The sequence below is a fragment of the Bactrocera dorsalis genome, chromosome 4 (assembly GCF_023373825.1).
Source record: "Bactrocera dorsalis isolate Fly_Bdor chromosome 4, ASM2337382v1, whole genome shotgun sequence".
Classification (NCBI taxonomy): Eukaryota; Metazoa; Arthropoda; class Insecta; order Diptera; family Tephritidae; genus Bactrocera; species Bactrocera dorsalis.
The window spans coordinates 59792785-59902216 of record NC_064306.1 but is presented as its reverse complement, the minus strand read 5'-3'; the positions used below and the strand labels follow the sequence as shown (position 1 = coordinate 59902216).

At 35.9% G+C, this 109432-nt stretch overlaps 10 protein-coding genes across 11 annotated transcripts; 5 read left to right on the top strand and 5 right to left on the bottom strand.

Moving 5' to 3' along the window:
• Window positions 1-46689: 46689 nt before the first annotated feature.
• LOC125778055 (mannosyl-oligosaccharide alpha-1,2-mannosidase IA-like) lies at window positions 46690-71509 on the bottom strand. Its single transcript, XM_049454164.1, has 2 exons — window positions 69461-71509; window positions 46690-46808 (listed from the first exon to the last, which is right to left on the bottom strand). The coding sequence occupies exons 1-2, from the start codon at window positions 70067-70069 to the stop codon at window positions 46731-46733; spliced, it is 687 nt and encodes a 228-aa protein (XP_049310121.1). The 5' UTR covers window positions 70070-71509; the 3' UTR covers window positions 46690-46730.
• A 104-nt stretch (window positions 71510-71613) lies between these two features.
• On the top strand, window positions 71614-73600 carry LOC105229729 (uncharacterized). The gene is made up of 2 exons (XM_029551774.2): window positions 71614-72081; window positions 72153-73600. Exons 1-2 carry the CDS (start codon window positions 71731-71733, stop codon window positions 73413-73415), a joined length of 1614 nt encoding a protein of 537 aa, XP_029407634.2. The 5' UTR covers window positions 71614-71730; the 3' UTR covers window positions 73416-73600.
• On the bottom strand, window positions 73533-75609 carry LOC105229731 (activating signal cointegrator 1). The gene is made up of 5 exons (XM_011210164.4): window positions 75447-75609; window positions 74719-75385; window positions 74183-74661; window positions 73805-74121; window positions 73533-73746 (listed from the first exon to the last, which is right to left on the bottom strand). The coding sequence occupies exons 1-5, from the start codon at window positions 75512-75514 to the stop codon at window positions 73676-73678; spliced, it is 1602 nt and encodes a 533-aa protein (XP_011208466.2). The 5' UTR covers window positions 75515-75609; the 3' UTR covers window positions 73533-73675.
• Window positions 75610-75945: 336 nt separating this feature from the next.
• LOC105229732 (molybdenum cofactor sulfurase 3) lies at window positions 75946-79867 on the top strand. Its single transcript, XM_011210165.4, has 4 exons — window positions 75946-76441; window positions 77132-77276; window positions 77337-77897; window positions 77966-79867. Exons 1-4 carry the CDS (start codon window positions 76369-76371, stop codon window positions 79590-79592), a joined length of 2406 nt encoding a protein of 801 aa, XP_011208467.2. The 5' UTR covers window positions 75946-76368; the 3' UTR covers window positions 79593-79867.
• A 255-nt stretch (window positions 79868-80122) lies between these two features.
• On the bottom strand, window positions 80123-80993 carry LOC105229727 (migration and invasion enhancer 1). Its single transcript, XM_029551776.2, has 3 exons — window positions 80836-80993; window positions 80388-80776; window positions 80123-80278 (listed from the first exon to the last, which is right to left on the bottom strand). The coding sequence occupies exons 1-2, from the start codon at window positions 80946-80948 to the stop codon at window positions 80515-80517; spliced, it is 375 nt and encodes a 124-aa protein (XP_029407636.2). The 5' UTR covers window positions 80949-80993; the 3' UTR covers window positions 80123-80278; window positions 80388-80514.
• Window positions 80994-81200: 207 nt separating this feature from the next.
• On the top strand, window positions 81201-82170 carry LOC105229724 (TM2 domain-containing protein almondex). Its single transcript, XM_011210155.4, has one exon. The coding sequence runs from the start codon at window positions 81310-81312 to the stop codon at window positions 82045-82047; it is 738 nt and encodes a 245-aa protein (XP_011208457.2). The 5' UTR covers window positions 81201-81309; the 3' UTR covers window positions 82048-82170.
• LOC105229725 (la-related protein 7) lies at window positions 82116-84048 on the bottom strand. Its single transcript, XM_049454150.1, has 2 exons — window positions 83666-84048; window positions 82116-83594 (listed from the first exon to the last, which is right to left on the bottom strand). The coding sequence occupies exons 1-2, from the start codon at window positions 83910-83912 to the stop codon at window positions 82186-82188; spliced, it is 1656 nt and encodes a 551-aa protein (XP_049310107.1). The 5' UTR covers window positions 83913-84048; the 3' UTR covers window positions 82116-82185.
• A 203-nt stretch (window positions 84049-84251) lies between these two features.
• LOC105229723 (protein xmas-2) lies at window positions 84252-89900 on the top strand. The gene is made up of 4 exons (XM_011210154.4): window positions 84252-84507; window positions 84565-85148; window positions 85209-86182; window positions 86242-89900. The coding sequence occupies exons 1-4, from the start codon at window positions 84452-84454 to the stop codon at window positions 89737-89739; spliced, it is 5112 nt and encodes a 1703-aa protein (XP_011208456.2). The 5' UTR covers window positions 84252-84451; the 3' UTR covers window positions 89740-89900.
• Window positions 89901-90824: 924 nt separating this feature from the next.
• Window positions 90825-92237, bottom strand: LOC105229722 (coiled-coil-helix-coiled-coil-helix domain-containing protein 10, mitochondrial). Its single transcript, XM_011210153.3, has 3 exons — window positions 92012-92237; window positions 91503-91680; window positions 90825-91411 (listed from the first exon to the last, which is right to left on the bottom strand). Exons 1-3 carry the CDS (start codon window positions 92056-92058, stop codon window positions 91151-91153), a joined length of 486 nt encoding a protein of 161 aa, XP_011208455.2. The 5' UTR covers window positions 92059-92237; the 3' UTR covers window positions 90825-91150.
• Window positions 92238-95221: 2984 nt separating this feature from the next.
• On the top strand, window positions 95222-97123 carry Y1552 (uncharacterized protein CG1552). Of its 2 annotated transcripts, none has more exons than XM_011210152.4 (3): window positions 95222-95498; window positions 96435-96549; window positions 96730-97123. In XM_011210152.4, exons 1-3 carry the CDS (start codon window positions 95366-95368, stop codon window positions 96953-96955), a joined length of 474 nt encoding a protein of 157 aa, XP_011208454.2. In that variant the 5' UTR covers window positions 95222-95365; the 3' UTR covers window positions 96956-97123. The 2 variants fall into 2 exon arrangements, with proteins under 2 accessions (XP_011208454.2, XP_011208453.2); XM_011210151.4 differs by having other exon boundaries at window positions 95225-95498; window positions 96435-96588.
• Window positions 97124-109432: the final 12309 nt, after the last annotated feature.

Genomic DNA, 109432 nt, shown 5'->3' with positions numbered 1-109432 from the left:
TTTGGAAAAATTAGTGAAATTATTAAAAAATAAACAAAGAAACTGATAGCTGAAAAAATCTTAATAGTTTCAGAATATTTTCAGAGAAGATATTTCTTACAAGAGTTGCCACTTTGTTGAAAAATATATTTTCAAATAATTCAAAAAAATTAATCAAATAAATTGAAGTCCAAAATATAAAATATCAAAATAACTGAAAGCTAAAGTAATCGTACTAGTTACAGAAAAATTTCTCACCAGAGTTGCCACCTTGTCGAAAAGCATAGTTTTTAAAAATTATTACAATATTTTAGATATCGTAACGAATTAACAATGTGCAGAATTATAAATTATTAGGCAAATATTTATAACAAGAGTTGGCACTAGTCTGAAAAAATAAAATAATAAACACTAGAATAATTAGTATGAATGCTGAACAAATTATACAGATTTCAGAAAAACCTCATGTGAAAAAAATTTTTTAGAAAGGTTGCCACTTGGTTGCAAAATATAATTCCAAAAAATTATTCAAATAAAATAAAATTAAAATCGACGAAAAATTTTTATAGAAAAATATTTACAGGATGGGTTGCCACTTGTCTGCAAAAAAAATTAATACTTTTTTAATTAGTATCAATAATAATGGATCAAGACGTATTTTTGAAAATGGTACCTTTGCTAAAAAAAAAATAAAAAAAAATAAAATAAAAAAAAAATAAAAAATAAAATAAAATAAAATAAAATAAAAAAATTAAAATAAAATAAATATAATAATTGGTATGAAATATAAAAGATTTCTGGCAGAAAATTCCGCTACCGGTTTCAAGTCCCCTTTATATCAAAATTTATCTCACGAAACAAAAGCTGCAATCTCACCTCTGCAAACTAAGATAATTATGTATAAAAGTATGAAATAAAAATAATAACAAGAAACACAAAGATAATATAAAAAATAAAACTTAAGAACAATGAAACCCCTGACAAATGGGGGCAATGTTGTTGACGGTACTCAATATGTTGCCTTGCAAATAAAAGCCAGCCAGTCGAACGTGTAGCCGCCGCTAATAAATAGATGCAAGCAAGACACAATGTCAGACACTGCACACTAGCGGCTAGACAGCATAAAAAACGGCTGACAGTGCATGTAAGCAAAAGTAAGAAAACCAAAAACAAAGCGAACAAATAGATCACAAAAAAAAAAGAAAATCGAGGCGACGACAAGCGAGTTGTTAGGTTGTTAACAAGGTCCAAATGAAGTGGAAACGCAAGCCCATGAAGCCCATGCATTTGTGCGTTCTGCTGTCACACACAGTCTGAAGGTAGAACAAAGCATTTCGAATGCAAAAATAAAGTAGATAAAACGATTGGCTTAGATGCCAACAAAGAAACTAGATAAATTAGCTGTGTAGCAGTAAACAGTAACAGAGAAAGCAGCTGCTCGCACTCAAGTATCTACGAAGAGAGGTGAGCAAGCGCTGGTGGAGAGATCGGGTGGAATCTAACAAACAGCAAACAACTCAAGTTGCAATTTCAAGTAGGCAATTAATTGTGTGTAAGTACCATTACAGCCGTTCTTTGGCCTGCTTTGTTGCGCCACATTACACACACATAGAAAATACTTGTGCCTAGTTGCTGTTGCCGTATATTTAATGCTAGTACATAATAAAATTAATACTTGTAGTTACAATTGCGATTACACTTGTTATTTGTTTGCAGTTAGTTGTAAATGCATTGCCAACAACTAAAGCAACAAAAACGCATTAACTATGGCCCAAAGTTGTCGGTTTGTTGGTCATGCAAGTTAACGATGTAAGTCAGTTGGTAATTTTGTTATAATGACGGAGGGGAAGCACAAAAACAAAATGTAATAATAATAATATAAAATAGAATAAGGGAAGCAACATTTTCAAGTGGAGATTACAAGAGGTTATGTATTTTTCGTGAAGATATCTTGTTAAACAAAAAAGTTTTCCTTAGAAGAACTTGATTTTGGTCAATCAGTTTGTATGGCAGCTATACGCTATAGTGATCCGATTCGAACAACATCATAACATAATGCCAAATTTCTTGAAGATAGCTCATCAAATAAAAAAAATCCATAGAAGGAATTGATTTTTTTGTATGGCAGCTATACGCTATAGTGATCCGATCTGAAGAATTTCTTCGGAGATTGTAGCATTGCTTTGGACAATAGTTTACCGATAGATTTCGTACAGACAGTTCGTTAAAAAAAAAGTTTCCATATAAGGACTTGAATTTTCTTGATCAGTTTGTATGGCAGATATGTATATGCTACTGTGGTTCGATCTAAAGAATTTCTTCGGAGATTATAGCGTTGGCTTGAAAAATAATCCTTAGGTGGATTACGTGAAGATATCTCATCAAATAAAAAAAATTCCATACAAGGACTTGATTTTGTGCGTTCAGTTTATATGGGAGCTACATCCTAAAGTGGTCAAAAATTGGCGATTCTGGTAAATGAGCAGCTTGTTGGAGAGAAAACCACATGTGGAAAATTTCGGATCGATATCTCGTCTCAACTTGTTACACTGATCATCCACATATTGGGTAGTCGAAAAAGTCTTTTCGTATTAAGTCCATAGATGTCGTTGCAGTCATATACATATCTCCAGTGCTACCAATCACTTTGTGTCAATATAGTATTGGAAAGTTGAGATTTTAAGCTTCATTAAAAAAAATAAATTCGGGGAAGTCGAAAAAAGTTACAGCTGTTCAAAACTGAGTGAAAAGAATGTATAAATTCGCCGTATTTTGAAATTTGCATAAGAAAGAGAAGACCAGTATGCATGGAATAATATCTCTAGAGGAAAAATGACAAAAAGTGGCCGGCCAAAATGGTACATATTTGGCTCATTAAAGTTCATTATAAATATAAAAAACTTGAGTTTAAGTTTGATTAGAAATACGAAAAGACTTTTTCGACTACCCAATATATACCCTGGTAGGGTATGAAAAATTAGTCCAAAACCTATAAGAAATGCTATAAAACTCTATAATTTTACTCCATAAATGAAAACCACTAGACTAAAATGATTAAATAATTAAAATATAACAAATTAAGGTATCATAATAAACAAAAATAAAAGTAATTATCTCTGTTTCATAATAACAAAAAAAAAAATCAAAATATATTATTTTAACAATTAAAAAAATAAAAATTCAAGTCGCTTGCTAATTTGACATTTATATGGACATGTAATAATTATAATTCATACTTAATTTACAATTATTTTTATTTACAGCATTTTTTCTCAATTTTTTGCTGTTGCGCACAGGAAGCTACTAAGCAAGCCGATTGTAATTTTAAAATAATTGTGCATAAATTACAAGTAATCACTTGGGTGGTGTGTTTTGTGCGAAATTCGCATTATTGTTTTCATTTTTTGAATAATTACAACAAGCAAAAACATAAAACAACAACAATAACTACGAAAGGTACATTTCATGTCATGTCAGCGCCTATAACAGACATATCCGACAAACACACACACATATACACATACGAAAACAGTTTTTGCCTTGTAGCTTGTGCAACGAAGCATAAAGCAATCAAATCTGTAAAATTAATCACATAAATGGAAGAAATGTGAAATTTCAGCGTCACGTGGCATGTAAGCGCTGTGCTGTAATCGTAATGCAACGAGGGAAATTTTATAAGCCATTTAGTCGATCAAAGCGAATTTAAGTGAAGAAAATATGTTACGAAACATCTTATCTTTTTTCACATGCTGCACGGTTTGGCTGTTGCAAGTATGTGTTTTTGACGCAAAACTTTCAAATTAGAAATAATTTATAATTATTAGCCAGACAGACCTTTGCATAAATTGCGAATATAGCAGTGCTTTAATCACAGCTGACAGGTTTGCTAACCGAGAGGTTTGCTATTATTTGTTGGAGGAGCGTACTTATTATAATTATGCACATTAGGGTGGTACTTTAAAAATTTAAATAGCCACCTTTTGTAGCCATTTTCTCATCACACCTTCGTTTACACCACGGATAAAGATATTGCACATAATTTTAAACAGCACTAGGGTGTTCCTGATAAGAGTAGAAACTCTGATCTTTGTATTAGAGAGCAAATAATAATTATTTTTTGTATTAAATACCTCAATTTGTATCCACTTTAACTAAAAAATACATTGACATTGTAGTTGTGCTTATATGTATGTATATGATGAAAGCATGTTGCACGGGTTTCATAATAAAAATTTTTCCGTAAAAAACAAAAAAATTTTTTCGTTCATCTAATTTTAGGTCTGATTGTCTGCGATTAAGTATGTCGTCACAGAAAACAAATGTTAGATTTTTTTATCAGGAATCTGATTTCAAAACTTTCTTACAACATTTAATGTCCTCCCTAATAGACACTTATTCATACTAAATATTCTTATTAAAATCTATTAGTAAAGCGTGTAACTAACAATTATTTTTGTTATTAGCATCAGCTCTGAATTATATAATGCGACTTGTTGCTGAGCAAAAAGTGGAAGAAAACGTAAAACATTAACTACAAAGGAAAAAAAGGAAAAAAAAGGAAAAAGAGGAATTACGAAAAATGTATTTTAGTTTTCCTTGATATATTTTATTTTTGAACCTTTTCCGAAAATTTTAATTTCTCCGAAAATTTGAAATTCTCCGAAAATTTTCGATACTCCGAAAATTTGAAATTTTTCCGAAAAATAATTTCGGAGACCGATTCATATTAATAAACATGAAAAAAACGTTATCTTTGGCTGTATCGTAGCGAATACCCTTTACAAATAAAAAAGTTTGTATACAGAAACTTGATTTTGATCGTTCCATTTATTTGGCAGCAATACGATATAATAGTCCAACCTAGAAAAATATTCTTAGATATTGTCGTTGCCCTAGGCCACAATCCATAACAAACTTCATACCTTAGACATTGAAACCAACAGACGCTAATTAATGATTTTACATGTCAGAAATACGCCTTCTTCGCTACAAAAAGAAGTTATTTTATTATAAGATCATAAGTGAAACCTGGCCTGGCATATCAACGGCAAAGCCGGATAACAATGACGTCAAATTGAAGTGAGCAATTGCTGGACGCCCGGAATTTGCGATTAGACACGAAATAATAATTTTGATTTTTTTTTAATCATGACAGCGAACGACCTCATGATCCATGACCGAGAATTTTTGCCTCACACGTCTTCTAGAACAATCCTTGCCCTTTCGGACCAATATTTGTGTATGTCGATATGGAACGCCTTTCCTGGAAGTCGGTTCACATCAGCACAGGGTATCAAAAATGAACTCCAATCATTCTTGTCTACATAGTCGGAGAAGTTATTTTGGTAAGGAATTCACAATTTACCAGAAAGATAGGGGACTGTTACAACTTTCGATTGGCAATACTTTAAAAATGACTCGCGTACAATAGTACATAATATTTTTAAATAAATTTTTATTGTAATAAATATGAGAAAAAACCCCACATGGAATTTATGAGCAATTAAAAGTATTGCAAAATCATAAATTTCGCTTTCACACAGATTTTGCAACAAATAATATTATATTTCATACCACACACATACATACATACATACATAAAAGTTGGTGTACTAATTAGTTAACTCAAACGAAGCCGACAATGTAATATATGCACATAATTATTATAAATGACATTAAAGTTGTGCGCGCGTGCGCAATGCAGAATTTATAAACGGAACACAAATAATAAATGTGTATTTTACGAATTTTAATTTCATTTGCCAGTAAATTACAAACAAAAATTAACCGCAGCGCAGTCGTTGTTGGCAAATATGTGCAATAAATCAAATTAATTTCGATTAATGAAATATGAGAGCATATTGTGAGAGAGAGCGATATGTTAAAGGAAAAAAACGGTAAATAAAATTAAGGAAAAATTTAATTTGTGTTTAACTAAACCACTTTTGTGTTTTTATGAATTTGTCTTTCGTCACGCCACACAAGCAACAAGCAAGTCACTCATACGCCACGTAGGGCAAAGGTTAAGTGCCTGCACGCGCAGCACACACAAGGCGGCAGACTAACTACAGTGGTATTACTCTATTTTTGCATATGAACGAAGTTTGTATGTATGCAAAAACGTGTGTATGCGTGTGTGTGTGTGACACACTTCAAGTGATAAATTTGAGTAAAACGTAATAACAAATTGACGCCGCAAGCGAGTAAGCAAGCGGCGAGCAAATTGCAGTTTAGAATTGCTTCAACACCACCAAAAGCTTATACATAAATATGTATGTAGATATATATATAAAATATATACATACATATGTATATTTGTGACTACTTGATAGAAGCTGTTGTCATCTGCTGCTGCTGCTGCTACTCCACCAACGCGCTGCTTGAGTGGCAGCTACGCTTCGCTTTTTCTACACTTTGCTACTCTGCGGTGGCAATGACGATGCGGCAGCAAGTAAAAAGAATCATCTGCGAATTGCATTGCCGAGTGCATAAGCACTTAGCCACTTTAGCATAGCAAATCTGATTACGCAATACTGGCAGCAGGCAGCAACTGTGTAGCCCAGGCAAGCCGGGGGAACGCTGGCAGACATGATGACTGGCGTAAATGAAATTATTCCGCTGTCAAAGACACTGACCGGCACACAACTGCTGTCTTGCTGCTGTGGTTGGCTGTTTTCGTAGCACTCGTTAGTTAGGCCCCCGCCGCCTCGTTGTAGGCATGAGACGGACGACGAAGACGAGTAGCGCAGAGAGAGTAAATGCAATCATATTCGAGCCTTGATTTATGGAAGACATTTTCTAGTTAAGAAAATTATTAATATTAAAATTATTTCAGGAAGGGTGAGGTGAGTTGTGCAGTGTACTGTATGCGCTGCAAGGTTGAGCAAATTTGAAGGACAAGTTGAAGGAAATATGGCTGAGCGCATACAAAACATAATATTTAAATAAATCAGTAGATGCTGTAATTGAAGGAATATGCGATTTGTAGTACGAAAGAGGAAGTATGCTAATAAGAAAAAACTTCTTTGAAACGTTTAGCGCCATTTTCGTATGAAATTATATAAAGCATAAAATTTTTTTAAAATATCAATTTCGTTGGAAAGCGTGATATTAGTCTGTAAACTCATTTTTCGTGATAAAAATAAAATTATAATAAAAACTTAATTCTTATTAAAGGTAATTTTGCAAAAATCTATAAAAATATGCCCGGGTCGTAGAGACCTGACGACATCAATTCCTGCACATTTTTTCCACGTCATTAAAGATTACAGGATGTTGTTCTAAAGGGTGTTCCATTTCGAGATTGTCTACTTACTTAAAGATCCACTGTATAGAATATATGTATATTATACTACTCTTCACCAATAAAGCAATAAAGAACTTAATTGTGATCGTTCAGTTTATATGGTAGCTATATGCTTAAGTGGTCCGATATGAGCAATTTTTTCGAAGATCGTACCTTTACCTCAGATAATAATCTATGCTAAATCCCATGAAGTTATCTCGCCAAATAAAAAAGTTTTCTATACAAGCATTTTATTTTGAACGTTCAGTTTGTATGACAGCTATATGCTATAATAGTACGATCTGAAACATATGTTGGCAGATTATAGCGTTGGCTTGGAAAATAATCTATGCCAGTTTTCGATAAAATATCATGCCAAATAAAAAAGTTTTCCATACAACAACTTGATTTTGATCGTTCAATTTGTATGACAGCTATATGCTACAGTAATCCGATATCAACAAAATCTTCAAAGAATGTAATGTTGCCTGGAAGAATAACACATGCAAAATTTCGTGAAGATAACTCTTCAAATAAAAAAGTTTCCATATACGAACTTAAATTTTATTGATTTGTTTATATGACAGCTACAGCCTGTAGTGTTCCGATCGAACTAATTTGTTCAAGTGATTGCTTTTGACAATAATTTATGCCACATTTTGTGAAGATAAATTATCAAATAAAAAGATTTTTCACACAGAGTTTCGAATTTTCTCGTTCAGTTTGCATGGCAGCTATATGTTATAGTGCTCCCATAGCGGCGGTTCGGAGAAATGAGTAACATTTTGGAAAGAAAAGCACATGGTCAAAATTTCAGACTCATCTCTTAAAATTTGAGGGACTAGTTCGCATATACAGGCAGACGAACAAGGCTAAATCTAGCCATCTCGTCACACTATACAATCATATATCATCATATGTATCACGATTATATGTATATTATACAGGTTAAGTCTCCAATTAATTTTTACAATTTTATTATATAGTCTCCGACCTTTCCGACTGGTTGCTACAGACTTCGTAGCAAACTTAGTCCAGGATATAAAAGTTAAACATGGACTCAGTCAGTATTGCACCTTACTTGCAACTGAGACCGATTTCTCCTTTCTGTTTAGACAACATTATCATAAAGCCGCGCTCAAATTTGAGAAATACTCAAGTGAGACTATAACTTATTGAGAAACAATATCAATTTAAAATAAAATCACTCACCACTCAAGTAAATAGAAAGCAATTAAAGCTAGCTACAAACCAATGCAAAAAAATTAAAGAACTTATAAATGTGTAATGAATATTCACGCAAAGCAGTGCGGCTGCAATTCTTTAACTTCTTCTTCTTCACTTCTCTTTCGATTCAACAAGAGAGTACACCCATTTGGCCACAAATGCAATAGTACGCGAGCATAAAAGCGAGCGTTTGACAGTAGACAGTAGACTTTGGCAGCGTTTTTGCTGTCGGCACAATTCGTTTCGCCTCTTTCAAGTCTTGTTAACCTTGCGGTTGTTGGCACTTTGGCGCAAAAACTTTTAAAGCGCTTTCCTACCACCATCCCTTCTTCACCCATCCACATTTGTATTTGTCTTCGCGCGCTGCTGCTTGCCGCGACTCCGCTGCGAAAGTCGTCGTCGAAAAGTGGTTACTAAAGACATTGCTGCGTCACAGCTGAAGAAGCGAAGGCAAAAAACAAGCCAAAGACACGACATTCACTACGTTGTGTGGTGGCACAGGAGCGACAAGCGCCGTAGAATGGCAATGAATGCCAAAGTTGTGACAAACTTTTAGCGAATGAGTAAATGCAATTAAAGAAAAAATTAAACGCGCGCTGTGGATTGGCTGGCTGAAGGCGAAGCCAGCGTGCAGCAGCATAAGAAGGAGATGGAGTAAAATAAATTCTTGAAGCCAAGGTAAGCTGTTGGCTTGAGGCAGCGCGCTGGAGCGGCAGCGAGTGCAATACAAATTTGCCAAGGGGATTATATTAATTTCTTTTAAAAAGTAGTAAAATGCGAGGCAAATAGCTTTTTATATTATAAAATATATATGTTTGAAAAAAATAATAATATAAAATGTGTACAAAAACAAAATGGAAGAAGCACTTGCGTCTGACATTTTCGTTAGCGCGACATATTCTACGTATGCTTGATGGACAAAGTGCAAAGCATTCGTGAGACTGAGAGTCGGGTAATTAAGACGCTAAGGAATAAATTGCACATGCACACTTAAGTGCTGTTGTTTGCCTTTGATATTGAAGACAAAAATGTGTAAACAAAGAAGATACAAAAAAATATTAAAAACGCTTAAAAGCAGAAAGCGTTTCAGTAAATAAAAAAATTAGATAAAAATAAAATAATTAAAAAAAAATATAAAATAGTTTCAGTAAATAAAAAAAATTAGAAAAAGATTAATAAATTAAAAATAATTTGAAAGAATTAAGAAAAATTAAAAAAAAAAAAATAAAAAAGTAAAAATTAAAAAAATTAATATAAATAATAAAAAATAAAAAAATTATTAAAATTTAAGAAAAATTAAAACAAAAAATAGAAAAAGAAATATAGTAAAATAAAAAAATAGACAAAACAACAACACTTAGTAAAATATAAATAAAACAATGTGAGTACAGCTTAAACAAAAATTATAAAATAGAGTTTCAGTAAAAAAAAAAAAATAGAAAAAATATAATAAATTAAAAATAATTCAAAAAAATAAAATAATTTAAAAAATTGGTAAATACTTAAAATAAAGTAAAAATAAAAAAAATAATAATAAAAATAAAATAATTTAAAAAAAAATTAATAAAATTAAAAAGAAAATTTAAATAAAAAAATAGAAAAAGAAATATAGTAAATTAAAAAAATAGACAAAACAACAAAAATTAAGCAAAATATAAATTAAAAAAATATAAGTACTGCTCAAACAAAAATTATAAAATAGAGTTTTAGTAAATAAAAAATTAATAAAAATAAAATAATAAAAAATAAATTAAATTAAAAAAAGCTAAAATAAAAAATTTAAATTAAAAAAAAATAAAAAGGTTAAAATAAAAATAAAATAATAATTAAAAAAAAATAAAAAGAAGAATTAAAATAAAAAATTAAAAACAAAAAAAGTTGAAATAAAAAAATAGAAAAAGAAATAAAATACAAAAAAAAATAAAATAAAAAAATAGAAAACAACAAAAAATAAGCAAAATGTAAATAAAAGAATTTAAGTGCAGCTCAAACAAAGACGTCAAATAAATAAGCACTTATGAGCGTGTATGCGTTTGAAAATTGACAAATACTCATGCTAATGAGTTGCGTTGTTGTTTTATACATGTGTGTATATATATGTAAGTATTTATATACTCGTATCCATATATACATATATGTATTATGTTTTAATAAGGCAACAACTTTATCAACTCAACGCAGACTCGGGCTTTGCAGTGAGACTGAGAACGTTGTAAGGCAGACAGTTAAAACATGTTAGAGTAAATTTGTGCCACGTGATGCTTGCTTAATGGCTGCCTGCTGCTTGTCTTATGCGTCAAGTAAACAAGACACAAATAGCATAATTAGAGGCGCATAAACACATGCACTTACAAGCGTACACATTTTCACGCATGTCCTTACATACATGAAGTTAAGCATTTTTATAAATAAACACTCACGTGTATAGGAAATTTAATATAAAAGATAAAGGCAAAATTAAATGCTGAACTAAAACCAAAAGGGATTTTTTTTTTTACTTAATTCTAAATATTAAATTTTGTAATATAATAAAAAATTAAATAAATATTGCATTATTTAAACATAGTTTCTTTCATTATTTTTCTTTAATCTAGAAAAGTACTTTTAGACTTTTTTTCTTTTTTTTATTTGTCTGCGAGAGGATGGTGCCATGAAATGTTCCCACAGGCGAGGAAAGTTCTCTGAGTGCCATTTAATTGGGAGTGGCCAGAAACGATTATTTTACATTCTGCTCAAGCAGCTCACGACTTCCGATCTAGAGTACAGAGTATCCTCTGGGTAACCGAAAAAAATCCGTTTGGAGGCGAGCTAAAGTGAAAAGGCGAAACATCCCTACCCAGAATTGAGCGCTGGGTTTAGTACCCGCCACGTCGAAAAACAACACAGTGAAAAGGGCACAAAAGCTTCGGATGAGAGACCCACCTTTTGGTGACGACCACTGCAAACGAAATAAGGACTACGATTTGAGAGCATGCACATGGAATGTCCGGTCCCTTAATTGGGAAGGTGCCGCTGGCCGGCTGGTTGATGTCCTCGTTAGAGTAAAAACTGGCATCACAGCCCTCCAAGAAGTGCAATGGACGGGACAAAGACTGAGCCGAGTAGGTCCTTGTGGCATTTCCTACAGTGACCATATAAAGGAGCGCGAATTCAGTGTTGAATTCATGGTGAGAGAGAGACTCCGTCATGTAGTACTGGCATTCACTCCGATGGTTGAGCGTTAAAGCAAAGTTCCTTAACATATCGCTGATTTGCGCCACGCCCTGACGGACAAGAAGGACGATGTGACCAAAGATGCCTTCTATAAACGATTGGAGTGCACCTATTAGACCTTGCCACGATGTCAAAATTGTTCTTGGCGACTTTATCGAAAGGGTTGGAAAAGGAAGTATATTTGGCACAATGGACGGTAAATTTAGTCTCACGATAAATCATTCCCATATGGGTTGAGGCTGATCGACTTCGGCTATTGTAGTACTAGATTCCAGCAGAAGAAAATTCATCTAGCTACCTGGCTGCCTCCGGATTGAAAAGCCGCCAACCAGATCGATCATAGAGAATTCAGGGAATTAAGAGTTAGTGGCTTCGCTGGCTAGGTCATATCGTCCGAATGGATGAAAACACTCCGGTATTCGACACAGTACCCACCCGGGGAAGCAAAGAAAGAGCAAAATCTCCACTCCGTTGAAAATACCAGGTGGAAAAGGGCCTGGCTACACGTGGAATCTTCAATTGGCGCCAAGCAGCGAAAAGGTAGAACGACTGGCGGGTTGTTGTAAACTCGGCTATAACCGCGTATGTGGTGTCCACGCCAAAAAGAAGAAGAAGAATTTTATGTAGTTGGTACAGCGGTAATTTTGTTAACAAAAAGAATTTTCTAAGGACTTCTTATTCGACAAAATGATATAAATTTAATACAAATGTTTTATTAAAAAAAAACTATGAACTTTTATTTACATACATGTATCACAATATATTTTAGACCCTCTCACAACACCCGAGCATCCCAGCAACAATTTCAATTTCCTACCAGTCACTACTCTACTTTCTAATTATGAACAAGCCGCGCAAATGTTTACTTAGCACATTGTTATGTTATTTTATTCTTTCATTTACTATGCTCTACTACTATGTATCGTTATGTTACCGTTGATACACATATAAGGAAGAGAGAGAATTTGCACACCTCGCCTAAGCGACGAGTGCTGTTTACTTAAGCCACGAAGAACGAGCTGGCGCTAAGCAACGCCTGGTGCGCCAACAAGCAGGACTATTTGCAACATTTTCGCCCCCTTTTGTTGGCATTGCGCCTGATATGAGTGATATGAGCGCGGCTGCATTTATCTCAGCGAAAATGTTTTAATGGCAAGCAAAGAAAATATCGTAACAAAAACCAACAATGGAAGATATGAATAAGTGAAAAATATTAGATAAGGGAGAAGGGAAGGAAGTGCGAAACAGGGTTGCCATTGAGCGCACTTATGTGCGTTTAAATATTGTTATACATATATGCAGGTGTGGGGAAGTGCTTGTGGAGATATGAAATTGTATACATTATTTTTTTTTCTTCATATGCCAATTTTTGCTTTACTTTTTTTTAGGTGCACTCAGCTGAACAAGAAGAGCACAGCAGCAAACCACAAAACCGCTAGAGAATGTTAAGCAACAAAAACATTCTATGTTTTTTTCGAATGTGATGACTGAGTGGAAAAGTATGTAGCGGAGAAAACGTAGAATTGTCCTACATAGCTTCAAGTGTGTGAAATTAATCAAGAAATTACGCTTAGAATTGCATAGCAACAACAAGAAAATCTAGAAATTAAGAGAATATATTTTCTTAAAAGGCTATACCTGTTTGACACTTTCAAAAAAAACAAATTTTTTGTTTTTTCGTTTGCTTATATTTCCATAAATATTCTGTGAAATCGGGAAGGTCGTATCTTGAATAGTTTTTCGATGGCGGCGTTCTAAAGAGCGATCGCTCGAAGGTGCAAACATATATTGTCAATTTGGCATTAAAAAGACGACCATTTTTTATATAAAAAAAACTATTTTTTTTTTTTTAATTACGCCATTTAGTTAATTTTTGATATATATTGTATAGGAAATATCTTTAAGTTTAATAAACTTTAAGAAAATTTTTTTTTTTAGCTACTCATTCGACCGAAGTCATGCCAGCAGTTGAGGCACTTTTTTTTTGGCACCTCTGATGACAGCCCATAACTCTGTTATTTTTCAACATTTTTGTGAAAAAAAAATCTTAAAATATAGCTGAAAATATACCTTATACGCTCAAAGAAGCTCAAAATATTCCATTGCGTAATTTCTCTTAAAAAAATTCACGAAAATCGCCTGATTTTTCATGCATCACACTGGGGTAGCCTCTTAAAGCAATAGCTTTTTCTACGCCAGTAAGGAAGAAGAAGAATAGCTTTTCAAGTTGAAAGAAAATGAAAAAGTCTTAAAAGCGCTTGCTTCGTTTATCAGATAGTATATGAGGTATAAATAATTGATTTTTGGTTCCAGGACTAACAATCATCAAAAATATGGTGCTAATAACTCGAAAACTATGTGAAAATTGGCTATTTAAAAAAAATCGACGACAGCGCCACCTAGTGGAGATGGCAATATTAGTCCTAAATTCTAAATTTCTTGACAGTGTTTTCGTTATTAACGGGTGATCCAAGTAGAGGTACTTTTTCCAATGACCTTTTTCAACAGATCGCACGTGAGACACTTGTCATGATATTTTTCATTCAGTAAATTTTGGCATGGTTTGACGCATGGAACGACTTGGCGTATTTTATGTCGAGATCTTAAACTGAAAGCATACAAAACAAAGATCCGACGTTTTCGAGCCAACTTTGTTCAGCGATGAGGCCCATTTCTGGCTCAATGGATATGTAAGCAAACAAGATTTCCACATTGGACGAAAAGCAACTTGATGATATTCATAAGCTGTCATTTTACCCAGAAAGAACAAAGGTTTGGTGTGACTTGTGAGTCGCTGGAATCATCGGTATATATTTCTTCAAAAATAATGCCGTTGAGAACGTAACCGTCAATGGCGACCGTCATCGGCCGTAATAACCGACTATTCGATGTCTGAAAATGAAGCTCCTGATCGGGGCAACATTTGGTTTTCAACAAGACGGCGCCACATCCACAAATCGCATCGATCAATGCATTTATTGAGAGAGCAATTCAGTGAGCAGATAATTTCACGTTTTGGTCCGGTCAATTGACCACCAAGATCGTGTGATGTTACACCGATAGACTTCCTCCTGCAGGGATATGTAAAGTCTAAAGTCGGCGGACGATTCTGTGGATCCCAAACATCACGAGTGTATTCGCCAGTTACCAATCGAAATGCTCGAAGAAGTCATCGAAAATTGGACTCAACGGCTGGACCGACTGCGACGTAGCCGCGGCCATCATTTGAAAGAGGTAATCTACAAAAAATAAATGCAAAAGAATGTTCTTTCGAATGATAATAAACATTCGCAAACATATTTGAAGTATCTGTGTTTTTTCTTTAAAAGAAGTAGGGAACCTCGAAATGGGTTACCTTTCGATTCTATAATGGATTAAGCAAGAGAAACTTTTGTTTACTACTTCCCGATTTTATGAATATTTTTAAGACACGTTAGCTTACTTTAAGCCAAAACGAAAGTATTTTTTGAAAATTCCAAGCTGATCTAACCCCTAAATTATGCTAGTGAGCTGTTTTTCTAGTCCCATAAACAGCTCAATAGTATCTCAGCAACAGCCGAAATCGACTAATATATATTACTGTTGCCGCTTTTAGTTACTATCTTACACAACCTAACCTCTGTTCTTAAATGAGCTAATTGAAAAATTTGAGTGGCCTGCACTAAAGACTCAACTGCCTTCATATATGTATGTACATTAAAAAATAATGTTCACAAAAAATTTTTTCCTCGCACATAATTTTCAATGCGTACCTCCTCCTCCTCATTTCATTGTTTTATTTATTCATTTTTCGCCTTGTAAGCTTAAGCGAATTTGCATGTGTGAGTAAGTGTAAGCTAAGTCAACAGTAATCGCCTTACCGTCGCATTATTAGACTGAAATTAGAAAACAATTATTAAGGCGAGTGCATAACGCGCCTGTATGTGCACGCTACGTGTGCATGTGTTGGCAGCGTGCGTGTGTTGGTGTATTCAAGCTGGTGTAAGCATGTGTTAAACTCATTTGCTAAAAGGTTTTAAGAGATAGACAGCAGTGGGTATGTGGTGTGTGATTAAATACATCGCTGAACACATAGAGCGCCTTAAAGTATGCAATGAGGTGTTTATAAATATATATTTACGGCTTTGTAAGTACAAATAGATGTGCGCGCCTGTTTGTTTATTTGTTTGTATACTAATATATGTATGTATATGCAAACCTTGTATTATAATACTCAGCCATAAGCTGATAAATTAATGACTAAACACGCACGCTTAGAGGCGAGCATGACGTGATTGAATAAGCGTCAGCCACACAGAGATTCAAACACACATAAGTGCTGGGATATGTGTGTGCATTTGTATTTGTATTATATATGTATGACATACATGTATATACATATATATAAATGAAGGTGTATGCGTATGTGTCGCTTCTCAGCTAAATTTCGTCTGCGCACACATTGCGTGTGTAATGACTTTATAATATACCAATACCAGCCGACAAAGCATTTTGCCCACTCAACTGTTCAACAGCTGAGCACTCAACCAATCGCATGCTCACTCTTGATTAATTTGTCATTTGCATAGCACCTGCAGGACACACACACATGCATACATACAATAAACAAACACACACAACCAAACACCCAAACAAACACTTTCAACCGATTGTAGCTCATTATGGCCGCAATTCACGCAAATTCGCATTCGAATTTACCGAAATCGAACTGCTTAGAGCGCAATTCGAGGAATTTCCAGCTGCTCAGCAGGCCTTTGTGGGATTTGTGTACGCATTTTAAACTCTCGAAATTGATTATAGAATAGCAGATCACACAATTGCAACATTTTGTGGCATTAGCATTGAGGCTTAACGGCTATGCGGCAGTGCAAATTAAATTTAAATCCTTAGCCAATTTTCAAAGCGATGCTGTGAATTTGCCAGAAACACACACCCACACACACACACACATACATGGAAAATTTCAAGCTTTTAAGCATTTTGACGGCACTCTAAATGTCCTTCCATATAAATTTGCGGCATATGTCACATTGTTGTGCGCCACCGCCAATGCCACACAGCAGTAACAGCGGCGGCGGCGGCGGCGACGACGAAGACAACAGCGATTGCCAAAACCATATGCAAATACAAACACAAACAGCGAGGCAAACACATGCTCGGCCTAATATAGCCGCATGTACATTTGCGCTTATCCTCGGGAATGCATTATCTGGCAACAGTTTCCTCTCATTTGCCACTGCGCTGCACACAACAACAACGGCGTTGGCAGCCAAAGCAATAACAACCGCGCAAGCAGCCTTCAGTCTTCCGCCTTGCGCTCAGTGGCAATTTTAGGCAGACAAATGGCATAAAATGCACACTCCACTGCCAAGTGTTGATAACGGTATTTGTAGCTATGTGTAGAGAGAGAGAAAGAGAGTGTAGGTGGAGTGTGGCAGCGCCGATTGGCAATGACAATGATGTGAGGGGTAATGAAGAAAACATGCCAAATGCCATCACAGCCGCCAACGCGAGCCGACACAGCTATTAAAGACAACAACAACAACAAACAACTACAATAAAGCGACAACAACAACAACAATAACCAGCAACAACAACAGCAATAACACAGCAACAACAACAATAGCACAGCAACAACAACAATGGAAATCCAAGGCCACGAACACACACACACTCATACAAAGTTGCTTGCATGCCAGGGCGTATGAGTGTCGCATGGCGAATGGTCGTCGCAGCGGATACGTATACGCACTGACGCACCAGCACGTGATTGGTAGCACAAAAAGCCGTAAATGTGTGCGTGTGTATGCAAATATGCACACAATGTAGCCACAAATGTTTGTTTAAATATACCCACCACATATGCGATTTGCCAATGCCAATGCCAATGTTTATGGCCAGAAGAAAGACGGGCAAAAAAGCTTTGCTAAGCACAATTCAATTTCGTTGTACAAGAAGCGAGCAAATTAAGCGAATGGTGGAGATATAGCTAAAGGGAAAACCGAATATCTTACATTGAAAATTGTATGAAGCAGAGACACAAAACAATTGTACAATATGGCTAGCAAAACGTATGAGTTGTGTGCGGCCGACAAATGTTCGAGTGGATAAGTGATTAAGAAAGAGTAACGGCTCTGCTAAAACATAGATAACTCATACATACGTTTGTGCATTTGCAGATGTGTTCTTCTATGTAACAGCCTGTATATTCATGTGACCACTGGCTGTGCAGTGATTACACAATTCAGAATTGCATTTCCCTAAAGAAATTTTTTTTTAAGAAAAATTGCTTCCAATTTACGTATAGTATAACGTTTATGACATCTGAATATTTAATTTGAAGAGTTCAATTCACAGCAGTATATTAGATTTTAAACTAGCTGTCAATTATTCCAGAGTGTTTCAAAAATCACAGAAATATACCAACAGAGAAAAAATTATCAAAAGGGAATCTAAAGAAATCGCGTGTAGAGCCTAATTTTCTAGTGGAAATATGTAAAAATTATATAAATTTTGAATGATGCCAATTGTTATAAATACAAGAAAACTAGATAAAGTCATAATACCCTTCACTGCTGAATTTATTATAGCTTAAGAGAGTATAAACAATCTTTATCTAGATTTTGATCGGTCAATTTATATGATAGCTATATGCTATACTGGTCCGATCTGAACAATATTTTCGGAGATTGTAGCATTATATTGAAAAATAATTCGTGCAAAATTTCGGAAAGAAATCTTGTGAGATAGAAAAGTTGCCTATACAAAGACTTGATCTTGACTCATCAGCTCGTATGGCAGCTATATGTTAAAGTGGTCCGATCTGAACAATTCGCTGGGAGATTGTACCGTTGTCTTGGCCAATAATCTGTGCCAAATTTTGTAAAGATATATTTTAAAATATAGAAGTTTTCCATACAAAGACTTGATCTTGACTCATCAGTTTGTTTGGCAGCTATATGTTATAGTGGTCCAATCGGAACAATTTGCTCGCAGATTTTACGGTTGCCTTGGACTTTGATGCATGCCAAATTTTGAGAAGATATCTTTACAACTAAAAAAGTTTTCCATACAAGGACTTGATTTTCATTCGTCGGTTTGTATGACAGCTATATGCTATAGTAGTTCGATCTGTAAAATTTGTTCGGAAATTATAGCGCTGTCTTTGATATCTATTTATGCCAAATTTCATGAAGATATCTTTTCAATTAAAAATTTTTTCCATACAAGGATTTAATTTTGTTGTGCAAGTTTGTATGACAGATATATGCTTTACTGATCCCATTGCTGTGGTATCGACAAGTTAGCAGCTTCTTGGCTGGAAAAGAATGTATACAAAATTTCAGAACGATATCTCAAAAATTAAGATAGACAATAATCCATAAATTTGCGCCCATCGCAAGCTGATTTTTGGGTCTAAATTTCAACGATTTTTAGTCGTTGTTCCGATATAAGTCATTCCATGGTAACATAACAAAATATTTTTGACATAAATGTCAGAAGCATATCGTTATTTTAGCTGTTCTGGCAGTTTTCACACTAGGAAATGTTTTACCCCCTGAAAAGGACCTCTAAAAGAGATGCTGCACTTCTAAGAGACCGCATAAAGCTATACATGAAAAGCTACACGTGAAATAAACCTTATGTAACAATCGCGAATAAAAATAATAATCAAAACATCTCAAGCAGACAACCGTAATTAAGAAATCGAATGATGATGGGACAAAGAAGTAGAAGCTCATAAGAGCATACATAAATTTTAGCAACAAGGAGAAGAAGTGAAGGAAAGAAGTATTCGTTGGCGTTAATTAGAAGACACAAATACTTGTATGTGTGCGAGTATGTTAGTATTATATTTCCTAGTAATTATGAAAATAGCACAATTCTAACGGCATACAATAGCCAAAGTGACAATGGAATTAATTAATTAACACACACTTCATTATACTAAGCAATTAAATTATTTGTCGTTGCTCTACAAGGGTTGTACCAAGCATATGGAGTTCTCAGAAAGCTATGTACATGAAAACATAAACTTTAAATATTTTCATATACATACATACATATACAATTAGAAGGTATATGTTAGGCTCTAATAACTTATTTGTGAGCTAAAATGCCAGTATGAAATCTGAAGAAGGTCTGACGAGTAAAGTTTGGACCAAACGACCAAAAATTGATGGGATTTTATTTTTGAATCGATAAATTAGTAAGCAATAAATTTTAAAATTTTTTTAATTATATTTTTGTTATTATTAGAGAACAAAATATTTTTTTTAAATTTTTTATAATTTTATTTTCTTTGGAAGGAATATTATTCTGAAGCTCATAATATTTTTAAAAACTAACTACATAGTTCTTATTTTCCTAAGTATTTTGTTATTGAAATCCCTAATATTATGAACTCAAATTTCTTTGCCACTACTTCCTTAATACAAGCTGCCATTTACTCTTATGTATTTCCTTTATTAAATTATATTCAATATTTCCGCTTTGCGATTTTTCCCCAAAACGGCACATTAATTTGCATATTTCTCAAAACTTTAAACACTTTCCGAGTTTTCTTCTTCCGCCACTTTGTCAACGACCTTGAAAGTCATATGAACGGCCAAGGACATAACAAAATGCTAAATATTAAAATAAAACGAAAGACATGCTAACAGCAAGATCGAAATGGACACATTTAGATATAATATATATATTTATTGAAATTCAATGAAAGCGAACACAGAATGAAAGGCAAGTGGCGAAGCAGAATGAAACTAATTTGCCGATTGAAAATCAACTAATTACGCATGCATAATGCCAATCAGCAGCAGCAAGCGGCAAAATGAACAAAATACTAGACGCTGTGAGTGTGAGTGTGAGTGTACGTGGTTAGAAAAACACAAAAAAAAAGAGAAATGCTAATAAAAAACGAAACTTTCAACGCTAAAAATGGAAAAAGAGAAAAGAAAATTGAATAGCAAACAAATGGAAAAATCTATGATTGCGGTAAAAGTGTATAAATATATATGTGTGTGTATGTGTGCATGCATATTTATGTAAATAGCATACAAAATATTTTGCCATAGAAATGACACTCACATACAAAAATATGTGCATAGATAGAAATCCAACTGATGTTGATTGAGCAGACATTGTACACGTCACGTGGACATGTCTCCTTGGTTTGCTGGAAAGTGGATGTAGCGGATAGTAATTGAAAAGGCAACAAAGGATTGAAAATTTGCATGAAATATATGCAAGTATATGTTTGATGAAAGCAATTCAACTATTAAATAGAACTTGAATATGACGGGAAAAAACGGCAGATCATGTACATATATCGTATATGAGCGATTTTAAGCAAGCAGTGTTAGAATGAGAAACAGAAATATTTTGGACCTTTTATGTAGAAGTTCACAGAACAAGTCCTAAGTCCCACAAAAGCCTACTATTAAATTATGTATGTATGTACTGAAAAGCGTTAGTTTAATTTGGACCAAAATACCAACTATAGATGAGATTTTATTTTTGAATCGATAAATCAGTAAATAATTAATTTAAAAACTTTTAATTATATTTTTTTATTATTAGAGAACAAAATAATATTATTTTTAGATTTTTTATAATTTTTTTAAAATAATTTCATTCAAATAGTTTTCTTTCTAAAGAATATTACTCTGAAACTACCGAAATCAGTTATTTTCTTTTTACAAAAATCGAAAACCGAGCTTTAACTGATACAATTTTTTAATTAATGCGTAATATGGCTTAGAGGTGCCACCTAGCAAAATCATGAAACTGTAAAGATTATGATATATTCGATAAGTAAACAAGTTTTCACGAAAATATTGGAGTAGTCGTCCATTTAAGCATTTTTGAAATAACAGAGTTGCCAACCATGGAAAAAAGCAAATATAAGAAAAATTAAAAAAAAAAATTGAGATTTTTAAGAACATTTAAAAAATATTTCTCGGAAAAGATTCGAGTATATTTAGACATATTTGAAAAAAGAATTGCCAACTATTGAAAATATTAAGTATAAGAAAATATTACAAGAAGAAAAATTTGACTGTTAAGGGGTATATTAGTCTTAAAATTTTAAAATAAATCAATTTTTTTTTTCGAAGTTTAATTATTCAAGAATCTATCTAAAAGAGGATTTTTCAAAACAAAAAAAAAATATTTTTAAAATATTTATTTTTTTTAATTTAACTATTCAAGAGTATGTCTACAAGATACAATTAATCTGTTTTTTTTTTCAAAATTTTAAAGTTTAAAATGATTTTTTAATTTTCAAATTATTTTCAGAGATATCGGTATTTTGCTGATTAGGCATCCAAACTGGTTCGGTTCAAACTGAAACTTGAATCGCATTTTACTCGAAGCAGTCTTTTTCCAAACCTACCGATGATTTCTCAGGTTCTACTAGACCGATTTACCTGAAAATTTTAGAGAGCCTTCTTTAAGACTTTTCTACAGGCATTACGACATTATGCTAGATAATAATTTTTCGTTTTCGATTGCTACTCGTATGAGGGTTAAAAGTAGATATGGTCACGTGCCAATTCCTTGAGATTTCCCATTTCATCAGCTGATATTTTTTATTTTTTTAATTTGTTTTTTTTTTCGAATTTTAATTTTTTTTTTATTTTTCGAATTTTTAATTTTTTTTATTTAAATTTTTTTTTCAATAAATTTTTTGTCAATAAATTTTTTTTTTTTACATTTTTTTTTCAAATTTTAAAATATTTTTTAAATTTTTTCCATTTTTCCCCTATTTTTTATTTTTGGACTTTTTCGGTATTCTTGTAATTTTAATAAATAACTAATAAAAATTCATAGTTAAAATATAATTATCTAGTTCTTTAGTATATGCCTCTACTTCGGGTAGTATACAACTCAATACCAACCTCAGTTACCAACTATATTGATTGAATTATTATAAAATGATTTTGGTCCTTTGCGATACCAGATGAAGCTCAGTTACTGGGTCCATGAGGAGCAGTCAACCTTTAGGATGCTCTTGACGAATTTTAACAGACTCTGTGGCATCACTAGCTATACCTCATACCGTGGGAGGATAAAATATTAATAGGGTTAAAGGTGTTTCGTATAGCCTTATCATTGACTAATTTAACAAGGTGTCTGATTTACACATTTGGCAAATTAAGATCACATATTAGCTTCATGGATCGCGCAAACTGATCAAAGAAAAATATAAAAGCTTCCAGCTTCGGAGCCACATTATACTTTTCAAATCTCTCAATAATGCTAAAAGGACCACGAAAGCATTTATATAAAACTGAGATATATTTGTTGATAAACTGCAAATCTTAATGTGCCACAAAGACAGTGGCCAGCCACAGTGAACATATGCCATAAGCAACTGCATAGGCTGTCACTCATCTGCATTAAGAGGAACAAACTTAATGGTTTGCAACTCATTCCAACAGTTAATCACAAACTAAAAGCAAATAAGAGGAAGGAAGAAGAAGTGTCGTCTAGAAGTCTTTGATGTGTCGCTTTTAAATCAACACTTACGTCAGAGCGGCATCCAAACTGTCAGTCAAGAATGCACTTACATACGTACAACTGAACTAGTGAAACGCTTTCACTATGCAGCACTGAAAGAGTTGGCCAAAGGGCATCAGTAATGAATAAGACAAGAAAAAAGAAGAAGAAGACACTTGGCTGTAGTGGTAAAAAAAAACAGTATGTTTAAATGTTTAAGTACTAAAGCCTTTTTAAAAATCAGGCTTAAAATAAATACAAATTAACGGCGCACTGCGCAAATTTTCTGATTTATTATGCTGTCTTTGTAGCAATCGCATATATAAATATGTATGTGGGCCTGTATGTAAAGTTATTCATGTAATGGGTAAATAAATTATAACTCCCCGCGGATGGTAAGCCATAAAATGAAACCAAAATCCACAATCATAGCTCCATAGTGGTGTATAATGAAGAAAAATGTAAAATAAATTTAAAATTTTATATACTTTTTGTCTTAAATAAAAAAAATAGATGTTGACTATGGAAAACTTAGAACAAAGAAATATTTTAATATAAAAATCAATATTGAATAACTGAAACGAAAAAAATCTTATAATCGAGAAAAATAAAACTATTTATCATTTGAAGAAAATATTTTTAACAGTGTTAACTGCAATCACAAAGGAATATTTTTATCAGCGTTTCCTAAAAGTCACATATTTTTTAAGTTTCTTTTCCTGATGATTTGTTATTTTTTTATTTTAAGTTTTTTATTTTATTTTTTTAAATTTTTTTTTTTATTTTTTTTTTAATTTTTTTTTTTTTTTTTTTTTTTTAATTTTTTTTTTAATTTTTTTTTAATTTTTTTTTTTTAATTTTTTTTTCAATTTCTATTTTCTTTTTTTAATTTCTTATTTTCTATTTTTTTAATATTTTTTTTTATTATTTATTTTTAATTTTTTAATATTTTCTTTAATTTTTTTTAATTTTACCTTATTTTTTTATTTTATTTTTTTTTAATATTTGTATTTTTTAAATTTTTTTTAAATATTTTATTTAAATTTTTCTTAAATTTTTCATTTATTTTAATTTTTTTAAAACTTATTTTTAATTATTTTCTGATACCACCCCACTGTGCATTGACAGCAGCACCAAGCCCTTTACCATCAATATTTGCTTGCATTTTCAACGGTATATGCTGAAGCCAAGCACTGCATCGCTATGTTAGCATACGCGCATAAATATTTGAATATAATTCGCTTTAAATACAAAAATACGAAATACAGTCGGTAAAAATATACATACATGTAGGTGTACCATCGCATGTGAATTGCATTTATTTTAATAAAAATGTTAATTACATTAATAAGCCTTGGGAAAAATAAGTAAATTAACAGTAATAAAATGAATTGAGAGCACGCTATAAAATATTAAGTGTGCGAAGGCGCAAATTCTTGGTGATGGTGGTTGATAGGGCTTTTGAAAATAGTTAAGACAAGAAGGGTACCTCAGATTCTTTGAGATTACATACATACATAGTACTTTTGAAAATTAATAAAAACTCAAATAGTTAATGACATTACAAAGCGAGACTCATAAAACGAACTCAGATCGATTTTAGATTTTCAGTTCGGAAGCTATCAAATGCTCAATTTCGATTCAACCCAAACCAAATTATAATTTATCACAAAAAGTATAGCATACATCTAGGCGACGGGAAGACAGAATGCGTTATTTTTCATTACAGTGATTCAGTTTTAGCAAAAACACAAGCCTAAAAGTGGTACAAAGTCTTCAATTACAGCTATTGATAATTCGACTCTCCGAAACCCGCGAGTAATGAGTGTGTCTGTCGTGTTAATTTTTTTGGTGAAAGCAAAGTGTTGAAGCAAACTTAAATAAGTCGAGGAAGATTTCACAAAATTAAACTAAGTAAAATTCAAACAATGGTCATCTGGTTTTTCCTAATTTTTTCCCCACTGCAAAAACACTAATTTCTCAATCTGTAAAAAACAAAACTTATCAACAACGAACTGTACTGTCAGTGTAAAGTAAACAAAACAAATTCGATTTAAAAGTTTTCAATAAAATGTCAAAATAAACTCGGCGAAAATGTTTTTAAACAAATAACAACAAAAAAGCAGCCTTACAGAAGTCAAGAGTGAAAAGTGACAGCCTAGCAAAGCCGAATGGTTAGTACGCATAGCAGGAAAATCAGCAAATGCAAACAGCAACAACAAACGACCACATGACCAAGAACGGCAGAGTCAGTGCACGTCACGTCATTTTACCACTTGGCGTGTTAGACACTTTGCCACACTTTCGAGTGAAGTTTGAAAGCAATAGATAGGTAACTGGCACCGCTGTGTGTATGTGAATGTGTATGGGAATGTATGTATGTATGTGTATGAGAGTGTATGTGCAGCGTGGCTTTCGAATAATGTCACACACGTAATTTATGTGAGGCAGCCAGGTAGTTTGCAGGCGAGCAGGCAGGTAGTCTAAACAGCTGGTCGTTGCATATGTTTAGGCGCATATGCGAAAATGTGCTCAGCGTGTTATGAATTATTAATAGCGTGGCAATGTTCTGCCATGACACATCAACACAGTGAAAGGCGACATGTTGCAGGACACTACATTGACACACACACAACGTTCCAGCAGCGGACGGGGCAAAAAGTGCAACATAGAAGCATAGCAACTACACATGTATGCGCGCAGGTGAAGGAGAAGAGTTAAGCGCGCGTGTGCATGACTGCAAAATGGCATAAGCAAATGTCGAATTTCGAATGAATAAGCAGCAGCTTCAGGTGAAAACTAAAAAAAAACACCGAGACATCTTTAAAATGCTAGTCGCTGCTGGAAAATGGCGAAACGCGTGCGGCACATAAATGTGAGACAGCAATGTATGGCAAGCAAGGTACAACTAAGGTAAGCAAAAGAAAGCATGTGTAAAATACATATTATTGTTGTAGTATATGGCTTGGCAAAGGCTAATGTGTGTATTTATAAGTGTCCTCTCAAAGCGGAGAGCGGATACTATTCTAGAGTAGCACTTTTGAAACGGTAACCGGCATGACATGTCGATTTCTATGTATTTGTAAAGTTCTGCATATAAATTTGAGAGGAGTGAGTATTTCAGCATACAAATAGGCTGTTGAAATTGTTATTAAAATTATTTTAGAAAACGTGACGTACTAAAACCGCCATAATTATGCAGAAACGTGCCTCGTTGACCAACTAAAAATTTATGGTTGTGAAAATTGAATTAATTTAAGCAAACAAGTTTATTAATATTCAAAGAGCACAAAAACGCCGCCAGCATTTTTGGCTGTATTAGTGCGACCAGTGTGTCGGAAAACTTAAAATAAATTATAAATATGATGATAAATTTAACTTAAAGGGTCAGTAGGGTAATATATAAAAAAAAAAAATTTTTTTTTTTGCTTTGTCTGTTCTCTTATATACTTAGAATTAATGTAGAAACCCACTTTTCCATTGGGAGGTTTCGAAAAAGGCCCAAAAATCATAATACCGCTCGACGTTCGGAGCGCTCGGAGTACACAAACTCAAACTTTAAACGCGTTTTTCTCAAAACACACTTTTTTAAACTGGCGGACATGAATCCGCTCGAACTACGATTTGCTTATTTTTTTAATATTCACAAAACGCTTGGCTATTGTCATTGTTTATTATAATTAATTTATTGACAATGTTATGACAAAATTTATGTAAAAATCATGGGGAAAAATTAAAAAAAAAGGAAATTACTTTTTTATTTATCAAAATTTTTTCATGATTCTAAGGACGATAACCGTTCTCGTACCATTTAAGAATAAATTGGGCTTTTGTGTTTCTGATGATCCAAACATGAGAAATCGTGTCCAGTGAAAAAATGCATCTCATTCACCCAGCCTCCGACAGATGTCATCACAATATTCCCAAAAAATTTGTTTATACACTCCACCATATACCTCATGATATAATTTGTGAAAAAAGTTATATTGTAAAATAAAAATTTCTATGAAAAAAAATGTCAAAAAACATGCCAGAATACCCTACTGACCCCCTAATAAAACTAAAATATTTATATAAAAACCAAACACATCAATTTAAGTGACGTCCAATTAAACTAATAATAGTTCAATTAAATTTTTTATTAAGAGGTTAAATCCACTTTGTACTTTCAATAAATCGAAGAATTTTTGGCACGTTATGAAGTATACACATTCGACTATATTTATCGAAAATTTTAAGTTGATCCGGTAAATAGTTTTGAAGATATGAGAAAATTTGTAAGACTCTTTCAACTTTCTGTAATCGACTCCTAGAAACCGCAATTTTATCATAAATTCATATCCATAGAAATAATATGTTTTTTTTTTTTTGGTTTTTAGATTTCAGATAATTTTAAGTAGAAAAACTTTCCCCACCGCAAGACACCTCATTTCAAAGGTAGCCTGGAGAGCAGCTAATTTTTCAGAATTCCAAAATCATACGTAGTTTTGATGAAAAGTATTCATTAAGGTTTTACAGTACTCGGTTTAGAGTTCATATGCTCTACTAGAATTCTTCAAGATCAACGTAGAGTGACTTAGATCACTACAAAATGATTGCAAAGGATAAGAAATACCTGTATTTTAGTGTTAATTAATTAAAGGCCGTACCGAAATGAAACTGAGCACTTTCAATTCAATATTTCTCATGAAGTACTCATTTGATCACTTTGCGGTAAGTAGCGTTAAAAAGCGTAATCAGTTTTGCTTCTATTATTTTTTCTTTCTCTGTCATTTGTTATATCATTTTCGCGATGCCTCGAATCAAAGACCACGTGCGTAGGCAAATTGTGCACAATTAATGCACCGAAAAAGCATTTCATACAGAAAGCTATCAAAACGGTTTAAAGTCAGAGCAAATGTTGTGAAAAAATATTATAACAAAGTTCAAGGAAACCTCTTCTCAAAAAATGTATCAAAAAGTAGGCGAAAAAAGGCCCTAGTAATCCAAATCTTTGAGTAGAGATGTTGGCCTTAATAAACTGAAACAAATCAATGTCTGTGCGCGATTTGGGGAAAACAGCTAAAACCACTGCCACTATTATACAAAGAGTAAAGCAAAGAAATGATTTAAAAACTTATAAAAAACAAAAGATTCCCAAAAAATATGAACGACAAGTAAAAATAGGGAAAACTACGCCACGGAAGTTATACGAATATGCTAAATATTCTGCTGACTACATGATAATGGACGATGAAGCATATGAAAAATGGGCTCAATAACATTAACAGTTCCCCAATTTTATACTAAACTAAAAGATGGTACTGTCGACTAGTCCGCGTCAACAATTAAAATAGACAACTCCATTTTTCACAAAGGGCACTATATCGACCGACAATTAAAAAGGGAGTGTCTAAACCGTCGCCTTATACAATTTTATAAGAAACACATCGTGTCAACATTATATTGGCCCAATTTACCTACAGTACACTATGCTCGTTCCACTTTGGCTTTATTGAAGGACAACAATGCCAATTATGTTAAAAAACAGAAGAACTCTGCAAACGCTCCAGAATTTCGTCCGATAAAGAAGTATTGGGCAATTGTCAAACGGAACTTGAAAAAGGATGATCGACTTGCCGAAAACGTCGACGGATTTAATAAAAAATGGCTTAAGGCAAGCCGTGCCGTTAGAAAACAGAGTGTGCAGAGTTTAATGAAGGGAATTAAATGAAAAATTCGGCATAAAAAATCTTCTATTTGTTATTAAAAAAAGTTGCAAACAAAAATTAATAAAATACGTTACGTTACAAATAAAACTTGGTCAGTAGTTCCTTTTCGGTACAATCTTTAGTATTACCATGCAAAAATATGACTTTTCAGAGCTTTAAAGTCATAAAGCTCACCATATAATGAAAGGTCTGAATTTTTTTTACGATTTTTGCAACGAATATTTTAAAACCTAAACAAAGGGGCATCATGTTGTATCGAAATTGTACCCTTTGAGCAAATTCGTCATATTAAAAGTTGTTTTTGATCGGCACTGTACCCAAGGCTTTCAGCTTTTTAAGTAATGCTGTATGCAATTTTCATAGATTTTTTAATACATACCAGCTATAAAAATTCTATAAAGCCTTACTTAAAAAGTCGAATATCTCGAGATGTATTAATGATAGCGATTTTGATCTCGAACCTTTTTTATAGCAAATAAAATTTCCTACAAATTTTTCATTTAAATTTTTACTAGAGCTCCTGTCATTTACGAGATATATACAATTAGAGTGTGAGTTAAGACTTTGTTGCACTGGGCACTTTTGTAGAGTGAACAATTCTAAGAAATATGCGTAAATACCTCTGATCTGTAGGAATTTAAAGATAAAAACTCACGATTGTAGTGTATTTTTAATCCAAAATTTTTACAAGCCTTGGTCCAGTTCTTAATGTTAATATTAAGGGCTAAAATTTTTAGGGATTTTTTTTAGGGTATTTCCAAAAAATTTTGTGAGGGGACTGAAAAAAATTTATAGTTAAAAAAAAAATAAAAAATAAAATGTATGTATTTATGTATGCCTATGTGTATATATCTTGTATGCTCATAAGCAATCGGCCATGCTATGCAAAATTTGTACGAAAGTTCCCATATAAAAAAAAATTACAACCACTACATAACTATATAACTATATATACATACATATAAACACGTGTACTACAGTTATGTGCCACAAATTCGTTGCAACGTTAACAAACGAGACACATGAGTCACACTTTAATGGCACACAGAGGCCAATAGATAAAGCAGACAAGAATGAAATATTTATATAACGGTAAAGGAATAAAACAAAAGAAACAACAGAAAAACAAAAATAACAACAAATTGAAAGCAAATTGCAGCAAGAGCAGACAAGGCTGTGCAGCTGAAGCAGCAAATGAAGGAAGACAGACGAAGAAGAACACACGAATGAAATGTAGAAAACGCAGAAACCGAGATGGCGCAACCGCAACTGCAGTGACAAAAAAAAACACAAACAAAAACAAAATAATTGCGTAGTCGAAAAGCCAAAGGCATAAAAGGCGACACACGTTGAGGCGAACAAATTTTTATATTTAACAAGATGTCTTGCATTTACTTACAAGTGTGATATACATATGTATGTATTGTATAAAAGAGGTATATATATAACATATATATATTTATACATATATATTTTGTTTATTTTTATGCAACTGGCTTGAGGAAAGTCGCAGGAAGTTGCTTTTACGGGCAGCCACTCATTTATACACACACATATACATGCATATAAGGCGTGTATGCACACCCAACGGTATTTATATACATACATATGTTACAAACGATAGCTAGTTGTCGCACAAGATGCAGATAAGGACAAAACACTGCAAGGCAAACAGCCACTTGCAGCTTATCTGCTTTAAGTGCACTCTCAGCGCAATGCTTATGCACGCACACACACACACACATGCATAGGTTTACTCATAGCAGCCACAACAATGCTTTCAGAGCCAAGAACGTAGCGTGAAAGGCAAGAAGTCAGCGAGCCAAGCCAACATAATAGCAATGCACATGAATTTAGACACACATACATACTTATACACCACAAACATACATATGTATATGTATAACTGTACATACATACATACATACATACATACAAAATACGAATTTGAATCTTGCATGAGGTGTCGGACACTCTTTCGTTGTTGCCATAAATAACTGTTTACATTTGTTGCCATATACTTATATAACTATTACTATATACAGCAATATAACGGTACACACTGTTGCTGGTAATTTTTGGCAGTCACATTTGTCGTTAAGACTTTTTGCTTTGTGATTATTATTTATAAAGTCGATGCTTATGGTTTGCATGTATTGTTTAACGGCAACACCAACCAAGAAGTAGCAAGAAGGAGAGCAGAGAGCACACGGTAATGAATACAAAGCAGGCGATGCCAGACAATTGTTTTTGTATGTGCGTGTGTAATGTTGTCAGCGCTGTGCTCGTTGGCATTGTGCTAATTTGTTAGTCTAAGATACATATCACAAGGTTATTGGCAGCTTAAGTGTAAAATATTTTTTTCATTAACCTTTATTTGATATCGAGGGAGAAATATACATACATACAATGGAATTAATAGAAAAAAGATAGGAAAATGGTTATAGAACCGCTAAATATTTCATTACAAGTAGACAGACTTAAATAAAATATCGCGTGTTTTGATGATATTAAAGTATAGCACAGTTTCAGGCGCTCAACTGAAAATTTATGGAAGTGTAAGCACACTCAGACTGGCTGAAGAGCGTGAATTGTAAGTATATTTGTGGCACATTTGTATAATAAGCACTCGAAATGACTACCAGAAAAATTTATAAAATCAAATTAAGAATGTATTATAAAACATTACTTTAGTACATTTTTTCGAAAAATATTTACAATTTGAAATTTTTATTTTTTTTTTATTTTTTTCTAGCATTAATAATAACACTCCATGCGCCTAACAGCAGGCATTTACTTCGTGTTTTTAATTTATTTAGCAGAGACACACACCAATTTTTCATAAAATATTTTAAAATTTGAAATTTTTATTTTTTTTTATTTGTTTCTAGCATTAATAATAACACTCCATGCGCCTAACAGTAGACAACTATTTTGTATTTTTAATTTATTTAGCAGAGACACACACCATTTTTTCAAAAAATATTTTAAAATTAGAAATGTTGTTTTTTCATTCTTTCTAGCATTTATAATAACAGCTTATGCACCTAAAAGTAGGCAACTGTTTCGTATTTCGAATTTATTTAGCAGAGACACACACCAATAGGAGGAATCTATGTTATTTTACAATACAATTTATGCAGTCGGACTTAAATCTTGCCGATTTTCACTCCATTTAGCTGCACATCGCCGTTCCCTATGCGAATTAATGAAACTTCTCACTTAAGTCGACATTTTTAACCCTCTTTTAAACATACAGTGGCGGGAATTGAAATCCGGATAAGCAGCTAGGTAGCAGTTATGGCAAAAATGATGCATTTAAGTGGTATATTTGTTTGAAAAATAATGTTTTATTGTATAAAACTAAAAAATATGTGCCGTTTCGTTAATTATTGATTTGTTTTTTGGTACATACAGTTTAGAAAGTAAAAAATATGTAAAACATGCCGAACCTTAAAAAATTACTACTGTGAATAAGAGCTAGATTTTAATCTTACGAAAAGAAAATCTTAGTATACGGAAGATCAGTGAAAGAGTTGGATTCAAAAAGTCTGCCGTCGAGGAAAAATTTCAAAGCAGGGGGTTTCTGAGTAGAAAACCAGTTTCAGAAGCAACAAGAAAAACATCTTCTAGGGAGGAGCAGCAAATAGAACGCATTAGCCCAAGCGGATTCATAACCGCTGAGAACATCAGGGTGGATATCATAGAAGACCTTGGAACCAAAATCATTGCTAGAACTATACGAAACAAGCTCCGGGATTCTGATTTAAACGCTCAACGACTTGCAAAAAAGCCACATTTGACTAAAAAAATTCGTCAACAACGCCTCCGGTGGCCTATAAAGTACCAAAGCTGGACTGAAGTCGATTGGCAGAAAGAAACATATTACGTAGCGACGGAATGTCGTACGTATTTAAAAAAAAACTGGTGAACGCTATAGCGAAGAGTGTGTCCGAAGAAGGGTTAAGCAGGGAGGCAGCTGAATGGTTTGGGGATGCTTTTCTCACCATGGACTTGGAAGACTTGCTCTAATAAAGGAACAGTAAGCGCAATTAAGTAGCAGCCAATACTGGAGGCATATTTAATACCTTCAATTGAAAAGCACTCTTCGCGAGAAAACGATCTCGTCTTCCAGAATAATTCTGCGCCATGACATCGTGCCAAAATGGTAGGTATTAATTTCTTTTCATGCCTGTAGTTTACACAAATTATTTTATAAACACCTTTTTTATAATACTTTCTCTTGCAAAATGGCATTTGACGTCAGGTAACCGCCCACATTTAGCCCCATTGAAAACCACTGGTGTTTTATGAAGACCAAGGTAGCAAAGAAGAGGCTCACTACCTTAGCTGAGTTGGATAAAATTCTCGAGGTTGTCTGGTATAACGAAATCGCAGCACAAACCTTGCAGAATTTGATAATAACGCAACGCCTTAAGGCCGTTAAAGAAAGCAAATGGGACTCAATAAAATATAATTTTATTCTTTTGTAGACTATCGTAGTAGGCTTAAGCCTTTTTTTTTAGTTTTACAATCATTTTATGAAAATAAAAGCATATTTTTTACAAAGAATTAAAAATATTGCAATAATTTAATAATTTTTATTTTTATTTTCAAGCAAATTCATTGGAAATTTTCCACTTATTTATATTTTTTAATATTTTTCCTTTAAATATTTATTTACACAAATTCATTTACAACTATTATCATAATCAATTCAAGCGCTATTTCCGAATCCGCTTTACAGTCTAATACCACTAGCATTTATCATGAAATTTATTACTAAATGATTTACGTAAATAGAAAATAACAATCTGCTAACTGTTTTAAATGTGTGTGTGTGATGTGAAGTGCGGATATTGGCATTAGAATAAATATTCCAAAATTATATGTGCGGCCATGCGCCAGCGAAAGATAATCTAAATTTATGTATTTGGATGCAGCTGGCGGCAACAAAATGTGGCTGCAGCGTATTGTGTACATAAGCAATGCAAACATATGCACATTTTAATGCTTAAGTGTTTTTGTTGTTGCAAAAATACAGCTGTATGTGTACTGTGAGGCTTTTGTTGCGACAATGAGGTGAAAAATCTGAAATTGTTTGGAAATTATGCATTCATGGCTGAAAATCTAATTAGCTAAATTATTTATGCTGTAACTAGTTACGAACTGTTTTTTCAAAGAACCAACTTAGAATGAGTTAACGGGTAAAGTGAAGAATCGATTTTATGAAGTGAAATGTCCAGTCTTTTGTTTGGAAATTATGCATACATGGCTTAAAAATATAATTAGGTAAATTATATTAGATTTAACTAGTTACGAACCGATTCTAAAATAGCCGGTTTAAAATAAGTTCAAAAAGAAAGTGAGGAATCGGGTTTGTGAACTGAAAAGTTTACCCTTTTGTTTGAAAATTATGCATTCATGGATGAAAAATATATAAATAGCCAAATTATTTACGGCGTAACTAGTTACGAACTAGTTTCAAAGGAACCAGTTTTAGGTGAGCTAAAAAACTAGAGTAAAAAAAAAATTTTGTATAGTATTTTTATCTAATTCATTAAACAACACTTTTAGAAAATTTTTAGAAGCAAGTACTAGAAGCTTTTTTTATTTTTTTTATTTACACATATTATTTGTGTTTAATAAAACAAATCTGCATTTAAAATCAACTAAACATGTGATATCTAATTTAACTAGTTACATATGTGACTAGTTATGAACTAGTTTTCAAATTGTTAATTGTTAGAAATTATATTGTAGAAATGATGTCACGGCCTAAAACACTACCCAAATAATCAAAGACTGCAGAAGAATTTACATATAGAACCTTCGGGCATAGCTTGGTGGGTAAAGGCGGTTTGGCAAATATGAACTACATGATCCTACTTTTCAACTGCAGACACCCTAAAGAATGACTACTTTTCATGGAACTAGCAACTGAACTCCATCTGGTATCGCAAAGGACCAAAACTGGTCTATGCGTGGTTCACTGGCCTACCAGATTAATCTAACCTAATAAATGATATTGAAAAATATGCCCGAAGACTTAAGTTTCAAGATCCTGATACAAAGAATATATGAGAATCCTGCTTTCGCTACTGCATTGCTGGAATTTTCGATAATATTGACTCTAAGCTCGAGATGAAGAACAAATTTTATCATATATTCGCTCGAAGGTCGTACAATATTCTCAAGAAGTTCGTTTCCTTTCGATAAAAATGGGAGTTATCTCTTCAAAGATAGAAAAATCAACATATTTTGGTCGAACGAGAAACGTACATACATACTAAGAAAGCCAGCAAAGAAAAATCACCAGAAGCCATTGATAAAAATCAGAGAATCTTACACACCTACAAACATACAAGTATTTGTCTACTAACAAGGACTTTTTCATTTCAGAGTCAGAGAGCTGCTACGGATTTTGGAGACTATGTGACACAACGTGCCAGCACTTAAAAATGCAACAGCGATATTAGAATGTGTACTAGAAGCGATGCACCGAATGCAGGGTTATCGCTCACGTTAAGCCACTGCTTGTTTGTGTACTATAGGTGTATACACATATACAACAACAAATTTGGTATGCACACATTTAGTGTCAAGCTGAGCGACGTGTGTAAGCACATACTTACCGCACATAACCAAGCAACATACATGCATATATGTATATGTAAATATGTATGTGTGAGTGCCTTGACGACCCATGGTGCAACGAGCTGCACTTAAGCTGGCTTAAAGTGTTAAAGGATAACATTGGCAAAAGGATAATAATGTGTATGCATGTGTAATATAGCTAAGCGATCAGGTGCTAGGCAACGCCAACGCTACCACACATACACCAACACATAATCGAAGGCATAGACACACACTCACGCCACTTTACTTTCGAGACTTTCGTGGAAAAAGCGTGCGCAGGGCGCGTGTTTGCATGTCAGCAGGTGAGTGTCACTGCAAGTGTACGCCGAGTTGTTGCATGACTGCGGTGGTTGTTGTTGTTTATAATGCTGGCATATAGCAAATATAAATAAGAGCACAGGCACGTGCTGTTGCATGTATCTATGCATATGCGGCGGTTCGTGCCACTCACTTGACCAACGTTCTGAGGCGCCGTTTTCTTTACACTTTCGATTGCAGTTTTTGCCTGCGAGTCGAAGTGAAAATATTTGCTCGACTCGAGTTGCTTTGCTTGGCAAATGTGAGCGTTGCACAAACTCTAACGGCCTTCTGCCACATACCAAGTTGTATGTCTTGCCTGTAGAGCCTTCTTTTACTTGCTTCTCCAGTACATAAACATACAATTTCGCAAGTTTAGAATTTCTATTGAAATTCCTACATTTCACCATCGTTTTAGTCAACTTTGCTTGCTGTCTACTTTTACCTGCTTTTGGCAAGTTTCATCCGTTGCTATCAAATTGTGAAGCTGACTGAGTGACTGGCGGGCTTCCATTTCACTAGCCAGCATCTCGAAAGTTTCTAAAAATTCAAGTTTTATTTAATTTTGTTGTTGTTTTGATATGTTGTTGTTATTTTGATATGTTGTTGTTATTTTGATATGTTGTTGTTATTTTGATATGTTGTTGTAGTGCCATATATTGAGTACTTAACTGTGAGCCCGTAAACAAGCAGTTAAATGAAAACGAACTAGGCGAGTGCCGCATAGAGCCGTTCGTTTGTAAACCCTGCAGGGTTCGGTTAATCGATGGAGGTATTTTTTCAATTAGACTACCGGCAAGGCAACATAAATTTTCCCAAAAAATTTCTATGTTTACATTTTGTTGGAGTTTTTCATTTGCACTTGTACGCTAGATTTAGCTCAAGCAACACCATTAAATATGCAGAGTCGCCTCCATAAAAAAAAAAGAAAAGTAAAGGAAAAAAAGGTATCACAGTGAAGCCAATGGAGAGGAACGATAGAAAATATGTGCATAGTTCTCAAGTATTTTAATTTGTGAGAAAAATTGTAGTGAGTTTTTTGCCAAATAGAGAATCAGTAGGACAAGAGTAAGCTCACCCTTTTTTTATAAAACATTATATACAAATTTTTTGAATAGTGGCAACTCTCGGTTGTCAATATTTTTAAGTCGAGAATTTTAATTTTATAATACGCAAAATTTTTACCAATTATGCAGTTAGAATTTTTTAGAAAGGCGGCAACTCTATATTATTATTATTTTTAGAAATACAATATTTGTTGATGTTCTGTAAGAGTAAAGGCTGACATCACCGCCGTCCAAGAAGTGCGTAGACGGGACAAGGGCTGAGATGAGTAGGTCCATGTGACATTTACTACAATGGTCATATAAAAGAGCGCAAATTCGGGATTCGTAGTAGGAGAGAGACTCCGTCGTCGAGTCTTGGCATTCACCCCGGTTAACGTTTAGCCGTAATCCAAGTTCTTTAACTCATCGCTGATTTACACCCACGCTCCAACAGAAGGGAAGAACGACATGACCAAGGATACCTTCTATGAGCCCACGCATGAGAGCTGCCTCCGCTATTATCGGGTTTGGCGACTTTAACACCAGGGTGGACAAAGAAGGAATCTTTGGCACAACGGCCGGTAAATTCAGCCTCCATGATAAAATATCACTAAATGGGTCGAGACTGATCGACTTCACTAGGGCCCGAAATATGGTTATCTGTAGTTATCTAGATTCCAGCTTCGAAAAATTCATCAAGCTAGCTGGCTGCCGCCTGATCGAAAAGCCACCAACCAGATCGACCATGTTGTGATAGAGGGAAAGCACGTCTCCAGTGTTTTAGACGTGCGGACGCTCCGAGCATTGACTCAGACCACTATCTTGTTGCAGCCAAGATACACATCCGCCTCTGTGCAACAAAAAAAACACATCAACAATCACAAGGAAGATTCGACGATGGTACGATGAGGGTTGCCGTTTCGGAGGGAAAAGAAAACATACTGTCTATCTCGCAACGTTAGAATCGACCACAACACGTGCGGGATGGGATAGATACTGAGAGTTGAGTACGAAGAGCTGCACCAGCTGGCTGACAGGGTTAATGTTCGAAAATTCTACGAAAAGATGCGCCGACTAGCAGAAGATTTCAAGACCGGAACATTCTCTTGTAGAATCACCAGAGGTGATCTAGTGACTGATGCCCAGAGCATACTGAAATTACGGAGGGAATACTTCTACAGATGGCTGAATGGCAGAGATAGCATAACACCAGCAGATGTCGAACCCGATTCCCCAATCGATGACGATGGAGCAGACGTTCCATTGCTCGACCATGAAGAAGTTCGAATAGCAATTACCCGTATGAAGAACAACATAGCGGCGGAGCCGATGGATTGTCGGCCGAGGTATTCAAACACGGCGGCGAAGGAGCATGAATGATAAGGAGCATGCATCAGCTTCTTTGTTGAATATAATCGAAAGAAAACATCCCCAACGAATAGAATTTAAGTGTGCTCTGCCCAATCCACAAAAATGGAGACAACATGGCATATCAAACTAATTATACCTTATCAGTGCGGCTTTAGGCCTGGAAAATCAACAGCTGACCAGATATTCACCATGCGCCAAATCTTGGAAAAACCCATGAAAAGAGGGTCCACACACCACGTCATCGTCGATTTGTAAGCCGCTGCTGACAGCACGAAAAGGAGCTGCCTTTATGCCACGATGTCTGAATTTGGTATCCCCGCAAAAATAATACGACTGTGTAAACTGACATTGAGCAATACCAAAGGCACCGTCACGTTCGGGAAGGACCTCTTCGAGCCGTTTGATACCAAAAGAGATTTCAGACAAGGCGAACTACACCAAAATCAAATTAAAATTTAAACAAGTAAGATCTGTCAACAATTCCCCGCATTTATTTGCCAAAAATGTGAATGTGTCTAACATCGCCACTGGACGACTACTAAAAATAAACCAGTGTCTTTAAACACAAAAGTACACACAGGCATACATATGTACACACGCACACAAGCACAAGGCGAAGTCACAATAAACACCAGTTAAGGCAAACAAACTCAGAAAGAGTCAAGTCCAAGTTCCGAAAATGTGAATTTTATTGCAGCAAAAGTTATTGGCCTTTAAGGGAGCAAAGTTGTAACTTAATAAATTGCAAGTTTTAAGCAGACAGCCACTGTCAAATTGCGTGCGCACTTGCACTAGTCAAGTACTTGTGGCATTCTTTTTTTTGCTCCTTAAACTTATATTTATTTAAGTTTTCGTAGAAGATACAAATTGATTGCTTTGAAAATGTCCATGCAAGTGAGTTAACTTTCTTGAGTAGACAGTAATGAATGAACATGTTTATGGTATGAGTTTATGTCGTGATTGCAGCGAAAAAAATGAAATTTTTTACGGACGAGTGAAGAAGAATTTGCGGAGTTTTTAAGGTACATAGAAAGCGAAGGCGAAATATGTGGTTGAAATGTGAGGTGATTCAGTGTGAATAGCTAACTTTAGAAACTGACTAATGACAGCTACAACGAATTTGACCGTCTTCGATTCGCTTATTCTCTACTCGCTAACTTTATGGCAAAAAAGTGGTATATTCTCACATCTCGTAAAAGAAATTATTTTGAAGTCTCTAGTCACAAGAACAAAAATCATATATTGGAGAATATTCTTCAAAACTGAAGCTATCACACTTCTTAGATATATTTGTTAAGTATTGAACGAAAGAATAAGATTTGTATAAAATTTAAAGATGAATTTTGTCCATTTCATCTCCTTCAAAGTAATCCCCTTGCTGCAATACCTTATGTCAACCAATTTTCTAGTCATCATAACACTTGGAAATCTTCCGTCGTGATGGCCATCAGAGTCTTCTTCGATTCAGCTTTTATATCCTCAATTGAGTAAAATCGGTGGCCTTGAAGTAATCATGTGAATTACTAAATAGCCAGAAGTTACACGAAAGTAAATCAGGCGAATGCGACGGTTGCGGCACGATATTAGTTGAAAATGTGGCAAAATGATCAGGAATAACCAATGCAGTATGTGTCGGTGCATTATTGCAATAAATTTAGACATAGTAAAAATCGAAGAATTAACATTTAGAACCTCACAAAACGACCCGTATCTCAAATATTAATGAATTTATGACTAAAAATTGCATTGCGTAAATTGAGCACAAACTTATCAAGCCGCTCGGTATTTAATATATGGACCACAAAGAGTATACTCTTGACATTTTACCGAAAATATCGGTCAATGTGTGAACTATATAATTGGAGTTCAGAGAGAATCCTTTCCTGATAGTTGGATGTCTGCGTGCTACAAATGGGTTGAATTGGGTCAGTACTTCCCTTAGCCTCCATATACGTGATATAAAGATTTTCGAACATTCGGGTGACTTTATACCGCATATATCGGCCAAAACATGAGTTATCTTACTAAAATTAAAAGAGTGTGTTTTTTCCCTAAGCACATTTGAGTTTAGAATGAATAAAATCGGGTGAAAACTCGCCCTAGACCCCATATAACTAACAAGCCTTAAGTACTTTGCACACATTCTTTTCTTCCCAAGAAGCTATATGTAGCATATATCTGCTATATAAAATCAACGATTAAAAGCAAGTTGTTGTATGGCAAAATTTTTTATTTGAGAAAATATCTTCATGCAATTTGGTACAAATCCAAGGCGGAACTACAATATCCGATCAATTTGTTTATATCGGGTAGCTATAGTATGTAGCTGTCATACATACTAATTCATCATCAAAGGTCCTCATAAGGAAAACTATTTTATTTCACAAATTATCTTCAGGAAATTTGGCATAGAATATTTTAAAGTCATCGGTATAATCTCCGAATTAATTTTTAATGTTGGATTACTATAGTACATAGCTGTCATACAAACTGAATTATCAAAATCAAATTCTTGCATGGAAAGCTTTTTTATTTGACAATCTGGCATAGATCCAAGTCAACGGTACAATCTCCGAATATATTTTCCAGATCGGCCCACTATAGCATAAAGCTGGCTTTAAGCGGAAATTTTATTAAATAAAGGAACACAGAAAAACGATTTTTTCTGACCTCCAGGTGATTTTACCTTCTTAATGAAAAATTTCCAAGATATTTGTCTTTAAAGTGTCCAAAATATCTCAAGATACCAGAAGTGCTTCACAAAATAGTTTTTCCTATTATTACCAAGGAATTTTTGTAATATACTGTTAGTTGTTTGGAATATTTACGCAAGTTTAAAGCCTCTTCAAAGAGTTGATAATATCTGAACCCGAGACAAAAGTAATTTATAAATATTTTTTTTTTGAACATACGTTCATACCTTGTTGGTTCTAGCACAAAAAAAAATTTTGATTCAAATTTATTCTTTATAAGTTCAAAACCACAAAATCAGTTTACTTTTCTAACCAAATTACCAACAAGCACATTATCAAAGCCATTCTTATGCAGCTTATCAGCTACAAATATCGCAGTTTGATTGCTAAACAATGGAGAACATTTCAAAGCCTTTTAGCGTTTATGTAAATATAAACTGTCTGGTACGTGCTAGAAGTGACGCTACCGTTCAGAAGCTTCAATTGGCGCAGATACACGCAGGATGTGGCCAAAAAGAAGTTACTAAAATAATTTACACGCAGACACTTAAACACTTACACAATACCGTTATGCACACATGTACGTTTGTATTTTGGTATATTGGAGGCAAGAGCACAAAGCGACAAAGTTATCGTTCGGTATTAAGGGAAATAAAACTTGCGCGCGCGTTTCAGACGTCCCCAGAGCCGCTGGAGGAGTACACGATAGGCGTGTAGGCACAGCAACAGTAGAGAGTGAAAGTGAAAAATAAAGGAGAAAAAACCGAAGCAGAAGCAGAATGTTGCGTAAACTGCTGTCACTTAAGGAGCAAACAACAATAACAAAGGCGAGCGTGTCACATTATCGTTGCTGGATTTTTCTCTTTGCACAAAATTCTTTTCAAAATATTAACACACATTTTCGTGACACTTTTTTCCTTCACGACTCTTTATTTGCTTAATAGAATTTTGCACGCTTGACAATCACATTGCAACCGGAGCTACAATAAAACACCCGCGCGAGTACAAATGCAGCGAAAACTTCACATTGGCTGCAAGAAAATGAAGTTGCCACACGCACCACCGACAACAGACACACAAACTACACTACAAACGCGAACGCGCGCGTACACAAGGTGCTACGTGGCGTATGAGTGTTAAAAAAAATCGCTTGCACTCTTCCAAATGTGTGGACCGTGGTATCAATTTGCTTTGGTATTAGTGGTATTTTTGTGCTGCTGCTGCTGCTGCTGTTGCACGCTGCTTCAGCAGTTTCCCGAACGCGTGACGGCCGCTTTTTCGCACTGTCGACAACAACTAACGGTAAACAACTGAAAGCATCGACCATCAAATACCGCGTCGAAGCCAAAAATACGATACGACGACGAGGCAAAGCGAAGCGAACGCCGCAACAACAAGCAAGACAAGCAAAAACATACAAAATACCAATGCGAAATATAGACACAGGCACACACACGCAGGCAAGTTCTTGCAACAGCGCTGTATATGAGCTCGTCGTCGGCGCTCGAAGGATATGCCGAAGCCAAGTGTAAGCCAATACAACAACAGCAAAGTTGACTAGGCAAAAATAGCTGAGGATAAGCAGAGAAGGCAAGAAGCGTGGTGGCCGCAGCAGTTACGAAGTGCCGACAGTGCAACTCTGCGAGCTTACATACATAGTTCATTAGAAATAGTACCATCAGCAACGAAAACAAAACACAGTCATATACAATAAGCAGTACTAAATAACGGTAGCCGTAGTTAATGCGCAATCCCGTTACAATCAGCCAACACTGAAATAGCTGCTGGGAAAATGTGCGGCACATTCGGTGTGAAGCTCTAAGTAGGCAACACTGCACAACGACTGAAAGCTTTCGTGGGTTTTGCCGCCAAAAGCTAAGTTCGAAAAAGCTCGACTATTAATGATAGCAATTCGAAGTGAGGTAGAGCTTTTTCACAAATATGTTGTGCATAGAGTGGCGCTCAAGAAATAGGCGTACATAGCTACATATGAATTTACTAGTGTTCAGAGCGTGAGCACTGCATTACCAGCACGAGAGTAGAAAAATGACAGTAAGCTTAGCTAGAAAAATTAAAAAATAGCAAAAGATAGGTAAATAATCGAATATTGTTCCCACGCAAACATACTTTTTTGTTCAAAATATATATTTTAATAATATCACAATTACTAAAAAAAAAGATGTTTATGAGAGATTGTAGGCCTGCTCAATTACGGAAATTAGGAGAAGTCATTTTCTTCCCAAAAAAAATTTCATCAGAAAAATTTTACTTTAAGAATTGATAGAAATTGATTTCACTTTATTTTTCCAAGATAAGACCAAAGTCAAGCCATTTTGGAAACATGTTTAAACCCAAATTAATTGCTGGAGAAACTACTAACGGGGTTTTCAATAGGGACGCTACAAAAGTAGACCTCTAGGGACAGCAAACGACGCTATATTTGTGCCATTTTATTATGGCAAGATATACGATCCAATAACGAATTGAAATTACTATCGATATTCGGAGTCAATGGCCTCAACTTTAAGAGCGCTACGTTCTATTTATGGTCGGCATTATCTTTTGGCAGATCAACAATTGAGCGTCTTGTGGAAATGCTCTAGTGCATGTGATAGAAAGGAGTGCCCGTAGTGTAGAGAATACTGCTGCCGCTAGCGCATCAATTGGGGAAGACCAAAATTAGTCTTTCACACGTCGTTCTCAAGCGTTGGGCATCTCTGTGTCGTCGTTGTAGCGAATTTTGCGAAAAAATCTTGGCCTACATCCTTACAAGATCAAATTGTCACAAGAACTGAAGCCGCTTGACCACCAGAATCGTCGTATGTTCGTGAATTGGGCTGAGCAACAACTTGAAAATGATCCAGATTTTTATCAAAAAATCATCTTACGCGATGAGGCTCATTTCCAGCTGAATGGCGCCATCAATAAGCAAAATATGTGTTATTGGTTAGACAGCAATCCACACGGTTTGGCGCGGTTTATAGACCGACGGCGTCATTGGGCCAATCTTCTTCCGTGGTGATCAAGACCAGCTCGTTACTGTGAATGGGAATCGCCACCGCTCAATGATTGTCGAATATTTTTGATCTGAATTTTATGATATGGACTTGGACAGTATGTGGTTCCAATAGAATGGCGCCACACAGCGAATGTCACAATCGATTTATTGAAAACCAAATTTGGTGAACGTGTTATCTCACGAAATTACCTATTCAATTGGCCGCCTCTTCTTATGTAAATAAAAAAAAAAAAAAACAAAAAGGAACACAACTAATTATTCACAATTACATCTATGGCATCAACAAATTTAATTCATATACGTTCGCTAGAAAGCATGCAGGTAGCTTTGTACATACATCAAAATTTCGCACTTTTTTATTCTAATTATTTTTGCTTTCTTTCGTTATGTCTGCCAAATCTGCGTGAAAGAAATCGTTTATATTTTTTCTCGTTCAAATCGGTCATTGAGGCCGGTTGCTCAAACAATTAACACACTCGGCGCGACTTCTTAACATATTCTTCAAAATGGCCAAAACTAATGTTCTTTCAGCATTACACAGCTTACTATTTGTTTAGTCTAGAACTAGCGTTGAGAAGCACAACATATTTATTAACTTTGCCAACGCTCTCTGGCCTTCTCTTGCATTGTAAACTAAAGTGTCGATAAAGCAGTGCATGAAGTACTCTACTGTTGCAGATGGTAATATTTGTTGATAATTTTCTGTTTTCTTATTTTTTACTCTTTGGAGAACATGTGCGGCGTGCAGAAACAATTAGTTAAAATATGCTAAAAAATAACTGAAATGCTTACAAGGTGAAATGAGCGTAAAAAGCAAATGAATATGAATATGAATGGCTTGTAAAGATTTGAGCTGTGGCAGGGGCTTCACTTCTTATCAATATAAATACTATGTATGTATGTTTTTATATATGTATATATGTTTTTAATTTTTCAAAAACATTAAGTGTTATTTAGAATTTAGCAGTTCATTACTCTTTGCTGATGAGGATTTAATACGAAAAAGAAATGGAATAAAAGTCATAAATGTTTTACAAATACTACTGTGAGCAAAAAATAGTAAGACTTTGTTCATTACTTTAAAATTCTTAGTGTATTCTTTAAAATCTATGTCGTCGCCCTCAAAGTAATCTCCCTTGGCCGAAAAACACCTGTGTCAACGTTTTTCCTAGTTCTCCAAACAGTTGTTAAAGTCAATTTCCGAAATTACCTTCAATACGCGTATAGATTCACGTTTAATACTTTCAATTGCCTAAAAACTCATTCCCAGGAGCGGTCGATTTCAATATTTTTCAGTGATCCTTTCGATATTCCAACGATGCCAGTAAGATCTCTGATTGTTAGTTGTCAATTCTCAACCACCAATTCCTTTATTTTATTGATTTTTTTATCATCCGTTGCCATTGCGAATACATTTTAGCGTTTTGTCACAAAGTCCATATTCTAGCATTGCCACGTTTCGTACCAAAATATTAATCACAATGTGTTGAGTCAATCCATAAGAGATATTGATCTTCTGCAACCTCTCTATTTGTCGACACGACGATTTTTAAGCGCTATTTCTTAAATTTTTTCGATGTTATCGTGAATAACAGAGGTGGATGGCGCACTTGCAAGAGGCAAGTTTTCAATGACTTTACGACCTTCACAGAATGCTATGTGTCACACAAATACCTGGGATCGTGATAAAGTAGAATCCCCTAAATACTACTGCGAATATTTTCAATGCTTCTGTAGCCAACAACACAATAAAAGGAAAGCGCCAAAAATGTCATTGCTTATAGCTTCAATATTAGGGGATTTAAGAAGTTACATACAAACATATTTGATATGAAAATTGTCGACTGACAGAAATGATAATGTAAGTAAGAGTTAAGTCCGGTTGTAACCGCACATTTCATACACTTGCAAAATGGCAAGAATTAAAGCCAGGGAAGTACTTTCAGACTTGTTAGTTACACGGGGTCTACTTTGTCACGGGGTCAATTTTGTTCATTCTAAGCACAAATATCCACCGTTATAAGAAAAATACGCTCACTCAATTTTATTAAGATAACTCACAGATTGGCCGATATATGCGATAAAGGAAGTTCGAAAATCTATATATGTATTAGGTATATCGAGGCTCAGGGAAATATTGAGCCGATTCAACATATTTGTAACACACAGACATACCACTGTTTCAATTATAATATACCTCTCACATCGACCGATATTTTCCATCGAAAGTCAACTATAGGTACCGGGGTCCACATATTCAGTACCTGGAGGCTTGAACAGTTTGGGTTCGATTTACGCAATTTTTAGTCATAGGTGGCTCACCTCAAATACACTATTCGTGCAAAGTTTTATCACGTTATATTTAGTCATTCTTGATTTCTGTACTGGAAAGTTAAAGTTTCAATTAAAATTTAAAATTGTGTTAGAGGAGAAGTAGGCATGGCTGTGGTCCGATTTCACTCATTTCCACCTTGTAACATAGGAATATCCATTGAATGTCATATACCAAAGTTGATTAAAATCGGTCGGGCGGATCTCGAGATATCTTAATTTTAGTTGATTCGTACAATCCTTGGGTGAACTAACCTATTATACTCTGCAGTAACGTATTGCAAGAGTGTAAAAAATAAGTAGTAGCAATAAATTATACTTCATATAAAGTAGCAACGTATTGCAAGAGTGTAAAAAATATGTAGTGGCAATAAATTATACTTTATATAACAAGTACATTGAAATATTTACCTTTTCTTATTACAATGATTTATAGAACTTATCATCGTAATAGATACTTGAAAGATAACAGCACATTGTTTTGTATTGAAGACTTACCTGAAAATATAAAAAATATGGAAAAGTTTAGTATTGACAAGGAAATATAAACAAATTGAAATAACATAGATATATACAAACTCGAAATTTGACAGAACAATCATGTGCCCAAATACCATCCCCCAACATCTAACATTTATAGTTAATATATCTTAAAATCGGCACAAAAATAATTTATTTACATACATATAATTATAATTATACATATAATATATATTTATTCCATGATTTCAGTTTTATCATCAATTTGTATTTATTTCCATATTAAAAAGCAATTAAAACAAAATAAAATGTAATTATTAAAAAAACATTAAAAATAAAAACAGTTTAAGTGATTTTATGGCTAAGTTTATTTATTTAATCTTCAATCCTTAATTGCACTTGAAGTGAAATTGCGAGCAAATATGAATGTGAGGTGACACCTCCAGTTTTCACAACAAAAAAACCAAATCGGATACTTCATACGAGTGTCAGTGCAATAAACCGACAAGTAGCAAAGCAATGTGTGATAATTATTGTTTGCTGTCAAATAATTTATGACAACAATTTACCGCTACAAAAGCAGTATGTTATATTTATGTGCTCTCCGTGTTGTTGGGGCAACCTGAATAAAATATGATGAGCATATAAATCAAAAGCAATTACTACAAATTACAGCTGTCGGCAGATTAATAAAAATTCGGTAGCTAAATTATTGAGAGATGGTTCATAATTTTGAGAACATTACGTTTTAGCTTGAAGAAAGTGACAAAATATGTAAGGATTTAAGAAGATTACTCGTTTGGTTCAAATAAGAGATTTAAAAATTAAAATCAAACAACAATCATTAATGATGGTTATTTGGTTTTGGAATGTGGGGTTTGTCTCTGAAGTAATTATGGAACCATGTGTAGAAGTTTATGGATGTGAGGAACGTTCTCTGAGCGCAATTCACTTGGGAGTGCCCGGAAACGTTTTTTTTTTTACATGTGGCTGAAGCAGCTCACGACTTCGGGTCTAAGATCAAGTCTCCTCTGGGTAGCCTAAGAACATCCGTGTGAAGGCGAACTAAAGTTAGAAGGCAAATTATAACTCCACAGGCTAGGGCGCTGGATTTGGGACCTACCACATAAAAAACATCCCCAATGAAAAGGGCACAACAACCTCGGATAAGAGAACCCTCTTTTGATGACGACCACTGCAAGCATATTAAGGATTACATCCTGCAAACTCCGGTCCCTTAATTGGAAAGGTGTCCCTGCATGAAAATAAAGGCTGGCGTCACCGCCGTCCAAGAAATGCGATGGACGAGGCAAGAACTGAGACGAGTGGGTCCTTATGGCATTTACGTCAGTGGCCATATAAAGGAGCGCAAGTTTGGTGTGGGATTCGTGGTGGAAGAGAGGATCCGTCTCCAAGTCCTGGCATTCACTCCGGTGGTTGAACGTTTAGCCGTAATCCGCAGAACGAAGCGAAGTACTTTAACACATCGCCGATTTCCGCCCACTCCCCGACGAAAGAGAAGGACTTTGTGACTAAAGATGTCTTCTATGAGCGCTTGGAACACACCTACGAGAGCTTCGCGGCCACGACGTCGAAGTCGACTTCGCCGGGGCCCGAAATATGATTATCTGTAGTACTAGATTCCATAATAGGAAAACTCATCAAGCTACCTGACAGTCTCCGTATCTCCATCAACCAGATCGATCATGTTGTAATAGACGGAAGACACGTCTCCAGTGTTTTGACGTGTGTACGCTCCAAGATCCTAGCATTGACTCCGACCGCTATGTTGTTGCACCGGAGATACGCACCCGCATAAAGAAAGTTCGACGTCGAGAAGCTGCAATCACGACAGACAACAGAATGATTTTCTGCTTGACTCGCACTCCCCAATCGAATCCGATGGCGCGGATGTTCCAATGTTCGAGCATGAAGAGGTTCGAATAGCAATTACCCGTCTGAAGAACAACGAAGCTTTGGGGAGCGATGTTTTACCGGTCAAGCCATTTAAATACGGCGGCAAAGTACTAATAATGAGTATGCATCAACTTCTTTGTAGAATATGGTCGGACGAAAGCATGCCCAACGATTGGAATTTATGTGTGTTTTGCCATATTTACATAAAGAGAGACCCCCACATTTTGCGTCAATTACAGTAGGATAAGCCTTCTTTACATTGCATATAATTCTAGGTAAGAATTGCTAGACACGTACCTGAATAGCTGAAACTGCTCCTACAAAACGATGTCGAGTTTGGGTATCAAAAGCGACGTTTGACAACGTAGCTTAGAACCTTACATTCAGCAAACACATCATTACTGGTGGCGAGGCGTGGGTTTATGAACACGACGTCGTTTTCAGATATTAAGTTTTATATTTACGTTAATATGAGAGATATTTAAATTGACTGAACATGATATTTGAACACAAAGTTGTTTGGTGTAAAAATAGATGAAATCGCGCCTTTAACTCCATCTCCATATAAATATTATCAATATGGAAGGTTTTTTAAAGAAATAAAGTAGACTTAGTTTATTGACTACACCATAACCTGGTCTAATTCAGCATTGAATGATCTAAAAATATATATTTAATTTATAAAATATGAGATGGTGTACAATTGATAACTTACACTCATATTTCAATGCAAAATAAATCAGTTTGAGTCAGCAACTTATCGCCAGTCAGCGTTGCATTCATGACATTCTAATGCGTGACAGGCAAACACTCAACGCAACACAGTCTCTCAACAAAAGCAACAGTTGTCTACAAAGCGCGGCTATCAATGTAATGAAAAAAGCTAATAATATATATACATATATACTTATTTATAAGTGTATAGTAGGTATGATGGGTGGCAACCGGTTCACTCATTATTTCATTATGCGACAGTAAAATTAGCAAAATCCACTGCAGTTGAGAGACCGAAGATTTTAATTACATTTCATTTCGTTAAACTGAATTTCATGTTTTACTTTTTCTTTGCGCATGAGAAGAAATAAATAAGTAAATATACAGACAGCTGCGGTGGTGTATGCATGTAGTTGGCCCAATTTTCATTTTGCTTGCGTTCGAACCGACAACAAAAACTACAAGAGAATTAAAAAGTAACGATGTTGGTTGCACCGGAATTATAATACCCTAAACAGGTGCATTTTTTATAAAATAAAAGGGTGAAAAAATATTTTTACCTTGATTTTGATCTTGGTTAGTTTGTACTTGTATGATAGCTACATGCTATAGTGCGCCGATATGAAACAATGAAACAATACAATGTTAAGTTTCTTGAAAAAATCCCGTCTTATAAAAATTTGTCCATACAAGACATTCAGTTTCTATGCCAGCTATATGCATATAGGGTAGTCGAAAAAGTCTTTTCGTATTTTTAATCAAACTTCAACTTAATTTTTTTTAAATTTATAATGAACTTCAATGAACTAGATATGTATTTTGGCCTACCACTTTTTGCAATTTTTTCGGTAGAGACATTATTCTAACAGTGTAAAACTTTTCTGGTTTCTCGGCGGAAAACTGCGATCAGTAATTTTCACAGGCTTCTCTTGAAGCCAACTTTACTACATTAAGGGAGTTCTGCATTGACCGAAACGATGGTGTAAGGTCAGGGCTATGTGGTGAATGCATCAAAACTTCCCAGCCAAGCTCTCCCAGTTTTTACAGAGTCATCAAAGATGTGTGTGGTCCAGCGTTGTTCTGATGGTAGACGAAGCCTTTTTTGTTCATCAGTTCTGGCCGTTTTTTTCGATTGCTTGCTTCAATTTTATAAGTTGTTAATAGTAAAATGTAGAATCAATTGTTCGACCAGGCTGGAGCATCTCATAGTGGATGATTCCTTTCCAGTCCTACCAAGCACTAAAGATTAACCTTTCAAGGCGTCAATCCCGGCTTTGCGACCATTTGTTGAGCTTCACCACGCTTGGACCATGATCTTTTTCGCACATTATTGTCGTATTTGATTCACTTTTCGTCTCCTATTACCATTCGCTTCAGAAATGGTTCGATTTCATTTCGTTTCAGCAAAGAATCGCAGATGTTAATTCGGTCCATTAAATTTTTCACAGACAATTCATGTGGTACCCAAACATCGAGCTTCTTTTTGTAGCCAGCCTTTTTTAAATGGTTCAAAACCGTTTGATGATGAATGTTAAGTTCCTTAGCGATGTCATGGCTGCTTATGTGACGGTCCTGGTCAATATTTTCTATAATTTCATCGACTTTTTCAACGATAGGTCGACCAGAGCGAGGTGCATCTTTCACATCGAAATTTCCAGAACGGAAGCGAGCGAACCATTGTTGTGCTACACGAACTGATACAGCATCGTCTCCGTAAACTTCACAAATTTTATTGGCAGCTTTCGTGGCATTCTTCTTTTTTTTTATAAAAAAATTTCAAAATATTGCGAATTTCTTCATTACTTTCACTCATTTTTGAACATGACACATTATGATTGGTAGCACTGAAGATATACGACTACAACGACATCTATGACAAAATACGAAAAGACTTTTTCGACTACCCAATATTACCCTGTTCAGGGTATAAAGATAAAAAATACGCCACGTGAAAATGCAACAAAAGCGTGTGAATGCGGTGACAAAGGCAAAGCCAAACAAAGTAAGTAATAATTTAGAGAGCTTTTCAGTGCAAGCGAAGTATTTTGAAACGACTAGAAGGGAGACGCATATATACATACATATATATATATGTATACAAGTATATGCGTTCTCACCGCTGCGACAAAACTTAAATTGCATTTTCACTTTTGCGCTCGCACTGTTTTAATTGCACTGTACTACAATTACTGTTGTTCGTTGTTGTGGCAATAACACGTGAAAAAAATTATAAAAACAAAGGAAAGCAAGCAAAACCAACAGCTGAACAGATGACTACAACAATTGCATGATAAGCGTAATTTGCGAAAGCAACAATGCGAATTAGTCGTATAACTCATTAATGAGATTCGCGGCAATGCAACGCTGCAGTGGCGGCAGCATCCGCAATTTTGACGCGGCGGCGAGGCGTGCGAGTTGCGAAACCTCGGCGGTATTTTCGCATTGCGGCTGCTGGCCAATTGAAGCGCTTAATGGAATGCGGTCTGTATAAGTTTATTCATAATTACACATTTTCTTGCGCATTTTTCATTATTTATTGCTTTTGTTTTCCATGGAAATAGTTTATTTTTATCACAGCGACGAAATTCTCCGACGTTTGATTGTGTTCGTCGCGGTGTTTTGCAATGGCAGCTGGTGAAATGGTTGCACATTTCGGAAAATCATATTTTGTGCGCAATGGTTTTCACAATAAAGGGTGTATTTTTAGTGGAACTTTCATTTCAAATTAAATAAAACAGTTATTTATTATATTAAAATTATAATAGATCACGTCCAGCACGCAGTGAAGAAAATATAGCAGCCGTGGCTGAGAGTGTGCACGAAGACCGTGGAGAATCGATTCGGCGCCGTTAGCAGCAACTCGGACTGACGCATGGAACAACTTGCTGTATTTTACATCGATATGTTAAATTAAAAGCGTACAAAATACAGCTTATGAAGGAACTGAAGCCGCTCGACCTTCCGACATCATTTCGCTCTATGAGCTCTGATTGAAAAGTTCCAAGAAGATTCGCGATTTTCGAGCCAAATTTTGTTCAACGATGAAGCCCATATCTGGTTCAATGAGTATATAAACAAGCGAAATTGACGCATTTGGGACGAAGAGCAACCTGAAGAGCTTCAAGACCTGGCATATTATCCGGAAACAACAACGATTTGGTGTGGTCTGTGGGCCGGCAATCGGTCAATATTTCTTCAAAAATGATGCCGGAAAGAAAGTAACCGTCAGTGGCGACCGTTATCGCGTCATGAAGGTCGTGATTTCAGCCACATTTGGTATCAATAAGACGGCGCGACTACCCACACATCACATCATTCAATGGATTCATTGAGAGAACACTTCGGTGAACAGAAAATTTCACGTTTTGGGGCGGTCGATTGTGTGATGTGTAAAGTCTAAAGTCTAAGCGGAAAATCCCGCTTTGATTCGGCCCTTAGAGCAAAACAAAATGCGCGAACGAGTCATCGAAAATTGGACTCAATGGATGGACCATCTTAGCATGGTCGTGGCCAACATTTGAAAGAGATAATCATCAAAAAATAAAACCCAAATAATGTTTTTTCGAATGATAACAAACATTCAACATTAAATTTGAATACATTTTCCTAAAAAAAGAAAGGAAACTCGAAATAGATCACTATTTATATATATTGTAATAGAAATGTTTTAGAAAAGGGTGAATAAAGATAAATATGTTCTAATAAAATATATTTTGGAGCACCGCGTATATGAAGCTACAAGAATTTGGGAAGTGGATATGAAAGAAAATGCAGGCTCGAGTCATTCATGTGAACGCAATGAGTGACACCGAATTTTCCGATAATGCGCGATAATAAATCCTCGTCTGAACGCAGTCTATCAATTTTATACCTCTGAAGAACATCCTAAGATGTCAAGTGTTCTGTCGGTTCCACTATCTTGAGAAAAATCCTATAGTGTCCTCTAATATTCTTCATTCTTTATTCTAAGCACAGAAGTATAAATGTTTTTCATGTTATGTTTCTTATATGTGCTTTCATTACTAATGTCTTCAAAATAGACTGTAACTATTTATGTCAATTATATTTCATTATCCAGTCATCCAGCTGGTTTTGAAAGAAAAATACACGTTCTCAGCGTAAATTTAAAAAAAAAAATTAAAAATTATTAAAATTTTATCTAAAGGGTGATTTTTTAAGAGCTTGATAACTTTTTTTAAAAAAAAAACGCATAAAATTTGCAAAATCTCATCGGTTCTTTATTTGAAACGTTAGATTGGTTCATGACATTTACTTTTTGAAGATAATTTCATTTAAATGTTGACCGCGGCTGCGTCTTAGGTGGTCCATTCGGAAAGTCCAATTTTGGGCAACTTTTTCGAGCATTTCGGCCGGAATAGCCCGAATTTCTTCGGAAATGTTGTCTTCCAAAGCTGGAATAGTTGCTGGCTTATTTCTGTAGACTTTAGACTTGACGTAGCCCCACAAAAAATAGTCTAAAGGCGTTAAATCGCATGATCTTGGTGGCCAACTTACGGGTCCATTTCTTGAGATGAATTGTTGTCCGAAGTTTTCCCTCAAAATGGCCATAGAATCGCGAGCTGTGTGGCATGTAGCGCCATCTTGTTGAAACCACATGTCAACCAAGTTCAGTTCTTCCATTTTTGGCAACAAAAAGTTTGTTAGCATCGAACGATAGCGATCGCCATTCACCGTAACGTTGCGTCCAACAGCATCTTTGAAAAAATACGGTCCAATGATTCCACCAGCGTACAAACCACACCAAACAGTGCATTTTTCGGGATGCATGGGCAGTTCTTGAACGGCTTCTGGTTGCTCTTCACCCCAAATGCGGCAATTTTGCTTATTTACGTAGCCATTCAACCAGAAATGAGCCTCATCGCTGAACAAAATTTGTCGATAAAACACATTTCGAACCGAACACTGATTTTGGTAATAAAATTCAATGATTTGCAAGCGTTGCTCGTTAGTAAGTCTATTCATGATGAAATGTCAAAACATACTGAGCATCTTTCTCTTTGACACCATGTCTGAAATCCCACGTGATCTGTCAAATACTAATGCATGAAAATCCTAACCTCAAAAAAATCACCCGTTATAAAGCAAATTCCAAAGTTCAAATGCTAACCTTGAGTGTATTATTAGTCATTCACGTGCCAGAGAATTCAAAAAATTATATAATTTATTATATATATTTAATATTTACTTAAATTCTACAATCTTTTTCTGTATAATGCTACCTTATTCGATTCTGGTTTCATTAAAATATAAAAGCACAGAGTGTTTATACAACTGCTGTGGGTACGGAAATGTAAACACTTATAAATATACAGATCCCACGTTTATGGGTTTGACATCAGCGTTGCCGCGTGCGTCAAATTAAATAAAAGTTAAGCATTTTGTATTAGCGTGAAATTCGCAAAGTGGTAACCAAATGTCACAACACGCTGACAAACGCCATCGAAATTTTCGGCACGCACCATCGCATGTCTAAGTGAAATTTGGTAAAATGTGCGCTGGATTTTATGAGATCGGCAGAACGTATATGTATGTATGTACATATGTAAATAGAACTTTGATGAATAGTAATAAATTTCAAAATGTGGGGAGAGAAAGATACATACGAGTACATTTGTATATTTTATAATATTCATTCATGATTTAAGTAACAGAAAACAATCAAACCAATTCTTGATTTTCGAAAACAGAGCATTATACCAGACATATTCAGCATGAGGTAAAAAGAAACGAAATCATTATTCGTAGTATATGGGAGTTGGGGTTTTATCTATAACTATAAACATGCCACATACTAAAAATTTTCCCTTGGTTACATAAAGTAACTCGCATACAATCATATTGTTCGAAATTCGTTCGAAATTTCTGATATTAGTGGGCGCTGGGTCAAGTTTTCGTACAATTTTATCTCTGTAATTTTCTTTGAGATAACTCAAACAATGTCCGATGTATGCGGTATAAAGACACCCGGAAGTTCGAAAAGCTTTATATTAGGTATATGGGGGCTCAGGGAAGTAGTGACCCGCTTCAATTTATTTTTGATACGAAGAGTTACTATTGTCGGGGAAGGATTCTCTCTGAATTTCAATTGCTTATCCCGTACATTCACCGCTATTATCGGTCAACAACTACTTTAGATAGTGGGGTCCACATATTCGGTACCTAGAAGCTTGAACAGTTTTAGTTGGATTTGATCAATTTTTGGTCATAAGATGGAATTATTAGTACGAAATTTTATCCCGTTTTATCAATTAACGAAGAAGTAGGCGTGGTTGTAGTCTAATTTCGCCTATTTTCGCACTGTGATATAGGAATATGAGAACAATATCACATACTAAATTTAGTCGAAATCGGTCGGTTGGGACCCGAGATATGTGATTTGAGCAAAAAAGTGGGCGGTACCACGGGGTTATCTTCCGATTGCAATTTTTACAATGCCCGTAGGAGTGCACAGCAAATTTGGTCATTGTAACTTGAATGATTTGAGAGATATGTACAGTAAACATATTAGAGGGCAGAGCAACGACTATTTTTTCAAAAAAAGTACCCATCGACGAACTCGTCCGCCATTTTTGTGAAGGAACACGTGAAACAAGTGTCATTAGGATATCTCAAATTACAGCTTGCACCGACAGACGGACGGACATCCGAATTTAAACAAGCCTCTTCATCCAGATCATTCCTATATACATAACCCTATATCAATCTCGAACCTTTAGCTGGACAAAGCTATTATACTATGTAGCAACATGTTGCAGCGGTGAGGAAAGGAGTTAAAAAAATCTTTCCCTGTTGCTTCTAAAATACTTTATAATGTCAAAAGAGAATGCTCTACTTGAATCTACTCGTATGAGACCGAGAAAGATAGGCCGCTCTTACGTCATTTTAAAATAATCCAAACAGTAAATATATTTCTTGGCGAAGAAGGTTGAAAAAATATGGGTGTCTCTTTTTAAAAAACTGTCTTAGCTGCTACTATTACTATTTTTCTTGGCGTAATCCGTGTAAATAACGGAAATCCTGTCATTATAGAGTATACATGAGACAACAACTTCGCTCTCAATTTCAGATTGATCTATAATTTTCAAAGTTCAATGGAAATTTTTTAAAGCGATTCAAGGGAGACATAGAAAAGCTCTCCGGCACTAAAGCATATACCTACCATCGGCAAACTTTCACCTGTAAACTTAAAAAAGAACAATTACGACACCCCAGACCGGCACTTGTTACCATTTACTTAGCTACTTTGTTATGCTAAGCATTTCCGCGCACAGCTCCACTACTAAAGCGGCTAACGACACGCTCATGGCACCAAATTGCATTATAATAAGGCAGACATATTGTTGTATACATGCATATACATATGTATGTATATATGAATATAATTATAAGTGGTGGTCAACCGGTGGCCGGCACTAAATTTTAAATGCTAAAAATGATGACAACAGCAAAAACAATTATTATATTTACGATTCGTTGGGCAAATTGGAGCCAAAGCTAACGGGGCCAATGGCCATTGACACGCTTCATAGCTTTTTTTGATTGCTGTCGCCCACGCTGCCCACCAGTAACGGTGCTACATACATACACACATACATACATATACACATACATACTTATACACATACATACATATATGATACGTTAAAAGAGCCAGAGCACACTAAGTGCGCGTAATTTTTTGACAGCACAAAAAGTGGCAACGCAAACAACGGCAATTACACGCCGAACAATTTTAGCCACTTTTTATGTTCATTTCTTTGTCGTTAGTCGGAAATTTCATTAACAGCGTCGAAACAATAAAAAAAACGAAGAAAACACAAATTGGCGACTATTTGCCGGTCACTAACGGCCGGCAAGCCACACACACAGCCCGCCAACTACCTCCTCACACGACAAGAAACGAAACGATATGTAAACACTCGCGTAGGTACCGTTATAGCGCCAAGCACCACGGTCAGCGCTTTTTGCCAAACATTTCTCCCCCCACCTTCGTTCATTTCCCTTCCAAAGCATTGAGTGCGCCTAGTGGCCAGGCGCAAGGGGCCTGCATATTGGTTTACGGCCGGGCAGCTTGTCGCGATGGAAAGTGTAAGTTCAGCGACATTTGACGGCATATTGGCCACATATTGTGCCAAGTGGTGTCGCAGCGCAACAGGTTGCTAACAGCTGCTTATCGCAATTGGCACTAACATCATCCGATTAATTCAATTGCAGTTCAATGTGTCGCACCGAAAAAGCTTGCCCCGGGGGATGGCTTAACGGCGCTTGCGGTGGCCTTTGTGGGAGATCACTGTGGCGCTGGCGAGCGTTGTGTAGGCAATTTGTTGCAATAACTGTTACATATGTACAGCAATATAGATGGACTAAATGATGAATTGGTGGAAAGCATTTGTCATTTTAGGAATTCATTGAATTTTAATTGATATTTCAATGGGGCTATTAATAAATTGGAGCGTTGATTAAATTAATTGCTGTCGCTCAATCAATCTACTATTATATAATAGTATATAAGGTCCAGTAAAAAAATGCGTTATATCATGCCAAGCGGCTCAAAATGTGAATGGTGTCTATGATTCAGATATGGTACCAGGCATCACACACAACTTTGGTTTCGTCGATTCTGTTCCGGTTTACACTACGCTCAGGAAGACCAAAGTTTTTAAGCATCTACCTTAAAGTCTGAAACTGGCACTGAGTGATTAATACTTTTTCCTGTGTATAGTATAAGATTTTACTGGTTAATAATTTGCCTTAAAATTAGCTTATAAGGGTTTCTCTGAGAGTGGTAAAGGTAAAATTACCTTCAAAAGTTCAAGTTATCAAACATATTTGACCTAAGTCGGATCATTCTATATAACTATGATAAATATAAACTTCAATTTAATGCAAAAATAATGGATTTATTTTTACTAAACCTTAGATACTTATGTACATATGTACATATACCATCTGATCAAATTTGACCCGGATTGACCCATATAAACTGCAAATGGAAAACTTCGAAATTCGAGTTGGCCATCCACCTCTCTTAATGACTTGACAACGTAAACGAGAATCCTCTTTCATCATTATTACTGGTGATGAGGGGGGGGAGAGGTTATGAAAATAACATCGAAAGTGTCCTATAATCTAACCAAAGGCGCTCCAAAAATTGGATTAATTAAAAAAAAACAAGGCAAAGCCGGGCTAAAATCAAGTCAAGGCTCATCGTTTTCTTCGATTACTGTAGTGTGGTTTACCAGAAATTCGTTCCGTAGGGTCGAACGGTTCTTATCGACCGTTGACCGTTTTGAGCCGTCTGCGTCAAGCAAATCGTCGTAAGCGACGGAATTTTGGGAAGAAAATTCATAAATTTTTCATCACTATAATGAGGCGACATATTCTAGCATGATCGTAACTGACTTGATGACCAAACACGAAATAAAGTCATCGCTTAACGTCCGTACTCGCCAGATTTGGCTCCTGTGACTTTTTTCTGTTTTCGAAAGTGAAAAATCTGCATCGGGGAACTGAAGGTCATATCAAGCAAGACTTATACATAGATAAAAAGTGCATGAAAAATAGGATTAAGCGTAGGCCCGCATGGATTAGCTCAAAGATAATGAAGATTTGTGTTAAAATACGTGAAAATATAGTTTTTGTCAGTCCGGGTCAATTTTGATCAGATGTAGTTTTAGAGCTCTATGATCCGTCAGGATCGGGAAAGGCCTCTCCAAGCCTTAGAATCAGAATTAGCACCAACAACAATGTCAGCGCCGAAATTCAACGCAGCATAACTCTTGCCAACAGGTGCTACTTCGGACTGAGTAGGCAATTGAGAAGTAAAGTCCTCTCTTGACAAAACTCTATAAGTCGCTCATTATTCCCGACCTACTATATGGTGCAGAAGCATGGACGATAACAACATCTGATGAGTCGACGTTACGAGTTTTCGAGAGAATGGTTTGCGGAAGATTATGATCCTTTGCGTGGTGGCAACGGCGAATATCGCAGTCGATGGAATGATGAGTTGTATGAGATGTGACGACATTGACATATGTAGTTGCTAACATGTCGTCCGTATTGGATGAAAACACGCCAGCTCTGAAAGTATTCGGCGCAGTACCCGCCGGGGGAAACAGAGGAAGAGGAAAAACTCTACTCCGTTGGATCAGATCAGATGAAGAAGAACTTGGCTGCACTTGGCAACTCGAATTGACGCCAAATTGCGAAAAGGCGAAACGACTGACGCGCTGTTGTTAAATCGACTATAACCGCGTGAGCGAAGTCTACGCCAGCAAAGAAGGAAGAGACTTATTTCGGTTTTCGAAAGTGAAAAATCCGCGTCGAGGACTTGAAGCCATCTCAAAAATAACTTCTACGTAACATTTGTATTAAAATACGGGAAAATATATTTGTATATACTACATTGGCAGTCCGGGTCAATTTTGATCAGATGTAGTTTTGGAACTCTAACTCTAAGAGCGATTTTACATAAAAATAAGGTATTTATTGTACTGTATATATACTTATGTACATACATTTAGGAAGTTTTCCAAGTACGCATACTTTATCGATTAACCCACTTTTGGAACTCATAACCCTCGCAAAATACGCTTTACTGTTATACTTTTCGCAACGCTATACACTTGTACATACATATGTAGATATGTTTCTTGTTGTAGAGCAGTAATTGATCGATATAATCAGAAGAGTTGCACCTATTGCAATTTAGTGGTTAGGGTCAACGGATGTACCCCGATTTCAAAACGAGAAAAATCAATTAATTTTATCTGGATGTAGTTCCCATTGTGCTTAACATGCTATCTTTTATTTAAATTAATGATTGTGAGCCACGTGAACTTATTACTAGTTATACAAATATATAAAATAAAATGCAGAGCGCACAGAAACTAATTAAAATAAACAATAATTTAAAAAGGTAATAAATAATAACAATAAAAAGAAGCAGCAAAGTTGAAGGGCAAACTGCGTACGTTTTTGTTGCTGTAAGTAGGGTGAAGATAAAGAAATAGCTTTGAAACTCACAAATTTTCTTGTGCTGTTGCTGAGCTTCATACTGACTAACAGAGTGTGGGCCTACATAAAAATTAAAAAAATACGGAAACCTACTAAATCAAATAAGGAGAGACTTAAAAAAAAAAAGAAAAAAAGAGACTTGACCACAAAAAAACGTTTGAGCTGACAACGCGTAGAATGAGATAAGAAATTATTTCATTGATAAGTGTGATTCTGTGGAAGTGTGGAAATACAGATGAATTACCAAACATTTGCCGACGAAATTGACAGCTACAATGACGACACTCACAACATGAGAATTCATTACAACGTTTGCTCTAAGTGAGATTGCGATAGAGAGTAAGTGATTTGTTGGCGGAGCAACTGAGCAGAGCAGCGTTGCGTATGAAACAATGGCGCCTTATTATGTTGGCATTTGAAATCAATAGCAAGCAAAGTGGGTGACAACACAGCTTCTCAGAATGGAAATTTATTCATTAGTTACTTTGTTCAGTGACTGAATTCGCGTAAAAGCATATAAATGAACATTTCCGTGCAAAAACTGTGGGGCGTAAGCGATAGATGAGCGTATATTATCGTATTTCTAAGTATAGTATCACTACATTTGTATATGTATATATTTTATAATTCAGATTAATTCGATGGGAAAGCAAGCGCCAATAAACAAAAACGCATAATTAACGATTGTCTTGGGAAAGCTCTACTACTGAAGAGGGCTTTCGCTGGCGAAAGTGGTGAACCTTAACAGATTTTTTTTACGATATTAAATATTCTTTGATGTTTTAAGTTTAAATAACTAATTTTATTGGGTCAATTGGTTTGCCAAAAAAGAAAACTTCTTATTCTTTATTTTAATATGAAGAAAATCGTATTTCAGTAGAGGTTTATGGTGTTCAGCCGCTAGCTGAACGAACGATCCAAAAGTGGTTCCCACGAATTAAAGGTGTTGATTTTGGCTTCGAAGACGAAGAACGTTCTGGGTGACCAAAAAATTGAGGAACTGGAAACATTACTCGATACTCAAGGTGTATGCTATGCATGTATTTAGTGGGATCAGAAGAGCGTGCTATATTATGAGCTTCTAAAACTGGGTAGAATCATAAATGAAAAACGCTACAGGCAACAACTCATCAAACTAAAGCGAGCGATTGCCGAAAAACTGCCGGAATTCGCGACTAGACACGAGGCGATATGTTTGTTCGCATATTGCAAGACGGTTTAAAAACTATTTGAAAAACTGCGGCTGGGAAGTTTTGCCTCACATACCGTATGGGGTTTTTGTCTTATTAAATTCTACAGCACCTCTAGAATATTGTCCTAAATTAATTGATTCGAGTAAGAGTTTCGGAGATACAGCCTTGAGTACTTGTGCGCTTGAAACTAGCTTGAAACTAACTGGGCTAAGTGTGCCGTCTTTAAACGCATTTTTCACGAAACTATATATGTACATATTTGAAGTCGGTTGACAAAATTTTTAAGGGACAACTCAACCGATCTTCATGAAGATACAATTCTTTTTTCCAAGGGGTCACCGGAAATGGTGTCGCAATGGCCGAGTTTAAAATATTTTTTTTTCCAAAAATTTCAGAATTTCTTTGTTGAAAAAGGTCTGTTTTTTATCGAGGAAACCCATAATATAGATAATAATATAATAATAGATTAGAAGGTTCAAGCTCTGGGCTAGAAGGAGTTTAGCTCCAGAGCTTGCACCGTCTGACTACCATTTGTTCCGGTCGGTGCATCAACTGATGATCAATACAACAAATAAAGGAATTGGTGCTTGGGAATCGGTGATTAACAGTCAGAGATCTTACTGGCATCGCTAAAATATCGGAAAGATCAGTAAAAACAATGCCTTCCGACTAACAGCATGTCATGAAACGTATTATTACTGGCGTTAAGTCTTGGTTTTATGCTTACGACCCAGAAACAGACGAGCACTCGGCCGAATATCCTGGCAAATGTGAGCCGAAACTGCAAAAAACACGTCAAAGCAGGTTCAAAATCAAGTTTATATTGATTATTATCTTCGATTATCGAGGTGTGGTGCACTACGAAATCCTTCCGACCGGCTAAACTGTCAACAAGGAATAGTGTTTGAATGTTAAGCGTCGTTTGTGCCTAGCTATTATTAAAAAGAGGCCGGAGTTATGTGCCGACAACTCTTGGATTTTACACCACGACAATGCGCCGTCACATACTGCCTTAATTCTTCGTGAGTTTCTCGCCAAATTTTTAACTAATATCGTGCCACAACTACTGTATTCGCTTGTTTTAGCTCTGTGTGACTTCTGGCTATTCAGCAAGCTCAAACGACCGTTCCAGCGAAACCGTTTTGAGTCAATTGAAGACATTAAAAGTGAATCGCACACATTCGAGGCTACGTCGGAAATTGATTTTAACGACTGAGAGGATTGTAAAATACGTTGGCACAAGTTTATTGGGGCCAAGAGGGATTACTTTGAGGGGCACGACATAGATTTTGAAGAATAAATTAAGAATTTTAATATTATGAACAAGGTCTTACTATTTTTTGCTCATGTAACATATGTTTATTATCTAGTTAAACTTGAATTTTCTCCACAAGACTCTACAAGTATTATCAAACTCTCCAATCTTACAACTGTTGAGTTTTATTACGCTCATTAAGATTTTTGTTTTTATTTGCGGGTATTAAATAAAAATTCTTACTAATAGTTGCTTTTAATGAGAAATTTGATTTAATGTAAAAAACATCCTCGCATCAAGTGGAAATATTGCAATCAACAATAATTGCCCAAAAGGTTTCCGATTGCTTCCAGTGAAAATTAATTTCGATTTTTTTACATGAAAAGTGATTTTAAACACACTCATTACTACACATATAACGTGTGGGCACATAGATAATATAACTAAATGTAAATATGTACAAATGCATGTGGTTAGATGCAACGCAACTTTATAACTTATAAAAGTTCATTGCTCTAGGCAACAACCCAACGCCGGGAGAGGAAACATTGAATGCAATTCAAGCGAAAAATTATCGCGTAAAATCAACAATGATCGGCAAATAAATAAATATTTACATAGGTATAGTTGATACAAACAATAAACACACAGGCATGTAAATAAGTGAGTGATTTCAGTTGTTTTGAGTTGGAAATGACAAAATTCTATAACTTATATTGGAGGGGGGTAATGATATTGAAATAAAAAACTGAGTTTAGAACAGAAAAAATTGTTTTTTTTTTAAGCAAACGATAAATTGTAGAATATGTTGAATACTTAGATAAAGATTTCAGTTATTATTAAAAAAATAGTTTTTAAAAGTCTGGTGTATATAGAGTTTCCACGATATTGGGAAGAATTTTTGGCAGCTCAAGTTTTTCGAGAGGAAGAACGCACTAACCAAGAAATTGAGAACTAAATTTTGTTATTAGTTTTAAAATTTAAAATTACTCATCTAAAAAACTCATCGGCCATAGCAATTATGGCTGCGAAAGTCTTATCTCAGTGCCGCACAAACATTTGTCACTTGGCATCAACAAGCCAAGAAAATGTTAATGACAACACGTGTAGACTGCTTAGACACTGTGTATATACCTTGTCATAATTGTGATGTCGTAAAAACTGCATAATACGACCAGCGATATTACACTATGCGACGACAGCTAGACAAGTTTCCTCCAAGCAAATGGGTATGTATGTATGTATATTAACTTTCATAAACAAATAGACGTGTATAAAATATGGTTTATGAGAGGGAAATTATTATATTATATATTTGTAAGTTATAAATCTGTTATAAAGGGTGTTTATAGACGTATGTGATTTTCTAGTTGGATAACTGTCAAGGTAAACGCTTGGATTTGACATTTATGGCTGATTCACATACAACTTACCGTGCTTTCCTTGACAATTCATACCTTAACAACGAAGCGAAGAGACAAACGGTATGTCAAAATGAACGCTTTGCTTGCCGAGCTTCTTTCTGATAAAAATGACGAATGTTGTTGAAGCAAAGCGAAGCGAAAGTTGTGTGTGAATCAGCCATTATGTATCCTGTACTTTGGTAAATTGCCGTAAAAAACTTATAACGCAAAAATAATCAAAAATCGTGAAAATTTATATCGAAAACATGCATTTTGTGTAGCAAACATACGGAACACAGCAGGATAAGGAAATTTTCAGACTTAACGGTTACATAAATTCGAAATTTGGAAGTGAAAAATCTTGAAGACTTTATAAGCTACTGTCTGTACTTTTTGTTAAGCGCTGATAAATGAGAGCCTCCGCTGAATTAGTAAGACCAAACCGTTTCCACGTCATTCAAGTCTAAGAAACCGGAACGCACTCGGAGTTTTATCCTGTTAACCCGGTATCATACCTGGAAATTACTTAAAAAATATTTTCTGCCATTACAACAACAACCAGTTGGAAACGAGCATTCGGCTCATTGGCGGATTAAGTCAATTTTGCCGGAAGAAATGATGCAAAGATTCGATCGAAAGACAGATTTACATACATATATACATACATAAATGAACAAGTGCACGATTTTTGTTATAATTGTTTTTTCCAAGAATAAATGCTGTACTGTGTTTGTGTGGTAATACGACCAACATCTTAGCCCCATAATAATTTTTCTGCATTTTATTTAAAATATTATCTTACCAACTAAAAAAAGCACCCTTTATGTACAAGTATATGGATATTAAACGCAAAATGAATGTGAAAGTATTTAAGCATGCAAAAAAATTAATAAAAACGTGTTTCTGAACCAAGTGTAAAAGCAATAGCGAAACAAAAACAAACATTTTAACGGGAAAGCAGCAACAAGATACTAAAAAGACGCTTAAAAGCACGCAATTTGTATTTGTCAGTATGTAATAGTTTTCAAATGTGCAATGGACAAAGAAATTCTGAAATTTTCTTTGCATTTCTGATAAAAAGTTTTAGTACTTCACTTTACTTTACGATGTTCAGTGGACAAATAACTAGATTAATTGTGGACAATCAATAAGAGGGGTCTTTAGTTGGTTTAAAATTACAAAATGTCAAGTATACACAATATAAACATACAGACATGCATACATATATATATTTGGATATCTATATTAAGGCGGCATTCTCAGCGCTTTCGAGTGCAATATATAGAAGCTTTCGACGATGTTATTGAGATAAGAGCCAAAGCGATTTACCATAAAGCTTATAAATTAGATTTAAAAAAATATCAGGACAACTATTATTTCGAATGGATATTAAAATATATAACACAAATAAAATTTGTTTCTTCAAGTCAGGTGGTAAGGTTTAATCTGGTGAAAATATTGGGTAGTTTGATTAGAAAAACGAAAAGACTTTTTTGACTACCCAAAATATACATATGGATACGATTAAGAGGTGAATTTACAAGGAAACGACTAAAAAGCGATTTGATAGATAAGATTGCTCAAATTTTGAGAGAAATTCTTGTTAACCACATTTTGTTCATAAGAAAAAAACATTGCTAAGGGAAGAAGAAGATATGTTTTCTCGACTCCCACGATAGTCGGTTTCACAGTACCGGAAATCACCGAAAATTTATCCGGCCAGGGGCTATTATTTTGGAGATTTAACCATGGGGTTCCGCATAAACTAAAACTAAAAAAAAATTCTAATCGCAAATAATGTATGAAAAAGTAAAAGAAAATTAATCCCAATACTAGAATGAACAAGTAAGGAAGGGCTAAGTTCGGATGTCACCGCATCATACTCTCACATGATAAAGTGATAATCGAAATTTCATTATCCGTCATTTACATATTTTTTTTATTTTGCTGTAAAATTATTTAGAATTAAATTCTGAGAGATTTACCGATATTTTCGGTGAAAAATTAGGTTAGGTTAGGTTAGGCACTGAGTTCTTCCGATCACGACAATTTTTCCACAAGCTCAACCAAATACCTCAGCTCAAATACCGTATTTATGTAAAGTTTTATTCCGCTATCATCATTGGTTCCTAATGTATGTATGTATTATACAGAGAAGGCATCAGATGGAATTCAAAATAGCGTTATATTGGAAGAAGGCGTGGTTGTGAACCGATTTCATCCATATTTCGTACATGTCATCAGAGTGTTAAGAAAATATTATATACCGAATTTCATTGAAATCGGTCGAGTAATTCCTGAGATATGGTTTTTGGTCCATAAATGGGCGACGCCACGTTCATTTTCCATTTTTAAAAAAAAGCCTGGGTGTAGCTTCCTTCTGCCATTTCTTCCGTAAAATTTAGTGTTTCTAACGTTTTTGTTAGTCGGTTAACGCACTTTTAGTGATTTTCAACATAACCTTTGTATGGGAGGTGGGCGTGGTTATTATCCGATTTCTTTGATTTTTGAACTGTATATGGAAATGCCTGAAGGAAACGATTCTATAGAGTTTGGTTGACATAGCTATAGTAGTTTTCTAGATATGTACAAAAAACTTAATAGGGGCCAAGCCCACTTTTCCAAAAAAATTAGGTCCAAATATGCCCCTCCCTAATGCGATCCTTTGTGCCAAATTTCACTTTAATATCTTTATTTATGGCTTAGTTATGACATTTCATAGGTTTTCGGTTTCCGCCATTTTGTGGGCGTGGCAGTGGGCCGATTTTGCCCATCTTCGAACTTAACCTTCTTATAGAGCCAAGAAATACGTGTACCAAGTTTCATCATGATATCTCAATTTTTACTCAAGTTACAGCTTGCACGGACGGACGGACGGACAGACAGACATCCGGATTTCAACTCTACTCGTCACCCTGATCACTTTGGTATATATAACCCTATATCTGACTCTTTTAGTTTTAGGACTTACAAACAACCGTTGTGTGAACAAAACTATAATACTCTCCTTAGCAACTTTGTTGCGAGAGTATAAAAATTAAAGATAAATGAAATTTATAAATAAATGGACCATTTAAACAAATTTCAACTAAGTTTGAAGCATATTCGTGCCAGCGGTAAATTCCACTCAACAGGGTATGGCAAATTTATGGTCTTAATTTGGAATCGTTTTCAATAAAAATGTTGTGATATAAAATACGAAATTGCTTGCATAATAAAATGAAACAAAATGCACACATACACATACATGTGTATATACAAATTAAAACAGAAACGAAAATAAAGAAATTGAGGAAGTGGCTGCGCTTTAAAAATATACACGCGTTGTGTTGTGAGAGTGTAACTAATGTCGAGATACAATTTCGAAATCTTGGCGAAATCTTTTTATTCCGCTTTACTTTGTTTATTTTTATTTTCTGTAGGTTATTTAGCTCGATTTCGTTGGAAAGAGCTTTAGAGAAACAGCGAAAACGAGAGATCGAACGGAAACAAGGTTATTTGCCGGCGCAAACAAAAATAAATAAAAAAAACATTTGTGAAAGCAATGAAAAAGTTAAGAAAAGAAACGCAAATAAATAAATATTTATATATGCATAACTATATACGTACATATACATATATGTTTGTGCATAATATTACTAATAATAAAATTAAAAGTAAATATATTAACGGACGTAATAAGAACTTATCAGGTGTAGGTCAATTTACAGTGAGTTGTTATTGTTACAACTCTAAAAAACAAAAACAATAAACAAACAACGAAATCGCCTAGAAGCATAAGTCAAAGTAATATATTATGTCTATCCACACAAAAGTTCGCCACACAAAAAAAAAAGTTGTTTGAACGCCTGAGAGAACACTTCAACACAAAGAAATTGAAAGTTGAAAGCACGCAAAAAACTCAAAGCCATAGTGGCGAAGAACGAAAAAAACGAATAAATTAACAGCGCTAATCAGATATGGTGTATTTCAGGTTCCACAACGTGAACGCTTGAGACAATCATTTAATAGCATGCCGCTACGAGCTGCGGAAGATTCAGCAAACATATGCTTCCTCTGCTACTCTCACTAAAAAAAGAATGAGATTTTTAATGTGTGCGTCATTAAATTTTACGCATAGGTCTATGCTATATACATTTACATAAATAACGCTGAGGAGAACAAAAACTAGCAAAAAAAAATATACCAAAAAAAATAATCGTCTTCTGATGTAAAACTGCAAAACAACAATGCTGAATATGTGTTTGCTTGTTTGCTGACACAGCACATGAAGTGGGTCAGTAGTGTGTAAATAAGACGTTCGGTCTCCTACCGCTTGGCGACTGATCACTTGGCAACACAGCGAATACTCCACAGAAGTAGGTTTATATGGGTGAGAATTGTAGTAAGGGCAAGCGCGTCTGAATTAGACCTGTGTTGAATAAATTCATTTAAAAAATAAGAAACAATTTTAATTGTTCCGAAGTTATAATATCCTTCACAGGTGTATTTATTATAGCATACAGTGATGTAAAAAGATAGTTATTATTAATATTTTGATATGGTGATATGGCAACTATTTGATATAATACCCGATCTATTCAATATGTTCGTAGCGCTGGCTTAGAGCAGCATTTTTGGGCCTTTTATTCACATGTTAAGCTTTGTTTCACGGATTCATAACCGTTATAAGGGACGTATTACAACTTCTGACACAAGTAAAAACATACATATGTATGTACAATAAAATCCTACAATCAATTTACTCTAAATAGTCCGTGTAATTAAATAACGAAGAGTGTACACACGTTTATCTATTAATATAAAATCATTATAACTATTTATTACAATTGCAAGTGATTAAACACCAGTACAGACACAGGCGATGCACTTGAAAATTATAACAGATATGAGCGTTTGTTGTTGCTGAAATCACAGAAATCACATACTCGTCGAAGTAACACAACAACAAGGTCGGTGCTTATCGGTAAAATGGCGTTAAGAATGACCATTCAAAGTACTTCAAAGTACTTAAGTGCGGCAATTACTGATAACGACTATTCAAGCATATGAATATTGTATTAAATGCATGTACATGTGTACATATGTATGTATGTCAAAATGTTTACGCATTCCTAAGTTCTAATCCCTACATATGTACTTACTTACCTCTTTAACTTTCTGACGCTTCTCTTCCACTTTTGAATCCGGATCGGCGTTTGCGCTGGGGCTGATTGTCAAACTAGCAATTTTTCCCACTGGTAAATTGTTGTTATCCATGCGTGCTGCCGCGTCTTCATTGTTGCCGTTTTGTCCTTTTCCGGCGGTAGCTACACTTTCAGGTGGTCCTTCCCCATTTAAAGGTGGTGCGGCACCTTGTTGTTGCTGTTGTCCATCATCGCCTACGCCCATTTCCTCGCCATCATAACCAGCGTCTTGTTGGTGTTGTTGCTGCTGCTGCTGCAGTTCTGGCTTATCTAATATTTCACCTAATTCTTCTTTGATTTTAGCTTGTAATTTCTGACGGTCGCCCATAAAATGTGGATCTGCGTCTTTTGGTGCGTGTGCAGCGAGTGGTGGTGCCGGTATGAACATTTCAGGACCGGCTTTTTGGAATTGCTTATAAACACGTAGAACGCGTTCACCGCCAAAATTATCGGGAAGGAGGAATATACCACCGAAACAGAGTAGGCATAGCGTAGCTAACACCAAAGCAATAAGGCATTTTTCACGCAAATGAAAATTCGATTTACGACTAATCGGTCCAATGCGATACATTTTGATTAAATTTTTGAGTATCCTCTCCCTTCGAAAGTTTGCGGTTTTAATTTCTATAAAATTCGCAAACGATTTATTTTATTTAATTTCTGCGAAAGCACTCGACACTATATGGGGCTAATGGTCGAAAAATTAAGTACCGTTAAGAGGGAGGGGTCAGCAGTAACTGCAATTTTTTTGCACAATTCACAGATTATAACAAAATAAGAAGGCAGGAAGACTAAATATTCACTGGACGGTGGTTTTGCACAAAAATAAAAGCTTTGTTCTTAGTTACACATTAGTTGCAATTCTTTTAAATTCACAGATATTTTGTACACGCAAAAATAAACACTTTCACTTTGTATCTATGTGTGCTTTGTTCAAGTTACCTCCCACTAAAACATCATTTTTTTTTTCTTTCAATTTTATTGCTTTTCAAGTGGCATTGTAGTGAGCATCAAATAGGTAGTTGATGTGCCTTTTCGTTTAAAAACTTCGTAAAAAACGCAATTGTGTTAAAATAATTTATAATTTGTATGCCAGCAACATTTTTAAGCCACAATACACAATAGATAGCACAAAATAACTTTGAAAATGATGATGGCAAGAAGCGTTTCACAAATGCACAAGCAATCACCTACCGCACACGACTGTCAATATGACAGCTCCAAATGTCAGAGAACGCAAAACACCACTTTTTGGCGCAAAGGGGGCATTATAGGAGAGCGCGTTGGAACAACAATTCGCTGAGAGCTGAGAAATTTATATAAGTAACACAAAATCGGCGAGTTAATGGTAATAGTTTCTTTTTTATTACTTAGTGTTTGGGGCTCCCATTGGAGATTTTTCGTGTATGCAATTTAGCTTTGTTTACAACGAAAGTTTTCGCTTTTAGTGTGACATTTTATATTAAATAGTCTTCAGCACGTAATAGTGTTTATAAAGACACAAATTTAACTCTGATAGTAAATTTGTAAACCTTCACTTTATAATGATAACAAAAGTCGGTGAAAAATTCAAATTCTTATTGGTAATTTTTCGCTTTTGATGCATTCGATTTAAGAAATACATGAACTTATGCGTTTTCTTCAACCTGTCTAAAAATCACAATTTTCCATTCATAAATAATATATGTACATACAAATTCACTATATAAACATTTCTTTCTAAGTCAATTCTAGTAAAATAATTGAAATTTATAGTTTTCCAATTAGAGTTAAGATGCTGTGAAAATGCAGGAGATTCCTTTATTTTACATTATTTGTTTTCTGTTTGCTTCAGTTTATCGTCTTGCGTTTAGTTATATTTTATTATTGCCTATTTTTGGTATCAAATTTCGTGTTTGTTTTCATCGCGCAGTGTTGCTATTGAGAAAGGGACATTTAAAAAATCAAATACAAAATTTCCCATTCCGACACATTTAAAGTGCGTGATATTTAAAGATTTATAACAGGTTTGAAGTGATATAAATATTATAAAATTATGACGTATGGAATTTAAAATTCGGCAATAATCAGAACATAAATTTGTATACAAGATAAAACTGATGCATACATTTATACATTTAACTAAGAAAAATGTTAACATGGAACTCTGGCAACATTTGAACCCATTACTGATAATCAAAATAATTGTAGTTTTACATTTTCCAAAATCGATATGACAAACTTGTTTAATATATGTGCGGAATAAGTGCGAAAAAGCTGATTTTTGTTATGGAGCCCACTATTAAATATGAAAATTGCGAGGAAATATTCATTGGACCGGCTGGCGTGATTACCCCAGGCAGTGGACAAAAACGTCATTTCGACAATATCAGTGCAGGAAATGAATATGGGAGCGGAGGTGGCAGTTATTGTCAAGAAAATCAGAATCCAAAATCACAAAGCTCTGCTTTTATAGCACCAACGCATCAGACTTTGTACACACAATTTCAAAGTACTGTGGGTGGTCAACAGGATATGAAACCGGCTAAGCGTTATCGCCGCGGAGAAAGCGCGGTATTATTCTCGCCACCGTTTTTCGAAGTTGTATGTATAAACATTTCGCTTTTTTATTGTTGTATTTCGCTACAGTTGTGTTTATTTATTTGCATTTGTAGCCAGATGACATTAACTCACAAGGCGATACATTTACCGCACGATGCGTCTCTTGCCAAGTTATACTACGTGGTCACAAAAATGTTTCGTCCAACTTTATTAAACACATGAAACGCTCACACCCTGAAGTACACAAAATGTATGAAAACTACAAATTGTTAAAACAACATAGTAGGAATATGAACTTACTGGTAAATAAGTCACCAGCGGCACCAAGTGAACCAAGTTATTTTGATGTTAGTACGTGCTTAGATACTACACAATCAATTACTACACAAATAGAAACTGATGCAGGCGAAAATGAGCAGAATTCAGAAACCACCGAAAATTCCCAACCGAACTCTAATACAGATTTAAATGATACCAACGAAAATTCAGTTGATTCTCAACCCAACAAAAACGATATTTCCACGTCTGAAGTGAATTTATCAAACAAAACCCTCCAATCAATAAGCAAAATGTTTGATGAAAAGCTAAAGTCATTCGCAACAAAGGCAGAATTGAGCGAGGTATCTAAAAATTTGATTAACCAAGCGCGTTCGCGGCAAAGTACACCTTGTTCGACCAGCGTTCATGACGGGCATGAGGATGATGAAGCTGAAGAAAGAAGAGTAGATAAATATAAAACAATACAAAATGAGCTTGAAGTAATGCGTCAACGTCTGTCTCAATCGGAACAGAGTAAACGAGTTTTACAACGCGAACTTCACACGCTAGAAAAGATAGTGCGAAAACGTAAACTTATTATTAATAATATACCAATAGCACCAGATCAACAGCCACAAAATGCTGTAGAGCAATTGCTTAAAGAACGCTTTGATCTGCCGAATGTGGCTTTGGAAAATGTTTGTGTTATTGGCAACAGAAATAGGCAACAAAACAATAGACAAACTCTTCTTGTGGAAGTGGTGCGGGAATGTGATGTGAATGCAATATTTAGAAGAAGTGCTTGTTTAAAAAATACAGGTATATATATTTCCTCTCAGATGTCCCAAATATCACTGAAACGAAAGGAAAAGCTCTTGGTGTTGCGACGAGAGATGTTGCGCCGAAATCAATCATTGAAAATATTAGTGCGTAACACACAATTACTCGTATGTGGCACATATTTCTACTGGGATGACCAGCTGGGTTTGTGTGTGGGCAATTTGGATATGCCGGAAAGCAATTTGGTCAGCGATGATGCAGCTGAGGAATTGAAGAAACTAACAAAACTAGACATGAAAGAATTCCTTAATGTTTTGAAAAATTACGATATTAGATAAGATCATTTTTAAATACTTTTACTCATTCCAAAATTTTTAAGGCAAATCTATTTCTGTTAATTAAAAAAAAAGTGGAATATTTTAATGTACACAAAATATAAAAAAAAGTTTAGCGTATTTACTGAAATTCTGTATATTTTATAATATTACACATTTATAAAAAAATTTTATTCTATTTCATAGAATTAAGTTTTTCATTTCAAGACGTTCAAGCATCAGTATATATTAGAACGTATATATGTAGTATAAACAAAATCACCTTAGTTTTTTGTATTTTTCAAACGAAGTAATGTTTTGCAAGCCGCGTTATGGATCTTGGGGTCAATTTGATCTGCAAGGATTAGTTTATAAGTTAAAACGATAACAAGTTTAAATAAAGAAAAACATACAAATTTTATGCTGCCCCTTAACAGGGAAAACTACAGGCAACTGCTGTGGATTTGAGCAAACAAAGACATATGGACTTTCAGACTCTCCATCGGGATATATTTCGCGGTACTCCTCTTGTGCCAGACAATCATCCACCCGCACACAGCCTAACAAGCAACCTGTTGGATAGTGCTCCGGAAATGTAATGCTGGGATCATTATAATGAGTCTTGTAAAAGTTTTTAAGTTCTTCAATTTCTTCTGGATGTGGGTCTTTTACGGTCGAAGCTATCCATAAGCGCCCACGATGCTCACTATACCAAACACGCCCTTCGTGCCTATATTTAAATATTATAATAAGCATATTTCCAATTGCTTTATAACAAGCGCTTTACATACTTCTTTATACCGGCCACAAGCAGGGATGCCCATGGTTGATGCATTGAAAGACAATGACGCATATCTTGCATTTCTAATAACTCCTTATCTTGAACGCGATTATATGAACATTCTCCTAAGCCTTTGTTAATGGACCCATCAGCAGCGAATGCCTTTCCTTCAGCGGTAAGCTTATAAACTGGACGATGTTCATCATCCATATTTGGATCTGTGCCACATGTGTCCGGTGTAATTTTTTGTGTATTCTTTCGGTTTGACCAATTATTTTTGTCACCAGCGGCAGCTTTTGCTTGAGCAATTTCCTTTAACACACGGTTCTCAAAATCAGCTGTAATGGGTGGGTCATCTTCCACCTCTCGCCCAGCAAAATCGATCTTTATTTTGCGTTTAACGCGACTCTCATGTTTCTTGTCATGCATTTCCTGTTTCAGCTGTTCGAATTTGGCACGCTCTGATTCGGATAACCAAACTGAATTTTCCTATATAAACAAATTGAAGTTAAAAGTTGAAGTTGAATTAAGGACGCCAATACCCACCTCAAAATAATCGAGCTCATCATCAATAACGGTCGTACGTTTCTCACTATTCCGATCATACTCCAACAACCGATCTCGTTGTTCCAATGCCTTTTTCAATGATTCTCCACCACCTTTCTCTTTCAATGATTTCAACAAATTCTGTGCCTTTTTGGAATCACTTTTCATTAGTTGCATTTCTTCGTTGGTACAAACAATATCGCCACAAAACAAGCATGGTCCACTGCCTTCCTGCTCGCAAACTATGCGGCCACAACCCAAACAGTTATTGATTAACTTGTGTTGAGAGGCCTGACAATCACAGAGTCGACGTCCTTTTAACATTATCACTTCACCACTAACGCTGCCATCGCTAGTGTATAAATTGACATATTTGGATTTCTTCTTAGCACCTTGTGATTGTTGCTGTTGCTGTTGTTTGCCAAATTTGCCGTCCAGCGCCAAGGTATTTTGATTCTGTTTATTTTGTACATTGTTTTGTGTAGATTTTGCTTGTTTCTGTTGTTGATTATTATTAGGTTGTGGCGAACGTTTATTTTGCAGCGGTTTGCTAAAAAGCCGTTGCTTACAATCCGTCATAAATGACCGATGATCTTCACATTCTGAATTAAGTAGAGTTTCAAAGTACTCATCGAACTCTGTTGATGATTTCATTGACAAAATGTATCTAAAAAGAGTTGCAGGACATCGTTAACAAATAGGAGAACGGAATAGCGAATTATGTTTACTTGATCATGTCATCTGGCACTTCAAAATCCAGACAGTTTTTCAAACGTTCACGTATCCACTTATCCATTTTTATTTGATTTATTATTTCAGTTTTACTTAAACTTTTTTAAATTTCACAATATTGAATATGTGAAGCAGACGACCAGGAATGATAAAGAAATTGATTGCATTGATAACTTTTTCCGATAGTATGGTTTTTTATCGATTTTCTATTACCTTGTAATACTTATGGTGCAGTTGGGCACTACAGCTGATCGTAAAATTCGACGAATTTAATTAACCACACGGTTTTGAACAAATGCGGAAAATTTTATTTAGCATATATAAATTAAAAAAATAATTTTCAGCATAAAGAATAATTTCCATTGATTTTAATAATTTTATATTACTTATATGTGTATTTTAAAAGCCATTTTTCTTATCTTAACCAATTTGCAAATCATGGTAGAGGGTATAAAAAGCAAAGACCCATCTCAGCTGTGGATTTGTTTACATTTTAACAGCTGATGGTTTCGCTGGAGGGATCAGGGAGGGAAGGTAAGAAGTTAACACGTCATTACTCTATTGAAAATCCATAAGCTTTGAGCGCATTCTGTTATTATATATCACAATACCCACATTCTCAACAAGATGCAATTAAATGAATGTAGCTAGTACGACACGCGAACGAAGTACTTGCTCGGTGTTAAACTGATTCACACAATTAATTTGGTTCAGTTATGTTTTAATATTTGTTGAAACCGGTTGATTTGGTTTGACTGGTGAACAGTGCGCTACGAATGAAACATCAATAGATTGACGGCATTTGCTACTTAATTGTCAATAGATTGCGTGTCGCTCAAAACAGAAATAAATAGAAATAAAAAATTAATCGCGCCGAAGTAACAATTAATTATAACAAGGGGCCAGTATATATACATAATGCTAGAATTTCAAAATGTATTTACGGAGGCTGAAGCAGATGCAATCGAAAGTGAATTTCAGCGCATAAAAAGCAAGTAACCATATTTCCTACATATTAATGCATTTCCGTTATTTTTGAAGGAAAATATGTACATTATTTATTCATTTTTCGCTGTTCTATTGTTTAATTGTAGTTTTTAAATTATTGTGCGGTGTAAAATAAATATTTAACTTAAATTATTTGTTTATATTGTAAATATAAAAATATTTGTTATTGCAAAATAGCTTATCAATTACCTATCAACTATCAAGTGGTAAGAGATAAGAAGTTGCGCAGAATTCGTGAAGATACTTGTACATAGGGCTAATGCACTTATTATTTACATTTTCCAAAGTTTCTTATCTTTCGAAATGAATCAATTTAAAAATGCATTACGTTTGCAAATACTTCAAATGTAAAATATTCGAAAAAACGATAATAAAATCACATGTATTACTTATAATAATGACACGTTGTTACATTTATTGTTGTAAAGCAATTGCATGAAAATTCGTTGGAAAATAGCTTGTTTAATTGCATGAACACATAACAGAAATCGTAATTTGCTGCGGTATATTATAGCAATTTGGTATGCTGTTCTGTATTTTTTGCTATAGATTATAATAATTGTTATTTACTATTTTAAATCAACTTCAAATCACCACTTATTTAAATATAAAATTTGTTTTTTTTTTTTGCAAATCAAGCACTTTAATTCTAATTAATCTCCTTTCCTTACAGATAACGTATATCTAGATCATGCTGGAACTACTCTCTATCCCAATAGCTTGATCGATGCGTCGGGACAGGTGCTTAAAGAGAACTTATTTTGTAATCCACATACTTGTAAAGTAACCGGTGATCTCATAGATCAGGCACGCTATCGGTTTGTACATTTTTTGTCATCTCATGTCAATCAAATGTTCTAATAAGTGGTTTCTTTTAGTATACTTCAGCACTTCAACACAGACGCAACAGAATATGCGGTCATATTTACCGCTAATGCCTCTGCGGCGTTAAAACTGGTTGGGGAATGCTTTAATTTCGGTGAAGATGCCAACAATGCGGGTGCTTTTTACTACTGCCAAGAAAATCACACCTCGGTTTTGGGAATGCGTGAGCTGGTGCGCACCAAACGGCTGTATGTTCTAACGAAAGATGAAATATTGGAAAATCTAAAGCATACTAATGGTGTTGATAAAAATGGTTTCGATGCTGAAATCAGTTCTAATGGTAGAAGCGAGTTGAAAACTAATTCGCTAGTTGCTTATTCGGCGCAATGTAACTTTAGTGGCTATAAAATGCCACTGGATACTATCGCAGCCATTCAAAAATATGGTTTAGTAGAGCATGGCACACATGTTGGCCACGAACCAAATGGAAAAGAAGCAGCGGAGAGTAATTTTTACATTTGTCTGGACACAGCATCCTACGTAGCCAGTAATTTTCTAGATCTGCGAAAATATAAGCCTGATTTTTGTTGTATTTCCTTTTATAAAATGTTTGGGTAAGGAAATGTTGCTGATAATGCTTGAAAACAAAAAATAAAATTTTACTTATTTCCAAACTAAACAGTTTCCCTACGGGCGTCGGTGCGTTATTGGTGAGCAGACGCGGTCAAACTGTGCTGCAAAAGCGTTACTATGGTGGCGGCACTGTGAATATAGCAATGACGCTGCAAAATTTCCACGAAAAGCGCCCAAACTTTACAACACGCTTCGAAGATGGTACGTTACCTTTCCTCACCATCACTGCGTTACTTGAAGGCTTTCGCGTGCTGGAGCGGCTGGTACCTGCAACAGAAAAGCAACTGCCGGTGCAACGTATTAGCGCACACGTATATGCACTAGCCAAATACGGTCATGACTCACTCGCCGCGTTACGTCACACCAACGGTGCGCCGCTAATAGAGTTTTACAATCATAACGGCTATGAGGATATAACGCTGCAAGGCGGCGTCGTCACATTTAATGTATTACACGATGATGGCACATATGTCGGTTTTGCCGAAGTTAGCTGCATCGCTGCGGTACATAACGTACAAATACGCACCGGGTGTTTCTGTAATCCAGGTGCATGTCAATGGTTCTTGCACTTATCGAATGCCGATATACGCAAGCAATACGAGGCGGGTCATGTTTGTAGTGATTTCACTGATCTAGTCGATGGTTTGCCGACCGGTGCAGTGCGTATGTCTTTCGGTTATATGACGCGTGTAAGTGATGTGGACAAAGCAGTGGCGATGATACGCGATTGCTATCTAACTACGGCAGCGGAACGTCTACGTATCATGGAAAGCGTAAAACTGCCAGAAGTGCTACGTCATGTGCCGCAACGCTTGAAGCCGCAGTTAAAACGCATTTGTATTTATCCGATTAAATCATGTGGTGCTTTCGACATTACAAGCGCATGGCCGCTTACAAATAGTGGTTTTAAATATGATCGCGCCTGGATGATTGTCGATGTCAACGGCATGGCTATTACACAAAAGCATTTTACAAGGTTATGTCTAATAAGACCGTTAGTGAAGTTAAAGGAGGAGATTTTAGAGTTACGTTTTCCCGGCATGGCAGCAGTACAGTTACCGTTAAAAATGAATGCTGTAGATGAAAGTAAACGCGTAGAGTCAACGTTCTGTCAAAGTAAAGTGTGTAATGATTTAGTGGAAGGCCTAGATTGTGGTGAGGAAGTGGGTAAATGGTTATCTGACTGCTTAGAAACCAGTGGTTTGCGTTTAGTTCGTCAAAATGCCGAACGCCGTACACAAGATGGTGTCTCGAAGGATATTAGCCTGGCAAATCAAGCGCAATTTTTGCTGGTAAATCGCGCATCGGTACGTTGGTTGGCAAATAAGGTGGAAACGGAGAAAGAACCGCTTGATTATACGGTTGATCGTTTTCGTGGGAATTTGATATTGGAAACTGCCACTCCCTTCGAGGAAAATTCTTTTGAGGAAATCAGCATTGGTGGCGTTGATTTCAAAGTGGAAGGTTTTTGTACGCGTTGCCAAATGATTTGTATTGATCAACATAATGGACAGAAGACTAATGAGCCCTTACGCACAATTGCGCGTGAGTTTAGTGGAAAAATACGTTTTGGTATTTATTTATCACTTAAGCAGCCACAAGCGGAAAATTCGCTGGTTTCTTGTAGCGCAGAAGTCAGGATTAAAAAGCAGGAAGAGCATGGAGCGGAACAATAAATTGTAAAAATTGCAGTATATAACAGCAACTACAATTTCACCTCAACTACATGTTCAAATATAAATATGTAAAACTAAATGAAAAATACCAAAATATTCAAATTTACATAAACATGCCAGTAATCGCAAGAATTTGCCAGTATATTATGCCATAAATAATATTTATACTTATATATATATATACACAAAGTTGTAAGAAGTATTATTCTTTAATTGAAATATTCACAAAATGTGCATCACAAAAATTGTAAAAATAAAACATTTACTAAAATACATTTGTCGACTAAATTATATGAAAAGTATTTCTGTATCTACGGAAGCGATTTTTTTACATAAGCGTGCAGATGTTTTCTGCTTTTACATAATTGGGGGGCAAACCTGCGTGCACATTTTTCACTCTCTGCAGTATATCATCCTGTGATGGGAAAGCCTGTGTCTGTAATTTTGAATGGACCAACATGCCGTTTATGACCACTTCAAAAGAACCACGACGACCTGCTCGGCATACTAGATCCGTATCAGGCTGTTCGTTCATTATGTATTTCTGTAGTGATCTACACTGCCGCGCATGCGCTGCACATAAGCCACTAAACGCAAATTGTATGATGAACCACAAATTCAAAAAGATCTAATGTAGCGCTCACCAATGTTCCACATCAACTTGTATCGTTTTGCCCATCGCAGTGCTAATTTTGTTAAGATTTTCCATACAAATTGATTTATTGTAAAATAAGACAAATTTTTATGTGATTAATGGCATTTAAAAAAATTTTAATTACATTTTTTATTTCATACCTTCTATTTATGTTTCATATGCCAAGGTATGCTAGCTTTGCTCATTTATAATTTTAAATGTATGGGATTGGAAAATTACAGCGTACTCAGGAGTTTTCAAGTCACTGCGTCGATTGCATTTCTGCTATCACATCAACATACAATTGTCAATTGGTTGCTCTTTAACCTTTTCTATTGGTAGACCCTTTTCTACACGTCGTACATTTTCCAAAACACTTTCGTGATCAGGAAATGCAAACGACTGCAATTTGGAATGTACCAAAGTATCATCTATTTTTACTTCAAATGACCCCTGACGTCCTTTAGAACATACGACTTCCGCATCTGGTTGTTGTTGTAGCAGGAAATTTTGTAGCATTTTGCATTGCCACTCGAAATTGCATTTCGGACTATAAGCAATATCATTATAGATTTACAATCTTTATTTTAGATGTGATTTTCTATTTACCAGTACTCAACATCAACTTTGACCATTCTATTGAATATTTTTTTAAATTTTAGCAATATAGAAAATTCGATCCTTTGTTTACATAAACTAAAAATGTCAGCTGTTTTTAGCATTGAACTTGCCGGTGTTGGCAGCTGACTGGTAATGTTGCAAAGAGTTGCATGATTTTAAAGAAAAATTAAAAAGTTGATATTTCATATCGAAATACTATCTAAATGGCATAGAAACTAATAGCTTTTTATAAGCTTTATTTTGCAATTTGGACTTGTATTTTGTTAACAAATTTTGCTTAACAAAATTATGAATTTCGTTAAAAATTATTGTCACAAATGATATTTACGAAGTCCCCTGTACATATGCAGTTAAAATGACAGTTCGCTGCTACGCTGCTTTGTTTACCAGCTGTTTATCGTTTGTTTATCAATCAGTGCAAAATATTTAGTTTAAAGAAATTATTTTTCTATTAAAAAAGAAATGCGTCACAGACGTTGCATTGTTATTAATATGCGATCCGCCTTGGCGCTGATTATGATTTTCATATTTAGTGGCATACGTCAGAGCCAAACCGCGGGTGGCAATCTCATGGAAACTGAAACCAAGCTGGAAGGTCAATCGAAAAATGTTACCAACAATAATGACGCTATACCACTCACAATCAAAAGCATAAATGACACGAATGTATCCTGTCCAGGCGGTCCTGAAAGCGAGTGTTCAACATTACCTTTTCCTTGCATACGTTGTAATTATAATTACTCTTGCCATTATGGTCGTGACATTAACGTCACTTGTACGGCATTGGACCATGTGCAATGTCAAGGCAATCGGACATTCGTACAACAAATGAATTGTCGTTATTGCTACCAAACAGAGTTATGGCAACAGTCATGTGCACTGCGTGGAAATTGCAATTCAGTGAATGGTTACTTTTATCGCACCAATTGCACAGTTCATTCGGATGTGTTTTGCCTTGGCAATCGTTCGTTTACCCGTAATATTAAGTGTAATTGGACTCAGGGGTATCGTTGGAGCACCGCACTTATAATTAGTATTACGTTAGGAGGCTTTGGTGCCGACCGTTTTTATCTTGGTCACTGGCAAGAAGGTATCGGAAAACTATTCAGTTTTGGTGGTTTAGGTGTTTGGACTATTATAGACGTTATTCTCATATCGTTACATTATTTAGGGCCGGCTGATGGTTCGTTATATATATAGTAAAAGTTGTAAGGTTAAAAAACCATTGTAATTTCAAACAGACTGTAAAATTTAGTAATGTAAGCATATTTGGTTATTTACTTAGATATTTTATTCAAATAAAAATTGTATTTTACTAAAACACATAGACTGTGTTAATTATTCATCATCTTCTCCAAAACGTATGTGTTTTGTAATTAATTTCTTAACTTTCTCTCTACCTCTCTTCTGTGGTACTTTTACTTGTTTATTCAATTTCATTTCTCGATCCACCTCAATCTTTTTCCAATATTCCAACTCAGCCTCGCCGTTTAGCACTTTGCAGTTATATTCCGCACAACTCAACTGGCGCACGAAATCAGTCGCCGCATCCGCTGTGTCCAAACGTAGATGTGCATGCATGGCGCCCTCCTTAACGTCAACGTACTTTACAGTTTCATATTGGCGCATATCAGCCTTAAATTCCTTTATGTTGACACAAGGATTTAAGAAGCCTACTTCCACTATTAATCCTTCGGAATAGCTAAAGAGCGGCGCCCGTTCTAAAGCAGGATTGTGCTTCAACTCTTTGGGTTGTGGTTTGGCATCCTCCTCACCCGCGCCATAAAAGTTCATATTCATTTTGCGCAACTTTCGTTCGTTGGGCTTTGGTTTCTTAGCTGGCGTCGGCGCTGAGGCATCCGATGTTTCGGCAGCAATGCCTTCACTAGCACGTTGTTGCTGCTTTTCCTTCCATGCTTTGCGTTTCAATTCAGCTACCTTTTCGCGTTGCAAGTTGAGGTATTTATTACGTAAACGTTTCCAATCACATTTTGGCAAAACTTTTAGCTCATAAAAAGATGCATCTGTATTCAAGTCTGTATCTTTGCGGCGTTTTTCTAAAGTTTTCGCCTTTTTCTTCTTCTTGCGGCGTTTCTTCTTCTTGACCTCTCCATCGTCATCTGCTTGATCTTCGGTATCATCATTTGAAGTCTCTCCAGTTTCGTTTGCCGTGGAGTTTTCATCGTTTTCTGTTTTTACCTTCTTCGATTCAGGCCCTTCTTCTTCCGACGTTTCATCGGCCACCCTTTTTAATTTCTTATTCTTTTTATGTTCGGTATCGGATACATTATTAACCTCTACATCTTCTTCATTTTGCTCTTTAATAAAGGATTTCACACTTTGCAATTCTGCAGGATCAGTTTCTTGCATCCTTAATACACCGTTGAATTCGCTGAAAGCCTTAATCGCTTTGTCCACACTACTCGCCTGTTCGAATTCGACGAAACCAAATTCCTTGATTTTTCGTGATTTAGCATATTTCGGTAGTGAGACATAAACGACTGCACCAAACCGTTCAAACGCCTGACGCACCCAATCGTGATCAGCGGCAGCTGGTAAAGCTTCAACATAAAGTGTCTTGTCGTCGACATTACGTTCTACCGGTAAAGCTGTCTTTCGCCTAACTCTTGAATTATTTTCATCCAATTCAAGTAGTTCTGAGTTTGTTAAGGATTTTTTGATTTCCTCCACTGAAGAGGTAAGCGCTTTCATTTTGTTGAAAGTTAGAAAAATATCCAAAGGTACATCTGTATGGTCAAACGAAAAGATGGAAGTTAATTAGGCATATTATAATATTTACATATAGCGATATACTAACATGGATCTTTGTCCATAAGCTGTTTAAGATATCGATCCTTCGAAAGATTTGCATCGCCAAAGTAAAACTCCATTTGTGCGCGTATTGCATTGAAATGATGTCTTTTACGCTTTCTGTGACTCTTTTGTACACCGGTGTGATCACCTGCCGCTTCAGCTACTGGCGGTTTTGAATGCTTCTTATGTGTTTTTTTCTTATTCTTATGTCTGTCCGACTCATTTTGTTTCTCGATAGCGACAATTTCCATTATTATTCATTTAATAAATAAAATTTCGCGTGAAAATATTGCAATTGATATTCAATGAAAATGTACAACCCACAACGATTTCAATTGTTTTTTTGAGTTTCGACAAAGTTGCCAACTCACATTTATTTAAAATAATTGATAACACAGAAGGAAGAAGGTTATAAAAATGTATAGAAAAATATTAGACGAACGAATTATTTTAAAGCAAACATTTGAAATAATTTACTTGTAAGTATGTTTTATGTTATTTATGGTTTACGTTTTTAGTTATATTATTACATATTAACCAAAAATACGTAGCGAATGCTTTTCCGCAGTAAATAAAAATTGAATAGTGCAAGCCCCTCAATAATTTCCCACAAAACTCTGTAATATTCAAACAGCTGTCATTGACATACAAATTTTGCGCGATCGCGGCTTCTATATTTCCCAAAAAATTATACATTTTTATATTTTACAAGTTTTTTGACTTATTCAATTAAAATTATTGTTTCTTATAAGTGTTTAGGGCGAATTAAAACATAAATTTGCAGGACGTCATGTTGGGTGACGAGGGAACCGGTTGGGATGACGGCATCAATTACAAAGCCATATCGTAAGTATACTCTAAAACCGGTAGTGATGAAAATTTACTAAAATTTTATATCAATAGATGTGAGAAAATACCCGATTTATTTTTGGACAAATTGGTAGCCAAAAATCACTTTAGTAAATTTGGAAAAATCACGCGTTTTATATTACGCCCAAGTCGCCAAAGTTGTACGGTGGAATATGAGACAGAAGCACAAGCCGAGCGCGCATTGGATCAGGCCGGGGATTTCAATGGGCAAGAATTTCAAATAGAATTTGCAACCCGTGAAGTAGCACATGTACAAAATACAGAAGAATGGGTTAATCCCGAGGTACAAGCTGAATTGGATGCAATGGGCTTGCGTCAAAGTGTACCAACATACAGACCGCCCGCTGCGGCCATGTTACCACCGATGAAGTCTATGCCACCTCGTACACAAAAACCACCTTCGCAATTTGCAAATGCGGGTGTAAAACCGGCAAAGTCTGCTTCGGCAACGGATTTACCAAAAATTGACAATTCTTTGAGACAAGAGTATGAGGCCATCTTACGAAGGCCTGCTTACACCGACGAAGAAAAATATCGTGTTTTGGATGCGCGTGACAAATTGATGCGTTTGATAAGACCACGACAAACAGATATCAAAAAAGTTGAAAGAACTAAAGGTAAATAAAAGTGCATAGTAGAAAAATGTTGTATTTATATTGTATGCATCTTTTCTTTAGGTATTTGTCCTGACATGTGCCCTGAAAAAGAGCGTTTGATGCGCGAATTTCAAAGACAAGTTTCCACATTTGAAATGTGTGCGGAAAATGAGGAAAGCACATCCTCTATATCACATCGACGTGCCATCAAAGAGTATTCGCGCAGTAGCGCTGATCAAGAAGTGCCACTGGCACATGAATTACGACCTGAAAGCGTGCTACAAATGACCATGCTGTACCTGATGCACCGCATTTTGGACCTCTGTGAGGATCCACAAACTTCAATCGCCGACTGGTTTCACTTTGTATGGGATCGCACCCGTTCCATTCGCAAAGATATCACACAACAGGAACTTTGTTCATTAGGTACGGTCGAATTGGTTGAACAATGTGCGCGCTTTCATATACACTGTGCCGCGCGTCTAGTGGCCGAAGAGCCGTCGGTGTTCGATAAAAAAATCAATGCTGAAAATTTGACAAAATGTTTGCAATCCCTTAAATATATGTATCATGACTTGCGTATCAAGGGTGTACATTGCCCATGTGAGGCTGAATTTCGTAGCTACATAGTCCTGCTGAATTTAGGTGACTCCAATTTTCTATGGGAGTTGAAGCAACTGCCCATACATATACAACACTCAAGTGAAATTAAGCGTGCAGTTGCTTTTTACAATGCCCTACAAAACAACAACTACGTACGCTTCTTCAGTATGATACGCGAAGTGGAAACGTCATATCTGAGCGCATGTATTCTGCTTGGCTACTTCAATAAATTGCGTTGGCGTGCTATGGAGGCCATTAATAAGTCGCACAATTGGCGAAAAAATGCTATTCTCCTACCGCTATCATATCTTACGCGTATACTCGGGTTTGAAGACGAAGAAGCGGCCGCGCAATATTTCGCATATCACGGCTTAAAATGCGATGGTCAACGTGTAGTGTTGGATCGCCTAAAGCGACCAGATGTGGAGTACTCCATGGAGCGTGCATTGAATGTGAGTTTGAGTTGTTTTTTTTAAATATGTGAAAACATTACATTTCTTTCTTTCTGTAGCTGGTCGAGTCGAAGCGTACTGTTAGCGTTGGCGAGTGCGTTTGTGGACATACGCTGGAACCTGCGCATATTTTTGAAAGTCATACACCACATAACAGTTTCGATGACAATGGTAATCTTAAATCAATTGCCTGGACGGCGGAAGATCAATTGCGTGGAGAGGCGGCAGAAGCACGCAGAAAGGAACGTGAATTAGAAATACAAAAACAGAAAGAGCAGCAGCAATTACAACAACAGCAATTACAGCAGCAGCAACAACAACAGGAAACATTAAAAATAACGAAACGTCCCGACTCTCCTGTCCTCACACAACCGCTTTCTGTTAGCGCTGAGACAAGTCTCTTTAAAGTGCCACAGATTGCGTCGTCCATTTCACCCAAATTGCCACCGAAATTTAAGACTCCACAATTGCCACAAAAACCAGCCGAGCCCTCTATTTTTGGTGGTAGTCAGTTTGCAGAACCTAAGCCAAAAGCACAATCATCAGCCTTGATAAGTTTCAAATTTGAAGCACCACAAAACGCAAGCGGTAGTAATAGTAGTGTTAGCATATTCGGCGCGCCAGCAAACGATGTCAGCGGCTCACTCTTCAAAATACCTGCCGCTACTACTAAACCGGCCAGTACGTTCGCCGCTGGCATTAGCAATTCTATATTTGGTGGTAACGCGACAACCGCACCGACAGCGTCGGCCTCTACTGGTGGTTTTATATTCGACACTGTCAACAAGAATACGAATGCCGACAACATATTTAGTAGCGCAGCAAAAGCGACGACAAGTATTTTCCAACAAGCACAGCCACCAAAGCCAGAACCCTTGCAAAATGACACCGTTTTCCAGCACTTCAACACAAAGCCGGGTTTCGTAGGTTTTGCAGATGCGCCGCAGCCCAATACCTTCCATGGCACTCCCCCGAAACCATTTGTGACAGCGCCACAGTCGCCCGATAGGCAGACAGCCAAGCAGTTAGCTGAAGCCGAAGCTAAAGCAGCAGCTGCTAAAGCCAAAGCAGAGTCGGAAAAGCGGCGCAATGAGGAGAAGGCTGCAGAAGCAGCAAAGCGACAACGCGAAATATTGGAGCAAAAGCGGCTGGAGAGCTTAAGGCAGTTGGAACAACGTGCCGAGCGGGTTTGTGTCGCTGAAGTGGAGAGCATTATCGCAGCGCAAGTGGAAACTATTGCAGAAACCGAACTGCTAAAATATCAAAAGTTTGAATGCGATTGTCAGAGCATAGCTGAAACGTTGCTTGAACAGTGCATAGCCATGCAACTGGAGGAGTTGGCCAACGAAGAATATGCCATGATGTGCCATGATCAGCTCATGCTGAGTCGTTACTTTGAACGTTGGCTGCGCTATACACGAAAAAAGCAAAAACAGCGCGCACTCATGGAGTCCACACCCATATGGGTGACTATGGACACGCGCGCGGAGCAAACCGCCAAGTTAATGCATCCAAAAGAGGCGGAGAATTTACGGATGATCAAACGCTATCGACACGGTGAGCCATGCAATTTCGAGCTATTGCTCTGGCAACATCCAGAGACCTTATCGCGACCTCACGCCACCGTTGACATATTCGAGGTGGTGCGTGCACATTTGACGCACAAACAGAGTGTAGTAGCGAAAGGCGGACATATGCAACAAAATAAGTATTTTAAGCTGCTGCTAACGCTGCCCAATGACAGAGATGAGTTGCCCGGCTTCGAGAGTTTATGCAACAAATGGCTGCAGAAACATTTGCGACGCAGCAACAGCGCCACGGAGGAGGTGCAAGTGGTGGAAACAGACGCTCAACGTAAGGACACTGAGCAGACGAGTCCATACATTTGCGGTGTGGAGCGCGATGTGGCGCTGTGTGTGAGAAAAGTGAGCGGTATACCGCCGCTAAACGAGAGCGGCCAAATCGTGCGCAACGAATGTGACAACATGGATGCGATTATTTGCCTCATGGGCTGTGACAACCTACAGAGTACGCGCAAACGCATACACCATTTGCTCAAACTAAGCCGACTGCATAAGGCTGTGCCGGTAGCTTTTGTCATCTACGATGGACAGTACACGGATGAATTGGAACTCAGTGATATGCTGGAAATGGAGAGTTTAGTGAGTGCAGGTCAAGTGTCGGCGTACAAATTCTTTGGTTGCTTGCAGACCAAAAATGAATTCTCTTTCGTTCATCTAATGGGGCGCGCTCTGCGCTTTGTGACGCGTGAAAATCGATTATCCAACAAAGAAGCCGATGTTTTGCAGATGCAAAGGCTGCAGAGTTGGCTGGAGTCGTGCTTGGGCGAAGAAATGTGGCAACGTTGGCAATTCTCCTCCGAACAAAATCCCTCATTCGCGAAAATCTGTAGCACGCCGCAATATTTGGTGGATTTGTATAATGAGGCGGTGCAACGTGTGATACAGATGGCCACAGTTGATTTCAGTGACACGCCAGAGTTTCCCGACGAGTTGCGTAAATTTGTACCCAAGTTAAATGTGGATATACCGCTTGGCTTGGAATATTTTCCCAAAGACTGGAAGTCTCCGCAGCGTCAACAACAGATTTCTCAGTTTCTACAGCGTTTATTGCTGGCGCCCGTCACAGACGCACCCAACTTCAAGGATGTCGAAGACTGGGAGCTGTGGTTGTTAAACTATGCGAGCGCATGTATACCGCACGATGAAGAAGCTGCCACTTTGGCTAGCTATCAAGCCATCAAAGCACTAATTGAGCAGCTGAATCGCGCAGACTTAGAGGACGTCGCTATACCAACACGCTTTCAGCTAATCAATTATTTATCTATTATAAAAGCAATTGCCTACACACTGATTAACGCTGTGCTTAAGGATTACATTGCAAATCCGGATGCGGACTCCTACAAATTGCCCAACGAGATTGTTTATCAACAACAAGCGCTAGAAGATTATCAACTCATGCCATGGTGGTTGAATAACGAAGCTGTCGAAGCAGTGAAAATGGACTATACAATGGTTGAAGCAGAAGATACCAGCTCACAAGACAGGGAGTCCGTTGATGAGCCGGATGTGATGAACAGCGAAATGTTGGACGAAATTATAAAGCAAGCCGAAGCGGTGTCACGCAAAGCGGAGCAAAACCTTTATTCTATGAAAAAACAAATGCCCAACGCGGATACAACGGAGTTATCACGCGATTTGGATGCCAGCATTTATCAGTTCGAATTGGCAAAACAAATCGGCTCGTATGATGCCTCTTTCATATCAAAATTAGATGAAATCGATAACGATTTAGAGGGCGCGGTTGGTGGTGCTGCTGAGAAGGTGATTATGCGTACCGATGATGGTGGTGGTGATGGCGTAAACAGTGCTAGCATAACGCTAGTAAGTCGAAAACGTAAGCATACGTCGACTGCCGAAGGCGATGCCAATGATATAGAAGCGGTTATGGCACGCGCCTTCAATGTTATCGAAAAGGTCGAAGCGGAGCAAGATCGCGCCGAACGTTTGCACAAAATGGCTATGCTGGATTTATAGTGAATTTGAACACAAGTCTTGAAGATTTTATTGGCACATAATTTGGACAGTATTTTTACGCGAATTTAACGAATGCCCCTTTGGTATAATTTAAACATGTTTACTTATACAATGTATTGGGCAGCTAAATATATAAATTGAGATGGTACAATTTTACACAATGCATTTTCTTTTTATAATGTGTATTGTATGGTAAAATCTCCGAACAAACTGTTCACATAGCTGCCATACAAATTGACCGAACAAATGTGTATTTTCCTTGTATGGAAACCAAAGGTAGTCACACCATTAAAGCTATATGTAGAAAAATAGGATATAAGTCTTTATTATACATATCTAATTCACGCTAGGATATACAGATACTCACATGTCTTTGGATTTTATAGTCAGTAATAACGGAAAGTTCATCAATTTTTTAAAGCTCTTTTACAAGTCAGTTATTTATAGAAATCAAATTAATTGGTACACAGCCCTTATTTCACAACTTCCCAGTAAACAAAGTCAATGCCCAAAAATATATTATCATTGTCCACTGTAAGTACGTAAAACATAAACAAACATGAATCACCGGCGAAAATGATAAACATGTTATTGCTGAAGAAAGTCTTGAAAACATTGGTGAAATATTTACCAACAAACCAGTGAATGAATCGACTTCAATAGTTCGCATTAGTAGAAAAATAAACATGTTTTTATGTCAACAATATCGCATGGAAATAATAAAAGAAATGCGTTTTTAATGGTGCCGAACAGTTTTTATTAGAATTTAGCGTATTTGCAGAAAATTTCAATTGCCATTGGAACGCTAAATATTTGGCACAAATTTGACTACAATTCTACCTTTCTTTAATATGAGCCTTCATCAATTTCATAATTACACGAAATAAACTTAGTAACTAAAAATAAAACTAGTATTCACAATTATGTGGAAATTATTTCGGTTATTTTTCCCTGCTCTGTGTTGCAGTGTCAATAGCGAACAACAACTGCATTTGTTATTTTGTTTTGATGACTCGACGTGTGTCTGCAGCACGTGAGTTGCTAATTGCATTTTTTTTTTTTTTGTTTTTAGTGGTGTGATCCGATTTGTTTTTTGGTCATTTGCCAATTAACGCTTCCACGTTATCTGTTTGCACATATTTTCTGCGTAGATTTTTCTAGAAATATTTAACAAAATGCGCTTGTTGTCGTTATTCGGCCTATTGACTTTCGCTTATTATCTGAAACATTCAACAAATTCTCCCTTTCTTTCGCAACACAGAAAAATCAATCAACCATGGAACTTTAAAAATCTAAACTAAATTTTTTTATGTTCACAATTACTTCATAGATTAATATTGTATTATAGCAAGCATTATATAACGGGTTGAATATTTAAATAATTGAAGTTTGTTGATGTAGGGCCCACAATTTATTGCAAGTGATGTTGAGCCTTGCACTGTCGTAGCGCTTCGTTGAAGCCCTCGCAGAGTGTTAAGTCAGATTGGCCTTGAGCGCATTGCAGGAACTGTTTAATTTCCCAAGCGCATGCACCTTGTGGCTCGTTGGGCTGAGCAGCATTGCCATAATATTGCTGTTGAGCTGGTGGAGCTGCTGCAGCAGCGGGAGCGGCAGCCTCCTTATCGCCAGAGCCGCTGAACAAGCTAGTAATACCGGCGCCAAGAGTATGACCCTGTAAAATAGTTTTTAATATAGAATTTTGTTTAATATAATTATTTGCGGAGGTCTTTAGAGAATTACAATTAAATTTCCGATTAACTTACCACTGCTGAACCAACAGCTACACCGCCAGCGGTAGCTGCCATTTGTTGGAACATTGATGGCTGCTGTGGTGCGCCAACAGCACTGGGTGCTGCTTGTACTGGTGCTGGGGGTGCTGCCGGAGCTGTGCGTGCCGGCACATTTGGTGTTGGTGCAGGTGCATGATGTGTGGGCACACTCCTTTTATAAAGAATAGAAAATGTTGTTATTATGTTGTTTTTTATCATACGGCATACTTTTTGACGTTTGTCAGCTGCATTAAAGTTCGAGAAAATTTTAGAGCTGTTACGCAACAACGTAATGTGTAATGTGAATTTTGGCAAACATCTTATTGATGGTATATAAATATAAATCTTCAGAAGTAATTTTCCGTGGATTTTTTATTTATATTTATTTACAATGCACCGATAATCAGTTTGACGCACGATTTTGCACTTTGCACCCATGCGGTTGTTGTTGTCACAGCTCCACAATTTCTGAACAAAAGAAAATTTTTTCCATTTGCGCTTACCTTCTGGTGGCTGGTGGGGGGCTAGCTGAACGTCCACGTCGTACCATTTTTGCAAATTTGTTTTAATTAATTAAATATTTGAAATAATAAATATCACTGATTTTCTTTATCGCTTGAAAAATCACTTGTAAAATTGGCTAAGTGCCTTTCGCTTTATTATATCTTTGTTCTTGTGTTTTCTGTTTTAAACTGACGTTTAACTTTCAGCTCGCGTGTCTTTTATAAAATTTCCGAATTGCCAGAAATTTCCTATCTCTTTTCTGCTTCTGCGCGAAAATTACAACAAAACAAACTGTCAAAAGTGACAATTCCAATCAGAAAATTGTTCGTGGTAATAGATTGAGAATATGCGTTGTTCAAGAATTTCAGGAAGCGGAAGTTAAATAATTTAATTTTGTTAAATTTTTTCACATAGAATTTTCTTATTTAAAGTTTTGAAGTAAAATGCCAAAGTAGTGAGTAAAATATTTTTTTAAGCAGAGCAAGTATAAATTTGTACGCTATTGATTCCAAGGTGAAGTAAGAACGCTCAGTATTGATGGAGCGTAATTTTACAAAACGGAAGGAGAAGTAAGTAGAAGTCGGAAGTTTACTTGTTTTCGTCATTATTTTTAATTACATCAAAATAAGTTAAAATAGATGTTAATTGATGTTATCTGCTTAGAATTTGAGGTTAACGAATGATAAGCAGCCAAAAATTGACAGACAACAATCTTATAAATAACATCGAAAAGCACATAATCCTGCCCCTTTCTTACATACACATGTATATGCATCTGCTAACAGCAATTGCGCTTGCTAATAGGTATCTTGCTGTGACTCTTACATTATGCTGCTGACGACCTTGGCTATGCTAAATTTACAGAGCACAACACACAACTGATAAAAATGAAAGCTGTACGGTTTATTGCAATTATTTCAAATGTTGAAAAATAAAACGACAATATTATAAATTTCATAAATTTTCCAAGTTCTCCAAATACACTACCCCATCCAGTTAAAAATTATTAAAAAAATAATCTAAATTACTTTTAAATAACATTGTTGTTATCACACAAAAATTCATGCAAATTTGACACCAACTAGCAACAACAAATATATTAACACTAACCAGTGTCAGGCGCACAGTAGATAAATCACTGAATTGCGTTCCAGCTTAGTTGAGGTTATGTGCTTAGACACACATACACACTTGAGTCATTTAGACATCACCTCTGTTAACAGATATGTATTTTAGTTGCATTAATCAAAAGCGACAATGACACATCATGAGCAACAACAAATGTGGAAAATCATATCAATTCTTGTATTGTGAGTGACTAATGGGTGGAGGGGGAATACGTTTGCTCTAAATGTTGCAAAATACGGCAAATTGCGACAATATAGTGTTTGAACACTGCGAAAAAAATAGTTCAGGGAAATTTTAAAATTTAATTGTTGATATGTACTAATGCAATATTTAAAAGAAAGAAAGTTGGTGAGTATTTGTGCTGACGAACGTTGGAGAGAGTTGGTGCAGGAGTCGGAAGTTTTCAGAGAATTTTTCTAGCAGAAGTCTTTGCCATAAGTCGGTGCGTAGAGATAAACTTGCAATGCAACTATCGCACTTAAAGCAACCTCTGCCTATGAGATCAATTTGCTATTGGTGTAGGAATGTAGAGAACGGCTGAATAGTCTAGCGGAACGTAACCAAGTCCGGTCACAAATGTATAGCCGGGAATGAACTGGCTGATGAGCTCGTCCGCTCCGCAGCATTCACTAAAATGGTTGGATCTAAACTCTTCATAACGGTGGGTCCACATACTAAAAAGGAGCTGCTCTATAAGGAGGAAGGAGTAGGTAGGGAGAGGTATTGGCAACAACTCCAAGGCATGCCCAGACAAGTTGCTAAGGAGGGGTTATATCCTCAGCAGGTTTAAATGGGCCTAGTTTCTTGTGCAAATTGCCACTTCTGCGACAGGGAGCCTAAAACTCCAGAACACCTCCTAATTAACTGTGTAACAGACGCAGTTGAAAAACCCTTGGACCCATGTTTCCAAATAAGGATCACATCCCCTCACTAACACCTAGCAGTATATTGGAATTTATCAATATGCTGGGGCTAGGTGGGTCGTTGTGACTTAGGAGAGGGCACAATAGACCTTAGGTCGCGGTGCAATCCTCATCTATTTATCTCATCTAGTGAAGGACGTGAATATATCGAAAGCTTGCCTCATGTGAGTCGGGCATCCACATCTGTTAATGACGATAACAACGAAAAAGTTAAATATACAGTGCTTGAAAATCCTTATGTTGGCATCAGAGAGATAGCAGAGGATCACAACATATCTAAGGGATCGACTCAACACATTTTGGTTAATGTTGGGGAGGCAGCGTGTTAATGCTAGGCTCGTACCAAAAGATCAGCAGCGTTTGCAAAAAGGACGTCGTGTACCGGTCACAAAAGAGAAGCTTGACAACGTAGTTGACCATTAATGGTGACGAGACTTGGGTTTATGAATACGGTGTTGAAGCTCTCCAATCTAGTCAACAGCGCTCCGGGAATGGGCTTAAAAACAAATTCACTGAAGACACTGAACGCAATCCCACTCCATTATTACAAATAGCGTTTGGAAAATAATCTATTTTGAAAGTGTTACACAAGAAAATATATGAGTCCGGTTCAAATTTGATCAGATAAGATCGTGACTCTTAAGTAACCCGCGGTGACTTTGGGGATCGTTGCGAAATGTATACCGATTTTGTAGTCTAATTTATAGATACTATAGCGTCATCGGCATAGAGAGTGAGAGTAAGATGCTAAGTATTAGCAAAATTATAAACATTCGTTAGGATATCATGAACGGATGTTTTTTTCGTGAGATTGCCAAGCTTTTCATGAAATTCAAGCACTTTTTCGAAAGTGTCAGAAATTCTTAAAACAATCAAGAAAGTTGTAAAAAACTCTCTGCAAAAGTATAGATCTCTATCTCTCTTAAAGTAATTGCGTCTGAACAAAGGCTCACCTAGGGTATGGTAGACCAGGGTCTAACAATTTAAGATCTAAAAAGCATATGAGGAAGATTTAACAAGTTTTCTAAAGTTAAATAAAATTTTTACAGTGTACACATACATAAATATATATATGTACATCCATCAGAAGCTGGTATGTTTCAATTTGTGAGTGAATAAATTAATCAAGGCGATCATCATTTTGTGGATCGTGTAAATTCAGTGCGTTTTGACTAACGCGCGCGGAAAGCACTCTTTTGACGCTGTATTTTTTGCAAAGAAAGAAGCCTTGAAAAGAGTGCCATTTAAGAAAAAAGTGTATAAAGTTTAAAAAGGGATATTTTGGAAAACTCATTGCAGAAAATGAAGTGTCTTAGTTGCCTATTGATTTTAATGTACCTTGGCGCCTGTGCAGCCTTCGGTCAGTATCACATGCGACACTATAACAGCCGACAAGTAGACTCCAGTGAGGAGGATGACACGAATACAGTGTTGCGTAAGTAGAACAACAACAAGAACGGACTTTAACTACGGTTGCACCGAACACGAATATGTCTTATAGCATAAAAGGATATACAAAGTTGATTTTGATCCATCAGTTTGTATGGCAACTATATGCTATAGTGATCCGATCTGAACAATTTCTTCGGAGATTGTAGCGCTATCCTGCATAAGAATTTAAGCCAAGTTTCGGGAAGATAACTTAGAAAATAGAAAAGTTTTTCATACAAGGATACGATTTTTATCAGTCAAATTATATGACAGCTATGTGCTATAGTGATCCGATCTGAACAATTTCTTCGGATATTGTAGCGTTACAGTGCATAATAATTTAAGCCAAGTCTCACGAAGATATCTTGGAAAATAGAAAAGTTTTTCCTACAAGGACACGATTTTTAGCGGCCGATTTATATGGCAGCTATATGCTATAGTGATCCGATCTGAACAATTTCTTCGGAGATTGTAGCATTGCCCTAAAAAATTATATAAGCCGTGTTGTGCGAAGATATTTTGAACAATTGAAAAGTTTTTCATACAAGGAATCATTTTTATCGGTTAATTTACATATATTATAGCTTATGTTATATTGATCCGATTCCGAGATATGAGCAGCTTTTTGGAGAGAAATGGACGCGTGCAATATTTCAGACTGACGACGGAAAGCCGGTTATGACCAAATCGGTTCAGCTCCTCAGTCAGACCCCTTATATTGGTGTACCTACATATTCTATAGGGTCTCCGAAGTGTCCTTCGGGCTGTACAAACTTTATAGAAAATTAAATATGACCTATTCAGGCTATAAAAATAATGATTAATATTTTTTTATAAAAATATGTCCCTCAATATATGTATTTAAAAAAATCTAAAAAATTCAAAATATTTTTATTTAGTCCCACTTTCGTCATCTCATTACCATCCTCTCCATTTACAGGCTCCTATCGCCGCTGCATGTGGGAACAATCGAAATTTCTACCGCGTCGCCTGGTGTTGCTCAGCTTATGTGCGAATTTGTTTTGTGAAAATAATCAAATCGTACCACGTTCCAGGTCTATTTTTGTAGTGGAAAAGATGTCTAGACCCAACGAGTAGATATTCGTAGTTGCACCTAACCCCCAAAACTGTCAATGTGATACCACTAATAATGTCTCTTTTCCTCTCTCTCTCTCTCTCTTGCTCTCTTTTTATCAATTTATCTTTCTTTTTACAAATGTACGCGTGTCGTTTAGCTGCCTGGACATTTTGCCCGATCAATGCGAGCAAGGCGATGAGGAGGAGCTTATGTATAAACCCTTCCCGGATTGCTGCCCCGTCTATTGTAATCTCAAAAGACGCATGCAACGCCTGAAGACAATGCACTACCGACATCGGAAACTTTTGAATTTGCAACAACAACAAGCGCAGTCAGATTTAATGCTTGGTAACTACAACGTGGATGATCTGGGCTTCAGATAAGCGTGTCGGCAAGGATGCCGCCAGCGCACACTTGGCAGTGCTGCAAGTGCAAAAGTGCTCAGTTTTGTTTGAAGAAATTTTTTTTGAATAAATGGAAATTCGATATAGTGGCAATTATATGCTCGTAATAAAACTCGAAGTGTGAAGTGCTGTATTTATTTTGGTCGCCTTTTCTCGTTTCATTTGTATGCGTGCATTGTAACCCAAATAATTAATTGATAGCGATCTCAATGGACTCGATTCAGTCAATGGCACCTACGACTTGCTCACTTTATGACTTAATTATTATTTATCAGCAGCTCATATCTAATGAAGTTTTGCGTTGCGCATGCGCACGTCGTGTTCGGGCGGCAAATCTTATTTATGCACGAGCCGACTAGTTGGCATGGAGTTGGCGCTGGCGCGACGTGCTGCCCACCAATTGGTTTTTGGCCACATGTGCGCATAAATTAAGTGTGACTTTTTTGGATCGCATTGCAATCACAATGAGAGCAGATTTATAAATAATTCTGTGATAATTATACGAGTATATAGATATAGATATGTGCACTGCAATGAAGTCATTTCATCGCCCACAGGTGTTTTTTAGATTAATATTTCCTCTAAAAATATTACAAAAAACACATTTCTGGTGGCGAGGTTACGCAAAAATGGGATTCACTTTTGCTTTTATTGGTTTGAGGTTATACTGTGGGGCATATGTAATCGAAACAATTTCCAGCAACGTTTCGTTAGCTTCTTCATATCTTTAGAAGTACCTGCGTTTGAAAGATGTGTCTCTACCATATTTAATACTACCTGTAGATGGTATTGGAGGACGAGAGTCACGTGTAGAAGTTCACGTAAGTGAAGAAAGTTCTCTGTGCGCCATTCACTTGGGAGTGCCCACAAACGATTCTTTAACATATGGCTCAAGCAGCTCAAGACTTCTAGTCTTAGACCAATTATCTTCAAGGTACCAAAAAATATGCGTTTGAAGGCGAAACTTTTATCGCCACAGGTTGTGCGCTGTGTTTGATCCTCTTCCGTTCACAACCTAAACGCAAATTTCTCATCTCAAGCCTTTCACTTTCACATTTGGAGAATACTGCTAGGTAGATATGCGTTGAATGGATATAACATGGGGTCGTTCCATTTACGTAGATTTACGTAGATAAGTATATAAGACCTCTAACACTTGGTAGTAGGGAGTTGAAGGTGTCTAAAGAGGTCAAATTTCTAAGCATTACATTAAACTCAACCTTATGCTGGAATAGGGATGTGGAATTAACACTGTCCAGAGCCACCAAAGCTCTCGCGATATGTAGATGCCTAGCCGGTAGATCCTGGGACTGCAAGCCAGGTATCATTAGGAGAAGACATACCACTGGCCCTTCTTCAGGGTGAAGGTGTTACGACGAGCCAGATATCATTAGGTGGCTGTATATCATGACCGCCTATTGTCACTTTTGGAACGGCTGCTTGGGCATCGAAAGCGACACAATCTTCAACTACTGAAGCTGCAAAGACTCCCTTGCGTCACGTACGCAGAACCCTTCTACTGGAGCTCTATCTAGTGATGAAACAGGTAGCGAAGCATACCATGCTGCTCACGACAGTAGAGGATTATGGCAATGGAGGATAATTTCGTCTCAAAAAATAAAGGCCTTAGGAAGAAGGCGTTACGACGAAGCTAAACATTACAAAGAAGTTTAAAGTTACTCTCGGCTGCAAGGCGGAGTGATTCCACACTCAACCTACTACTGAGGGGCTATTCAGTGATATACTGATGGCACAGAAACACCGGAAGGCATTGGAGCAGACATTGTGGAACCGCATGCCAAACTGCCCATACCAATGAAATATTTTCCGAGCATCTTTCAAAGGGAAGTCTCTGCTATAAATCAGTGTGCAGAAATCAATCTCCAACACAACTGTCGCAACCAGCCCATCACTATACTCAGCGCTAGTCAGGCGGCACTAAAAGCGATCTCAGCTTATGAAGTCAAATAATATTAGTGAATTAATGAATGGGAAGGCTGAACCGCCTATCAGTTTGCAACTGTGTTCAGCTGATCTGAGTGCCGCGATATAAAGAGGAAGCTGGCAATGACCTGGCCGAACAACTAATCCGCTCTGCAGCGGCTTCCAGGATGATGGGGGCTAGAACCTTGCTGGTTTTGCGACATGGAATTTGAAACTCCAGAACATCTGATTCTGGACTGCCCCGCAATTTATAGAAGCAGTCTTAAGGCCATTAGATTCATCTACTTGGAGAGGGTACACATCACTTCCATCGCTCCTAGCAAGCTACTGGAATTGTTCAGAGCGCTAGACCTTTGTGACCATATGTGATATAGGAGAGGGTACAATGGACCATAGGTCACAGTGCAAAACCTCGATTAATTTCTATCTTACTGTGTAATAGTGGTTGAGTCTTAAACAGTTTGTTGAGGGTTCAAATCTCGCTTTAGTAACAAACACACTTTATAGTTTATCTTATATCAACCCCATCCCTCTTAAATCACCGAGTGATAACTTCCTTATCCGGACTTCCGAAAGATCCGTTTGAAAACTTCTTAGAACAATTAAAGCTCTTTCGGCTGACGTCGTGACCTTTCCATTATCAACTACTAAAAGTAAATCAATCTTCCGTAATCTAAATATATCAACAACCAGCTATTAGCTGTCAATACCTACACAAATGATCAATAATTGTCTTGTCAAATGTATGAGTGCAACTAGTTGCAACGGTTAATGTATCACTTCTTACATATTTTGCAGAATTCCAACTAAACTTGTCAGCAAATTAATAATAAATGCAATTTATAAGACGCAAACCTGATTAGATAAATCTTGACCGATTAGCTTTGCCATAAATATCGGTCACACATGTGCCTGCCATAAAAAGTGTCACACTTTTGCATGCTTTTTACGTGATTTTTTCCGAAATTTGTTGCACTTAAATGCGCAATTTGTCAAATTCAAGTTCAAATTTAATTTAATTTGTCTATCTCTTGCTAGCACAGAAAATTATTAAAGTAATAATACCCATAAAGTCACGTTCAGGTTATAACAGCTGAAGTGTTGTAAAAGATAATGAAGTGCCATAATTGTTGCAATTGCATAACGGTTTTTGCACTTGTGAGCTTAGCAACGACTTCAATTGAACATGTACACATTGTGGAAATGTTTAATTAAATTGAAACTTAAGTTGTTTAGTATATGTTTAAAGACTTTCAAAATCTCAAGAACTACTTAAATTTACCCGAAAGTGCAAAACGAAAGCAAAACGACTGGAAAAAACTTTCCATTATCGGAACTGAGTTGAATTGTGTACTGACAGTCAATACTCTTCCCTACAGTCAATACTTTTCTCTACTTGTTGGACCCTTGAAATCTGCCCTTCAAACAACGATAGTTTTAACCCTTGTTAGACTCTTGAAATCTACTCTTCAATGGACTGACATCAAACACCGATAGTATTAACCCACAATTGACTACCTCAACAAAGGATCTGAATGTTATTCTCGTTATCCGGCCAATATACCATCTAGTCAAGTACTTTACTTGCTTACTTACTTACAATACCAGTTTACGGTCAGCCTGCTAACGATTTTAGGTTTTTGAAGCCAGTCTTGGCGATACTGCGGGCATGGTGTTTTATTCTTGCTTCTGAACTCAGTTGCCTTAGGTTTTCAAATACTAGCAACACAGGGTTCTTTTATAGTAGTACTTTGGGGAAGGGAAGTGAGAGAACTAAGTATATAACATTATAGAGGTGATCATAGGGGCCTACATCTAAGATACCATCTTCAGAGTCTTGGTAAAGTGTAGTCGGCAAATTGCAGAGCATGTGCAGAGATCTCGGAACATTACCTTTGTCAATGTCCAGTCTTTAGTTGGTTGAGACGGATAAGGCATCAAGGTTGGCACTTGAGAGGACAATGTTCCTTGGCTTAATTGCAGCCTGGTGCTCTTGGCCATATATTTTAAACCAACCACCTCATACTTAATACCTTATTAGGTCCTTCACGTCGCTGATCTTGATCACTTGAAGATTTTCAACAAAAAATTGCAGCTTGTTTCAAAAAACATTACATCATATAATTGAAGTCGTGAGAAAGGAACTAAACTATCGGCCTGAAACGATAGTTTGGTCTGACAGCGTAATCCTCTTTACTTTCTTCAATAGTCCAAGTTTAAACGAACATCGTCATCGTCTTGAAATATTTGTGTGGGCGAAATGAGAGTTTCACTTTCTCGAAAGCTTGGTTCTAGCAATATATCAAGGAAATCATACGACGCAAAATACCTTTATTACTTTATAGTAATCTTCGAAAAACTAATTGGAATTTCAAGGACTTGTCCTTCGGATTTATTTTAAATAACTTCTAACTTCCTCTGGTTGAGATCTCTTTTCTTTTGTTCATCAGTGGGCACTTGGTAAGGCCAATATCTAAAATATTTTGTATATCTCATGTAGAGCAAACTTTAATCCTTTTATTTCTCAATCAAAATAGTAATCTAGTATATCAGAAGTAAATAAAAAGAATTGTTGAGATATTTCCACCTCATCTTCTTCTGTACAGCTTCCTCAGATGGCGTCTTGTAAGATTCCTAGCCTTAGAGGATGGACGCCAATAGGATAATGACTAGTTAAAAGCTCCACAACTAGAGAGAGCGTAGTCTTACTGAGGGCAGAAAGATCTCTTGTGATCGATCCTGGGCCAAAAGGTTTTTGTATTTATAGTGGCCCAGCGCTGACCAAGCTTCGTCGAAGAGCATCTATCTCACAAGATGATACGGGAGAAGGCTCCCATTCTACTGATAGCGGTTATAGGTTACTTCCTTGTTAGCTCATCAGCTTTATAATTGCCTGCGATTCCCCTATGGCCCATACCAGCTTTATGACAAAGACACGCGATGCTATTGATAGCGTGGTTAGGACCTGACCGCGCTGTTAATGAGTTGAAGGCTTGTATCGCCGTTCTGCTATCGGAGTGGATGGTTCCTTTTCTGAATGAAGCTGCACTCCAGGAAAGTAAATCTACTGCTCTGGTTGGGAAACGCTGCAATATTCAGGAAGTCTGAAGTTGGAGTTGACAGATAGCTCCTCTTCACTAACCTTGCCCTCAAGGTTTGACATATCGATAAAAAAGCTCAATGCTCCTCTCCTCCAACGGCTTTTTCCCACCTACAACTCCCTCGCCAGAGTTCGGTTTGGCGACTCCATGATGCAAGATATCCAGTATGAAGTCAAAGAATTTGAGGATTTCCGAGTGTGGCTTGTGTAAGGTAAAACATTTTTAAATTAAAAATATTTTATTATTCCAACTTTGTGCAGCTTTTGTCACTTCAAACGCATTTCTTAGCTTCCTCCGGATACTTGTAAATATCAGTCATACCACAACTAAATCCTAAAACCCAAATTGAAATTCAGCGATTGTGTAAAACAAAATAACACAACAGCCGCATTGGCCAAAAAAGCACAGAAAAACAACAAATATTACAAAAACAACATTTTTAGCGGTAGTCAGACAACGGTAGCCAGAACCTAACCGCGGCGCAGCACTAATTCATTTAAGTATTTTTGGCAATATTTGCCACCACAATTGCCGGCGGCTGCCGCATTTGGTCAGAAACGTTTTAAATGTTTAACCAAATTAAATTTTCACAAATTCGCTATTTTTCTATGATCTTTATTGCTTTGTGGTTGCGAGTGCACGCGTCTCACGCCACCATGCCTCCGCTGGTGCTTGGCCAAATTACAAGCAACTTGATTTATTTGATTTATTGGCTGGAAGTACGCTTCGCGTTCAATTGCCGTTGCTTTGAGCGCTGCCGGCCTTTGGTTTTTGTTGCGCTGCTGGGGGTTTACAGTTATTGCAGCAGTGACATTTTCGCACTCAACACGCCTCGCGGCAAAACTAACCGAACGAATGCAGCGCCACTGAATTCGGTTAGTTTTTACGCTGCTTTGCTTTGTTGTTGTTACTTTCGGGGCCAAAAGCTTGGTTACTTTGGTTTCGTGGCCACCGTTGTTACGGTATCAACAATTTAGCATTTGTGTACGAGTTCGTGTGCTCACACTCCGACCGCACGCCTCTCCGCCGGCAACCGAATGCAACGGATTTGTGGCGTTGACAGTTTTTACGAGGCTTTGCCTGCAAATGGTCAATGAATAACATTTTTTCACCGTTGTTATTGCAGTTTTCGTCGCTTGCATGCACAAAAACAAAAACAAAAAATATTCGTAAAAAATGCTACAAAATTTTCTTTGCATTTTTGGTTGCCGCTTGCTGAGTTTTATTGCTTCAGACCATTTGCGTGCTACATTTAACCGCAAATAAAAAATGACAACACCAACAAATCAGTTATTTTTGGTTGAGAAAATTCTCAGGTGGTCGTGAATTTATTGTTGCTGTGCGTTGGTTAAATGCAAAATCAAAAAAATTTAATTCGAAATTATTTGGTAATTTGATATCTCTTTGGACATCGGAAAAGTATGCGACAAGGAGTGAGCATTAATTGAATAAGTCCATTAAAGTGGGTAGAGTACATGATTCGAAGGGTCAAAAGTTCGAAAATGCTTGCATGAAATTTGAAGTTATGCTATGGACAATGCTTTTTTAATACTGAGCGGCATTTTTGATCTGCTGAAAATTGAACGCTGTAGTAATTTACACCTTTAGAAGCATCCATTAACCATAAAGTTCGTTCAAAACGTTTTGTAATCACTTATTGTAATTAGTTGGGCAATATTCTAAAAGGACACCGTGTCGTATACGCAACATTTTGAAACTGATGCATTTGTATGTGTGACCAGACTCTTGTAGAACCCCCAGAGGTGATCTAGTGACTGATGCCCAGAGCATATTCAAATTATGGAGGGAACACTTTTCCAGCCTGCTGAATGGCTGTGGATGCATAACACCAGGAGATGGTGATCCCCAATTTTCCAGTGGATGATCATGGAGCTGACGTTTCATTGCCCAACGAAGACGTTTGAATTGCAATTTCCCGTCTGAAGAACAACAAAGTGGCGGAAGCCGATGGATTGCCGGTCGAGCTACTCACAAACGGCGGCGAAGAATTGATAAGTAGCATGCATCAGCTTCTTTATAGAATATCGTCGGAAGAAAGGACGCTCTGCCCAATCCATAAAAAAGAAAAAAAACCCACAATCTGCGCCAACTATCGTGGCATTACCCTCTTTAACATCGCATAAAAGGTTCTGTCGAGCATATTGTGTGAAAGATCAAAGCCCACCGTCAACAAGCCTTACCAGTGTGGCTTTAAGCCTAGAAAATATACTATGGACCAGATATTCACCTTGCGCCAAGTCGTGGAAAGGATCCGTGAAAAGAGGATCGACACACACAACACCTTCAGCGATTTCGAAGCTGCTTTTGACAGCTCGAAAAGGAACTGCCTTTATGCTATGTTTGAACTTGGTATCCCCACAAAACTAATACGACAGTGTAAGCTGGCGTTGAGCAATACCAAAAGCTCCTTCAGTAGCGGGAAGGACCTCTCCAAGCCGTTCGATACCAAATGAGGTTTCAGACAATGCGACTCCCTTTAGTGTGACTTCTTCAATCTGCTGCTGGAGAAAATAATTCGAGCTACAGAACTAAACAGAGAAGGTACCATTTTCTATAAGAGTGTACAGCTGCTGCTGATATTGATATCATAGGCTAATAACTGCGCCGTTAGTTTAGCATTCTTCAGAATGGATAAGAAAGCGAAGAAAATAGGTCTGTTGGTGATCGAGGATAAGACGAAATATCTCCTGCCTTTAACAAACAGTCGTCGCACTCGCGACTAGGCACCCATGTCACTGTTGACAGTCATAACTTCGAAGTAGATAATTTCGTCTATCTTGAAACCAGCATCAACACCAACAACAACGTCAGCCTAGGTAGGAAATTGAGAAGTAAAGTTTTCTCTCGAAGAACAAAGACTAAACTCTACAAGTCACTCATAATCCTCGTCCTGCAGAGCCATGGACGATGACAACATCTGATGAGTTGACGTTACGAGTTTTCGAGAGAAATGTTTTGCAAAAGATTTATGGTCTTTTGCGCATTGTCAACGGCGATTACCGCAGTCGATGGAACGATGAGCTGTACGATACATACGACGACAGCCGAATATCTCGAGAAGTATCAATGATAGCGATTTTGACCCCGAACTTTTTTTATAGAAAATAAAATTTCTTACAAATTTGTCATGCACATTTTTTCTATAGCTCCTGTCATTTACGAGATATATGCAAAAAAATGCGAAATTCTTGGAAAAATCGGGTTTAGAGCCCCGTACTACCTCGCGGGTGTGGGTTACGACTTTGTTGATGTGGGTACTTTTATAGAGTGAACAATTCTGATAAATGTGGGTCTAAAGTCAAAGCGATGCCATAAAATACCTCTGATCTGTAGGAATTTAAAGATAAAAACTCACTATTGTAGTGTATTTTCTATGGAGAACTTTTACAGGCCTTGGTCCAGTTCTTAATGTTAATATTAAGGGCAATCAGGGAATTTTTTTTTGGGTATTTCCAAGGAAGTTTCGTGATGGGACTGAAAAAAAAGTTAAAAAAACACCCTAATGTACATATATGTGTACATCTCATATCTTAATATACTATCTTAAAGCATCACTGCCAAATCCATATGGATTTTCCACACATTTTTATAATAACCAGTAGGTAGTATGATCTATAATTATATATATACAATAAATTAGCATTAGAACCGAGCATGGAGCAACTGCTGAAGTACGAAACGTTAAGTGTTATTTTATTAAAATTAAAATAAATACTGCTTAGTAATACAATATATTAAGAAAAATTAAATTGACTTACGTTAAAATATGTCTTACTTATGAAGAAACGTCTACCTAGAATGAAAAGAATACCAAAATGTGTTGAATATATTTACTTGAAATTATGCTATATGTGAAGATATATAATTGTCTAGTTATAATATATTATAAATGATATTCTATCATATAATCTTTAAAGACAATTTCAAACATCTGAACGGACCTTTATAAGAAAAGGCTTCTGATACATGAATTGTTCGAAGTTGACTTAAAACTTACCTGCTAACACCCAAACGAACACAAAAAAGGAAGTAAAGAAAAGTATAGCGCCCTTTCCCTACCCTTAAATGACGTTTCGCTGCTTTCAATTATGACATCACAAAGTACTGTATTTTTCTGTCACAATCACGCCAAAAAAAGAACAACGCGACTGTGTGGTCAATCGCAGTTCGATCGTTGTTGCTTTTGTTGATGCGCTTCAGCTAATAATGACAAAAACTGCACAAGAAAATATCTCAAAAAAAAGTTATGCATCTAGCGCCAAATTTTCTTGTCATATTTTGAGTCCTAACAGTCACCAGTCTGTCTCAGCGGTCACAACTAAACAATTGATTGGAAAAAATAATATTTTTTTCTGCGAATTGTCGTTAATATAGTAATTACCAAAGCACAAAACATAATTATGCACCGTCGAAGATTATATAGATGCAACAAATATGCATTTTTAGTCAAAAGTCATAACTAGTTATTACTATGCAGCAATTGTATGGATTGTAAAGTGCGTTTTTATGTCAATTCTGCAAGCATTATTTGTTCGCAACTCATTCATTTGCCACTCTAAACAGACAAATCAACAGAAGTGCGTACTTATTGTTGCGGCATTTAAAAATTTGAATGAATATTTCAAGCACAATAACTGCCTATGCACATGCGCACAGACATCAGTAGATATGTGTACTCATTAGAAGTCTGAATAATTGCTACGGCACATGCGCTAAATTACCGGTCTTTGATTTTCCGATTTTTTTCTTTTTGTTGTTGGCAGTTGATTTATGTATGTAGTGCAGTTGGACTCTGAGCTTTGTTGTCATTTATTATATTTTATTTATTTTTCCTATTTTTATTTGCATAACTTTGCATTTGAATATGCCGCCCATGTCCGTTGCCCGTTGTCCGCTGGATTATTTGTTGTTTGTTTGCGTTGCATTGAGTGCTCACCCATTGAAACCGTTCATTGCACAGCCACTTTATCTATTTAGCTAGTTGTTTGTAGGTATGTAGGTATGTATGTATGTGAGTTATTATTGTTTTGTGTGCGCATAAATATTGCAATTGTTGTTGTTGTTTAGCCATTTGCGTATTCATTGTCAAATATTCTGGGGTAAATAATAAATAAAAGGAAATAAAATAAAATAAAATTAAATTAAATAAAGTAAAATTAAATAAAATGAAATAAAATAAATAAAGTACAATAAAAAAATAAAATAAAGTAAAGTAAAAAAAGTAATAAAATAAAATTTAAAATAAAGAAAATAATTCAGAATAAAATAGACTAAAAAAAGATATAATAATTAAAAGGCAAAAATAAAATAACAATGAAAATTTGAATAAAAATATAATATAAAATAAACCAACATAAAACTATAAATTATTATTTCCTCTAAAAATAATAGTTTAAAAACTTGAAATTTTTATTAATAAAAAAAAAATAAAAAATAAAAAAATAAAAAAACCGAAAAAAATATATATTAAAATTAAATAAAATAATTAATATTAAAAATTAAAAAAAAAATTATAAAACAAACCAACATAAAAATATAGATTATAGTTTCCTCTAAAAATAATAGTTTAAAAACTTGAAATTTTTAACAAAATAAAATAAAAAAAAAATTAATTAAAAAAATAAATGAAATTGAAATGAAATAAAAAACGATGAAAATTTAAATTTGAAAAAATATATTATACAACAAACCAACATAAAAATATAAATTATTATATCCTCCAAAAATAATAGTTTACAACTTGAAATTTTTAATAAAATGAAATATAAAAAAAAATAAAATAACAGAAAAAATAAATTAAAATTAAATAAAATAATTAATATTGAAAATTTAAATTTAAATAAAATATTATAAAACAATGTAACACAAAAAATATAAGCTACTACTTCCTCAAAAAATTACTACTTTAAAAACTTGCAACTTTTATTTTAATAATTTTAATAAAACAAAAATGCTAAAAATAAATTTTCCGGCTACCCACACCAACAAAATAAATAAATATGTAAATATCTAACAACATCTCGAAAAACTATGTTCTTCATCTAAAAGATAAAGTCATCATCGGGCAACGCATTGTCATTCTAGTCCCATGACAGCGCTTCTTTTTAGAATCTTGAATATCTTCAAAATCATTGACATCTTTATTTATTTGCCATTGCCAGCGTATATTGACATACAACAAATAAACAAATATTGCAACAAGGTCATATCATCATGTGAGCTCCGTTGGCAGAGTTGTCTGTTGAAAAAAATTAAAGACACTGAAGAGGTACATGACCATATGTGGACTCTCTGGCATTGTGGTGGAACATTCGTTTTCAATTGAATAAGAAAAATTACATCTACATATGTATGTACATATGTACATCTTTATAAAATTTCAATATTATATTTTTTCTAGACTATCGGAAAAAACGGGTTTTTGAAATGTAATATAGAAGGAATCATCATAGAAAAATTTAGCTTTGTTGTTCGAAAATAAATATTATAGATCTATTAATAAAGAAATTCTGAAATTTTTGGAAGAAAATGTTTTAAACTCGGCCATGATGCGCCCGCGTTGGCAGGATAACTCGTTACAGGATCACTCGTTACAGGATACAGTGAAAAAATTCGAGTTTTAGTTACAACCTTAAGTTAGACCTTGGGCGAAGGAGAAAAAACTGAAAATTTGGTTTTTGGCAGACATTTTTACAAAAAAAAATAAAATTTCAGTGAAATTTTTCGCGACATTTTGTTTTTCAAATAGTTGTAATTGAAAAAAATTCTTCGTCCAAGTTTTTAAGAATTGTAGTTCAAAGACCTGTGAAACATTTCATGAAGATCATTTGAGTAGTTCCCGAGAAATCTTGCCAACCCAAAGTTTCCAAACACAGTTTCGAGAAAATCGCGTTTAAAGACGGCGCACTTAGCCCAGCTAACCTCGAGCGCACAAGTTCTCAAGACTGTATCTCCGAAACTATTACTCGGAAAATTTAGGACAATATTCTAGAGGTGTTGTAGAATTTAATAAGACAATAAAATACATTTTAAAACCCGTAAATCCATGTAACCTCTTCAATATGATAAAATTATACATAGTTCTCACTTTATATACCCTGAATAGGGTATTGTAAGTTTGCCAAGATGTTTGCAATTTCGGAGGTCATTTAAAATATATATCTAAATAATCAGCGTGACTGGCTAAGTCGATTTAGCCATTTCCGTTTGTCAGTATGTCTGTATATATACGAATAAATCCTTCAGTTTTTGAGATATCGATCTGAAATTTTGAAACCAAATTAGATTCGGAATGGTCCGTTTAAGGAGATTCTTTCTTAGATCATTTTTATGTTCGTTTGGAGATCAATCTTCCATGTTTCCCTCGTATTTCCTAATGAAGTGAAAAGTT

What these genes read in the sequence shown, in the direction of transcription:
- LOC105229732 (XM_011210165.4), top strand. Translation starts at nt 76,369, where the DNA reads ATGCTAGAATTTCAAAATGTATTTACGGAGGCTGAAGCAGATGCAATC. An exon ending in ATAGATCAGGCACGCTATCG is followed by an intron (nt 77,277 to 77,336) that starts GTTTGTACATTT and finishes GGTTTCTTTTAG; the next exon opens with TATACTTCAGCACTTCAACA. An exon ending in TCCTTTTATAAAATGTTTGG is followed by an intron (nt 77,898 to 77,965) that starts GTAAGGAAATGT and finishes CAAACTAAACAG; the next exon opens with TTTCCCTACGGGCGTCGGTG.
- LOC105229729 (XM_029551774.2), top strand. Translation starts at nt 71,731, where the DNA reads ATGTGCGGAATAAGTGCGAAAAAGCTGATTTTTGTTATGGAGCCCACT. An exon ending in CGCCACCGTTTTTCGAAGTT is followed by an intron (nt 72,082 to 72,152) that starts GTATGTATAAAC and finishes TTGCATTTGTAG; the next exon opens with CCAGATGACATTAACTCACA.
- LOC105229723 (XM_011210154.4), top strand. Translation starts at nt 84,452, where the DNA reads ATGTTGGGTGACGAGGGAACCGGTTGGGATGACGGCATCAATTACAAA. An exon ending in AAAAGTTGAAAGAACTAAAG is followed by an intron (nt 85,149 to 85,208) that starts GTAAATAAAAGT and finishes TCTTTTCTTTAG; the next exon opens with GTATTTGTCCTGACATGTGC. An exon ending in CCATGGAGCGTGCATTGAAT is followed by an intron (nt 86,183 to 86,241) that starts GTGAGTTTGAGT and finishes TTCTTTCTGTAG; the next exon opens with CTGGTCGAGTCGAAGCGTAC.
- LOC125778055 (XM_049454164.1), bottom strand. Translation starts at nt 70,069, where the DNA reads ATGTATCGCATTGGACCGATTAGTCGTAAATCGAATTTTCATTTGCGT. An exon ending in AGCGTCAGAAAGTTAAAGAG is followed by an intron (nt 46,809 to 69,460) that starts GTAAGTAAGTAC and finishes TTATATTTTCAG; the next exon opens with GTAAGTCTTCAATACAAAAC.
- LOC105229727 (XM_029551776.2), bottom strand. Translation starts at nt 80,948, where the DNA reads ATGCTAAAAACAGCTGACATTTTTAGTTTATGTAAACAAAGGATCGAA. An exon ending in AAAGTTGATGTTGAGTACTG is followed by an intron (nt 80,777 to 80,835) that starts GTAAATAGAAAA and finishes TATTGCTTATAG; the next exon opens with TCCGAAATGCAATTTCGAGT.
- LOC105229722 (XM_011210153.3), bottom strand. Translation starts at nt 92,058, where the DNA reads ATGGTACGACGTGGACGTTCAGCTAGCCCCCCACCAGCCACCAGAAG. An exon ending in CCCCCACCAGCCACCAGAAG is followed by an intron (nt 91,681 to 92,011) that starts GTAAGCGCAAAT and finishes TCTTTATAAAAG; the next exon opens with GAGTGTGCCCACACATCATG. An exon ending in TAGCTGTTGGTTCAGCAGTG is followed by an intron (nt 91,412 to 91,502) that starts GTAAGTTAATCG and finishes ACTATTTTACAG; the next exon opens with GGTCATACTCTTGGCGCCGG.
- LOC105229731 (XM_011210164.4), bottom strand. Translation starts at nt 75,514, where the DNA reads ATGGATAAGTGGATACGTGAACGTTTGAAAAACTGTCTGGATTTTGAA. An exon ending in ATGAGCTCGATTATTTTGAG is followed by an intron (nt 74,662 to 74,718) that starts GTGGGTATTGGC and finishes TTGTTTATATAG; the next exon opens with GAAAATTCAGTTTGGTTATC. An exon ending in CTTGTGGCCGGTATAAAGAA is followed by an intron (nt 74,122 to 74,182) that starts GTATGTAAAGCG and finishes ATTTAAATATAG; the next exon opens with GCACGAAGGGCGTGTTTGGT.
- Y1552 (XM_011210151.4), top strand. Translation starts at nt 95,366, where the DNA reads ATGAAGTGTCTTAGTTGCCTATTGATTTTAATGTACCTTGGCGCCTGT. An exon ending in TGACACGAATACAGTGTTGC is followed by an intron (nt 95,499 to 96,434) that starts GTAAGTAGAACA and finishes CTCCATTTACAG; the next exon opens with GCTCCTATCGCCGCTGCATG. An exon ending in AAGATGTCTAGACCCAACGA is followed by an intron (nt 96,589 to 96,729) that starts GTAGATATTCGT and finishes CGTGTCGTTTAG; the next exon opens with CTGCCTGGACATTTTGCCCG.
- LOC105229724 (XM_011210155.4), top strand. Translation starts at nt 81,310, where the DNA reads ATGCGTCACAGACGTTGCATTGTTATTAATATGCGATCCGCCTTGGCG.
- LOC105229725 (XM_049454150.1), bottom strand. Translation starts at nt 83,912, where the DNA reads ATGGAAATTGTCGCTATCGAGAAACAAAATGAGTCGGACAGACATAAG. An exon ending in GCTTATGGACAAAGATCCAT is followed by an intron (nt 83,595 to 83,665) that starts GTTAGTATATCG and finishes TTGACCATACAG; the next exon opens with ATGTACCTTTGGATATTTTT.